Genomic DNA, 144,179 nt, shown 5'->3' with positions numbered 1-144,179 from the left:
AATGATCTGGGATATAGTAGACACTCAATTTTCAGTTAAATGCATATAAGAAAGATACAGTTTTTTGTGGAGGAAAAGATCTGAATTTTTTTCAAGCAAGAAAAGGGTTGGGGGTTACTTTTGGGCAAAGTAATAAGGTCTCAAAGAATAGCACTGAAAGGAAAAGAATAACAAATATCTTAAAGAGGTATTCCCCAAAGTGGGGAAGAACAGGGCAAAAGACAGATTTTTACCAATCATTGAATGCTGTGATTACACATGCATCTCTATTTATGTACACATATTCTAATGTTATGTTACCCTAATGCTATAAATATGTAGAATGGCAAAAAACTTCTGAAAATTAATACTTTTTAAAATAACCTAGAATAAAGCATAATTTATATAAAATAAAATTTGACAGTTTTAATGTTACAGTTAGATGAGTTCTGGAAAATGTATGCTGTCATTTAAATGCCACCACAATCATGAAATAGAACATTTTTTATCACCCAAAAGGCTCCTTGGTATTCATGTGTAATCATACCTCTACTCTATCTCCCACCTGGGATCCTTAGCAACCCCTGATATAACCACTGTTCTAAAATATTCATCTAAATGGAAGCATACAAGTGGAAGGTTTTTTTGTATTTGGCTTTTGTCACTTAGCATAAAGATTTTGTGTCCATTCATGTCGTTGGATCTGTCAATAGTTTGTTCCTTTATATTGTTGAGTAGTAGTCTCTTTTATGGACACAACTAGTCTAACTATTTAGGTTATTTCTGGAGTTTTATTTTTTCTTTCTGTTATTAATAAAGTTGCTATAAATATTTAAGTATAATTCTGTGTGGATATTGTTTTTATTTCTTTTGAAAAAATACAGGCATGCAATTGCAAGGTTGTATGATAATTGTATGCCAAATGAATTTGCTAAAATTCTTTCCAAAGTATCCATAGCAATTCCTTCCAACCAGCAATGTAAAGCATTTTATTTGCTTCACATCCTCTCCAACACATGTTTTTAACTGTCTCTTTACTTCTAGCCAATCTAGAGGATGGGCAAGGGTACTTATTTCCTGTTCCCTGATTCAAAGCGTGATAATATATTGAACAGGTTTGCAATTGCTAAATTCCCATTCCTATATTTTCTTGGATGAAATACTCACCAAAATGTTTGTCCAAGTTCTTGAGGGCTGTTTTTCTTCCAATATTTCATTTTAGGGAATCTTTATATATTCTCAACTCAAGACTTCCTCAGAATTATGCTTGGAAAAATTTTCTGCCAGTTTTTGGCTTGCCATTAAACTTTCTTTAGAGCATCCTTTGGAAGCAGAAGTTTTCAATGTTTTAGAAGTCCAATTTAATCTTTTCTTGTGTTTTATAGTTTGTACATTTTTCTGTTTAATCTTAAAAATCTTTGCTTAAATAAGGTCACACAGAGTTTTCTCCTGTTTTCTAGTTTTAATTCTTATTTTGGGTCTAGCAGTCATTTTTATTTATTGTGTCTACGTGGGAAGTAAAGGTACCAGTTTATTTTTTTCCCTTTATATGTGGACATTCATTTCCTTAATATCGTATGTTTAAAAACTATCTTTTAACCTATTGAATCACCTGTTAACTGTGTCAAAAATCAGTTTACCATATATGTATGGATCTCTTAATTTTGTTCCATTGATCTGTTTGTGTATCTTTATTATAAATATAATACTGTCTTCATAACTACAGCTTTATAGTAAGTGTACATCATCCATTTGTTCTTTTTTTTCTATTTGTTTTGCTTATTCTCAGTTCCTTGCACCTTAATACACATTTTTGATAAGTCAGTTTCATTCTTTTATAATCATAATTGGGCTTGTCTTGATTGAATAGATCAATATAATTATCATAAGAATAAGGTGTCTTTCAGTCCATGAACATACGTATCTCTCCATATATTATAATAGTCATTAATTTTTGTCAGCAGTATCTTATAGTGTTCAGGGTCCAAGTCTGGAACATATTTTGTTAAATTATCCTTAAATGTTTCATAGTTTGGTGATATTTACATGACTTTTTTTTTCAATTTCAATGGCCAGTTGTTTGTTGCTAGTGTAGTGTGTGTGTGTGTGTGTTTGTGTGTGTGTGTGTGTGTGTGTGTGTGTGTATCTTAAATACTGCCCTGCTAAACACAAGTATTAGTTCTACAGATTTCTGTAAAGTCCATGAGATTTTCACAGGATTTTTCCCTTACTTTATTATTATACTGACTAGAATATCCAATATGATCTTGAATAAGAGTGGTGAGAGAAATCTTTACTTTATTCCAGATCTGAGGGGGTAGACACAGAGAACTTTACCTTTGAATGTGATGTGAGCTCTAAGTTAAATATGGACCCTATTTACCTGGTTGAAAAGCTGTCTTATATTCTTTTTTTCCCTTATTTATTTATTTATTTATTTATTTATTTATTTATTTATTTATTTTTAAACATTACATCCAAGTTAGTAAGCATATAGTGCAACAGTGATTTCAGTAGTAGATTCCTTAATGCCCCTTACCTACTTAGCCCATCCCCACTCCTACAACCCCTGCAGTGACCCTCTGTTTGTTCTCCATACTTAAGACTCTCTTGTGTTTTGTCCCCTTCCCTGTTTTTATATTATTTTTGCTTTCCTTCCCTTATGTTCATCTGTTTTGTGTCTTAAAGTCCTCATATGAGTGAATTCACATGATATTTGTCTTTCTCTAATTTTGCCTAGCATAATACCTTCTAGTTCCATCCACCTCATTGCAAATGGCAGGATTTCATTCTTTTTGATTGCCTAGTAATACTCCATTGTGTATATAGACACCACATCTTCTTATCCATTCATCCATTGATGGACATTTGGGCTCTTTCCATATTTTAGCTATTGTGGATAGTGCTGCTATGAACATTGGGGTGCATGTGCTCCTTCGAAACAGCATACCGGTATCCCTTGGATAAATACCTAGTAGTGCAACTTCTGGGTCGTAGGGTCATACTATTTTAATTTTTTTAGGACCCTCCATAATGTTTTCCAGAGTGACTGCACCAATTTGCATTCCCACCAACAGTGTAAAAGAGATCCTCTTTCTCCACATCCTCAACAACATCTGTTGTTGCCTGAGTTGTTAATGTTAGCCATTCTTACACATGGGAGGTGGTATCTCATTGTGGTTTTGATTTGTATTTCCTTGATAATGAGTAATGTTGAGCATTTTTTCATGTGTTGGTTGGCCATCTGGATGTCTTCTTTGGAGAAGTGTCTATTCATGTCTTTTGCCCATTTCTTCACTGGATTGTTTGTTTTTGGGGTGTTGAGTTTGATAAGTTCTTTATAGATTTTGGACACTAACCCTTTATCTGATATGTCGTTTGCAAATATCTTCTCCCATTCAGTTGGTTGCCTTTTAGTTTTGCTGGCTGTTTCCTTCACTGTGCAGAAGATTTTTCTTTTGTTGAGGTCCCAGTAGTTCATTTTTGCTTTTGTTTCTCTTGCCTCTGGAGATGTATTTAGTAAAAAGTTGCTGCAACCAAGGTCAAAGAGGTTTTTGTCTGCTTTCTTCTCAAGGATTTTAATGGCTTCCTGTCTTACATTGAGGTCTTTCATCCATTTGCAATTTATTTTTGTGTATGGTGTAAGAAAGTGGTCCAGGTTCATTCTTCTGCATGTCACTGTCCGGTTCTCGCAGCATCACTTTCTGAAGAGACTGTCTATTCCATTGGATATTCTTTCCTACTTTGTCAAAGATTAGTTGCCCGTATGTTTGTGGGTCCATTTCTGGGTTCTCTATTCTGTTCCATTGATCTCAGTGTCTGTTCTTGTGCCAGTACCATACTGTCTTGATGATTATAGCTTTGTAATACAGCTTGACGTCCAGGATTATGATGCCTCCTGCTTTGGTTTTCTTTTTCAAGATAGCTTTGGCTATTCAGGGTCTTTTCTGGTTCCATACAAATTTTAGGATTATTTGTTCTAGCTCTGTGAAGAATGCTGGTGTTACTTTGATAGGGATTGCATTGAATATGTAGATTGCTTTGGGTAGTATCGACATTTTAACAATATTTGTTCTTCCTATCCAAGAGCATGGAATATTTTTCCATTTTTTTGTGTGTCTTCTTCAATTTCTTTCATAAGCTTTCTATATTTTTCAGTGTATAGATTTTTCACCTTTTTGGTTAGATTTATTCCTAGGTATTTTATGGGTTTTGGTCCATTGTAAATGGGATTGATTCCTTGATTTCTCTTTCTGTTGCTTCATTGTTGTTGTATAGGAGTGCAATCGATTTCTGTACATTGATTTTGCGTACTGCAACTTGCTGAATTCATGGATCAGTTCTAGCAGTTTTTTGGTGGAATCTTTTGGGTTTTCCATATAGAATATCATGTCATCTGAGAAGAATGAAAGTTTGACCTCCTGGCCGATCTGGATGCCTTTTATTTCTTTGTGTTGTCTGATTGCAGAGGCTAAGACTTCCAAATCTATGTTGAATAACAGTGGTGAGAGTGGACATCCCTGTCTTGTTTCTGACCTTAGGGGGAAAGCTCTCAGTTTTTCCCCATTGAAGATGATATTAGCATTGGGTCATTTGTATATGGCTTTTGTGATCTAGAGATATGATCCTTCTATCCCTACTTTCTTGAGGGTTTTTATCAAGAAAAGATGTTATATTTTGTCAAATGCTTTCTTTGCACCTATTGAGAGGATCATGTGGTTCTTGTACTTTCTTTTATTGATGTGATAAATCATACTGATTATTTTGTGGATATTGAACCAGTCTTGCATCCCAGATATAAATTCCACTTGGTTATGGTGAATAATTTTTTTTAATGTGCTGTTGGATCAGTTGGCTAATATCTTGTTGGGGATTTTTGCATCCATGTTCATCAGAGAAATTAGTCGATAGCTCTCCTTTTTAGAGGGGTCTTTGGTTTTGGAATCAAGGTAATTCTGGCTTCATAGAAAGAGTTTGGAAGTTTCCTTCCATTTCTATTTTTTGGAACAACTTGAAGAGAATAGGTATTAACTCTTCTTGAAATGTTTGGCAGAATTCCCTGGAAAGTTATCTGGCCCTGGACTCTTGTTTCTTGGGAGATTTGTGATTACTAATTTGATTTCTTTACTGGTTATGGATTTGTTCAAACTTTCTATTTCTTCCTGTTTGAGTTTTGGTAGTGTATATGTTTCTAGGAATTTGTCCATTTCTTCCAGATTGCCCATTTTATTGGTGGATAATTGCTCATAATATTCTCTATTATTGTGTTGGTTGTGATCTCTCCTCTTTCATTCTTGATGTTATTTATTAGGGTCCTTTCCTTTTTCTTTTTGATCAAACTGGCTAGAGGTTTATCAATTTTTTTTAATTCTTTCAAACAACCAGCTTCTGGTTTCATTGATCTGTTCTACTGTGTTTGTTTTTTTTTTTTTTTTTCTGGTTTTGATAGCATTGATTTCTGCTCTAGTCTTTATTATTTCTGGTCTTCTGCTAGTTTTGGGTTTTATTTGTTGTTATTTTTCCAGGTCTTTAAGGTATAAGGTTAAGTTTTGTATCTGAGATCTTTCTTCCTTCTTTAGGAAGGCCTGGATTTCTATATACTTCCCTCTTATGACCAACTGCCTTTACTCCATCCCAGAAGTTTTGGGCTGTGGTGTTATCATTTTCATTGGCTTCCATGTTCTTTTTAATTTCCTCTTTAAATTCTTAGTTAGCCCATTCATTCTTTATTATGATGTTCTTTAGTCTCCAACTATGTGTTATCTTTCCACATTTTTTCTTATGGTTGATTTAATGTTTCATAGTGTTGTGGTCTGAAAACATGCACAGTATGATCTCAATATTTTTGTACTTGTTGAGGGCTGTTTTATATCCCAGTATGTGATCTATTCTGGAGAAAGAACCATTTGCACTGGAGAAGAATGTGTATTCTACTGCTTTAGGATGAAATGTTCTGAACATATCTATTAAATCCATCTTGTCCAGTGTGTCATTCAAAACCATTGTTTCCTTGTTGATTTTCTGTTTATATGATCTGTCCATTGTTGTAAGTGGTGTGTTGAAGTCCCCTACTATTATGCTATTATTATCAATGAGTTTCTTTATGTTTGTGATTAATTCTTTTATATATTTGGGTGCTTTCATATTTGGGGCATAAGTGTTTACAATCGTTATATCTTCTTGATGTATAGACCACTTAATTATGATAACACCTTTCTTCATCTCCTGTTACAGTCTTTATTTTAAAGTCTAGATTTTCTGATATAAGTATGGCTACTGCAGCTGCTTTTGGTGACCATTAACATGATAGATGGTTCTCCATCCCCTTACTTTCAATCTGAGGTGTCTTTAGGTCTAAAGTGGGTCTCTTGTAAACAGCATATAGATGGATCTTGCTTTCTTATCCATTCTGTTACCCCATATCTTTTGATTGGAGCATTTAGTTCATTGACATTTAAAGTGAGTACTGAAAGATATGAATTTATTGCCATTATGTTGCCTGTAGAGTTGGAATTTCCAGTGGTGTTCTCTGGGCCTTTCTAGTCTTTGTTGCTTTTTTTGTTTGTTTGTTTGTTTGTTTTTTGTTTTTTGTTTTTTTTTCGTCTTTTCTACCCTCAGAAAGTCCCCCTTAAAATTGCTTGCAGGGCTGGTTTATTGGTCACAAACTCCTTTAATTTTTGTTTCTCTGGGAAACTTCTAATTTTTCCTTCTATTTTGAATGACAGCCTTGTTGGATAAAGGATTCTTGGTTGCATATTGTTCTGATTCAGCACACTGAATAATATCCTACCATTCCTATCTGGACTGCCAAGTTTCTGTGGATAGGTCTGCTGCAAACCTGATCTGTCTTCCCTTGTAGGTTAAGGACTTTTTTTTTTTCTTGCTGCTTTCATGATTCTCTCCTTGTCTGAGTATTTTGTGAATTTGACTCTGATGTGCCTTGTTGCTGGTCGGTTTTTGTTGAATCTAATGGGAGTCCTCTGTGCTTCCTGGATTTTGATGCCTATGTCTTACCCAGGTTAGGAAAGTTTTTTGCTATGATTTGTTCACATAACCCTTCTATCCCTTTTTCTCTCTCTTCATCTTCTGGGACCTCTATGATTCTGATGTTGTTTCTTTTTAATAAGTCACAGATTTCTCTAATTCTTAAATTGTGCTCCTTTGCCTTCATCTCCCTCTTTTTTTCTGCTTCACTGTTCTCCATAAGTTTGTCTGCTATAACACTGATTCACTGCTCTGCCTCAACCATCCTTGCCACTCAGTTACAGCATTTTTTATTTCATCCTGACTAGCTTTTATCTCTGCAGAAAGGGATTCTAATCTGTTTTCAACCCTAGCTAGTATTCTTATTATTGTGATTCTAAATTCTGTTTCAGACATGTTGCTTGTATCTGTGTTAAGTCCCTGACTGTCATTTCTTCCTGCTGTTTCTTTTGGGATGAATTCCTTTGTTTCATCATTTTGAAGAATGGAAAGGAATTCATAACGGTAAAAAAATTAAAATTAAGAAAATTAAAAACAACGCAAAAAAAATGATGCTAGATCCTAGGTGTATTTTGGTCTGGTTGTTGAAAGGAGCTTGACAGATCAGAGAAAAATGGGAATAAAAAAGCAGGAAATAAAAAATAAAAAGAAGAAAAAAAGAACAAATTAGAAAATATTTGAAAATTTAAAAAACGAATACAATGAAATAGAATAAAATTAAATAATGGAAGTGAAAGAATTTGAAAAATTTACAAAACAGTAAAAATATAGTAGAAAAAATTAAAGAAAAATATTTTTATCAAAAATTGAAAATAAAAATAATTTTTCCTTCTGTATTCAAAAAAAAAGAGAAAAAGAAAAAAATTGAATACATGGACCAGTGAACAGACTGAAATATGATTGAAATTACATTGTTTTCCCCTAGAAGTCAAACTGTGAAGCACTTTATAGTATGTAAACTATGCAGGCAGAGAGACTTGTGGTTTTCCTGAAGAGGGAGGTTGGCCCAGTTTGGTGGGGCTTAGTGTAATGGCTTAAATATCCACTAGGTGGTGCTGCTTAGCTTACTGGGGTGGATTGTTGTGGTGCTTGTAGGTGTGTATGTGCATGCACACGAGGAGTGAAAACAGCATCACCCAGCTACCCAGTCTCCAGTATCAGAACTCTGTTCTGCCCATTCAGCAATCACAGACCCGTCCTTTGTCTCCAGCTTCCATCCACTCCCCCGTTTTACACTGTTTGTGACCAAGCCATCAGGTTTCCAGGCAGCACCACCCTCCTGAGTTTTACCTCAGATGCGGCTGTGTTTCCCAACCCCTCACTTCTGAGGGACTGTGGCTTTGACCCAGTCAGACCTTCTGGGAGAGGGTCTCACTGAGCAATGACCAGGTGCTGGCTGCACCCAGGAATGTTCAGAGACTGTGCTGCTGCTGCTGCCCAGAGACTGTGGCTGGGTGCCAGCCCACCCAAGAAAAAGTTCATGTGACCATGTAGCAGCATTTCAGGGATATGGAAAATCACAACACACATCTCTGCTCCTGGGGATTCGCCCTCCCCACCAGAGCACCTCCATGTATCGAGCTGCAGAATTTCAGACTCTGCACTCCCCCTGTTTATAGAGACTTAATGGAACTTATACCCTCTCCTTTCTCCTGTCTCCCTTTTTAGTTCAGTCCCTGCGGCTGTTTCCACTTTTTCTGCTTTCTCTCCAGCTGCTTTTTTTTTGGGGGGGGGCATGCCTTTCCCATATTCTTCCCCAGTCTCCATCCTCTCTGTGTGAGCAAAAACAGCTCCCTGCCCTCTGTGGCTTCTCTCTGTCCCAGTTCACCACTTCACACTGCATACGTGCTGAGTCCTGTAGTTGAGGTTGTAAAGATTGTTGTGTTAATCCTCAAATCAGTTTTCTAGGTGTGCCGGATGGTATAATGTTGATCTGGCTGTATTTCATGGACACGAGATACAAAAAAGACTTCCACGCTGTTCCACCATCTTGGCCTCTCTCCTCCAAAAAGCTGCCATCCTTTCTTAGTCTTTTGAGACTTTTTGAAATATATGGGTATTAAATTTTTTCAAAATTGTTTTCTACACATATTAAGAAGATTATGTCATTTTTCATTTTTATTTTTTACCCATGAAACATTTAAAAATTTTTTTTCATTAATTTTATTTTTAAGAGAGAAAGAGAGTGTGAGCAGGAGTAGGGGAGGGGCAGGGAGACAGGGAGACACAGAACTCAAAGCAGGCTCCAGGCTCCATGCTATCTGCACAGAGCCCAATGCATGGGTCAAACTCATGAACATGAGATCATGACCTGAGCTGAAATTGGATGCTTAACTGACTGAGCCACCCAGCCTCCCTTTGCCCATGAAACATTTTAATAACATTCAAGAAAAGGTCAAGGAGAAGGAATTTCATAGTCCCTGAGCAGGCAACTATAATTTCAGTTCCTCCTACAACAAAGGAGATAGAAAGGGCAGGCTGACCTCAGGAAATTACAGGGCAGTGGAGGCCAGGTCAGACCTGGGTAGGGTGGTGTTTGTAGCCACATAACCTACTACCTGCTAGGAGCTCTGGAAGCACCTTGGGGAAAACTGAGAGATAATGTTGGGTAGGGGTTTCCCAGGGGAATGCTTTCACATCCAACATTCACACCTCTTGACAGCAGCCTAGATGGGTATCATGCCCATTTTGCAGATGAGAACATGGAGACTCAGAGGTGATGTGGAAATACCAGCATACAGCAAAGACAAGAAGAGCAGGGCCTACTCAATTTCACATGAAGTCCAGAGCTCCAGGACTGTCAGCACAGAAGTCCCCACTCTGACATTTTTGTATAAGCTGATGTTGTACAGTGGCTGGCAGAAGATGGCCCATTGTCATTCTGAGAATGATCTTCACCTTGTTATAGCCCATTTTCTTAGGCACATTCTCACTGGCAAAGAGGTCAAAGTTGTAGTGGTCCATGGTCTTATAGTCCAAGGGAACCTAGATGCAAATGTCTGCTTTTCCTTGGACAGAGGTATGGAAGATGATGAAATGCTAGGACATGTTCCCCACCAGATATACCTCAAACATGCTTTTCAGGCCCAAGTTCCATTACTGTATGATATCCTCAACTTGTGGGCCACAGGACAGAGATGAAGGAACAGTGGAGTTTGGAAACCCTTCTGGAGGAAATGGAGTTCAGAGAGGTTGAGTGAGCCACCCAAGGTTGAACAGGTTGTTGGGGACAGAGTGAGGATAAAAGTTTAGGCCCAGATCCCAGCCTAGGGTGACTTCCAGATTGAGGGAAGTGGGGTCAGGGAGTCCCTCAGTTGAAGCCTCAGTGCAATAAGAGTTGCTGCAGCAAACTGAGATGGTAACACTGAGGACTCTAGGGCCAAATCTAAGAGAATGTCAGCAGGTGAGGCAAAGCAGGGAAGGATGCCCTGAGATGGGGAGTTTTGAACTGGCTTTAGTAATGAAGGGAAAATGGACTAGAAGAGCTGGTTTTTCATTTTTAAAAATGTGTTGGGACATCTGGGTGGCTCAGTCAGTTAATTCTCCAACTTGATTTTGGCTCAGGTCATGATCTCAAGGTCATGAGATCAAGCTCTGCATTGGGCTTCTCACTGGACATGGATCCTGCTTGGTATTCTGTCTCCCTCTCTCTCTGCCCCTCCCCTGTGCTCTCTCTTGCTCTCTCTCAAGAAAAAAATGTGTTAATATGGTTGATTACATTGATTCACTATTTAAAATCGAGCCAACGTTTCATACCTGGGAACATACTTGATTATGTTACATTATCTCTTTGTAAAATGTTATTGAAATTTTCTGTTTGTGTTCTAGAGGGATACCTATCTCTAGTGTTTGTTTTCTGGAATGTGTTTGTCTGGTTTTGTTGTCAGGACAATGCTGACTTTTCCCATGTTGTATTATCTGGAGGACTACATAAAGACATGGTATTATTTCTTCCTTCGTATTTGCAAAAGTCTTTTACTGGTACCTAACATTCTAATTTAAGATTTTTTCAAAAAAATAATTTCTTATGTTAGATATAGGGCTATTCAGATTACAGATCTCCTCTGGAGAGAGCTTTGGTAGTTCATGACTTTCAAAAACAAATCGTATATTTCACCTAAAATGTTAAACTCGTTTAAAGTTGTTCATAGTATTTCCTTTTCAGCCTTAAATGTATATAGAAATATAATAATGTCTCATTTTTCATTCTTAATAATAATCTATGTTTTCACTTTCTTTTGTGTGATCTATATGGCTAAAATTTTATCAATTTTATTGATAGTTTCTAAAGATTTTGGTTTTCTTTTCTATTATTTTCTATTTTCTATTTTATTGATTTCTACTTTTACCTGAGTTATTTATTTCCTTCTGTCTACTTTGGATTTAATTTCTTTCTTGTTTATTATCTTCTTTTCAGGCATATTTTATATGGGAGTAAATAAGGAGTCTAGAAGTTTAAGTGTTTAAGGTAAAGCTCCACTATAACATATGGCACATTGGGGAAAAAATGTTTCCTCTTTTTATATCTTCCAGATGGTTAAAAAAATTTTTTTGCACTAAACATACCTGCTGAAATCAAGTTGCTATCTTGTAACAGCCATAACTTCAAGTCTTTCTATCCCTCTGTTGTCAGCCAATCCAGGCCCATAAGCCCCCTTACTCTGTAATAATGAGATATAAATTTAGCCTTGGTGGCTGAAAGCCATTAATTCTCTAGCATCATACTCTTATAGAAGTACTCCTTAAGGAGAAATATGCACCCTCTCCATTTCTAAAATCATTGACTAAAAAAAAAAGATTATTAAATGTCTTCAACTGGTTTATAGTTTTGTAGATTCTGAGTAAAAACAGAAAGTGGTAAATATCATCGATTTATGTAGATATATATTATATATTATATACATCATATATTTATTATGTATGTATATACACACATTTTAGTTGTATATATATACCAACTAATTCTAGTTATATATTTTTATATATATAATGAAAAAATTAATAAAATTGCTTTAAGCATCTTGTTGCATATTATATATATATATATTATATATATATATGTATACATATACATATATGTATCCTCTAATTAAAATATATATAATCCTTAATATTTAAAAATGACACTTAGGTTTGTTATAGCAGATCAGGTCTGTTATATATTCATTCATATTTAATGAAAGGCAGAAATATAATTTAATCCTAGTTGTAGCATATGTGAACTTTGAAACATATGCAGGTAAAAACTGTTCCTTTCTCCAATAAAATATATTAATTGAATAGGGTTAAAGGTATTGTGTTAAAATAGGTTCTATGAAATAATGGTATATATAGTTTATCTATTTAGCTCTCTGTGTCACACTTTAAATTTCACTCATCATTATTTTACATCATTGTTGTAAGACTGTAGAGGTTAATTTCAGTTAGAAATACACTTAAATTCATGACTCCTTTAACATCTTACTACTTAGCTTCTATGCAAATCAACATGATAACTATAGGTTAAAGCTTGTATTTTATTGTCATTATATAAACAAACTAACATGGTATTAAATTGATATTTTAATTTAACATCTATTTATGCTGGTACTAGGCAGACATATACTACTGTCACCTCTCCTTTGTTGCTTAGAATTATTGTGACCCTGCTCCCCCTCTCACCAATAGGAAAATAAGTTCTTCATGTAGTACTATAGCAATATTCCATTTATATCCCTTATACTTGCTGATGAAATAACCAGTCAATCTATTTATCTGACTGTGTAAAACAACAACTGATGTTATCTGTATGGAGACTTTTTCTACCACTTCTGCTGTCGTTAGGTAAGACACCCCTTAATTATGGAAACATCATGTGTATTTTAGTGATCCTACATGTTCAGCAACTTCCAAAATAATGGACAGAGTTTTCCTTAATAAAACTAAATTGAAGAACATTCTTTTTCCTATTATTGGGTGTCAATAGTACCTAGGAGTCTGGTGGGAGATGACCAAGAGAAGAAGCACAAGTGCCAGAAACTGAGAAAAATATTTTTTTGTTATTTGACTCAATGTTTACAAGAATTATGCAGCAAGGCACTATTACCCATACAAAGTTAAAGTAACTAAGGCAAAAATATTAAGTTAATTATCTTGAGGTTGTATATTTCATAAGTAAACTGGAAATCAATCGAAGTATCCCTGGCTCCAAAATTGATGATACTTTCACTGTAAGTTCACCTAGGCGAAAACTTGAGATAGCTAAGGTTAGCTGAGTCTTTGCACTCTTCTAGGCACTCAACGGAAGTTTTCAGACTATATAAACAAAGGGAACTATAAATCAGGAACACTCAGTATCCACCACCTCCCAAGTGCAAAGAGAAGCTGAGAGGTTTCACGATAAAAAATAACTCCATTTATTAAGTAATTACCATACATTAGACACCTTTCTAGTTTAATAGATTAACTTAGTTAATAACCAAAATACTATGATGAAGTAAATAGTTTTATTGTTATTGCCATTTTGCCTAGTAAAACTGAAGTAGAAAGAGAAAAACTGACTTGCCTGAATCACTCAGATATAGATATAAGTGGGTGATGAAATTTGAACAGGAAGTTTGGTTGTAGAGCTCAGCTCTTTTAACCATTATATTATGTTACCTCATCTCATAGATATATATCAGAGAAAGTCAAGAAATACATTTGCATGTAAGAAAATAAATAAGCCAGTTTGGGACACTTTGAGGATCTGGACAAATTCAAGCCAAAAATCAATGTGCACTGATAATCAGGATCACTGCTGACATCATCACCACTAGCACAAGTTTCATTATCATTATCTAACATTTATTAGCACTGTTCTACACATATTACACATGTCTCTTCATTTAATCCTATCAACGGCTCTATTTCCTTCATGGCACCTATCATAGCCTATCTTATATTGTGATTTTAAAATAAAAATATGATATTTCTCTACTAATTTATGGCCCTCTGTTGAAGGTAGCATCTGGCCTCTGACTCATCTTAATATTTTCATATAACAAGTGGAGGACAGTATTCGACATATTACTTAATATTTATTAAATGAAAAAGTGGACGGATGATTCTTGAAATATAGTCTGAAATGACTCATTTTATGCAAAGCCAATTTCAGAGATACATAAATATGGAAAAAATAAACATAGTATCAAAATTGAACTATTATGAGAATAAAAGTACAGTTTGTAGTATAGTATTAGACATATAGCCATGGATATAAAAATTATGAAGACCTAAAACAAAAAATCATTTTATTCAATATATTATTTTGGTCAGATATTCATATCCTCATGAAAATAATATTTAGGTTAACATTCATCTTCTTTTCTACCACTAAGATTACATTTTATAATTATTCTTGAAATTTTGATTTTATTAGATCAGAAAAACTGGGAGAAAAGTTTTAAAATTCTGAATGCTGAGTTATTTTTAATTGCTTGATTAAATCTATGAAATACATGTTTCATTAAGATTGAATTAGAACACAGATACTTAAATAGTTGGGGATCCCAGATGGCTCAGACGGTTAAGCCTTCAACTCTGGATTTTGGCCCAAGTCATGATCTCACAGTTCATGGGTTCTAGCCTGCATTGGGCACTGGTCAGGCTCTGCTGGCAGTGTGGAGCCTGCTTGGGATTCTCTCTCTTAACTTAAAAAAAAAAAAACTTAAGTAGTTAATAAGACAATATTAGTAGCCATAAGGAGATGGAAAAAGAATAACTGTTTACAACTGTACACTACCAGAATTTTAAAAAACTGTCAGAACTGATCAGAGCTAGGAGGACAAAGACAACAATATCAACAAAACACTGTATTTTTCCAGTAAAAAATAATTCATCTTTATCTAAGCATTATATGAACATTTACATAAAAATATATTTCAAAGTTGAATGAATACATTTCAATATTTTAAAAAAAGTTTTACAATCAGCACTATACATTTTTTGATAGTTAATTAGCATAGGTGCAAAGATTGGTTGGGAGATAATAGGAAATAATAGGAAATTGATTGTGTATTGTATGTAAAATACGGATAAAGGACATCGTAATCTCCCTGATTAAAATGAAGTTGCTGAGTATGTTTAACATATATAAATAATATGCACATCAGCAGCAAGAAATGAGGTGAGAGGTCAGTGTTAAATATCTAAACTTATAGTTCATTGAAATCAAACTTTTTTTACATCAGAACTAATTTAGATATTTCATATGAAAATTAGTTTTGAAGTAAAATTTTAGGTAATATAGTAAAAAAGAGGACATTACAACTATTCTACATTTTTTCCCGAGAGTAGTAGTTTCCTTTTTTATTTTTTCTCAGATAGGACTTCATGTCATATTAAGGAAGTCCACTTTAAAAATAATGTGTAGCTAGCTAAACGGTTAAACTCCAAATTTACTGTATGAAATCTTTTGTCTAGATATCTGAATGAATCATTCTGCAAAGATGCAGTATGATATTCAAAAACTAAATTAGCACTTGAAAAGAAGCATTTATATTCCATCAATATATTCCATGATTATGAAAAGAATGACTGCATATTCAAAATCTATTTTAGAAAATATTGAATGTATACATGAAAAAAGCACTAGATTTTTCATGGGAGTATTTTGCAATATGTAGAATATACATGTTGCATAATCAAACAGTTTTAAAACATATTTATAAACATTTTATTCTATTATCATAGGTTATTTTTTTACCAAACAGATATAAGAATTTTAAAGAACCACTAAAATATACTCAAGTATATGCAAATATATAAATGTAAATGGATGCACATATATATAAATAAGAGTATGCATACAGATATGTACTTGCATATGCATTTCTTTTTTTTTAATTAATTTATTTATTTTGAAAGAGAGAGAGACAGAGCACGCAAGCAGGGGAGGACAGAGAGAGAGGGAGAGAGAGAACCCCAAGCAGGCTCCACACTGTCAGTCCATAGCCTGACTCAGTGCTCAAACTCACAAGCTCTGAGATCACGACCTGAGCCCAAACCAAGAGCCAGAGGCTTAATTGACTGAGCCATCCAGGTGCCCCTAACATTATGCATTTCTATGTGTGTATCTGAATGTACAACATGGCAATATCAAATCTTCCCAGAAACCAAGTGTAAATACCTTCAACAGATAACTGGTCCCTTAAACAAGTAACAGGTTACTGGTGATAATTTTGCAGTAGGATTTAGAAAAAAATACTTAAAAAATAAAGCAGATATGATATATGCTTTTAAGAATATCCAGGGAGGGGGTGCCTGGGTGGCTTAATTGGTTGAACATCTGACTTCAGCTCGGGTCATGATCTCATAGTTTGTGAGTTCGAGCCTCGCATTGGGCTCTGTGCTGACAGGTTGGAGCCTGGACCCTGCTTCAGATTCTGTCGCCCTGTTTCTCTGCCCCTGACCCACTTGTGCTCTGTCTCTCTCTTTCTTTCAAAGATAAATAAACATTAAAAAATTAAAAAAAAAAGAATATAGAGAGAATAGGTAACTGATCCCTTGCTATCATTCCCTGGGTATTCTTAAAAGTGTATGTCCTATCCTCCTTATTTGTCAAACATTTGTATATTTTTTTCTAAATCCCTACTGCAAAACTTTCTGGATGGTAATATGCTAATTGGTGTTGTAGTATTAAATATATGACAACATGCTTTAATATTAATAAGGAAATGTCCATCATTAGCATGTTGTTATTCAAATTGCAAAATTTAGGATTAATCAAGAAAACATAACACAAGCACCTAGATTAAAGCAAAATGCTTTTGTTATGAATAATACTGAATTTTGAAATCTATTTTATATAAAAATGCTATTTGGTTTCCTAGAGGTCACCCTACAAAAGGATTTGAAATACATAATTTTTAACCTAGTATATTGGGATGAGAGCCTCAAGAAGCAAGAATGAATACATGATGATTGCTAAACCAATTTCCTAGAAAGGCACAGACAGTACTCTAATGTGAAGAGTTCTGTGGGTTGCACTCTATGGGTAATTAGTTCAGATCAAGGAAATGGACACAGAGTATCACTGACAGTGGTACTCTGGCTCTGGTTTTTATCCAACATTGTCATGGTTAAGAAATATTTTTAAAATATGGTTTTGAAGAGGCCACACATTTAGTCTGGACTTGTATGTCCTTGCTCTAGAAGTCTGCACTGAGACATTTCTATCAGGACTTGCCAAGAAACTTACAAGGCATCATCATATACTATAGATAACTCTTGGACCATAGCTTGGGCCTGCTACAGAGACTCTTCAAAAAAAGCAACCTTCTGAGCCACCTAAAAAATAGATCAAGAAGTATTCCAAAAGAGCATTATACATGCTCATTCCAAAACTCAAAAGAAGCTGATGAAACCTTATGCTTCTTTTAGTTGTTAGAGGTTCAATCTGAAATATATTGCCTTTTTTGGATCAGGTATTTTAGCATGCTCAAGAGCACTCAATTCCCTAATATTTCACTGATCATAAAAGACTTCTGGAGAGTTTATCTTCTAACGACTGGAATCTTACTAGTTTATCTGGAATATTGCTGATCAAGTCATTGACACAATGTCCCCAAGATAGCACAGCAGTAGATGTTCTGTTAAATGTCAGTGTAAGAAAGATTTAAGCGGACTACCTAGTGAGCAAGAGAAGGAAGGTTAACTCTGCCCCAGGGCAAGACTAAAAATGACTACTAATCTGATGATATTTCTTAATGGTACTGAAAAAAAAAAGGAATGTGCTAGATCAGTAGCTGAATATCAAGTGCCAGAGGCTGGGATAATTTGTTCTAGGAAAAAAAACAACAACAACAAAACTACATCAAGTGAGGCTGTCCAAACTGGGGCTACAACTTCTTTTTAAGTTTACGTTGGTTCATTATTTTTCTGCCAAAATTTGCAGATATAATTCTGACAAAAGCAAATATGAGGGACACCATTCAGCATTGCATTCTGAAGTCTGTATGAGTGGTTCTAATTTCTGTCATTGCACCTGAGATACATTATTGTTTCCATCTTATTAATTTGGTCAAAATACAAAAGTTTTAAGGACTTTTCCGTTTTTTTTCCCCCTCTTCCTCAATAACAGAGCTGACTTCATAGGTTAAGGGACCCAATGTTAGTATTCTTCTAACTATATCTATTCCGATTACACAGTCAGGGAAAGGTGAAATAGCCACAGACTGGATCTGTAAACTGACAGACTTCATGTGAAATGACCTTGGACCAGGACCAAGTCCTTACCACAGAGCTTCTGAATAATCCCACTGTAAGAGGGGAATTATGATAGCATTTTGAGTCTCTTGATATTAGTGTCCCTCTAGACCCTGTAACCAATACCCTTTAAAGATGTCTTTCTTCAGTATATAGATATTTACTTGATATATGACCATCAATTTTGGGGGGGAATAGCTACTGCTTATATTTGCTGTAACATTACAAGATCTTTCCTCAAGAGGACACAAGCTCTTCTTTTAAAATTCTTTAAGATTTTTACTTTTCTCCTTGAAAACTCTGCTAGCATATAGAGTGGATGAACCATTACTTAAAGCATATACTTTGCTAGAGAGTGTGGGGTCAAGGACCAACTACTTTGTTAGGATCTGGAAGACTCGTTAGATCATTTAAACTTACTGAATCAGAAATCTGCATTATTAGGTATTCCCTAAGTATATGAAGATTTGTGACAAACCAATTTTGTACAAATATATTGACCATTTGTATTAACTAATGTTTTAAGTTCCATCATTTTACCTCTAAATCAAAAAATGAAGTTGGTGGAGGACAAGAACTTTGAATATTCTTTTGTGCCCTGAAAAAAAAGCAAAAGATCACAAGTTACTGAATTAAGTTACTGAGACAATTTTAAGCCACATGTTATTAATGTATAGAAATCATCATGCTGGAGTTTTAGTCCATAAATTACAGAACCATGCACTTGTTGTCTCCATCATATGAGTGTTCTGGAAATCAGCACTTCCTGATGCCTACATTCTTAGGAGTTCTATGCTGTACCAATTTTGCTCACAAGGTGTTCTGTTATTATAAGATATCATATAACTGCACACCAAAAAATATAATTCTTGTTCTAATTCTAAAAGTATTTAATGTAAAAGATCTTATGCTCAGAAAGTAATGACTGAAGCACAATTTGAATCACAAAAACCAACTATCAGTTAGATAAAATAATCCAGTCTTTTTTTTTTACTTAATGATATGGTAAATTAGATGGGGATTCTTATATCCCTGGAGTTCAATTAAATCAGATGGTTTGTTTTGTGTTTTTAAATTGTAAGGTAGTTTTTAGTTAACAACATTCAAGCTCATTTTCCAAATAAACCATTGAGCATTTCTTTGAGACTCTAAGTGTTATAAATTGAAGTTTCTTTATTCATTACCATACTCAAAATGGTTTAATTGGAAAATAAACTGTGTACTAGGTTCCAAAAATAAGATTACAGAGTGATGATATTCTATGTTAAATAGTCTTAAGCTACATCACATCTATGCAGACAACTGTGAATGCAAAAATAACTATATCTAGGTATACAGATACTGGGATACATGCAATAGGTCATAGATACAGCTAACTGTACACAGAGACATAGATATAAAGGTATAGATACTAGATATATTTAATACCTATCATAAAATTTTTAGTTTGGTAATCATCATTGAAGTTAGAAGTCAATTCTCTTTACTTGACTCATAAAGACACTCAGCCTCAAAGGAATGAACAATCTCTTTAGAAAACATTTAGCCAACAGCAGTGTCTAAAATCAGCGATCCTGACTCCTAGCACAGTAACCTCTCCTGAGGTTTCCTCTCTAGTCAGTGACTTTCTATTGTGGCTCTTTACATTGCCTAATTAACATATATTTTAAAAGTTTGAAAAAGACAGGTAGGTGCTACCAATAAAGCATGTGCTCATTTTAATGTCAAATAATCCAATACTTTTTTGCAGAGTTCTTTGCTTTTAACAGCCCAGTGGGATCCATTCTGCCACTTTATTCTTCAAAGTAATAAGTGTCCCAATTGCATGTGAAATGTTTCACTGCATTAGTATGAAGGTATAATCAATAAATGGCTGGTTCACTCAGTATTTTGAAGACTTTGCAGAATGTAAGGTCATGCCTGATGAGAATACAATAGCAAAAGTGTCACCGAGTGATTATAGTGATTCGACAGTTGAGTATTTCTTTTACTTAGATGTAGTGTTTAACTTGGTTACTACCTAAGGTGAAATTTAATATCAAGCTCTTCTTGCTTTAAATATTTTATCAGCAATCTAATTCCTAAATGAAATGTAAGGTCAGTCCCTAACCATAAATGTCCTTGAAGTACAGTCCATCTTTATGAGAATACTCTATCGGTGAGCATACACATTTCAACAAGTGATATTGTAAAACATAGCTAGAGAGGCATATAGACAAATTTATAATAATGTTTTTCAATAAATATTTGTTGTGTATTTGATCAAAGTGCTGAATTCAGTACGGTAGTAGAAGAGAATGAATACTATGATAAGTTTAACAAGACAATAATAATAATAATAATAATAATAACATAAACAATATAATTTAATTGTTCTAAAAGCCTTTCCTATAGGCACTATAATCTCAATTTTTTAATGTGCAAACTGAGATGAAGAAAGTTATCTGCTTAGCATCATTTAAATTTAACTCAAATTTATTTGCATGAAAATTATTCTGCATTTATGTCAAATTTGAAAACAACTGGTTCCTGTTCTCAAAGGATTCATTATGTCATAATACATAGAAAAAAAAAAAAGCACACAATTAGCAATACAACTAGGCACATTATGGTGAATATGTAAAGGTTTACACAAAATCTTAGGAGGGCTCCAAAGAGGTAGCATTTAAGTCTGACTGACAAATACAGAATGATTCCAAGATAAGGTAATATTTGACCTTTAACTTGAATGTTAAATTTTTATGGAAAAATGAGAAAAAGCTAGGCTATTTCTGTATATGAAGCCTGTGGGTGGGTAAAGGCAATAAGTCATGAAAGACCCTGGCATGCTCAGATATTTACAACCAGTTTTGTTTCCTGCAAAATACAAAACACACAAAGAAACTGCAGAAGAAGAGGGTTCAAGAGCTAGAAATGAAGTTATAAGATGTTATATATGAAGTTATAAGAAGAAAATTTGTGAAGTACTCAACATGTCATGCTAAGACACTTTAATTTTTTTTTTCTCCTGGCAATGAGAAAAACAAAAAAATGATCAGATAGATTAATCTAGCAATGTTCTAAGGTGCAATGGCAAGCAGAATGATCAAAATCAAAGGTACCATTTGAGAAGACATTGTTCGGTCTTCACTGAAGTTAGATATACCTGTCCGCTTATCCATGTATCTAATAAGTAAGCATGTATCCAGAATCATTTTCTCAATTGGTTGGTAATATTAACTATGATAATGATGTCCATTTGAATATCACTCAGTGAATTAAATTTGTTTTATATATTCCCATACTTAATCATGGGGGTGAGAGACATGAAAAAGGCAATGCAGGCATTCTGTCAACATTTTAGAGATACAGAATTTGTAGTAGAGAAATAAAGATACCTGTTCAGAATCATACAAGTAATAACTGAAGAAAACAAAATGAGACGTTGGGCCTTCTGACCCTATTCATCATATCTTACAGAAAACTTTTAATGTGGCTTTATAAATTTCAATATTAAATTGATATTTACTTTTGAAACATAGAATAAATTGATACTCCATGTGTTTGCTCATTCAAGTTTAGAATACCATACTCATAATTAATTCAACAGATATTTACTAGTACCAATGAAGCACTGATAAGGAAAGGGACACTACCAATACTTTAAATAATTTAAAGCTTTGTAGAGAAGACAGATCACTTGAATAATTACTAAGATAATAATTTCTCTTTACTTACTAGTTAATTTTAAAAATTACAGTAATTTGTGGGGCGCCTGCGTGGCTCAGTCAGTTAAACGTCTGACCCTTGATCTCAGCTCAGATCATGATCTCATGGTTCATGAGATCAAGCCCCACGTTGGGCTCTAAGCTCATAGTGCAGAACCTGCTTGGGATTCTCTCTCTCTCTCTCTCTCTCTCTCTCTCTCTCTCCCTCTCTCTCTCTCTCTCTCTCCCTCCCCTCCCCCGCTTTCTCTCTAAATAAATAAATAAATAAACATTAAAAAATAAAAATCACGGTAATCTGCATCTGCAATTTATATCTTTTCATCCGTAATGAAACAGAATATATATCTGTATATATGCCATTGTTTTAAATGTTATAAACTATTGGGAACCTTGTCATAAGTAAACTCCAATTCTTAAAATCTATTTTGGATGCAGTCTGATACAAGACTTTTGGAAATATACTTCAAAAGCTCTGAAAACAGAGATGGCTTATGAAAAAACAGAAAAGGATGAAGGATTTGTGGTTCCACTTCCCCACACAACCTCACAAGAAGAAATCAAGGAGACATTTCTGTCAAAGGAAATAGATGGGGTTCAATTATGATAGCACTTTAGAAAGTATCTCTATACACATCTAGATCAAAATGGCACATGGCTAAGCATCCAGGGTAGGGTCTCAACATTTTTATGTATGTGTACATACATGTACAATTCATATATGTATATACAATATATATTTATAAATATATATTATGTACATAAAAGCATATATGTATATATATTTCATACACACACACACACACACACACACACACATATATATGAAAACTTTCAGAAAGTATCTCTAGACACTTCTAGATTAAAATGGCACATGGCTAAGCATCCAGGGTACAGTCTTTACATTTTTTATGTATTGTGTATAAAACTTTCAGCAAGTTGGAGAAAGATAGGCAAACAATCTGACCAAACATGGGAGAAAATTGTATTATTAGTAAGGTATCTGAAGCCAAATTATGTAAAACCTAGCTGGCCTTGTTTTGGCATATGTCAAAATTGCTTCATGAGGACACTAGAAAAAAGTTAGAAAGGTGTTTATTTTATATTGGTCACTGATCATCCACTGACCCAGAAACTTAGGGCATGTTCATAGAAAATGGCAGACATATATTTCCTCACTTAGGAAATTCACTTGTAAATTAAGATCACCCCTCCCTCAACATCTGAAATTCCATGTTCATAGTATATTTTTAAAGTAGGGTAGGTAGTTTTAATATCACAAGTCAGAAGCTGAAATTAGGGACTGACTGCAGGTGGCCTTGTACATTTGGAGATGTCTAGTCATTAAGGCGAAGGAACGCATAATTCTCTGTGTACTATGAAAGCTCTAAGAACTTGAAACACAGGCAAAAGAAATAAAAGGAAGAAACCAGTAGAAAATAAAAAAAAAATTAAGATGCTAAAATCAAGGAATCATACTGGAAATTCAGCATTTCCAAGTCTAGCTAGAAAATTGAAAAATAGAATTCAAAAACTTTGCTAGGAAACTAAAAGGTGAACTAAGGGCACTCTACACTTTGGGGTAATTTTTGTAGTCTTTGTTTTGTTTTGTTTGCATAGAAAGCAAGAATATGTGCCTTCAATGTAAAACATCTAAAAATCATAAAAAACTGGTTAATATTAAAAAGCAAGAAAATATCAAATATGCAATAGAAGAAATAAGGGAAAATGTCATGGAAATGACAAATCCATTCAACTCTACACTAAAAAGAGAAAAGAGCAGAATTAATCCAGTCAGCACATACACACATAACTAATCACAAAAGAAACCAAAAAAAAAGCGCAATAAGCCAGTAGAATAATCTATTGGTTGCTGAACAAGTTTGAAGAAAAGCTCTTAAAATGAAAATAAAAGGACAAAGAAATAAATATTATGAGAGGTACAAGATTATCATTATAAATAATTGGGAACAAGATCTAACATATGAATATTGAAAATACCAGATCATATTATGCAGAAACTAAATGACTTATATACAGGACAGATTCATAGAGAGCCGGCAAAAACAATAACAACTGTTCAGGCAAATTTTAAATATTAATATAGGCAAGTTTATTGCCTACTAAAACTCAGCAACCAACTATAAAAAATGCCCAGTTTTACAACAGAATTACTACCCTTTAACAACATTTCCCTTGCAACTAGTAGATAAAAATGTCCTGCCATCTCATGCACAGTGTAGTTATTATAGTCAACAATACTGCATTATAAACTTCAAAGTTGCTAAGAGACTAGATCTTAATTGTTCTTACCACACACACACACACACACACACACACACACATTTTAATATTGTGGTAGAGTGACTTATAAGGAATGAATATAAATAATGAATGATTCAAATCTTCCATTTTTACTTTGTCATATTCCATTAAGATTCCACCGTTTTCTTTAAACACATAAGCATTTAAGGACATACCTTTACATCTAAATACTGCATTGTTACATCCAAGTTTGGACATATAGTGCTTTTCTTATTTTTCTTTTATAAATACTTACAATTTTATTATGATTTCTTTGATCTATGAGGTATTTAGAAGCATATAGATATTAAACTTCACAAACTATGGAGATTTGAGGTTACATTTTAATTACTGATTTCTAAGTTTTAATTTGACAGATCATTAGATCTACAAAGTTTCAATCTTTGTTATTTATGAATTTCATTTTGTAACTTACATGTGTACTAGAAAAAACTGAATATTATTTAATTATCAAAAGTAGGAATCTATGTATATCCATCTGGTCATATGTTTTTCGAATTACCTATATCCTTAAATTGTACCCTTAACTGAATATTTTCTGAAACAAGTCTGCTAAAATTTTCAACTGCAATTATTATTTTTACAATGTCTCAAATTTTGCTTTACGTATCTTTACGTATGTAGAGAATACATTGTGAACTCCATATACATACAAGATTTTTGCATTTTGTTTTTTTACACTTTTATTTACCACTATCCAAGGGCTCTATTTATTCCTAATAATTATTTTTGTACAGAATCTATTTGGTCTATCATCCCTTTGGTTTTGTTTCTTTAGTTTCACATTTTTTACTAGAGTCTTCCCTACACATTTAATTTAAAAATTTTGTGTAGATATATTTGTCATGAATACTGTATACATGGATTTATTTTTCCCATTCAATTTGAAAGGCTAAGGATTGCAACCATTGATTTTACATGTGTACACAACATTTTGTGTCCCAATTTTTATTTTTGTTCATTCTATTCTTCTATTTCTTTGCTTTTTCCTTCTTTATAATTAATTTATTACTATTTCCACATATTATTTCCTCATTTAACACCTACATATTCTGTCTTTATTCTGTTATTGGCTGTCCTTGATTTTTGTACACATGCTTTTTAACTTTAAGTAAATATATGTTTTTTTTCAGGCCAAGGAAATATGTTCTATAATTTGTTTCCATAAAAAGAAGAGTGTTGAAAATGGAAAAAGTTAAGGTAAAGTGAAATTCATTTTTTTCTTGTTTTAAATTTCTCTTTATATCTGTATAAAGCAAACATATTAGTAATTTATTGTGTATTTGCAATATGTATAAAAGTATGACAACAAAAAAGATGGAAAGTATGAATTATAAATATTTTGATATATGCTCCTTGTATAGTTAGTATAAAATTATTTGAAGTTTACATAAACAATAGTTTAAAATAGGGGTGTCTGGGTGGCTCACTCAGTTGGGCGACTGACTTCGGCTCAGGTCATGATCTCACCGTCTGTGAGTTCGAGCCCTGCGTGGGGCTCTGTGCTGTCCGTTCAGAGCCTGGAGCCTGCTTCAGATTCTGTCTCCCTCTCTCTCTGCCCCTCCCCCACTCACACTCTGTCTCTTATCAAAAAATGAATAAACGTTAAAAAAATTTTTTTTTAATGGATCAGGGCACCTGGTGGCTCACTTGGTTACACATCTGATTCGATCTAGGTTCAGGTCATGATCTCAGGGTTCTTGGGTTTGAGCCCTATATCAGGCTCTGTGCTAAGAGCACAGAGCCTGCTTGGGATTCTCTCTCTTCCTCTCTCTCTCTGCCCTTCTGCCACTTGCTCTCTCTCTCTCAATAAATAAATAAACTTAAAACAAAAATAAAAACTGGAGCGCCTGGGTGGCTTAGTTGGTTGGGCATCTGACTTTGGCTCAGGTCACGATCTTGAGGTTCGTGGGTTTGGCCCTGTGGCAGGTTCTGTGCTGACAGCTCAGGGCCTGGAGCCTGCTTCAGATTCTGTGTCTCCCTGTCTCTCTCCCCCCTCTTTTTCTCTGTCCCACCCTGGCTCACACTCTGTCTCTCTTGCTCTCAAAAATATATAAAAATGTTAAAAAATTAAAAAATAAATTAAAATAAATTAAAAATAAAAAATAAAATAAATAAAAATGCATCTTGGAAAAACTAGAGAGATCATTGATGTTTTGGAAAATATCATTATCATCATTATCATCATAATGGAGAGAGGGGCACCTAAGTGGCTCAGTCACTTAAGCATCTGACCCTTGATTTCAGCTCAGGTCATGATCTTACAGTTTGTGAATTCGAGCCCACACATTGGGTTCTATGCTGACAGTGAAGAGCCTGCTTGGATTCTCTCTCTCCCTCTCTCTCTGCCCCTCCTCTGTTCACACTCTCTTTCTCTCTCTCAGGATAAAAAATAAACTTTAATAATAATGGAGAGAAAAATGCAATAATTTAAAAACCTTCAAACATTTAAGGCAGGAAGAGAATACAGAAAACAATAAACCAATGAAAAAATAGATAAGAGCTAGCAATTGTATATTTTAATCCAACTCTATCAATAAATGCTATAAACACACCTGTTAAAAAGAGATGACCGGAATGAATAAAAAGACTCTATAGTTGCTATAAGAAATCTGCTTAAAATATAAAAACAGAGGTATAATAAAAGAAAAAAATAGCAGAAAAAAGACACAAGCTTTAACCAAAAAAATACTGGAGTAACTACGTGAATTTCAGCAAAGGCAGACTTCATAATGCAGAATATTATTGAAAATAAAGAGGAAGTGTTAGAATGAAAAAGGGGTTACTTTTCCAAGAATTCTTCAAATTAATAAGGCCATTACTATTAAGCAAATACTGAGATACAGACTAATTCACAGTTAATTTTAAATACTTCAGTACTATTCTCTTAGCAACTGAGATAATTAATAGGATAGTAAGAATATTGATGACCTAAAAAACCAACTTTACTAATTAATGCTTATGTATCATTTTACCAAACAATAACAATACACATTCTTCTGAAGTACACATGGAACACTTAGCAAGACAGACCATATTCTTGACCATTAGATAAATCTTAACAAATTTAAAATAATAGAAATAATACAATGTGCATTCTCATACTATAATGGAATTAAACTACAAATTAATAATAGCAAAATATCTATAAAAACAGATGCTGCCAATATGTGACAATATTAATGTACCTTGAGGACATTATGCTAAGTGAAACAAGTCAGTCATAGAAGGAAAGAATTACACTATTCCACTTAGGTGAGAATCCTAAGTCAAACTCATAGAAACAGAATAAAATGGCTGCTTATAGGGGCTGAGGGAGGAAGGATGGAAAGCTTCTCAAGTACAAGGTTTCAGTTATGCAAGATTGAGGAAATCTAGAGATCTACTGTGCAACATTGTGCATATAGTTAGCAATATATATATGTACTTAGCTTTAAAAAATTTACTGTTTATTTATTTTTGAGAGAGAGAGAGCAGGGGAGGGATAGAGGGAGAGGGAGACAGAATCTGAAGCAGGCTCCAGGTCTGAGCTGTCAGCAAAGAGCCCAGTGCAGGGCTTAAACTCATGAGCCATGAGATCATAACCTGAGCCAAAGTCAGATGCTTAACCAACTGAGCCAACTAGGTGCGTCTATAGTGCACGTAACATTTTTAAGATGTCAGATCTCATATAAAGTGTTATCCCCACAATAAAATGTAATAATTGGTGTCCTGGCATCCATGTTCTTGAGTAGAGACATCCTACCCTCACTCTGGGTTTGGAGATATGACTTGCCATGACCAATGGAATAACAGCAATAGTAAATGGGATGCAAACATAGACTTGTAAGGCACTTGAGCATCAGTTATTGACATCTTATACTACTCTTGGGAACACCACTGCTTGATGAAAAACCAATGGCAGGATTTCCCCTTTACCTAAACTGAAATCAAACCAATCACCAGACATATGAATGAGGTCATCCTACCCCAAAATAAGTCAACTCTAACAAAAAGAACCAGACACCCAACCCAGAGATTCTCGAAAATAACAGATATCTGTTGTTCTAAGCTACTTTAAAAAATTTGGAGTGGAATATGTGAGGAAGATTCCAGTTCTTAGGAGAGAGATCTAATGATGTAAACTTAAAGAAAAGTGTGAGTACATGAAGAAGGCAAGAATTAGAATGATGTCCTTATTTTCTTTTAGTTCCATGTTTTTCTTTAAATTCCAGATAGTTAACATGCAGTATAATATTAGTTTCAGGGGTAGAATTTAGTGATTCATACATACAATACTCAGTTCTCATCACAAGTACCCCCCTTAATACCCATCGCTCATTTAACCCATTCCCTTGCCCACCTCACATCCTGCAGCCCTCAGTTGTATAGAGCTCTCTATAGAGTTGTTGTCTATAGTTAAGAGTTTGTTTTATGGTTTGCCTCTCTCTTTTATTTTTTCCCTATGTTCATTCATTTTGTTTCTTAAATTCCACATATGAGTGAAATTATAGGGTATTTGTCTTTCTCTGAGTGACTTATTTCAATTAGCATAATACTCTCCAGCTCCCATGTCATTGCAAATGGCAAGATTTCATTCTATTTTATGCCTGAGTATATCCCATTGTAGATATATATCACAACTTCTTTATCCATTCATCAGTTGATGGACATTTGGGCTCTATCCATAATTTGGCTATTATAATGTTGCTATAAACATTGGTATCATGTATTCCTTTGAGTTAGTGTTTTTGTATCCTTGGGTAAACACCTTGTAGTGTAATTACTGGATCCTAGGGTAGCTCCATTTTTAACCTTTTGAGGAAACTCTATTCCATTTTCCATAGTGGCTGTATCAGTTTGCTTTCCCACCAATAGTGTAAGAGGGTTCCCCTTTCTCCACATCCTTGCCAACAACAGTTGTCTCCTGTGTTGTTCATTTTAGCCATTTTGATAGGTGTGAGGTGCTATCTCATCATTGTTTTGATTTGTATTTCCCTGATGATGAGTGATGTTGAGCATCTTTTCACATGTCTGTTAGCCATCTTTATGTCTCTTTGGAAAAATGTCTATTCATGTTTTCTGCCCATTTCTTAACTGGATTATTTGTTTTTTGGGTCAAAAAAACTTACTGACTTTGGTAAGTTCTCCATAGATTTTGGATAATAATCTTTTTCAGATATGTCATTTGCAAATATCTTTTCCCATTCCAAAGTTTGCCTTTTTGTTTTGCTGATTGTTTGCTTCATTGTTCAGAATCTTTTCATCTGATGAAGTCCTAACAGTTCATATTTGCTTTTGTTTCCCTTACCTCCAGAGACCTATCTAGCAAGAAGTTGCCACATCTGATGTCAAATAAGTTACTGCCTGTGTTCTCCTCTAGGATTTTGATAGTTCTTGTCTTACATTTAGGTCTTTCATCCATTTTGAATTTATTTTTGTGTATGGTGTAACAAAGTGGTCCAGTTTCAGTCTTCTGCATATTTCTGTGCAGTTTTCCCGAACCATTTTTTGAAGAGACTGTCCTTTTTCCATTGGATATTCTTTCCTCGCTTTGTTGAAGATTAGTTGACCATAGAATTGTGGGTCCATTTCTGGGTTTTCTATTCTGTTCTATTTATCTGTGTGTCTGTTTTTGTGCCACTGCCATACTGTCTTGGTGATTACAGCTTTGTAATATAGCTTGAAGTCCAGAATTGTGATGTCTCCAGCATTGCTTTAATTTATCAAGTGCTTTGGCTATTTGAGTTTCCACACAATTTTAGGATTTGTTCTAGGTCTGTGAAAAACACTGATGTTATTTTTGCCTTGAATGTATAGATTGCTTTGGGTAGTTAGACTTATTAACAAATATTTGTTCTGATTCACGAGCATGGTATGTTTTTCCGTTTCTTTGTGTCATCTTCAATTTTTTCATAAGTTTATATAGTTTTCAGAGTATAGATATTTCACCTCTTTGGTTAGATTTATTCCTAGGTATCATTATGGGTTTTGGTGTAATTGTAAATGGGATCAATTCCTTAATTTCTTTCTGCTGTTTCATTATTGGTTATGGAAATGCAACAGATTTCTGTACATTGATTTTGTATCCTGTGACTTTGCTGAATTCATGTATCAGTTTGGTGGAATCTTTTGGGTTTTCTACATAGAGTACCATGGCGTCTGAGAAGAGTGAAATTTTGACTTCTTCCTTGTTGATTTGGATGCCTTTTATTTCTTTCTGTTGTCTGATTGCTGAGGCTAGGACTTCTAGTACTGTGTTAAACAACAGTGATGAGAGTCGACATCCCTGTCTTGTTCCTGACCATAGAGGAGAATCTCTCAGATTTTCCCCATTGAGGATGATATTAGCCGTGGGTCTTTCATACATGGTCTTTATGATGATGAAGTTTGTTCCTTCTAAACCTGCTTTGTTGAGGGTTTTTACCAAGAAAGGATGCTCTACTTTGTCAAATGCTTTTTTTGCATCTCTTGAGAGGATCATATGGTTCTTATCCTTTCTTTTATTAATACATGTATCACATTGATTGATTAAGAATGATTTATTAATGGGAAATGCCAGTCAGCTTTGGCTGGAGTGGTGAGTTCCTCTTGAAATTGGTAGAAAAAATGTAGGAACATGTCAAAGATGTTCTGAAAGACTGGAAAGAAAAGTAATTTGATCTATAGAAGTTTAGGAGCACTGGGAAATGTGATGGATGCTTTAGAATTATTTTTATTGGTACTATAGAAATTTAATTGTACAAAAGTGATTAGAAGTAAAAACAAATCAGAGGCTATTTTAGGAAATAGACAATGTAGGAATACAGGCAATGGAAATGAAGGAAGAGTAAAGTTTACACATACAAAATTTTCAGGAAGTTACAAAATACTATCAATGGTACGTGTGATAAATGTAGGAACTGAGACAAAAGAGTAAATAGGCGAAGGAAGAATAACATTTGTAATAGAAATAGTGATTTAGTTGGAAAACTAGTTTAATGGCATAAAAAATTTATAGGATCACAAATTTAATTTAACTTTTAGTCTGGAAATGGATCTAAAATGAAATATATAAATGGATCAGCAACCCACAGTAAGATATAAGAAGAGAATATTATTTCTCTAAACATCTTCAGTCTTCCTCCTTTTTCTTCCATTCTATTTTTTTCTTTTTACCTATTAATTTTCTCCCTTTATTGTGTCTAATTTTTTTATTTTTAATTTTTAAGTTTATTTATTTATTTTGAGAGAGACAGTATGAGTCCAAAGCAGGCTTCACACTGTCAGCCCAGAGCCCAATGCTGTTCCTAACAATGAGATCATGACATGAGCTGAAATCAAGAGTTGAATGCTTAACTGACTGAGCCACCCAGGACCCTTATGTGTCTAATTTTTAGATCTCTCTACTTAAATGCTGTAATTATAATTACAAAGTTCTTCCCTTACTTCCTTGAAATTTTGTGGTGTTTATGGATCACTTTTCTGATGAAGAAAATCAAATTTCATGCTTCCAGTTCCTTTCAGCTGGTTAGGGTTTTTTTAATACTTGGATGATCTACTCTGCATCCTCTAAGGGTTAGTCTTTGAAAAAAATCTATTAAATTTTCTAGGAAAATATGTATCAGTCCTGGAAATATTCAAATGGGACTTCTGTCCTGATTCATTAGGGGCTCTTCCTTGCTTTTTCATTATGTGCCATCTCTGGCCTTTATAATCTTTGCTGTCAGCCAAATTGTTGTAAAACAGCAATTTCAATTCTATGTCTACACAACTCTTCCAGATTTTCTGAGAAATTGCTATGGCTTTAAATGCCATTAAATTTTAGAGAAAGAATATATTTATAGTGTCTGTGTGTGTATCATGTGTATATGTAAGATATATGTGTATGTATATAGTGTATATAAAATACATACTATATATAATACAATATATATATACAGTGTGTGTGCTTGTATGTATTTATGTGTGTATCACCACAGTTGAATATTTGTTCCTTCCCCAGTGGCTGTAGAAAATATTAATGTAGGATGATCCTATTATTTTACTCATTTATCCATTAATTAATTCAACAGATATTTGTAGAAGACATAGTATGTACAAGGTTTGGAGATACAGCAGGAAAAAAGCACATATATTTCTGTCCTCAAGAAGCTACAAAGCAGTTTAGTTGGTAGTGGGATTGCATACAATCAATTAATAAATAAAATACATACTGTCTTAGAAGGTGGTAGGATCTACAAAAACACTGAGCAAAGGCACACCTGGGTGGCTCAGTCCGTTGAGCGTCTGACTTTGGCTCAGGTCATGATCTCCTGGTTGAGGAGCTGGAGCCCCACGTAGGGCTCCCTGCTGACAGCTCAGAGCCTGGGGCCTGCTTCAGATTCTGTGTCTCCTCCTCCTTGCCCCTCCCCCACTCATGATCTGTCTTTCTCTCCTTTAAAAATAAATAAACATTTAAAATATTAAAAGAAAACAAAGAAAACCACTGAGCAGAGAGTAGAGACTGGGAATGTGTGGGATGAGATGTGACAGGCTTGCAGTTTTAAGTAGAATGTTCATGGAAAATAACCTTTTAAGTAAACACATGAAGGAGGTGATAAACCAAGCCCTACTGCTCTCTGAGTGTGAGATATCACAGGTGGAGGAAGTAGCATAAACGAGGAATTTACTGAAAATGTTTAAGGAACAGCAAAAGGCCAGTGGGTATGGAGTAGAGTAAGAGAGGAAAAAACTAGTAGTAAATGATGTAAAAAAGGAAATTGGGAGCCTGATCTTGTGTAGTCTTTGAGGCCATTTATACATACTCTGGATTGTTTAGTAATTAAATGGGAAGTAACTGGAAGGTTTTTAGCAGAGGAATAACACTACCTAATCTTAAATATATACTTTTTGCAAGATCCCAAACTCTAAGCTTCTCTCTAATTTCAGATTCATTTCATTTGATACCTTCTTCATCCCTCCACTATTAGATTGTTTAAACTCATCTCGAGCCTAAATTTTTTAACACACCAGAAAAATTAAATACATGGCACTAATACCATCCTTTCTCCTCCATAATTTATAGCTGATATCACTAATCTGGTACAGTAAAAACAGTTTGTCTTCTTGAGCTAGACAAAGCCTCTGAATCTTTTCTGTCTGAATCCTTCAGGTAGCACCAAAAATCAATAAAGTTAGAACCTAAAAGGAAATCTCTTATCCTGCATTCCAAATCCTGCTCTATAATAACTTGTCACCATTCCACTCTTCATCCATTGTCCCTCTATCTACTCTAGAAATCCTGAGTTTCTTTATGTACTTAAGTCTTGATTTTCTAGTTTCAAAAGCTGGTCAACCCATGCTATTGAGTATTCTTTTCTTTATTATCAAGTTGCCAATTGTATGGAAGACAGAAAACATATTGATTAATTTCATTTTTGAAACTTTTTTACCACTACTCCCCTGTTAGAATGACCAAAATCTGGGACACTGACAACAGCAAATGCTGGTGAGGATATGGAACAACAGTGTTCTCACTCATTGTTGGTGTAAATGCAAAATGGTACAGCCATTTTGGGAGACAGTTTGTCAGTGTCAGACAAAACTAAACATACCCTTACTATACAATCCATCAATCACACTCCTTGGTTTTTCCCCAAAGAAGTTGAAAACAGGTCCACACAAAAACCTGCACATGGATGATGGTAGCAACTTTCTTCATAGTTGCACAAGCTTAGAAACCACCAAGATGTCCCTCAGTGGATAAATGGATACATACTGGCACATCCAGACAATGGAATATTCTGTGTTAGAAAGGAATGAGCTATGTGATGCCATTAAAATATATGGAGGAACCTTAAATCATATTACTAAGTTAAAGAAGCTAATCTGAAAAGGCTACATATTATATGATTGCAACTATATGACATTCTGAAAAAGGCAAAACTATTGATTCAGTAAAAAGATCAATAGTTGTCAGGGGATGGGAGGAAAGGAATGAAGAGATAGAGAACAGAGGATTTTTAGGGCAGTGAAAATACTCTGCATGATATTACAACAATGGGGTCATTACACATATTTCCGAACCACAGAACGTACAACACCAAGAGTGGACCCTAAGGTAAACTATGGACTTTGGGTGCTAATGATGTGTCAGTGTAAGTTCATCAAATGTAACAAATGCACCACTCTGCTGGGGATAATAGGAGAAGCTAAGTGTGTGTGGGGGCAAGTTGTATATTGGAAATCTTTGTAACTCTCTGTTAGTTATTCTGTGAACATACAATTACTCTGAAAAAATCAAAGTCTTCTAAAAATCTTTAAACTCAACTGTGTCTTTAAACATTTTTTATAACATTACTCAATTTACATTTTTTTTCACTTGTATTGCTCTCTTGAAGTCCCTGGTTTCCCTGGTTTCTCAACAGATTTTGACACTTCCTGTTTTATTGACAAAATGGAGATTATCTGATATGAATTCCCTCAATTTTCAAACCTCTAAACTCTATAGGTAACTCCTCTTCTTCATTTGTGTTCCCTTCTTTCTGGACAAAATTTAAACTATAACTACCGATTGATACCTTGAAAAGTCTTATCACTAGTCACTTTCCCCTCATGTAGCCCCCCTTTTTTATCCTTTATCTTCGGTAAGTTAAAATGTGAGAAAGTATTCTTATATTTTCCTAAGTTAAAAACAAACTTATAAAATCTTAAAGACTCCATGCACATGCACACACACACACACAAAAAAAACTTGTTAAAATTAATAAAAAAAAATTAGTGAAATTACAGGATACAAGATCAACATATAAATTCTATTGTATTTCTATATATGTGAAACTATCAGAAAGAGAAACTAAGAAATAGATTTCAGGGGCACCTGGGTGACTCAGTTGGTTGAGCATCCTACTCTTGATTTCAGCTTAGGTCGTGGTCCCAGGGTCCTGGTATCAAGCCCTGTATCTGGCTCCGCACTGAGCATGGAGCCTGCTTAGGATTCTCTCTCTCTTCCTCTGCCCCTCTACCCTGTTCTCCCGCTCTCTGTCTCTAAATAATTAATAATAATAATAATAATAATAAATTTACAATTGCATCAAAAAGAATAAAACACCTAGGAATAAATAACCAAGAAGATGAAAAACCTATACACTGGAAACTACAGAACAATAATGAAAGAGATTAAAAAATACACAGATGGAAAAATATTTCATGCTCATGGAATGAAATAATTAATAGTGTTAAAATATCCATATTACCCAAAGCAATCTACAAATTCAATGCAATCCTTATCAAAAATTCCAATGGAATTTTTCACAGAAGTAGAACAATCCTAAAATTTGTATGGACCTACAAAACATCTTGAATAGCTAAAGCCATCTTGAGAAAGAAAAACAAAGCTGGAGGCATCATGCTCCCTGATCTCAAACTATATTACAAAGCTATGGTAATTAAAACAATACAGTACTGGCATGAAAACAGACACATAGATCAATGGGACCAGAGACCCCCAAAATAAACTTACTCATATATGGAAAATTAATTTATGGCAAAGGAGCCAAGGATATACAATGGGGAAAAGATAGTCTCTTTAATAAATGTTGCTTGGATAACTGGAGAGCCACATGCAAAGGAATAGAGCTAGACCAATATTTTATACCATACACAAAAATTAACTCAAAATGGATTAAAGACTCAAAGCCCTAATACTCCTAGAAGAAAACATAGGCAAGGTGTCTCTTATAGCTGGGATTCTCGGATGATCCAAGGCTCACCCAGTGGTCTCACTCCATTGCTCTGTGGAGGGCATCCAACCTGCTGAAAATGAGGTAGTTCTTTTAATGATCTCTGAATCTCCCTCAGGGTCATTTTTCCCTCTTCTTGAACAATAGTGAGTATTTATAGCTGATCAACTCTATTGTCCTGTCCTTGCAAATGTAGGAAGTCCAGCAGTTTCCTTCATTTCATCCCACTTCTGTTCACTTCAGTTCAAATTAGCAGTGTTTCTGCTCATAAAATTCCACGACATCCTTATAAGTAAATGTTTAGTTTTAGCAGGTCATATGGCCTTTGCCACAGCAAATTTAATTATCTGCCATTCTAGCACTAAAGCAGCCATAGGTAGTATGTGAACAAGTGGATGTTGCTATGATGTAATAATACTTTATTTATAAAAACAGGACATGAGCTGGATTTGGCCAGCAGGCCATAATAGCCTACTCCAATCTAAAGTATTATTTACAAAACCCTTTATCAATAAAAAACAGCTTTAAATTTTAAACCATATTTTAAGATTATAAAAAAGTAGCATTGCACAAACCATGCAAACATAAATTGAATGTTGTATGAATTGTTTTGTCCATGGCAAAATAATTTTTCTTTCTATAGTTCAATGTGGGTGTGTAGAAGTTAATTATATTATATAAACCTTGGGGTACATTTAGATACCAGTGTCTGTAAAGACAATGTATTTATGCAATGAAATAATTCATTTTCCATACTTGATTTCATAATATAGTGAAAGCTATATAAAGTTATCAGGGGATGACCCAATTCTTGGAATTATGGGCAAAAGAACAGAAACTAGGAATAATAAGGACACTTTGAAGATTTTTTTTCTCCTCTCCATATTGTTCTATAACTTTGTTGTATTCTTTAAACCTACACAACATGTCAATTATATCTCAATATAGTTGGAAAAAATATTTTAAAAAACAATTATCACTTCTACAATTGATCTCCATCTTCACAAAATGTGCTGGTGTATTTCTTTTGCTGTTATTATTAATGTTTAATGTTATTTATCATTTTTAATATTTATTGCTGACACGTTAATGAGAATTTGGTGGAGAAAAGAGATCAATACATGGGAGCAATCTACTATTTTTTTTCTTAATTCTTTTATTTTCCTTTCTCTTTCTTCTTTCTTCCTTCTTTCCTTCCTTTCTCCATTCCTCCCTCCCTCTTTCCTTTTGTCTGTCTTTCTTTCTTTCTTTCTTTCTTTCTTTCTTTCTTTCTTTCTTTCTTTCTTTATTATTTTCTGTATTATTTAACCTTATTCTTTAAATACTATTTTATACTGGCAATGGAGAAAAATATATGCTATCCCATTTTTAAAAATCTACTGTTGTTTATATAGTCAATTTTTAAAAGCAAAACATGTACCTTGCATCCTATGTTTCCATTCCCTTTTCTGCAGAGGCAACTACTTTTATTTAACTTATCCTTTGATTAACTTTCATACCATTAAATAGCATGCTTGTATTTCAGCTTCCTGAAATCATGTTGTGTATAACATCTAGAGTTCTGTATAATATGTGCAAATGTATATAAAATGTATGTATGCTGAGTGTAAGTATATATATGTACATATACATCCATATACATACACATATACATATGTACATAATTTTAAGCACTTTTAATGACTTTTTAATAAGAATAAAAGAGATTTTTCTCTTTTTCTCCCCCTCCCCTTACACACTCTCATTTTCCCTTTTGCTTTTTATCTCCAAAGAGTTCTATTAAAATGTATATTAGATACATGTATTCATTGTTCACACAATTTCGATTTCGTATTATTCAAAGCTGTGAAGTCCAAAGGAGTTTTACTTTTTTTTTTTAGTTTCATGCATAAATTTGTCTTATCCCTGGAGTTAATGATAGGCTTGTTTTTGTGTTGTTTTTTTTTCACAATTTTCTGTGTGCCTATCAATTGAAACATAAATCTTTTGCCAATGTTCTGCATCTGTGAATCTCATCTGGAGGGTCTCTCAATTTTATTCTCATGGAGAACTTCCTCCTGGAGTCTTCAAAATCACTGTTCTGAACTGATGACTCAGTCTCCCTACTTTCTAACCATCACATTTTGAATATCATTTCTCCATGGTCCCGGGGATCCCCTTTCCTATCTTCTCTTTTAGTTCCCTTGTATGTATTCTATGTCCTTCTCTTTATTAGTTTACCGCACTTTGAGCAGAGTATATCATATAGAGAAAGGTTGAATGGAGGCTACTTTTTAAGACTTTCAATTTTGGAAAGTGCTTTTACTTTAACTTTATCCTAGATACATGACTGATATAGGTATACATTCAACTAATCAGTAAAGAAATCTCCATTAAAACTTTTAGAAGCATTGCTCTATTTTCTTGATTTCAAGTGCTGCTGCCGAATCATTTCAAGCCATTTTGACTCTGATCCTTTCTTCACTTTCCTTATTGTGAAAGCTTGTCAGATCTTCTATTTGTCTTCAGTGTTCTATGCATCAGTGTGCACACTTAATAGAAGACTCTTCACTTCCCCTCACCTTCCAAGGTGACCAAGTCATTAGATATGCTGATCACTGAGAAGAAATTCTGATGCCTCTGTAAGGTGGAGAGAAGTGGACTGGCTAATCTGAGAAGAGGAACATGTCTGGAATCTAACTTAACAAAAAACAATAAGTGAGAAAGTAGTCTTTCCATTTAAGTCACCCTTACCAGAGTTCTGCTGCAGGCATATTCTGAACATTTTGAAATTGTGTGGTATACATGAAGTTACTTTGTTCTTCCTCATTGTCAGCTTAGATGTTTGGCCTCCTGGCCCTTTCCCTCCCACCACAGATCTTCTAAGGGTTTTGTTGCATCTACCTTTCAACTTTCAAAATTTTTTGCTGCTTTTCTGTTCTCATCCATATGGCTACATATGTAATGTAAACCCAAGCCAGGGAAACCAAAGCAAACCAAAACAGATTTTTTAAAATACAAAATAAAAACAATGGCAATAAATAATCATGAACAGGGGAACAAAACAGGTATGTATTTCATATGCTTTATTTTTAAATTTCATTTTTACTTTTGAAAATCTGCAGTTTTAACAAGAATGTATGTTGGCGATTAATTACCATTTTGTTAATTTTTCCTGGTACAAGTAAATACCAAGATTCAGGCTGTTATCCAGTTTAAGGAAATTTTCTTCTTCCATGTCATTTAAATATCGCCTGTGTTTCATGAATTCTGTCCTATTTTTCAGAGTGATTGAGATGTCACCTAGATATTGTGTCATTAGTATATTTTTAAAAATTTAGAGGGTAAAAATACAGCACTATAATTTTCGGTCATTATATCTTAGTAAATTACTCTTGGAAAATTTCCCTATATTGTGATAAAATATTTAATAATGCTTGAGAGTAAGTAACTATGTCTAAAATATCTTTAATCATAATGTAAAACATTGGCTCCTGGCATTAAGATTCATAAGATTTGCCTACATTTTGGATGGAATCTTCAAAAATATAATGGAAATTCAGTTTGGGGGAATAATCATTAATAATTTAATAGCTAAAATTTTTCTGAGTGTTGTTTGGGATAGAGGAATAAGTCACCATGATTTTGACCAAATAACAAATGAGTCATTTATTATAATATAGTATCTAGGGCTTTTGTTTGTTTATAAATTGGTGGCTCACGCATGTTACTGTTACCTTCCTTCAATGTCCCTTCGGTGTTTCAGTGTTTGACTTGGTTTGGTTTGATATGTGCTACATTAGGCTAGCCCAGATTAGATTCTCCTGTCTATATCATTGTTCTCCAGAGACATCTATCTATCCATCTCTATCTATCATCTATCTAGAGGATTTATTTTAAGGAAAATTAAGTCAGTTATGGAGGATGTCAAGTTCAAAGTCTGTATGGCAGGCCAGCAGGGTAGAAATTCTGGCAAGAGTATGTTGTAGTCTTGAATCTGCAAACTGAAAACTTGGGCAGAATCTCTATGTTGTAATCAGGACAGCAGAGTTTCTTCCTATCTTGGGGACTTCTTTAGGTCTTAAACTAATTGGATGAGGCCCACCCACATTATGGAAGGTAATCTGCTTTTTTACTCAGAGTTGACTGATTTAAATGTCAATCACATCTAAAAATCCCTTCATAACGATATCTAGCCTGATGTTTGAACAAATAATTGGGCACCACAACTTAGCCAAGTTGAAACCTGAAATAACTATCAAACTGCTTCATCTGTTTGTATATATATGCTTTGTATATATATAACACACATACATTATATATCTATCTATGTCTATCTATTGACACCATACACATACATTATATATCTATATCTATATCTATATCTATATCTATATCTATATCTATCTATATATACATATTATGTATATACTATATATATTTAAACTGAGTCATTTTCAAACAGGTAAATAAAAATATATGTAGTCTCTTAGCCATGCTTCATGTAACAAATTTTTGGAGAGAAGTTTAAGCATTGGCAAAACTGATCCCTTAAATTAATATTCAATTATAGAAAACTGATCAAACAAATTTTTAAAACTGCTTCTGAGCTAATTAAAAAGAGCAACTATCTGAAAGGCAAACTGTTTTCAAACATTTTACCAGATAAGTTGAATTTATAGTATTCCATTCTTAAGTACAGATTATTTAAATAGGGACTAATCCTTATTCTTTAAACTTTTTTTATTACCCAAGTTTCTGGGATGATGTGTTGGACTTTAACTTATTCACATTAAAGGTTTCTTATAATATTAATATCAATCTGTGTCCTGTCTTTTATCTTTTTTACTTCCCTACCCAGTGAACAGCTTTTTAAAAAAGTTTTTTTTGAAACTACTTTGTTCCTTGTGTATCTTACTTCTCTTTGTTTAGTTATTTTGTTATATTTTACCACCTATGAACTCCAATTTATCTGATATTTAATTTTCTTTCATTGGATCTGCTTATCACATACAAATCCAATTACCAGGGCTGCCAGTGTGGTTGATTTACCCAGGGGTAAAACAATGAAAAGAAAAGAAAAGAAAAGAAAAGAAAAGAAAGAAAAGAAAAGAAAAGAAAAGAAAAGAAAAGAAAAGAAAAGAAAAGAAAAGAGAAAAGAAAAGAAGGAAAGAAGGAAAGGAAAGGAAAGGAAAGAAAAAGGAAGAGAAGGGAAGGGAAGGGAAGAGAAGAAAAGAAAAAAGTAAAGGAAAAGAAAAAAAAGATAAAAGAGAAAATAATAAAATAAAATAAAATAAAATAAAATAAAATAAAATAAAATAAAAAATAGGCATGTACAAAATGTACAATTTGGAAAATATTTAGGGAATACTCACTGAAAGCAATTTCACAATTATTATTCGCTTTTATTTCCCTAGGTTAATTATATTTGAGACTCCTTGTCCCCTAAATTTATTTCTTAGAAAAAGTTTTAATGCCAATAACAATTGAACTAATGTCCTTTAGGAAAGTCCAGGCTAGATGTTGTGTTAAAATCAGCCTGTCTTGTCATAGATACCTAACCAAGCCTTTGTACTGCAGGAGGTAGAATTTACTCTGACCCTAGTTACTGATTATGAATACGCAAAAGCAAAAGGATTGGCCGTCTTAGGCACCTACAGTAATGGGAATACAGCTGTTATTCATCTAAGTACTTCTTTTAATGAATTTTATGTGACTAAGTAGCTTTATATGTTAAAGTTTCACAATCAGTCAACTGTACCTTGAGTATATTTCTTTCTCTTTATGTTTTTAATAAATTCACACTAGATGCCAATGTGTGTTATTTTGTTTTTCTTGCTTGTTCTGATCAGAAATAAGTAGAAACACACACACACACACAGAAAGAAAAAGAAAAAAAAGAAATAAGTAGAAACACAAAGTTCAAGCAATTGTATTAATTAAAAATTTAAAGTAGAACATTTAATTTTATTTAATCCATAGCCTTCAGCCAGCAAAATAGAAATTATGATTTTAAATCTCAGGACTATGATAGACTGGTTGCATTAATGGCCCCAATTCCTTGGTTTTACGAATGTACACTTTGCAATGTGGCTTTGCAGATCCTCCCATGAAGCATCCAGTATAATTTGTCATATCTTGATTCTGAGTTCAGATATGTGACTTGTTTTCACCTTTGGGATGCTGGCAATTGTAATAAATAAGGGCTGGCAAAGACCTGGTGCCTTCATTAGTGAAGCTCACTCAGGCTACCCACTGGAAGGATGTAAGAGAGAAACGAAACAGAAGAAAGTTGCTATGGCCAATAGCCAGCCCACTTCCAGGTTCTTGATTCCCCTGGAATAGCCAGGTGAAACTCTGATATGCTTCTGAGTCTAGGTGAGACCAGAAGATTTGCCCAGCTGAATTGCCAGTCCACGGACTCAAAATAAAGTAAGTTCATCTTGTTTTAAAACATTGTGTTTTGGAGTGGTTTCTTATGTTGCATTAATGTAGTAATAGACAACTGATAGAAGAGTAAAAAATTCAGATTTTCTATTTCTCTGTTAATAACAAATAAATGGTATAATTTCTCTCACTTTTTAAAAGTGTGTATTTGTGGATACACTAACTTATTTATTCAAATCCATTCCAATTCCCCTCTCCCAAATAAATTTATATAAGTTGTGCTGTACTTTTCTGTGTGTGTGAAGTTTTAACTTATATATTGATATTGTTTGGAGGTTATATCTGTCTCTTTTTGCTTTTTAAATGTATCTGTGTCGTTCTGTGTATATATTGATTGTTGACTATAAGTGTTATACAGAATCCCACAGTGTGCACTGGTCATATTTTACTTACCCATTGTTCTAGAGATGGAAATTATGTTGTTCTCTATCTTCCTACTAATACAAGAAATATTGTAATGAAAATCTCCATGGGTGTCTGTGGGAGAAATTTTGATAACATATAAATATATATTTATATATGTCTTCATATATAATTATATATTATATATTATATAACTTTATATGAAGACATATATAATAATATATTTATATACATATATTACGTATATAATGTATATTTATAATATGTCTTCATATAATTATGTTATGTAAATAAATATGTATGTCTCAGAGTATCATTGCACAAATTTATTTCCTAAGCAAACTACTGTTTATAAATTACCTGATTTTATAATATTTTATATTATAATTATAGTTTTATTTTTTCTAGTTTTGTCAATATTTAGGCATTTCTTCAGGTAGTAAAGCCTTTTTTTAAATACAGAGATTATGTTTATGACCCTCCCCACATCCTCTTTCACATAAATCCTACATAAGAGAAAACAATTTTAAATTATAATAGGGGAGATTTGTGTTGTCAATCTGTGGAATTATTATAAATTTAAATAGACATCAGGACAATAATTGAGAGGTTGCATAAGTGATATTTTTCTTGAAAACTAATTTGCAATTATCTGTCTCAGAATATTTGAATATAGAAGTGGAGCAAATGGTCTCTTGCTTGTTCTGTTCAGCACTGGCACTCAATAATAACCAAAATCATCATGAAACAAACAATAACATCATGTCATCATTTTAAGAAAACAAAAGTATATGAGAGAAGTGGGAACATATTAAAATAAAAAGGATAGACCCATATAGGGAAACAAATATGATCATTATGAAGTTTAAGAAAACAGACACAATCTTAAAAAATATTCTTAATTCTGTTATCTGGAGATGAACTTTTTAGTATTTTAGTTTATGTTTTTAGATCTATCCCTCTGCATATATTTTAGAAAAATATTCAGAGAAAATTTGCAATTAGCCAAAATGAAGATGAAAGATTGTTCTGCTAGTTCATGTTTCTCAACCAGAAAACTATTGGTGTTCTTAGTGGGGCCACTCAATTCTTTGGCTATTTTTTCTCTCAATCTCTCAATTGACAGAACATTTAACACCCTTAGACCTCATATCCAAAATGCTTTAGAAATGGTAGAACATTTTAGGATTGAGAATATTTTCTTTCATCATTTCTCTCCTTAGACATAAACAATTCAGTCTAGCTCAGTAAACCCAACTGTGCAATAGTGCTGGGTGTATACAGCAGCCATAGGGTATTAAATATATATTACATTGTAACTTACTCATCATATAATTGGAAATTTTTGCCCTTGACTGACATCTCCCCACTGCCCTCACCTCCACAGCCCTGGCAACTACCATTCTACTCTCTGTTTCTACAAATTTGACTTTTTTAGATTCCATATATAAGTGAGATCACATAGCATTAGTCTTTCTCTGTCTGACCTATTTCACTTAATATGATGCATTTAAAGTTTATCCATGCTGTCACAAATGACAGGATGTCTTTCTTTTTCATGGCTGAATGATATTCCATTGTTTATATATACAGTAAAACTTTGGATGCGAGTAACTTGTTTTGCAATATATCACTCATTTATCACGTTAAAATTTATTAGAAATGTTTGCTCATCTTGTGTAACACTTGCAGAACAAGTTACTCGCAATCCAAGGTTTTACTGTATCACATTTTCTTATCCATTCATCCATAGATGAAGACTTAGGTTATTTCTCTATATTGGGTATTGTGAATAACACTCCAATAGATATAGGATTACAGATATATCTTCAAGATTCTGATTTCATTTCCAGGGTTATAAACCCTGAAGTGAGATTGCTGGATCATACAGTAGTTGATATTTTTTAATTTTTTGAGGAAACTTCATACTGTTTTTCATACTGGCTGCACCAATATACATTCCCATCAACACTATACAAGTGTTCTCTCATGTATATATCATATAGATGGCTTTCAAATATTTTCTCCCATTCCATATTTTGCACTTTCATTATGTTGATTGTTTCTTTTATGGTGCAGAAACTTTTTAGCTGGTGTAGCCCTATTTCTTTAAATTTTATTATTATTATTATTTTTTTTTGTTATTATTATTTATTTATTTATTTTGAGACGAGTATGAGCGGGGGATGGGGAGAGAGACAGACAGAGGGAGAGAGAATCCCAAGTAGGCTCTGCACAGTTAGTGCACACAACTTGACATGGGGCTTGAACCCACGAAACCATCAGATCATGACCTGAGCTGAAATCTTATGTTTAAGTCATTTTTTTTTTAAGTTTATTTACTTTTGAGAGAGACAGAGTGGGAGTGAGGGAAGCACAGAGAGAGAGAGAGAGGGAAACACAGAATCCAAAGCAGGCTCCAGGCTCCAAGCTGTCAGCACAGAGCCCAACACAGGGCTCAAAATCATGAACCTCGATATCATGACCTGTGCCGAAGTCAGATGCCTAACCAACTGAGCCACCCAGGTGCCCCATGATTGAGTCTCAAATGCATTTTAAATTAATTATTGTGAATAGTGTATCATCATGTAAAGGTATATATTGCTTAATTTTACAGCCAGAAAATTTTCTCCTAATTCTCCATTTAAAATGTATACTTATAGGGATACCTGGGTGTTTCAGTTAAGCATCTAACTCTTGATTTCAGCTCATGTTGTGATCTCATAATTTGTGAGTTCGAGTCGCACACTGGGCTCTCTGTTGACAGCACAGAGTTTGCTTGGGATTCTCTCTCTCCTTCTCTCTCTGCCCCTCCCCAGTCGCACTCTTTGTCTCCTCTCTCTCTCTCCTTCTCAAAATAAATAAACTTTAAAAAAATAAAGTAAAAATAAAGTGTATGCTTTTAAATTCTCTAAAAACTATTTTGACTATCTCTTACAATGATACACTTTCATCAGTATAAGACTAAACTTATAGCAAATTAAATAATTTATAGTTATCTTAGAACAATGTTAGAACAATGTTAACATAATATATAATGCATCTGTGTCTCATTGTAGTCAAATAGTATTTTCTCTGTCTTATAATAAACTTGGCCACATGACTTGCTTTGGCTTATGTAACATGAAGGTTTGACATTTACCAGGAGCTTTAAAATTTCTTGCTCCATTGCTTCCTTCAGTTTCTTGACTCTACCCTTGAACACAAGAAAAAAAGAAAATGACCCAAGCAGTAGTTATTATACCATTCAGGCCCCAAAATAAGGAGATATATGGAACATAGCAGAGCCATGGCAGACAGAGCCTAGCAGGGATATAGCTGACTGATAGATTCATGAGATAGAAATATTTGTTGTTGTAAGCTAATGAGAGTGGTTTGTTAGTGAGTAAAGCTGAAAAAGCAACAGTTTTGAATATCCTGATGTGTATCAATTTAGTGGTTGATATTTGAGAAAATAATTTAGAAAATTATTAAGAAATATTTCTTATATATATAATATATATAATATAATATATATATTATCTTATATTATTAAGAAAATTATTAATAAAATAAGAAAATAATTGCTAAAATTATTTCTAGGTTGTTTAAAACTGTAATTAAAATTTTACTTTAGATTAGAGGTTCCAATGACTTGGGAAGGTTTTTGTTTTTTGTTTGTGGATAAATTCACTGAATACTCAGTAACGCAAAAGGGTTTCTTTAATCTTTATTAAAGAAAATAATGCAGGGTGTCTAGGTAGCTCAGTCAATTAAGCGTCCGACTCTTGATTTCAGCTCAGGTCATGAGCTCATGGTTTATGAGATCAAGCCCTACATTGGCCTCTGTGCTGACCAGCCAAGACTGCTTCAGAGTTTCTCTCTTCCTCTCTCTCTGCCCATCTCTCACTTGCACTCTCTTTCTCTCAAAATAAAGCGATAAACTTGGGGGAAAAAAGATAAAATATTGCAGACACTAAACACAGAATTTTTTTGTGTTTTATTTAATTTGTGTTTTATTGTAAGTCCTGTGTAAAAGACATGGTAAGGAAAGCCATCAGACTTAAATATTTTCTACTTCTTCATTTAAGTTGCACTTTAAAAATGATTTTAATGTTTATTCACTTTTGAGAGAGAGAGACAGAATGTGAGTAGGGAAGGGCAGAGAGAGAGAGAGATAGAATCTGAAGCAGGCTCCAGGCCACACAGAGACTGATGTGGTGCTTGAACTCACAAACCCTGAGATCATGACCTGAGCCAAAGTTGATGCTTAACCACCTGAGCTACCCAGGTACCCCCACTCAAGTTGCACTTTTAATTATAGAGCTAGCATACTGTAAATATGACATCAAATTCCAGGCTTAAGTGATGAGTACTTGGTTTTAATTTTCAAAATAAAATTATACTAAGTACATGTGTTTAATGATTATGGGGCAATCAAATAAGAGATCAAACTTGTGAAAATATTATTATTTCAGGTTATTTCCTCATACCACAACATTCTTACCTATTCATGCATCAATGCACATTTTGGGGGGGGGATAAACTTTGAATTGCATACATTCCATCAACAATATTGCTTTGAATCATTAGGCAAAATTTATCTATGGAGGCAAGGGAAAACAAAATGATATATTATTTTGAATAGTTACTTTTTTATTATTGTGCCTAATGAGACATTTTCTTCATTTCTTTCATTTCTCTTCTGAAAACTATACCTATGCTATACCATACTATACTATACATACTATGTATACTTATTAACTTATATGTATATGATGATATAATAAATTCTAAATTTTAATTTACAAAGTAAATAAGAATGCCATCTGTATACAATTTAGTACAAACCTGTCAATTGATATATATCGTAATATTTTATACTATTATTTTATACAGTAAATATTTTATACAGTAAAATATTTAAATGACTAATAACATTAATGAGGGAGCATGGGGCAAGCTGAGGGCAAAGCACAGGCTAACAGCACCTCCCCCACCCAGGTAGAATATGTGTGATATTCCTTGGACACTCCTGGCTACTCAAGAACAAAGGAAAGGGGTTTAAATTCTTGCCATAGTGACGTGGGAAACTAAGGCAAATGAAAAACTAAATTCCCTTACTGCCTACAGCCCACTGACAAGTCCTTGCAACTGGCAGAGTGACCTCTCTTTAGGAGCTCATCTGCCTTTATGATGACACTTTGCTATAGGCAAAAGGGAATCTTGATTTAACATTATCCTGACCCCTCAGGATCCTGTAAGTCTACTTTAACATATAAAAATTCCTTTGGAAACTTCCTTTATCTCAACTCCCCCAAGATATAGGTTAGCAATCTTACTCTAAGCTTATGGCCCCCTGATATACATCTGAAAGGTCTCATGACTAAGGTTTTACTGAATAGTAATAAATGGCAATTTTCCTAATAGCAGCTAGCCCCTCAAAGTCCTGGAAACCTTGCTTCAAAATTCCTTAGAGACTTAAATTGTCCCTAACCTCCCAACCTTAGGGTATATTATATAATCAATTACCTGTCACAACCCCAGTGCAGCTCTTTCTGCCCATGGCTCCTCCCCCTGTGATTTAATAAAAATCACCTTTTTTGTACCAAAGACGTCTTCAAGAATTCTTTCTTGGCCATCAGCTCCAAACCCCCTCACCATCACCCAAAAACCCATCAATACTACATCTTAAAAAAATTGTACTCTAGTTCCTCAAATACAGTGTAAAATTATATTGCATATGGTTTCATGCTAATCTTTTTATAACATCTTTTATACAAAGCATTTGGCTAGATTTTGTGGGGCAGTAGAAATATCAAAGGGTTAAAAGGGATAAAACACATTTAGACAGATAATATACATAAGCAAACCCAAGATTATTTTTCACCTATAAATATTAAATATTATATGTGTTCATTTTCAAATTTCACCAAAATCAAGGTGCAAGATATTTTAAGATGTGCCATTATTTTATGTACATTTATGTAATTAAAAAAAAAAGCCCCCATGAGCAAACTAATAGAAGACCTCCACTTAAGGGTGAGCCACAATAAAGTTATATCCCCCTTGTAGAGGAAAAGAAGAAATTAAACTCCACAAGAAAAAGACAGCAAGAAAACTCACAAGTCTCAACCTTGATACTGAGTGGAGGAAATAAAATTTCTCTGACAATTTAAAATCATTAGGTATTAATCAATCAACCAATCAACCAATCACTGGGTATGGTCTTGTAAGGTCTGCATTCTGAGTTCACACTTACTGGTGTGGTCCAAAAAAGCCTCAAGCAGAGAATTGAATGAATGCTTTCTCAGGTTGCTTATGCCCCTGTAGGGCTGAAAGAAGCAAATGCAAATCCTCTTGGTGTCAATTTATGCTAATCTGGGTTTGTAACAAGTCATTACTAGGAAGATGAACCCTCACTTCAGAAATGTTAAAATGTATAACAAACATTTTTAAGATCTATTACATAGATATCATACAATGAAATGTAATGCGTGTTCAATGGAAACATCAGAAAACACCATTGATTGATATTTTTATATTTGAGGGAAAGGGAAAAACTTTAGAGAAAACATTATTTAAATGACAGTAATAATAACAACAACAGCAACAGCAGCAGCAATTTATAGCTCTTGCTATGCTCCAGGAATGATCCAAGCTGTTTCCATATATTCCATTATTTAATGCTCACAACAGCTCTCTGAAACAACTATGATTTTCCCCATTTTATTAATGAGGAAACAGAAAAGCTGGACTTAAACCCAAGAAGTCTACGTGCAAAGCCCTGTCTTAATCACCTTTGCTTTAATAATGAGAGATGTTTCAGTCATTACTGATCATGTGGAAGGCTAGTCCAGAAAAAGGGAACACAAAGAACAAAGAGATAAAAGAAAATGACATTTCTTAGAATGCCAAGTGGACTGGAGGGTTGAGACAAAATAAATGAGATATAAGTAATTAGGTGATGATATTGGCAACATAGATTGAGGCCAGCCATATATGATTTAATATTAAGGTATATGAGATTTATTCCTATAACTAATGAGGATTCTTTGAGACTTTTGGAGGAAAAGAATATCATGATATATATTTTCAGACAATAACTGATATCAGTGTGATGCACTGACTGAAAAAAGTGACAGCCACTCAATCAGGCACAAGGGAGTCCTTTGTGAAGAAGCAGTCAAAAGTCATAACTAATATTATGTATAAACAACATGTATAAACAACTGCAAACTTTTAAACTATGTGTTTGGAAGGAAGCAGATGTTTTCAACTGAGTAAGGGAACAAAGGTGGGAGGGAAGATGTTTGGCAAAGGAAATAAATTCAGCTAGAGACCTATAGAGTTTGAAGTAGCTGTGGAATTTTTATGTGATTCTGTTCTGGTCTAAGAAGTAGATGGATTTCTGAGATGAAGAACATCATGAGAACTGTTGGGATTGACAGAATCAAAAAAAAAAAAAAAGAAATAAAAAATACCAGAACAAATTTGCATAATAGTTGAAACAAATTATATGGGTGTTTTCTTATACATATTTAATAGCATTAATTAGATTAAATGACATTTAATTGATTTTCTTTCACTATTTTTTAGAGAGTGATATCTTTATTTATAAAGAAACTAATATATGACACTTTAAGTTTCTTTTATTGTGGTAAAATGTACATAACATAAAATTCACCATTTTAACCATATATAACTGTAAAATTCAGTGGCATTAAATGCATTCACAGTGTTGTGCAAATATCACCCCTTACCATTTCCAGACCTTTCAGAACTTCTATTTATTTATTGCTACTTTTTAATCTTCAGAGTTATTGTCTTTATGTTGGTCAAATAAATCACATATCAGGGTTGGACTAAAGAAAAGGAAGATTGAGCCAAAACCCAGACTGATATAAGTTATTTTTGTTGTGAAATCGTTTTTTAAATAACTCATGCTCAAGTATATATGAACAAAACTTAGGTAATTAATGATTTAAGAATGAATAATAGGCAATTGAATATATAAATTAAAACTTTATTCAGGTTCCTGGGTGGCTCAGTCAGTTAAGTGTCTAACTCTTGATATTGGTTCAGATCCTGATCTCTAGGTCATGAGATGGAGACACATGTCGGGGCTGGTGCTAAGTGTGGAGTCTGCTTGGGATTCACTCTCTCCCTCTCTTTCTGCCCCTCTCCAGCTCTCTGTCTCTCTCAAAAGAAAAAAAAAGTATTAATAGCCTAACTATTAAGTAGATGACTGTAATCTTTTCTCCAGTGCTAAATGAGAGATATCAGATTCATGGCTCTACTATTTGTATTGCATTTGTTAATTCATTTTCAAAAGCCAAAACATAAACCAAACGATTACTTGTTCTAGAAAAGACTTCTATCCCTTGCCTGCATTCTGCCACTGGCAGGAATGATGAAAGAACCCAGAGGTCTAAGAACTCTTGGCAAGAACACCAACTTTCTCTCCCCCAAATCTTACAGTCTCACCTCAGCTATGTGCCTTGAGGCCACCATGACTATGCTCTTGAGTTCTATTACTTTAATCACTCCAAGAAGGGCAACATTCTCAGATCATCACTGGCTTCCCACACTAGCATTTTTATAAGATTTGTACCTCATGTCCTATACTTTCTCTTCCATTGTTCTTTTTGAAAATTGTGGTTTATCTTCTCAACATTTCTTCTGAGTTTTCTCTTTACCATCTTTATTTGCAGTCTGATTCTCTCTTGAGGGCGCTGCCACTCATATAGATTTCTCAAGTTGCAACTGTTTTCTCTGGTATGTTGTAATTTGGGTTAGAGGTTGGGTAGTTATTTTCATTGTTCCTCCATCACCATTAGACCACTATCCATTCCTTTTCCTTAAGGAAATTGAGCTTCTGAGGCACATTTATCAGACTATGCCACTTGATGATATTCCTTGTTAGAATCATTTCTAGATCTCTCTGCCTTTTTCTGATATTCCTTATAGATTTGAGATCATAGAGGAGAAAAACTTTTCACCATTTAATTTTGGTTCTTTTGGCTGGTCTATTAATTAAATGAATATAAAACAGATTAGAGAAAAACAAATTTAATTACATATGTACTGGAGCCCTATGAGGATATAGGGACCCACAGGCAATCAGATAATTGAAACTTGTATGCCATCCTGAGCTAAGGAAAGGAGGTAGGAGTCTGATACTCTAGAGGGAAGGAATATGAGAAGAGCAAATGTTTTGTAAACAAATGCTTGCCAGGTACAGAGACAATAGGCCACAGAGAGGAATTTATGTCTAGGTCCTGCAGAGAGAGGTCCACCTCCCCCACCCCACTTATCTTGCTTACCTTTCCTAACCCATCTTCTTCACAGTTACTTCTGGTGATAGTTATCTTCCTAGACCAGACTCTCTATCTAAATTCTTTTGGGCAGTTGGAGCATTTGGGTGACTCATTTGGTTGAGTGTCTGACTTCCACTCATGTCATGATTTCACGGCTTGTGAGTTCGAGCCCCACGTCTTGCTCTGTGCTGACAGCTCAGAGCCTGGACCCTGTTTCAGATTGTCTCCCTCTCTCTCTGACTCTCCTCTACTCATGCTCTGTTTCATTCTCTCAAGAATAAGTAAACGCTAAAAAAAAATTAAATTCATTTGGGCAGTTAGGGTAGAGGTAAAAGCTCTTTTGGAGTCTTTTGGGCCTTGACTAACTAAGCTTAAAGTATTCCACATGCCAAGTAACACATTCTGGGGAGATCTTGGATAATTTTTGCATTCTCATCTTAAAAGTTGATAATTTCAGTTTTCACATACAAGATAACCCTAATATTCTCTACATTTCATTTTTCTCCCAGGCTCTCCTCCAGTGAGCTTATAGTTTGACCTATCAGCAATATACTAGCAGAGCCATATAATAGAAATTGCCATCTTTACTTATTTTGACTCTCTACATGATGGTTAATTTTATATGTCAATTTGAATGGCCCAAGGGATATCCGGATAGCTGGTAAAACATTATTTCTGTACATGTCTGTAAGGGTGTTTCTGGAAGAGATTGACATCTGAATCAGTAAACTGAGGAAAGATCACCCTCACCAATGTGGGTGGGCAGCATCCAATTACCTTGAGGGCTGAATAGAGCAAAAAAGTTGAGGAAGATGCAAATTAATTCTCTCTGCTTGAATTGAGATATCTATCTTCTCTTACCCTTGGACATCAGAACTTCTAATTTTGGGGCCTTAGGACTCAGAGCAGGACTAACACCATCAACCTACTGATTCTCAGGTTTTTAGACTGAAACTAGGATATACACACCATCAGCCCCCTTTCTCAGGGTGTCCAATAGAGACTGAATTACATGACCAGCTTTCCTGGTTCTCCAGTTTGCAGATGGCATATCGTGGGACCTGTTGTACTGTATAAGCCAATTCCTGTATGCAGTCTATCTAATCTATTGATCTATTCCTCTATCAACCCATTGATCTATCCATCTATCTCTATCAATTTATTGATCCATTATCTGTATCTATTTATGTATCTCCTCTATGGTTATATATACATCTCTCTTTGATTCTGTTTCTCTGGAGAATCCTGACTAATATATCATTTTTTATAACATTTTAGTACTCATTTTTTAAATGAAAAAAGTTAGGTTGAATGATAGACTAAAGAGAGACTGAATGAAGAATTTTTTAATTTTTATTTATTTACATTCAAGTTAATGTGCAGTGTAGTATTCGTTTCAGGAGTAGAACCCATTGATTCATTACTTATATAAAACATCCAGTGCTCATCCCAACAAGTGCCCTTCTTAATGCTCATCACCCATTTACTTAGCCCATTTCCCCACCCATCTCCCTTCCATCAACCCTCAACTTGTTCTCTGTATTTAAGAGTCTCTTATGGTTTGCCTTTCTCTCTGTTTTTATCTTATTTTTCCTTCCCTTCTCCTATGTTCAACTGTTGTTTCTTAAATTTCACACATGAGTGTAATCATATAATATTTGTCTTTTTCTGACTTAACATAATGCTCTCTAGTTCCATCCACACTGTTGCAAATGGCAAGATTTCATTTTTTTTTTGATCACTGAGTAGAATTCCATTATATATATATATATATGTGTGTATATATATATATATATATATATATATATACACATACATACACACACACACACACACATACACACATACATACATACATACACACACACCACATCTTCTTTATCCATTCATCAGTCAATAAACATTTGGATTCTATCCATAATTTGGCTATCGTTGATAGCACTGCTATAAACATTGAGGTGCATGTGCCCCTTCAAATTAACATTTTTGTATCCTTTGGATAAATACCTAGTAATGCAATTCCTGGGTTATACAGTAGTTCTATTTTTAATGTTTTGAGGAGCTTCCATACTGTTTTCCAGAGTGGCTGCACCAGCTTGCATTCCCACCAGCAGTGCAAAAGTGTTCCCCTTTCTCTACAATTTTTTTTATAGATTTTGGATACTAACCCTGTAAGTCAAATGTATAGTTTCTAAAATACACTAGAAATTGTACATAAGTTTTTATTCCCTATTTAATTCTGAGAGGCCTGTTGTAGACTCTAAGTCTAAATTTCTCTCTTGGCCAGCAAGAGACTGAACACAGGATTAAAATATGAGGGATGGCTAATGTCTGGGAAAAGACAAGAGCCCCAATAAGGGTCCTTGCCCCATATTTATTAAGATCAGAAGGCTTACAAATGTGATGGGCATGCACAAGGAGACAACAAATCGGTGAACATTAACTCATGGGCATGAGGGAAAGGGGGTTTTGAAGATATACGGTGTTTGGGATTTGGGTCAATATAAAACAAAATCCTGGCGCTGGGCAGATGGGCAGATGGTTGTTAAAGGCAGATAGGAGGAACCCTTCTGTTTATTTTAGCTAGCCTAGGGGGTAAGACAGATAGAGCAAATAACCACAGGATTAACAAGGCACCTTTTCTTTTGCTAATCAGCTCTGCTCTGGGCAGCATCACCCAGTCTTTAGCCCTATTTACCTGTTTACCTAATTTGGTCCTTTCTTCCTGTGAAAGCAGATTTCTGCTTTAGTACTAAATTAGGGGGCATTTTGCCCTCCCCTCTCTATTCTGGGGGCCTTTTCCCCTCCCTACTTTATTCTGGGGCCTAATCTTGTTTACCCACGCTCAGGTGAGAGCATTCTATGGCTTTATAATTCTATATGCCTTGATAACTCATTGATGCAAACCCAGGAAATTTCTAAGCTTATTCCCCACAGAGGCCTATAGAGATGCCAACATAAATACACTTTTTTTAATATGAAATTTATTGTCAAATTGGTTTCCATACAACACCCAGTGCTCATCCCAATGGGTGCCCTCCTCAAAGCCCATCACCCACTTTCCCCTCCCCCATCCCCATCAACCCTCAGTTTGTTCTCAGTTTTTAAGAGTCTCCTATGGTTTGGCTCTCTCCCTCTCTAACTATTTTTTTCCCTTCCCATCCCCCATGGTCTTCTGTTAAGTTTCCCAGGATCCACATAAGAGTGAAAACATATGGTATCTGTCTTTCTTTCTCTGTATGACTTATTTCACTTAGCATTACACTCCAGTTCCATCCATGTTGCTACAAAAGGCCGTATTTCATTCTTTCTCATTGCCAAGTAGTATTCCATTGTGTATATAAACCACAATTTCTTTATCCATTCATCAGTTGATGGACATTTAGGCTCTTTCCATAACTTGGCTATTGTTGAGAGTGCTGCTATAAACATTGGGGTACAAGTGCCCCTATGCATCAGTGCTCCTGTATCCCTTGGCTAAATTCCTGGCAGTGCTATTGCTGGGTCATAGGATAGATCTATTTTTAATTTTTTGAGGAACCTCCACACTGTTTTTCAGAGTGGCTGCACCAGTTTGCATTCCCACCAACAGGGCAAGTGGTTTCCCATTTCTCCACATTCTCTCCAGCATCTATAGTTTCCTGATTTGTTCATTTTAGCCACTCTGACTGACGTGAGGTGGTATCTCAGTATGGTTTTGATTTGTATTTTCATGATGAGGAGTGATGTTGAGCATCTTTTCATGTGCCTGTTGGCCATCTGGATGTCTTCTTTAGAGAAGTGTCTATTCATGTTTTCTGCCCATTTCTTCACTGGATTATTTGTTTTTGGGTGTGGAGTTTGGTGAGTTCTTTATAGATTTTGGATATAGTCCTTTGTCTGATACATCATTTGCAAATATCTTTTCCCATTCTGTTGGTTGCCTTTGGTTTTGTTGATTGTTTCATTTGCAGTGCAGAAGCTTTTTACCTTCATGAGGTCCCAATAATTCATTTTTGCTTTTAATTCCCTTGCCTTTGGAGATGTGTCAAGTAAGAAATTGCTGCGACTGAGGTCAGAGAGGTTTTTTCCTGCTTTCTCCTCTAGTGTTTTGATGGTTTCCTGTCTCACATTCATGTCCTTTATCCATTTTGAGTTTATTTTTGTGAATGGAGTAAGAAAGTGGTCTAGTATCATTCTTCTGCATGTTGCTGTCCAGTTCTCCCAGCACCATTTGTTAAAGAGACTTTTTTCCATTGGGTATTCTTTCCTGCGTTGTCAAAGATTAGTTGGCCATACTTTTGTGGGTCCAATTCTGGGTCCTCTATTCTATTCCATTGGTTTATGTGTCTGTTTTTGTGCCAATACCATACTGTCTTGATGATTATAGCTTTGTAGTGGAGGCTAAAGTCTGGGTTTGTGATGCCTCCTGCTTTGGTCTTCTTCCTCAATATTACTTTGGCTATTCGGGGTCTTTTGTGGTTCCATACAAGTTCCATACAAAGCTTGTTCTAGCTTTGAGAAGAATGCTGGTGCAGTTTTGATTGGGATTGCATTGAATGTGTAGATTGCTTTGGGTAGTAGTGACATTTTAACAATATTTATTCTTCCAATCCATGAGCATGGAATGTTTTTCCATTTCTTTATATCTTCTTCAATTTCCTTCATAAGTTTTCTATAGTTTTCAGCATACAGATCTTTTACATCTCTTGTTAGGTTTATTCCTAGGTATTTTATATTCTTGGTGTAATTGTCAATGGGATCAGTTTCTTTATTTGTATATCTGTTGCTTCATTATTAGTGTATAAGAATGCAACTGATTTCTGTACATTAATTATGTATCCTGCAACTTTGCTGAATTCATGTATCAGTTCTAGCAGACTTTTGGTGGAGTCTATCGGGTTTTCCATGTATAATACCATGTCATTTGCAAAAAGTGAAAGCTTGACTTCATCTTTGCCAATTTTGATGCCTTTGATTTCCTTTTGTTGTCTGACTGCTGATGCTAGAATTCCAATACTATGTTAAACAACAGTGGTGAGAGTGGACATCCCTGTCATGTTCCTGATCTCAGGGATAAAGCTCTCAGGTTTTCCCCATTGAGGATGATATTAGCTGTGGGCTTTTCATAAATGGCTTCTAAGATGTTTAAGTATGTTCCTTCTATTCCGACCTTCTTGAGGGTTTTTGTTAAGAAAGGATACTGAATTTTGTCAAATGTTTTTTCTGCATCGATTGACAGGATCATATGTTTTTTTTTTCTTTTCTTTTATTAATGTGATGTATCACATTGATTGATTTGCGAATGTTGAACCAGCTCTGCAGTCCAGGAATGAATCCCACTTGATCATGGTGAATAATTCTTTTTATATGCTGTTGAATTCGATTTGCTAGTATCTTATTGAGAATTTTTGCATCCATATTCATCAGGGATATTGGCCCGTAGTTCTCTTTTTTTGCTGGGTCTCTGTCTGGTTTGGCTTCATTGAATGAGTCTGGAAGTTTTTCTTCCCTTTCTATGTTTTTGGAACAGCTTGAGAAGGATAGGTATTATCTCTGCTTTAAATGTCTGGTAGAATTCTCCAGGGAAGCCATCTGGTCCTGGACTCTTATTTGTTGGGAGATTTTTGATAACTGATTCAATGTCTTTGCTGGTTGTGCATCTGTTCAAGTTTTCTATTTCTTCCTATTTGAGTTTTGGGAGTGTGTGGGTGCTTAGGAATTTGTCCATTTCTTCCATGTTGTCCAGTTTGTTGGCATATAGTTTTTCATAGTACTCCCTGATAATTGCTTGTATTTCTGAAGGATTAGTTGTAATAACTCCATTTTAATTCATGATTTTATCTATTTGGGTCCTCTCCCTTTTCCTTTTGAGAAGCCTGGCTAAAGGCCTATCAATTTTGTTTATTTTTTCAAAAAACCAACTCTTGGTTTCATTGGTCTGTTCTACAGTTTTTTTAGATTATATATTATTTATCTCTGCTCTGATCTTTATTATTTCTCTTCTTCTGCTGGATTTGGGGTGTTTTTGCTGTTCTGCTTCTATTTCCTCTAGGTGTGCTGTTAGATTTTGTATTTGGGATTTTTCTTGTTTCTTGAGATAGGCCTGGATTGCAATGTATTTTCCTCTCCGGACTGCCTTTGCTGCATCCCAAAGCATTTGCATTGTTGTATTTTCATTTTTATTTGTTACCACATATTTTTTAATTTATTCTCTAATTGCCTGGCTGATGCATTAATTCCTTAGTAGGGTGTTCCATGCTTTTGAAGGTTTTCCAGACTTTTTCCTGTGGTTGATTTTAAGTTTCATAGCATTGTGGTCTGAAATTGTGCATGGTATGATCTCAATTCTTTTGTACTTATGAAGGGCTGTTTTGTGACCCAGGATGTGATCTATCTTGGGGAATGTTCCATGTGCACTTGAGAAGAAAGTATATTCTGTTGCTTTGGAATGCAGAGTTCTAAATATATCTGACAAGTCCATCTGATCCAATGTATCATTGAGGGCCCTTGTTTCTTTATTCATCCTGTGTCTAGATGATCTATCCATTGTTGTCAGTGGGGTATTAAAGTCCCCTGCAATTACCACATTCTTATCAATAAGGTTGCCATTTACATTCAGTGTTATTATTGAAAGATATGTGTTTAGAGTCATTATGATGTCTGTAGGTTTGATATAAATACACTTTTCAGAAGAATCACTTTACTCTTGCTTCTTGTTCATATAAAACTGTGTTTGCTTTACCTACACATATCATCTCTCAATTTAATATATTTTTCCATCTGCTTATCTGCCTCTCTGAAGTAATTTAGTACCCTCATTTTGGTCTGCCTGGTGCTACACATGTCCCTAAAAGTCCTGCCCCATTTAATCCTGTCTCATCTGGCTTCTTCATCTGGCCACCAGTTAAACATTAACCAGGCATTGGAATCCGTGTTACTGAAATAGAGAAACAAGTCTCGAATTCATTTGGAGGAAGTAATACATATGATGAAAAAGCATGCACAGCTTGGTTCTAAATCCCATTCTCCAATAAAAAGAAATGTAACCCAGAATTAGCTTCCCCTTTGGTGGGCCTCAAGCCAAAAGACACAGCAAAGCCAAAGAATAGTGAAAGGAAAGGTTTCATTTGCAACAAATAAAGGATAACTTTGGAGATATTTCTCAAAGCAATTTCTTCCTGAACAACAAACTGGGGAAGTTTTAAGCTAAGGGTGCATGTATATACATAAAGGGGCTTGGCAAAGGGGAGTTCAGTATAGAATTGAGCCAGAAGTCATCCTACACTGACAAAGTCCAAGTCCTGGTGACTGAAGTCATGAGGGTTGGCAAGAGTCAGTATCATCAGTACTCTGGTTCCAGTTGGTCCAGTGTTTGATGGCTTGAAGGGGTTGGTACGTTATTTATTTATTTATTTATTTATTTATTTATTTATTTAACTTACTTATTATTTAGATTCTGGTATAGTTAACATTCCATGTTATGTTACTTTCAGGTGTGCAATATAGTGATTCAACAATTCTATACATTACTTATCATAATAAGTGTACTCTTAATCCCCTTCTACTATTTTACCCATCCCCCTCTCACCTCCCATCTGATAACCACAAGTATGTTCTCTATAGTTAAGATTCTGGTTTTTTTTATTTCTCTCCTTTTTCTTTGTTAGTTTTGTTTCTTAAATTCTACATATCAGTGATATCATACGGTATTTATCTTTTCCTGACTGACTTATTTCACTTAGCATTATGACCTCTGGATTCATTCTTTTTTATGGCTGAGTAATATGTGTGTGTGTGTGTGTGTGTGTGTGTGTGTGTGAATATATATATATATATATATATATATATATATATATATTCTCCTCTTTATCCATACATCTATCCATGGACATTTGGACTTCTTCCATAATTTGGTCATTGTAAATAATGCTGCAATAAATATTAAGTTGCACATGTATTTTTGAATTAGGTTTTTGTTTTTATTCTTGTTTTTGTTTTTGCTTTTTATTCTTTGAGTAAATACCCATTAGTGGAATTACTGGATCATATAATAATTCTATTTTTAATTTTTTGAGGAACTTTCATATTGTTTTCCAAAGTGTCTGTACCAATTTACATTCCAATTAACAGTGCATGAGGGTTCTCTTCTCTCCACACCCTTGTCAACACTTGTTGTTTCTTGTGGGTTTGATTTTAGCCATTCTTACAGGTGTGAAGTGATATCTCATTGTGGTTTTGATTTGATTTCGCTGCTGATGAGTGATGTTGAACATCTTTTCATGTGACTGTTGGCTGTCTATATCCCTTCTTTGGAGAAATGTCTGTTCATGTCTTCTGCTCATTTTTCAATTGGGTTATTTGTGTTTTTTTGTTTGTTTTTTTGTTTTTTGTTTTTTTTTTTTTTTTTGCTGTTGAGTTGTGTAAGTTCTTTATATATTTTTAATACTAACCCTTTATCAGATAATGTCACTTGAAAATATCTTCTCCCACTCAGTAGTTATCTGTTTGTTTTCTTGATTATTTCCTTTTGTGCAAAAGCTTTTCATTTGATATAGTCCCAATAGTTCATTTTTGCTTTTGTTTCCCTTGCCTAAGGAGACATATCTAAACAAATGTTGCTATGGCTGATGTCAGAGAAATTGCTATGCCCTCTTCTAGGATTTTTATGGCTTCGGGGCTCACATTTAGTTCTTCATTCCATTTTGAGTTTCTTTTTGTATATGGTGTAGGGAAGTAGTCTAGTTGTACGTAGCTGTCCAGTTTTCCCAACACCATTTGTTGAAAAGACTGTCTTTTTCCCATTGCATATTCTTGCCTCCTTTGTTGAAGATTAATCATGGGTTAGTCATATAATCATGGGTTTGTTTCTGGGTTCTCTCCTCTGTTCCATTAATCTATGTGTCTATTTTGTGCAAGTACCATACTGTATATATTGATAAATGGAATGGATTAGACCAGAAATAAAATAGAAACAAACAAAAACAACAGATCAAAGAAATAAGGAGTTAGTTTTGAAAAGATCAACAATATTGATAAACCTTTATCCAGACTCATCAAAAGAGAGAGAGAGAGATTTTCCTTTAAAATCAGATATGAAAGAGGATAAATAACCACCTACATCACAAAAGTACAAAGGATTATAAGAAGATATTATAAAAAGTTAGATGTCAACACATTGCACAACCTAGAATACATAAATTCTTAGAAACTATAACTTCTCCAATTGATTCAGGAAGAAATAGAAAATTTGAATAGATCAATTACCAACAAGGAAATTGAATCAGGTATTAAAAAAACACTCCCAACAAATAAAAGTTCAGGATGAGACAGATTCACAGGTGAATTCTACCAAACATTTAAATAAGAGTTAATACCTATTCTTCTCAAACTATTCCAAAATATATAAGAGGAAGGAAAGCTTCCTAATTCATTCTACGAGGCCAGCATTATACTGATACCAAAATTGGATAAATACACTACAAGAAAGAGAACTATAGGTCAATGTCTCTAATGAACATAGATGCAAAAATCCTCTATAAAATATTAGCAAATTTAATCCAACAATACATTTAAAAAAATCATTCACTATGATCAAGTGGGATTTATCCCTTGAATGAAATGGTGGTTCAATATTCACAAATCAATCAATGTGACACATTTACATCAACAAGAGAAATGAGGGGTGACTCAATCAGTCGAACATTTGACTCTTGATTTCTGCTGAGGTCATGATCCCTAGGTTGTGGGATGGAGCCCCGCATAAGGCTCTGTGCTGATCCTGGAGCCTGCTTGAGATTCTCTTTCTCTCTCCCTCTACCCCTCTCCCCTGTTCACTCTCTCTCTCTCTAAAAAAAATTAATAAGAGAAATGATAAAAACCATATTATCTTTTCAATAGATATAGAAAAAACATTTGACAAAGTACAACATCCATTTATGATAACAACTCTCACAAAGTAGGTTTAGAGTGAGTGTACCTCAACATAATAAAAGTTATATATGAAAAGCCCACAGCTGATATCATCCTCAATGGTGAAAAACTGAGAGTTTTACCCTAAGATCAGGAATGAGACAAGGATCTCCATTTTCACCACTTTTATTCAACATAGTACTGGAAGTCCTAGTCACAGCAATCAGACAAGAAAAAGGGAAAAAAAAACCATCCAAATTAGTAAGGAAGAAGTAAAACTTAGACTATTTGCAGGTGACATAATACTATATATAGAAACCCTAAAGACTCCACAAAAGAAAAAAACAAAAAAACAAAAACAAAAACAAAAATATTAGAACTGTCAGTAAGGTGACAGGATACAAAATCAATTGCATTTCTATACAGTAATAATCATATAGCAGAATGAGAAATCAAAAGGGTTTAAATCCTGCAATAACTCAAGAATGTGTGTTAAGTTGATCTTTACTTTTGAAACAGGACTGGGAGTTTTAACCTGATTTATTGTCTCTGATATAGTTAGACTATCTCCTAGGTTGGTACTGGCTGCTTTTACATTCTTTTTTCCCCCTTAAATATTATTAACTATACTAAGATCTATTTTTCTGCAATTTTAACATATCCCAGAATGTTCTGCAAGAAATGTGCTTGGACAAATAGTGCCAGTCATGCATATATCACAAAATAGCTGAGGTACATAAAAGGACCTACCCTATGTTAAGAAAGCTATGTCACATCTTTCTTTTTCCAGGGACCCCTTACTTTATCTGCCTATAGAAACAGAGTTCCTCTAAATAGTAGTTGATTTTAGGCTGGAGCAGAAAAAGTACAAGAGAGTGTAGAGAATCTTTAATGCCTATTGCCTGTTTGAAAGATTCAACTGTATACCATATCTTTGATGTATTTTACTCTGAGACAGTTTAACTTATTCAGATTCAATCTATTATTAGATAAAAAGTCTGGCTTTACGATGGCTAACTGTGAGACCCGAAGCCATAAAAATCCTAGAAAAGAGCACTGCAAGCCATAGCCTCAACTTGATGTTGGGTAGGTCTGAACTTGAATAGCTTATAGTTATTCAAAACATTTCTCAATTATTTATGCTTGAGCTTGAATTGATCCCTCCAAATTTATTATTTACTCATTGCTAATAGGACAGTTCTTTTCTGAGCTTATCAAATTCTTCTAAAATCTTGCTAAGTCAACTTCAACTTGCCAAGTTGAAGCCAACTTCAACCAATGTTATTAATATTTTGATCCTTCAGAATCTTCCCTAGAATAACAAATTAGTTATATATGGTTTCTATCTAATATGTTATCTCAACAAAGATTTTTTAATGTTTTTTTAATGTTTACTTTTGAGAAGAGAGAGAGAGAGAGAGAAACCGTGAGCAGGGGAAGGCAGAGAGTGAAGGAGACACAGAATCCCAAGCAGACACCAGGCTCTGTGCTGTTAGCACAGAGCCTGACATTGGGCTTGAACTCATAAACTGTGAGATGATAACCTGAGCCAAAGTCAGATGCTTAATTGACTGAGCCACCCAGGCACCCATCACAACAAAGATTTGTATCAAAATTAAACTTTCTTCTAGTATATCACATGTAAACTTTATGCTAAATGTGTTACAACAGTATAATATGGATTACATCTTTACAACTCCCATATCAGTTTATTTTTTAATTACTCCCCCTTGATCCTTTGTCAAAACATTTTTTTTTCTAGGTAGTAATCCCTTTATAAATCAAGAAGAATAGAGAATGCTATGACAACAACTCTACAATATCAGTGGCTGAATACAACAAAGATTTAGTTCTCTTTCATGTCACTAAGGGCTCGTACTGACTCTAGAGACTTGCCTCCATTCTAGAGAGAAAGGATATAGGAATGTTTCACCTTTGCTTTTAATTTTTCTGATTAATTCTATTCACAACTAATTGCCAGAATAAGTTCTAATTCACCAAACTCCAGGGAGATAGGATATTCAATCTTCACTGTGCTGTAAAGATAGGAAAACTAAACATTAGTTAGAAAACAGTGATTAAATGGAACATTCCTTCTTTTTATTGGACTAGTGTTCTGTGTAAAAACCTGAGATATGCTAGCTTAGCCTATACCATAATTTACTGAGCAATTTCATGTAAACTTCTATGAACACAGCCTAAATATAATATTTCAGTTTTTGGTGTGAAAAGATGGAGAGTTTCCAAGTGAAAGTTTGTATTCCAACTGGCACCATCAGTTTCTATTTAACATTGTTCATAGATGTTTTCACTGTGAAGATTTTTGAATCTCATTATGTTAAATATAGTTATTCTTCCAAATTCTTCAAACTGTCTGTATTATGCCAAGTAGTTTTCTGGATCCATTGAAGGCTAATGAAAGAAGCAATCTATTGTATAGTTTTGTTTGTATGGCTTGTTAAAAAGAGTAACATTAATGAAAATGTAAACTAAAGCATATTAAGGTGGCTAAAGGCCAAAAGTTGACAGATGATTATTTATATTTCTATAATCAGACATCGAGATTCAGATAAGGTAACTTTTTATTGGAAGTGTTGGGTCTTTATTTCATTTTGACGCCAGTTCATATATATTGAGCACTTACTAAATATAAAGCATTTTACAGTTGTAATGTGACAATTATATATGTATATTCTCTACCCAGGATCCAGTGGGTTGGGGAATGTAATGTTTCATGATCAGCAATTATGCATTATTGACTATTTACGTTTATAACTTAATATTATCTAATTGCAGTATAGTACAAGAAGACCTATAATAACATGGTCATGTGTTACTTTTATAGTCTAAATTATCCAATGATTGTTCATTGCTGAAAAGTTTATTATTTTGGCTTAAAAGTTTGAATATTTTGGTGATAGAGGTTAATTGTTTTGTGACCATGGCAGTCTCTCCAGTTTCATATCATTTACTCCTATTTTTTGCCTGAGACTTGCCTTAACTAGTTGTACTTAATTCGTTGTAATTTTCATAATAAACCATGCTAAGATGTATCCTTATGCTTCTCCTCAGAGCATTTCCTTTGCCAATATTCTCTTATCTTGGATATTTTTTAACGGCATGAAAATGCTCACAATATATTAAATGTGAAAACTGATTAAAAAACGGTAAACCTGTATATATGTTATGACTCATTTTGGTAAAAATGCAAATATATTCATAGAGCACTATTAGAAATGCATGATTCAATACAAAATGTTTATATATTGTTGACATAGTTACCAGCTTTTCATAGGTGTTTATATTTAATGTTCTATAATAAAGATGTATTATTTGTGAACAGGAAAAATATTGAAGCCTGTTATTACTTTTGAAGTAAAAGAAACAAAAATACTAATTCCATTTATTCAACTGGTAAACTCCTACTACGAGCATCTTAATCTCAGACTAAAAACCACTGCCTCTGAAAAAAATTTCCTTCTTCTATACTATTATTGTGTATTCTGTAACTCTGGATTTTTAATTAGTCTATTGTACAATATCACTTTCCTACTTTTATATTAATCCATAAGATATTTGAGGTCAGTGATCATAATATTCACTCTTTTTATGTCCAATACATAGTACAGCAAATGCATGTATGGAAAGAATAAATTCAAGTAAAATATAAATAAGTTGAATTAAATAAGTGAACTGAATTAAACAGCTACAAAGTGGAGGCACAGGGAATGAATAAATGCAACGAAAGTAAATGTTTCAGTTTGTCCAGAGAAATCTAGGAAGCTAAATACGGAAACTGACCTTTAAAAATTGTTTTTGTTTTTGGTTTTTTTAATTTTTTTCAATATATGAAGTTTATTGTCAAATTGGTTTCCATACAACACCCAGTGCTCATCCCAAAAGGTGCCCTCCTCAATACCCATCACCCACCCTCCCCTCCCTCCCACCCCCCATCAACCCTCAGTTCTCAGTTTTTAAGAGTCTCTTATGCTTTGGCTCTCTTCCACTCTAACCTCTTTTTTTTTTCCTTCCCCTCCCCCACGGGTTTCTGTTAAGTTTCTCAGGATCCACATAAGAGTGAAACCATATGGTATCTGTCTTTCTCTGTATGGCTTACTTGTACCCCAATGTTTATAGCAGCACTCTCAACAATAGCCAAATTATGGAAAGAGCCTAAATGTCCATCAAGTAATGAATTGACAAAAAATTGATTAAAAGCGTCCTACTCTTGATTTCGGCTCAGGTCATGATCTTACAGTTCCTATGACTGAGCTCCATGTTGGGCTCCCTGCTTACAGTGGAAATTGCTTGGAATTCTCTCTCATTGCCCCTCCCCTGCTCACTCACCCTCTCTCTCTCTGTCTCAAAAATAAATAAATAAACTAACAAATTGTTTTATTAAAATGTATGTCAGATGATGTCATTTTCCTCATTGGAAACTTCAGTGGCTCCAGTCATACAACATGTAATTCAAATGGTTTCATATTCCTGTAATCCTTTTACCTTTTAATAAAATAATTAGGAAATAAAGTTGTGGTAATTTTAATGGACAACTTTTTTTGACAAATGAAGTTTTTATTTTAGAAGAGTTTAGATTTACAGAAGATTTGCATAAATAGGATGGAGAGTTCCTCTGTACCCTACATACAAGTCTATTGTTATAATCCTACCTCACTATGTTATATTTGTCACAATTTATCCTCTAATGTTGATATATTATTATTATTATTATTATTATTATTATTAAGTGAATTCCATATTTTTTTAGATTTTATCAATTTCCCTCAATGTGTGTTTGTTGTTACAGGAGCCCATCAAGGATACCACATTATATTTAGTCGTCATGTCTCCTTAAGCCTTCTCTGGACTGTGAGTTTCTTAAACTTTCCTTATTTTTCATGACTTTGACAGTTCTGGTGAGTAGTGGTCACATACTCTAAACTTGGGTTTTCTCAATGTTTTTCTTATAGTAAACTAAGGTTATGAGTTTTTAGTAGGAAAACCAGAGGTAAAGTGTCATTCTCATCACATCATATCATATTGTTGAGGTAGTGTTTGTTAGGTTTACCCACTTGAAAATTACTTTACCCATGTCCCTCTCATTTCCATACTATACTATTTGGAAGGAATTCACATATGGCAGCTCATACTTAAAAAGGGATGGAAGTTAAGTATAATGTCTTTGAAGGTGAAGTATCTACATAGGTAATTCAGAATTCTCCATGAGAGATTTAGCTATCCTCTGCATTTATTTATATCAGTTGCACTTGGGGATTTTATATTTTATACTTTAAGTTTTAATGAAATATTACTTATTTACATTGTTCCAACTTTGGCCACTGAGAAGACTTTCATATTGGTTTCTGTACCCCATTGACATTTTGGCAGACCTTCATCATTTTTTGTTTGTCTGTTCACACCTTCTTATTTTCTGGACAGGAAAAATTTCACAACTTTAAGTATCAGAGTATTCTAGTTTGATCCAAGGTACAACTTTAATAAGTAGGAAGAATGCAGGAAATTCTCAGTGTATTGGAGTCTGTCATAGATTAAGCAAAGAGAAAATTTAGGTTTCTAGTGAGAGAGGAGCCTGGAAATAGAAGTGGAGCCATATAGCAAGATTTGAAATGTTATATAAAGGCATTTTGCCTTATTGCATACATGGTCAAAATATTTTAATAAGGAGAACAAGCATTCTCTTTCTCTCAAAATAAATAAATAAGCTTAATATATATTAAATATATAATATATACAATAACAGTGTTATATAACTGGTAAATACCAAGAAAGAATAATAAAATTTAACAAGGGAACACACATATTTTTGATATCAGAAATAAAAAAGAGTTACAATACAGATCCTACAAACATTAAAAAATTATTAAAGATATTAACAACTTTAAGTTCATAAAGTTATTATTTTAGTTTAAGAGAAAACTAAGAATAAGTATATAGCTTTAAAAAACTGAATATGTAAATAAAATTACTCATAAAAATAATTCTGAACTTGGACATCTTCACCAGATAATTCTAACAGTTTTTAGGAAATAAATAACAATTATATACCAACCCTTGGAGAATATATAAAATGTTGAAATAATTTTCAAATACTTTTGCAACACTGTTTTATTCTGACACTCATAATTGATCACAGCATTGCAGGAAAAAATAGTCAGGGACACACTTTCCCTCAAATACGTAATTAATATCATGGGGAATATATTAGCAACTTGTTCCCAGGAATTTATTTAAAATATAATAACAAGTTAGGTGTATCCAAAGAAGAAGGTCGAATATTATTCAAAAATAATCAATATAAGTCAACAAGTGGCCATAATAAAGGAGAAAAAAAGTTTAGATATCTATGGAGATAAAGTTTATTTATAGCTGGACTAGAATCCAGACTACATAAGAAACTCTTTTTTAAAAAAATATATATTTATTTATTATTGGAAAGAAGGAGAGAGAGAGAGAGAGAGAGAGAGAGAGGGAGAGAGAGGAGGAGAGAGAGACAGAGAGAGAGAGAGAGAGAGAGAGAGAGAGAGAGAGAGAATCCCAAGCAGGCTCCACACTGTCAGCACAGAGCTCAACGTGGGCTCAAGTTGGGGCTTGAACTCATGAACCATGAGATCACGACCTGAGCCTAAATCAAGAGTCTGATGCGTAATAGACTGAACCACCCAGGTGCCCCACAGACTACATAAGAAGCTCTTAAAGCCACAGTCACTCCCCATTTCTAAATATATGGGCAAATGACTGAGTCATTTCATATAAAAAGATGCACAAATAGGATATAAGCATATGTAGACTCCAAGATCATTAATCATTAGGAAAATGAAAAATTAGAATCAAAAATGCTACTTCAAATCCAGTAGAAAGTTCATAAATGTATTATGTATTATACATACAAGCTAGAAACAACAAAAAAGTTCATCACCAGCATGGATTATAGTATACTCAGCAATGACAATGAATGAAAATGTTATCTGATAACTGCATGGATGAGTCTTAACAAGGAAACCAGACACAGCGAGTGCTTATCATTCTCAGCTTTAGCTCAGAAATATAGGGAGAGCTATATGTCTTATTCACATCTTTGCAAGACTACAAACATTTCAGAAGCAGGAATAATGTAGAAAATTCTTTGTATATGAGAATTTATCATGGATGAATCCAAGAAAGAATTAGGAAGACAGTTTAATACCATACAAACATCCCACTACTAATCATAATAACAAGTAGATTTGGTATCCACTAATGTTTTTTATTCAATCCAGTCTTTCCTGTGATGGTTAACATATGATAAATTTCCTCACTCCAGACACTTTCTCCACTGTTCCAAATAGTACTCATCATTCTACCATAAGCAAGAGGCTTCCATTCTCTTATATAAATTTAAGCATTCATCATCAGTACAGATGTGCCTAACTTTTTATTTTTTTCAATTTGGTGCCCCAATTGTCCCATATTTGGCCAGTATCATGTTCAGAAGAAAACTTTGTCATTGGTTTTGCTTAGAGTAGCCAGCACATAAAAGGCATTCTCTTATTGCCCGAACCTGGCAGACTGTCTCACCCTATTGATATGCCATTGATGACGATGGGAGAATGTAAAGCACGCATCACATGAGCACCAATGGCAAATCATGAAGAATTGATATGGTTAATCTCTGAACCCCTAGATTTACTAAAAATGCCTTACAAACAAAATTTTGAAAATCAGTTTAACTCCAAAGAATTTTAAAATATTGTAAATATCAGAATACCAAACAAATGTTAATTATAGCCTCAACCAGGTGCTTTCTAGATAATTCTTTCAGCATTTCTGTAATGACACCAACCACGAGAACCACATGGTATATTGAGGGAATGTGTGCCATTCCATGTTGCCTTATTGTCCATTTCTGTGTGGCTCCCAAAATATCCCAGTTGTTTTGGCCAGTGAGGACTAAAAGAGAATAAAAAAGAAGGAAATAATAAGAAAATTATTCCATTTACTATCTGAAATGTGAAGAAGTTCCTAGCATCCTCAACTTATTAAAAAGAAAAAAAAAACAATTCTAGCAATATTTCTTAAGAATCATTCTAATCATATACATATATAGAGAGATATATTTCTAAAAGTAACTCATTTTAAGTGAATATGCATTCATGTATGTGAATCTTACTTAAAATATATTAGTAATGATAATTAATGCATTACCACTAAATGGAAAATAAAGAATTTGCAGAAACTGACTTTCATATTACAAAATACTCTGTTTTACCATCCACAAATATTAGCTATGAGAATCAATTTTCTGGAGAGTAATGGACTCAGCATGATTTTTGTGAGCACATTATCGATGTTCTTATAAAAAGGGTTGTTATGAGAATAGTGTCCTTTAATTAAATGAGACTATTAGCCAGTTTCACTCTAACCAACCTCTTCATTTTTATCAGAAAGCAACTGATTACACCATTCTGTAATTAAAGTGTAGAAGCGCATGCCAATGAGAATTTGACTATATTGAGACTCATATAGTTACCACTTAACTTTAAAAGTTTTAAATAATGAAATCAAACATTTGCATATTATACCATGTTTCATTATCAGATCCGATGTAGGCTGCTAACTTTCATAAAGAAAGAGGAAAGATAAAAATTGACTTTTCTGTAGAACAAAAATATCCATGCTGCTTTTAAGAGAAACCTGAAATATGAGGGCCCAGGAATACTGAAAAAAAAAAAAAGGATGGAAATAAGATAGATTATGCCAACATGAATAAAAAATACTGGTATAGTAAGCATGTTAATTTATTTAGCTAGATCAATGTTCTTCTTCTGCTTAATAGTAGGCAAGCTGTAGTCCAGTTCTGTAGTCCAGTATGTGCTTTTCATAGGATGTGATTTTTGACGATGGACAAGATATGAGTAATCACCTGCTCTCTTTTTTTTATATCCTTTTTCTTCTGCACCTGTGCCATCAGTTCCTATGATGTACAGATCTGCCCCCTGTGGATTCCAACTCATTGACATGTACCAGAGATACAGCCTTGAATAACTAAAGTGAATCAAATGTTTCCAAAAGTCAAATCCCAAAATAAGTAAGGAATCCTTTTTAAATGAGTTGGATCTATTTTAAGCAGCTACCTGGTATTACACTGGGAAACCTCTTTTCCCTTCTTCTTTTCAGGACACAGAATTTAGGACACAACACTATTGGTATCCTTTCAGTTTCAAGAGCTGGATTCCAATCTTGTCTCAATTAATTCAACATTTATTTATTGAAGATACTGAACAATATGCTAGTAACAAAGCCAGATTCAATGACTAGAAAAATACATAAGAATATCTCTGTTTTTGAGGAGCTGACAGGATCTTGGGGATGCAGACTAGAAATTTAACAGTTACATAGCAGTATAGTAAATGATGTATGGGTTTACCTGACCCAATTTGAGTGGGTAGATTAGAGTTGTAATAGCTTCAAAGGGTTTGACCATTTGCATAACATGAAGTTTAACTTCTTTCCAAGGGACCAGTTTAGCACAAGGGCTGCAGGAATAAAGAACCATGATTTACTTTCCTCAGATTCCTGTTTTACATAGAAAGAAGGCAAGATTAAGGGATAAAGGTGGCCATGGAGGCATGAAATCTATAGTAGTTCTCCTGGATTGTTGCCGAAACAAAGCCTGAGATTCAGGGAATGTGTTCCATCCGCACATAATTATTGAAGTTAAAGAAAGAGACATTTTGCAACATGTTTTTAATGTAAAATGAGCAAATGTTTTAAAAAGAATTACACCAAGTAATACAAGTTTAAGTATTATTTTTCTAGCTGACAACTACATTTAATGCTTGTCCTCTGTGATTTTATAGTGTTCTGGGCAATTGTCAAACTTAGATATTGAAATAATCTGACTACACATGCCCTCCCCATTGGGCAATCAACATGATGAGGAACAAAGCTATGTTTTATTCACACTGTGATCTTTAGCACAGATATCAGTGCACAGAGATATTGTAATATGTAGAACAGCAAGTCTCCTAATATTTTTATCTGAATCAAATTGCTGAAGTTAGAGGGAAAAGTCAAAACATACAGAATAAACACACTCCGGTTAATGTCTGAAACAAAATTATATAGGCAAATATACAATACTTAAAACTAAATTTTTTGAATTAAGCAAATTTTTGTACAATTTTTGCTGTTTATCATACATAAAGAGCTGCTCAGTGATTACATGGAGATATATTTTAAATTATTTCAAAGATTCTGAATGAAGAAAGAATGAATACATTGATCTTATTTCTTCAAAATTAAAGAAGCTTCAGGGCACCTGAGTGGCTCAGTCGGTTAAGCATCTGACTTCTGCTCAGGTCATGATCTCACGGCTTGTGGATTCGAGCCCCACATCAGGCTCTGTGCTGACAGCTCAGAGCCTGGATCCTGCTTCAGATTCTGTGTCTCCCTTGCTCTCTGCCCATCAACCATTTGTGCTCTGTCTCTCTCAAAATTAAATGAACATTAAAAAATTTAAAAAATTAAAGAAGTTTCACTGGTTAAAGTTAATTCATAAAGATTCAAACACTACAGCTTCTAGTATTAGAGTGTCTGGTATACCTTTAGATTGTTTGATACACCATAAATATATGTGCTTTTATAGTTTATTATAACATTCCAAATCATAAGCTGTGATGGTTATATTATTTTGTATTTACATATATGTTAGATTTTTAGAGATATAGCAATACTTGGAATCAGAATATTTGCATTTAAGTAATAGATCTAGCAATTACTCCTTGACAAATAGCAAGTCAGTTTATCATTTTGGGCCACAATATCCCAATTTATAAAATCTGGCTAAAAATGTAATATGTGAAAGTGCTTTGCAACTATAAATTGTTTTTTGAAATTGTTTATTAAGATATTATCCATGGCCTTCAAATTTCTCAAATACCATTGTTATGCTTCAAGGATGAAGTATTTTTTCTTCAGAATGTATTTTATGCAGGACCAAGGGAAGTATCAAGTACTCTTACCAGTAAGAGTAGAACTACCTTCATTATTATTGTTGAAATCAAATATCTGATTCAACCAACAGTCACCACCAGACCCAAAACCAAATAAATAAATAAATGTAAGGATTGGTAGGTTGAATTTTATTTATAAAAGGGAGAACGAATGGGAGAACAACAACAAGTATCATAACATTGAATCAGGGTACAAAACTTACATGCAAAATAGGATTGCCCTCAAGGCATCTATTTTTTTTTCTTTTGTTTGTTTTGTTTCACTTGTTAGTGGAATCTACCACATAGCTTTAGCATTCTCTCTTGATACAACTTTTCATAGGAGTGGCTTCTCTTATACATTTTCATGTCCCAAGAGAGAAAACAACCAATCATCCGGTAGCTATTGAAAGAAGAGCAATTCTGAATTCTCTTGTGAATAATAGAAAATTTAGAAAAATACTGAGTTTACAAAAAAATCAAACTGCAAAAGGCTCTAGCAACAAGGTGATATTTATCACCAAGAAATATCCTTGATATAAAAAAAGAACAAGGTGTTTAAATTTTGAGGAAAGGCATTTACTACCCAGAATTAAATCAGTTTTATAACTTGCAAGCTGCTTTAATCTGTCACAGGAAGGAAGGATGATGATTATATATTATAGGTAGTTAGAGGTGTGGTTTTTAAAAACAATTATTTGAGTTAGAATGAACCTGAGAACATAAAATAGTCTCATGACCCATCCCATCCATTATGTTTGGAATAATAGTCCTAGACAGTTATATGGCATAATAATAAATAGTCTCTTAAGTTAACAAATTTAAAAGTGTATTCTTCATCATCAAGATCACTAACTAGCAGTTATTGAACATTTAGTGGAAGCTTGACTCTAATGGATATTGACCCTGTAAAGAATAAAATTTAAATAGAGAATGCTTTCCCATAAGACAGACATTGCAGTCAATCATGTCAAATGGAGTGATTTTGTCTACACAGGTGCTCTGTACAAAATCAGAAAAATGAGTTTTAATTTTTAATCATTATACACCTGGCTATACACTTGAGATGGAGTGGAATAGAGAATTACACAGGTTCTACATAAATATATCCAAGAACAACAGGAACTAGGACATTATACAGTTGTTCAGTAATCTACAGAATATTAAGGTAAAAATAATTAAATTGCTGAAGATCCAAACCACTCATCTGGGCACTCACATCATGCTGGACAACATGCTCCTGGACCCAGCAAATACGATCAACCCAAAAATGTAACAAGATCTTCTCTTCATGAAGCTTAGTGGCTGGACCATATGTTCAGGTCCCCCTTTTACCCATGAACTTGACATTACCCTGCACCCTGAAGAAAGTTTCATTGTAAAGAAACTCTTAATCTTTGTTTTAGCTGCTTTATGAGCCATAGTGAAGTTTTAAACCAAGTTACTTACTCATGCCACATGTTCTGCTCAGGCATCACTGGTATATTGAAGGCTAAAATAAGCACTGCTAACATCTATTTCATACGAGGTGCTATGGGCTGCACTAAGATTTTTAATTTGTATTAGCTGATGCAATGATGAAAATAAATGTACAAACTATCATTGTTATCTCCACTTTACAGATGAGAGTATAAAATACATAAAGTTTAACATTCTTGCCAAAAGCTTAAAGGAGAAGATATAATTCAGAATTCAAATCTAAGCAGTTCAGTTCTTCATCCAGCAATGCCAAGGCCTTGCTGGCTTTCAATTAACCCTATGGTAACATGAAGTGACAATGTCCCAAAATTTTGTCCTCGGTGTGCCAAATCCCCAGACCACTTATGCAATTTCTAGGTTGAAAATTTGAATAAAATATCACATTTTATTACTAGCTGAGGCTTCTCGTACATACAAAGATAATGCCTTCAAGGACAACATTTTTTTTTTTTTTTTAATTTTGAGAGAGAGAGAGAGTGCAAGTAGGAGAGGGGCAGAAAGAATCCCAAGGAAGTTCTGTGCTGTCAGCTCTGAGTTCAATGCAGGGCTTCCTCTCACAAACAGTGAGATCTAGACCCTAGTGGAGACAAGAGCCAGATGCTAAATTGCCAGAGCCACCCGGGTGCCCCAAGGACAACATTTTCAACAACATGTCCATAGCTGCATCCTTTAGTTTTTGTTGTTTTGTTGTTATTGTTGAAGTATATACCTTCTAAACTCACTTTGTTGAAGGTTTTTTTTTTATCATGAATGGATGTTAAAGTTTGTTAAATGCTTTTTCCGTATCTATTGAGATAATCATATTTTTTGAGATAATCATTTAAATTTTATCCTCCTTTTAGTTGATGTGGTGTGAGTAGCCATTTTAAACAGTTGATATTTTTTGCCTAGACCCCATGTCTGCTAGTTTTCTAGACTTGCCTACATACACATTTATATTAGAGATAAGAGTGGTGGCAAAAAACAAAAATAGAAACAAAACAAAAACAAAAAACAGAGCCTAGTATTGAAAACCAAAAAGCAGTTTAATATGATGGTCTTTCACATCAAGTTTCTATTCCAATTTCTAGAATTATATCTTTTTTAAAAATTTTAATGTTTATTTATTTTTGAGAGAGAGAGAGAGAGAGAGCGTGAGCAGGGGACGGGCAGAGAGAGAGGGAGACAGAATTGTAGTATATGTGCTGCCAAAGTGAGCATGAGAGACACAGAATTCAAAGCATGCTCCAGGCTCTGAGCTGACAGCAGAGCGCTTGATGTGGGGCTAGAACTCACGAACTGTGAGATCATGACCTGGACTGAAGTTGGATGCTTAACCAACTGAGCCATCCAGGTGTCCCTAGAATTACACCTTTTCTATGGCATTTTTATATTTATTGCACAAGAAACTCATCAATGCACGTTAAAAACAGTTTCAAACTAACATATCATAATGAAGCATTGCAGGGGCATCTGGTTGGCTCAGTTGGTTGAGCGTTCAACTCTAGATCTCAGTTCAGGTCTTGATCTCAGGGTCATGAGTTCAAGCCCCATATTGGTCTCCACACCCAGCGTAGAACTTACTTAAAAAAATGAAGATAATAATGTAGTATTCCACGAAGTCTTCCTTCTTGATTTGTTAAATCCAACTGTTATCATACCTGTACATTTATAATTTTTCCCTGAATGCTATTTAAATTATTGTTTAAATATTTTTTTCTTCTCCTATTAACTTTTGCCCTCTCTCCATCCCTTTCTCCTTTCCTTTTCATTATTTTCTTCTGTCCTTCATTTTTTTAAATCATAAACATATGTGATAATAAAAATACATATCAAGCCCTTGTGATATTAAATGCGGGCTCCCGAATGTGTGCTTTCAATTGTGTTTCCAAACTCTAAATGAGCTATTTTCATTTTTTTTTTTTTACTTAAATATTGACTTCTCCTCAGCTCTTTTCCTCCTTGAGACAGCAGAATATGAGGTCTGGGTTTATACACTGGGTTTATACACTGGGTTTATACACTGGTTATATACACTGGGTTTATACACTGGGTTTATACACTGTTTATACAATCACAGCTTTTTTTTATATATATAGTTATGGCCATTGTGGGAATTTTATCACTCCTGCTTTCTTATTTGTTTTATTTGTCAGTATATGGGAAAAACAATTGGTACCCTTAAACTTCTTTTACCTTTCAGAGAACCAAATATCAGAAAAACCATAATTAATAACTTTTAGTAGCTCTGAATTCCAACAGTGTTTACATATGGGAAATATTATTAGGCCAGTTACCTAATCTATATCCCAGCATTGGTTAGGTGGTCTGCCATCTAACTGCACTATAATTTGTTTCTCTTTCTCTTCTTTTGTGTTCTTTCTCTCTCTTTTGCTGACTTCCACATGTTTTCTGTTTTGCCTCTGCTCTTAGATGTATCACTTTTGCCCAGTCACAAGTCCATTTGGCCACCACACCTACCAGGTGTGTTTCTGTTATTTCAGATTGTATACCTTCTTGGCTCTTTTTCAATTGTTAGGTTTTTCATAATTTTTTGAATGAATCATTTAATAGTTTATAACCTGTTTATAGTTTATTTTTTTTGGTTTATAAGCTAAATATTTGGTTTATAAGCTAATTACATGATTTTTCTAGTTTCATTTTCTTTGAACTACTGATAAGCTTGTCTACTATTGTTATTTTGTATAAATTCTAGAGAATTCTGTATATTATTTATATATCCTAAATTAACTTATAGTTATATGTGAAAATATTTGTTTTAGTTAAAAATAGGATTTCTACTATTCTTCCTAGACTTAAAAGAACATGTATTAATACATATTATTTGTATCATGGAAATTTGATATTTAGATAATTAATTAATATTTGTTATCTTTTTCTAATTTCTAACAGTTTTCTCTTCAAGGGAAAAATAATGTTTCTAGTAAATAATATTGAGTTAAGAGCATTGACTTTCACATTGAAAGAAGATAAGTGGATGATTTTATAAGGAGATAAGACAATAAAGAGATTAGGTAATATGATTACAATATAAAAAGATAATATATAAATGGGTTAGTTTCCTATTGCTGCTGAAACAAATTACTACTCATTTTCTCTTTATACTTAGGATAGCACGAATTTATTATCTTTAGTTCTGGAAGTCAGAAGTCCAAAGTCAGTCTCACTATGCTAACGTCAAGGTGTCAGCAAGGCTGATTCTTGTTTGAGCCTCTAGGAAAGTAACTATTCTTTGTTTTTCCAGCTTCTAGAGGCTACCAATTTCCTTGGCTAGTGGCCACATCACACTAACCTCTGTTTCCATCTCATTTAATTCTCTTCATTTGGCTCTTTTATGAGGACTATGTGATTATATTGGGTCTACCTAGATAATCCAGAATAATCTCCCCATCTAAAAATGCTTAATTTAATCAGCTGTGAAAATGTCTTTAATTTGTATTTTATTATTTACGTATTTGTTTATTTATTCAAATAAAACAAATTTAAAATTTATAATGAAATTACGCAAAATCATGTGACACAACATGACAATAAATTAAACTTTATATAATGTAATAGTTAAAATACCACATTTGCAAAATCTCATTGCTAGGAATCATATTTACTTGGAATTTATCTTTTTTTGGGAAGTGCTGAATTTATATCATTTAAACTAGCACAGAGAAGAGAGTCAACATGGCAGAGAAGTAGGGGACTCAAAGTTCCCTTGTCTCTCAAACACAGCAGTATTGAGTCCAGAAGACTTGGAATTCTAGGAATCTGGGCTACAAGTGACAGAAACATCTCCAGGGGTCCACAGGGACAATCTGGTGAGCCATTGGTGCATGATTATGAATTGGGGGAATTAAAATGGTCAGCATAGGCACAGAGGGGAGGGATCCCCCTCTGTGGAGAGACAAAAGGAAGAGAGAGGCTGTGGAACTTGTAGGATTATATTTGGACAAGAGAAAAACCATGGACTGGGGAACAGAAAAAAATGGAGAAAGAACGAATTTCTATAAGGAACCAATTTCTAACTTGTTCCAGTATTGTGGGGCTTTCTCTGGAATGGGACCTGTGGCCCTGTTCACACAGCTGGTGGGGGAGCCAGCCCAAGGCTCAGTAGTGAGCTCAGAGGTGCAGTTGGAGACAGTAGTCCCCTCCCTTGATTGCCGTGGGAAGAAGGTATATAGCTGCTCCAATGACAAAAGACCCTGCAGGCACCCACCATCCAGAGGCCTTTGGCAGCTGGGTGGAGTGACACTACCCCAGAACCATGGCCTGAGGAGCAGGATCCTTTAAGACATTGAGATTTGAATCCTAGCTGAGTGCCAGGGAAGTATGGGAAACAGTGCCATGGGGCACTGTGAGATAGGCCTGAATAGAGTGGTCTGGGACACGCGATCTAGAGAAGAGACTGGGGTATCACCATTTTTCTCCCCATCACCAACAAGGTGGGGCTTCAGGGAACAGGACAGCTGGCCCACAGGGTAGGCGGGACTCACCTACACCAAATCACACCCTTCTGTGCCTGGTAACTGTGTATCTACATGAGACAGTTCGTTCTGACTGAATCAGACAGCCCATCCTTCAGACCAGGGCAGCCACCAGTTCCAAGGCACCATCAGATATCAGTCCAGAGGTTTTGCATTTTCTGATTTGATTCTTGGTCAATTCTTACTATATATATATATATATATATATATATATATATATATATATATATATTTTTTTTTTTTTTTTTTTTTTTTTTTTTTTTTTTTCCTTTTCCTTTCTTTCTCTTATTTCTTCCCTTCTCTATTCTGGTTATTCAGGTTGTTGGTTTGTTTAAGCTGACATTTAAAAAAAAATTTAATGTTTACTTATTTTTGAACGAGACAGAGATAAGAGTGTGAGCAGGGTACAGGCAGAGAGAGAGAGAGGGAGACACAGAATCTGAAGCAAGCTCCACGTTCTGAGCTGTCAGCACAGAGACTGATGCAGTACCTGAACTCACAAGCTATGAGATCATGACCTGAGCCGAAGTTGCATGCTTAAGCAACAGAGCCACCCAGGTGCCCCTCAGGCAGATATTTTAATCTATTCTTTTTACACCTCTTCTGTATCTCCTTCTTTATTTTCCTCTCTCTCTGGGTTAAGCCATATAGTTTCTCTGATTCTCTGCCTGGTCAATTTTTCTTTTCTTTTTCCACATCCTTGTCATTTCTCTATTTGTATGGGATAAAGTTTCTTCCACCACCACCCCTTTTAAAATTTTTTCCAGGGTTAATTCAATGAACAAATCAAATCACACCTGATGGAAGGTCCAAACCACCACTACAAGTAGGGGGATAAAGCAACCAGAGTCACAACAACAGAGAACACACAACACACTCAACACACTTCAATAACACCTCCTGAGGGGCCAGGCCCTGGACACCCCTTTTTAATATAGTAGTGTTTGTAGGTGCAGGATGCATAATAAGCTGTTTAAACACATAAGGAACAGAAAATTAGCCAAAATGATGAAACAGAAGAATTCGCAAAAGAAATTCCAGGATGAAATGACAGCTAGAGAATTGCTCAAAACATATATAAACAATATATCTGATCAAGAATTTAGAATAATAATTATAAGATTAATAGATGGGCTTGTAAAAAGCATAGAAGACAGCAGAGAATCTATTGCTACAGAGATAAGGAACTAAGAAATTGTCATGATGAATTAAGAAATGTTGTAAATTAAGTGCAAAATAAACTGGATGCAGTGACAGCAAGGATGGAGGAAGCAGAGGGGAGAATAAGTGAAATAGAAGATAAAATTATGGAAAATGATGAAGCTGAGAAAAAGGGACATAAGAAAATACTAGACCATGAGGGGAGAATTAGAGAGCTAGGTGATTCAATGAAGCATAATAATGTCCATATCATAGGAGTTCCAGAAGAAGAAGAAAGAGAGAAAGGGGCAGAAGGTTTACTTGAATAAATGATAGCTGAGAACTTCCCTAATCTGGGGAAGGAAACAGACATCCAAATCCAGGAGTCACAGAGAACTCCCTTCAGATATACAAAAACAGGTCTTCACCACAGCATATCATAGTGAAACTGGCAAAATACTAAGATAAAGAGAGAAATCTGAAAGCAGCTAGGGACAATGGGCCTTAACCTACAAAGGTAAACACAAAATGGTAGTAGCAGGCCAGAAGAGAGTGGCAGGAAATATTCAATGTGCTAATTAGGGAAAATATGCAGCCAAGAAGCCTTCATCCAGCAAGGCTGTCATTCAGAATAGAAGGAGAGATAAAGGATTCCTCAAACAATCAAAACTGAAGGAGTTAATGACCACTAAACCTGCCTGCAAGAGATCCTAAGGGGAACGCTGTGAATGGAATGCTGAAAACTATAAAGGACCAGAGACATCACCATAAGCATGAAACCTACAGATAACACAGATACTAAATCCATATCTTTCAATAATAACTCTGAATGTAAATGGACTAAAAGGCCCAATCAAAAGACATAGGGTATCAGAATTGATAAAAAACAAGACCCATCTATTTGCTGTCTATAAGAGACCCATTTTAGACCTGAGAACACCTTCAGATTGAATGTAATGGGATGGAGAACCATCTATCATGCTACTGGAAGTCAAAAGAAAGCTGTCCATACTTATATCAGACAAATTATATTTTAAACTAAAGTCTGTAACAAGAGATGAAGAAGGGCATTATATCATAATTACGGGGTTTATCCATCAAGAAGAATTAACAATTGTAACTATTTATGCCCTCATTTTGAAAGAACCCAAATATATAAATCAATGAATCACAAACATAAGCAATTATATTGATAAGATAACCACAATTGCTGAATACTTAAACAAATGGACTGATCATCTGGGCAGAAAATCAGTAAAGAAACAATGGCCTTGAATGATACACTGGACCAGATGGACTTGACAGGTGTATATTCAGAACTATTCATTCAAAAGCAGCAGAATAAACATTCTGCTCGAGTGCACATGGAACATTCTCCAAGATAGATCACGTACTGGGTCACAAAAAGCCCTTAATAAAAATAAAAGAATTGAGATCATATTATGTATATTTTCAGATCACAATGCTATGTAACTTGAAAGCAACCATAAGAAAAAATATGGAAAGCCTACAAATGCATTGGGGTTAAAGAATATCCTACTAAAGAGTGAATAGGTTAACCAGGAAATTAAAGAAGAAATTTAAAAATGAATGGAAGCAAATGAAAATGAAAACACAACAATCCAAACCCTTTGGGATGCAGCAAAGGCAGTCCTAAGAGGAAAATACATTGCAATCTAGGCCTATCTTAAGAAACAAGAAAAATCCCAAATACAAAATCTAACCACACACCTAAAGGAACTAGAAGCAGAACAGCAAAGAAACCCCAAGGCCAGCAGAAGAGAAATAATAATATTAAAGCAGAAATAATATAGAATCAAAAAAAAAAAGAAAAGAAAAGTTAGAACAGATCAATGAATCTAAGAGCTTGTCTTTTGAAAAAAATAAATAAAATTGATAAACCCCTACTCAGACTTCTCAAAAAGAAGAGAGAGAACTCAAATGGATAAAATCATGAGTGAAAGAGAGGAGATCACAACTAACACCACAGAAATACAAACAATTATCAAAGAATACTATAAAATGTATATGCCAATAAATTAGACAACCTGGAAGAAATGGACAAATTCCTAGGCACCCAAATACTACCAAAACTCAAATGGGAAGAAGTAGAAAATTTGAACACACCCATAACCAGTGAAAAATTCAATCAGTTATCAAAATCTCCCAACAAATAAGAGTCCTGCACCAGATGGCTTCCAGGGGAATTCTACCAGACATTTTTCTTAATTTATTTTATTTTATTTTTTCATCAAAACATTGGTTATTAGTTTATTTTTAAAATATAATTTATTGTCAGATTGGTTTCCATACAACACCCAGTGCTCGTCCCAACATGTGCCCTCCTCAATGACCATCACCCACTTTCCCCTCTCTCTCACCCCCATCAACCCTTAGTTTGTTATCAGTATTTAAGACTCTCTTATGGTTTGCCTCCCTCCCTCTCTGCAACTTTTTTTCCCCCTTGCCCTCCCCCATGGTTCTCTGTTAAGTTTCTCAGGATCCACATAGGAGTGAAAACATATGGTATCCATCTTTCTCTGACTGACTTATTTCACTTAGCATAATACCCTCCAGTTCCACCCACATTGCTGGAAAAGGCCAGATTTCATTCTTTCTCATTGCCAAGTAGTATTCCATTGTATATATAAACCACATCTTCTTTATCAATTCATCGATTGATGGACATTTAGGCTCTTTCCATAACTTGGCTACTGTTGAAAGTGCTGCTACAAGTGCCCCTGCATCAGCACTCCTGTATCCCTTGGGTAAATTCACAGCAGTGCTATTGCAGGGTCATAGGGTAGATCTATTTTTAATTTTTTGAGGAAACTCCACACTGTTTTCCAGAGTGGCTACAACAGTTTGCATTCTCACCAACAGTGCAAGAGTGTTCCCATTTCTCCACATCCTCGCCAGCATCTATAGTTTCCTGATTTGTTCATTTTAGCCACTCTGACCACTGTGAATTGGTATCTCAGTGTGGTTTTGATTTGTCTTTCCCTGATGAGGAGTGACGTTGAGCATCTTTTCATGTGTCTGTTGGCCATCTTCTACAAGATATTTAAAGCAGAGTTAATACCTATCCTTCTCAAGCTGCTCCAAAAAATAGAAACGGAAGGGAAGCTTCCAGACTCATTCTATGAGCCAGCATTACCTTGATTCCCAAAGCAGAGACCCCACTAAAAACGAGAATTACAGGCCAATATCCCTGATGAATATGGATGCAAAAATTCTCAAGAAGATACTAGCAAATTGAATTAAACAGTATATTAAAAGAATTATTCACCATGATCAAGTGGGATTCACTACTGGGCTGTAGGGCTGGCTCAATATTTGCAAACCAATCAATGTGATACATCACATTAATAGAAGAAATGATAAGAACCATATGATCCTGTCAATAGATGCAGAAAAAGCATTTGACAAAATGCAACATCCTTTCTTAATAAAAACCCTCAAGAAAGTCAGGATAGAAGGAACATAACTTAACATCATAAAAGCCATATATGATAAGCCCCCAGCTAATATCATCCTCAATGGGAAAAAACTGAGAGCTTTCCCCCTGAGATCAGAAACATGACAGGGATGTCCACTCTCACCACTGTTGTTTAACATAGTGTTGGAAGTTCTAGCATCAGCAATCAGACAACAAAATGAAATAAAAGGCATCCAATTTGCAAAGAAGAAGTCAAACTTTCAATCTTCACAGATGACATGATATTCTACCTGGAAAACCTCAAAGACTCCACCAAAAGGTGCTAGAGATGATACATGAATTTACCAAAGTCTCAGGGTACAAAGTCAATGTACAGAAATCGGCTGCATTTCTATACACTAATAATGAAGCAACAGAAAGAGAAATCAAGAAATTGATCCCATTTACAATTGCACCAAGCACCATAAAATGTCTAGGAATAAACCTAACCAAAGATGTAAAAGATCTATATACTGAAAACTATAGAAAACTTATGAAAGTAATTGAAGAAGACATAAAAAAATGGAGAAACATTCCATGCTCATGGATTGGCAAACCAAATATTATTAAAATGTCAATACTACCCAGAGCAATCCACACATTCAATGCAATCCCAATCAAAATTGCACCAGCATTCTTCTCAAAGCTAGAACAAACAATCCTAAAATTTATATGGAACCACAGAAGACCCTGAATAGCCAAAGTAATGTTGAAAAAGAAAACCAAAATGGTAGGTATTACAATCCCGGACTTTAGCCTCTACTACAAAGCTGTAATCATCAAGACAGTATGGTATTAGCACAAAAACAGACACATAGACCAATGGAACAGAATAGAGAACCCAGAATTCGACCCACAAATGTATGGCCAACTAATCTTTGACAAAGCAGGAAAGAGCATCTGAGGGAAAAGACAGTCTCTTTAGCAAAGATGCTGGGAGAACTGGACAGCAACACTCAGAAGATTGAAACTAGACCACTTTCTTACACCATACAAAAACATAAACTGAAAATGGATGAAAGACCTAAATGTGAGACAAGAAACTATCAAAACTCTGGGGGGAGAAAGCAGGTAACAACTTCTTTGACCTCAGCCACAGCACTTTCTTGCTCAACACATCTCCAAAGGCAAGGGAATTAAAAGCAAAAATGAACTATTAGGACCACATCAAGATAAAAAGCTTCTTCACTGCAAAAGACATTGTCAACAAAACTAAAAGACTGCCAATGGGATGGGAAAAGATGTTTGCAAAAGACATATCAGATAAATTGGTTAATATCCAAAATCTATAAAAGAACTTACCAAAGTCAACACCCGAAAAAAACAAAAAATCCAGTGAAGAAATGGGCAGAAGACATGAATAGACATTTTTCCAAAGAAGACACTCAGATGGTCAACAGACACATGAAAAGATGCTCAACATCACTCCTCATCAGGGAAATACAAATCTAAACCACATTGTTCAGATATATTGCTTACATCTGTTTTGAGCAAATACCTGGCTGAGATTTCTTCTTGATCTTTTTTTTAAGTCTATTTATTTATTCCGAGAGAGAGAGAGAGACAGAGAGAGAGAACAAGTGAGGGAGGGATGGAAAGAGGAAGAGAGAATGAATCCCAAACAGGCTCCACAGTGTCACCACAGAGGCTGATATGGGTCTTCAACTCACAAACCATGAGATCATGATGTGAGTCAAATTCAAGAGTTGGACGCTTAGCCAACTGAACCACGCAGGAACCCCTATCTTTTGGGGGAGAATTCCTCCATCTTGTCATTTTTTTCTAGGTTTCTCTCTTGTGTGTGTGATGAAAACTTGTTATGTTTTCTGCTCCTGAATATGATATTATATTAAGAAGGGGTTATACACTGTTCAGGGCCTGATGCTTCAGGAAATGTTTCTGGTGTATGATATGTGCACTCTGTCTGCTGTTGTGACTTGGCTGCTCTTTCCCCCAACTTTAGTCCTCTGCAGATTTCCTCCCACTCCTTGCTTGCAGTGGGAGTGTTTGGACCTTTAACTAGATGTGCTTTGATTTGTTAAAATAAGCCTGATTAAAAAACAAAAACCGAAAAAACCCTGATTCAAACAAGAGAAATGGAAACAAAGCAAAAGAAAACAAAACAAAACAAAAAACAAAGATAAAAAGCCTATAAGCCTGTTTCCAAAGGAAAAACAAACAAACAAAACAAAACAAAACAAAAGAAACCGAAAGCCTGGTCCTATTTCCATCAGAACCAAAGCTGTTGCTTTGGAGCACTCTTTGATCAGTACATTTGGTGCTTGGTGCATGCTGGGGGCCTGTGTTGGTCTTCTGGAGGGGATGCCCACTGTGCTGGTTCACAGTCAGACCTGTCCTAGGAAAGATGCCCCTGCAGGGCACAGGGGAATGGGGTTTGTTGTAGGTGGCTCTAGCCTCCTACATAGTGGGGGCACTATGTTGCCCACTGAAGTCCCGCCATGCTGGTGGGCATCACCCCAGTCTCTTGTCCCCAGAGGGGGAAGCTAGCACCTGCTGCTATTCAGGAAGACTTCACAGAAAAACAAACAACGTCTCCCTTGTGTCTCAGGCCCCTGTCAGATCCCTGCCCTCACTGTGTCTGTGCCTGGGCCATTACATCTGGTGCCATAGTTTTCCTGTGTTTTATCTCTGGCACATGGTTGGGATTCAAAAGTCCAAATCTTAAAGGACCTGGCAAGGCACAGACCCACTCCCCTCGTCTGTTTGTTTGTTTGTTTGTTTGTTTTTAACTTTTAAAATTTATTTTTGAGAGACAAAAAGAGACAGAGCATGAATGGGGGAGGAGCAGAGAAAGAGGGAGCCACAGAATCCGAAGCAGTCTCCAGGCTCTGAGCTGTCAGCACAGAGCCCAACACGGGGCTCGAACCCACGAACCATGAGATCATGACTTGCGCTGAAATAGGACGCTCAACCAGGCTCCCCTCCCCTCCTCTGTTTGAGAGCCTTGTGGCACTATGTCTGGTGCTGTTTTGTCCCAGAAAAAAATTCACATGGCCACACAGGTGCCTGGAGTTTCTGATCAAGTACAGTGAAAAGCAGCAACCAGGTTATCTGCCCTCTGCTTAGACTTCTGTCCCTTGCTAATGAATAGCCACTCAATAGTGCCGGGTCTTTTGTCCTTGGAGAGATAATATACCCTTTCCAAATGTACTCCAGGAAGGGGAATATTCTCTCCCATTGCAACTCAGGAGATCCCTACACCCTGCTGTCCACTCCCGGGCCTCCACCATTCTTTTTCCCAGGAGTACTGCTGCCCACCCAGCTCCAGTCTGGAGAATGGCACAAACTTCCAAAACCTCAGAATTTGAGCTCCACTGTTTATAAAACTTACAATAGTTCATTCCTCTTGATTCCCCAGTGTTTTTGAGGAAGTGTTTTTCTTCTGTGAACCCAACACACTGCTCTTTTTCCTTCCCTTTCTCTGTCTCTCTCCTCTCTGTGAAGAGGGCTGCCTCCCCTCAATGGCACTGTGGCTTTTCTCCACCAATTCATGTCTCTAAACCTTATACCTGTCTTATTCTCACCCTTTAATTGTGCAGATTGTTCTTTTAATCCTCAGATCGATTCCCTAGATGTTCAAAATGGTTTCATGTTAATCTAGCTGTGTTCAAGGGTTGAAGAAATTCCAAGGTCCCACTCCTCCTCTGCCATCATAACTCTCCCTTGAAAGTCTCTTTTTTTAATGTAAGGAAATATATCCATAAGTTCCTGGAATTAGGACAAAGGCATTCTTGTTGAGCCATTGTTCCACAATAAATTATGAAAAAATACTTTCTAAATTAAAAGCAAAATGTAAATGTTAAATTTTATTATTTTCATGTCAAGTAACCAAAGAATCACTGATAAGATATAGACACTAAAGGGTAATATTCATAATCTTGTTTAACTTGATATTATGTTCACTGCTATTTTGGACTTCAGAGAAATCCTAATAATGAATGTGTGGGAAAATACCATGGTTCTCACTCTATAGAAGCGGAAATAGGTAGTTTGTTCTAGTCACTTGCTTAGGTTGCATGTGTAATTAGAGACAGATTAGAGCTAAAACCCAGATTCCTAAAACCTAGTCAAGTGTATTATTCATTATTCTCCAATATTTTTCTTAAGAGAAAAAAAAATACATCAACCATTAGAGCTAGAAAAGACGGTCTAAGAAGTCTGAGCCCAATAACACTAGTTAACTCTTCAAGTCAGGACATATGGCATATTTATCTTTGCATCTGCAGGAGTAAACAGTGACTGGCTCATAGTAGGTGCTTAAGTAAAGTATGATAGGGAATAATGATGAACTGAAAATTTGGATTATACACATAAGTTTGTCTGTAATTTTCCCTGTACATTTGATTTATTTAGTACTGATATGTGGTGTTTAGTGCTACTGAAATATTAACTTAAAAGGGAATTATTAATACTTACAGATATTTTACTTCGCTTTCCTGATTGGACACCTTCCTATACATTTATTTCCTGCTGGCAGCAAAACATGAAAAATCAAAGTCAGAGTAAAACTGAAAACAAAAACTAAATAATCCTTACTAGATACTTCATGTTTAGCTAAGATTCTGTAACATCACCACTTCCTCATCAGGTAGTTATGATGGAGAGTTCCTTCAAAGATTCTCTATATTTACTTGTAATTTATTTGTGTTGAAAATAAGATCAATGCAAATTTTAGGACTTTAATAACAGAATAAATTGTTCAGCGAACCAATTTCTCTACCTTCTCTGTGATTTTCACTGCAGGCAACAAAGAGCTATTTAAGGGTGTGTTACATATTTCCCCCATGAATTCTCTGTGCCAATCTGTAGTATATTGTATGTTGTATGACTTTGTTTCCTGCAGTCTTCCTATTTTTGAATGCCTTTAGCACCTCTGATCATTAAAGCACAGTATACTTTATTATATCTCTGATTTGGACATTGGCCCCAAGACTTGCTTTGGCAAGTAGATTATGGGTGGTTGTAGTGTCTTCAGAAAGTATAAATGTGCTTGTATAGTATGACCTGGTCCTTTCACTTCTGCTATTCTAGAGAACATACCTTAGGTAGCCTCATAACCAAGCAAGATACATACACATAACACAGACTTGGGCCCCATCCACAGACTGGATCTAAGCTGAATGTAACCACTGACTGAGGCACATTTGCCCATCCAGTGGCCCAGCTGGTATTACCCAAGCTTCTTCCAATTCACATATCTGTGAACATGAAAAAAACATGTTTGCTATAATAAACCACTGAATTTGGGTTGATTTTTAAAGAGCATTTTTGCTTTAAAAACTGACTGATGAATCAACCTTTCCAAATTAAATTCAAAGTTTACCCAGGCTGGCTAGTAAATTCCTATCCTCATTCCTCTCTCTCTTCCCATAGTCTATGACCCTAGCTTCTGTTAGAGCAAAGCTACACCTCATTTGCTTTTAAGATCTCTTCCTCAAAATGTTGAGGGGAAAAGCTGACATTTAGAGATAATTTGAATGTTAACTGTAGTGAAAGAGCTATTATTTGCATTCTTTTTATTTTTCTTTTCATGAAAGTCTGAAAATTACCTAAATAATGAATTATATTTCAGGTTATGACTGGGTGGTATGCAATATCTTGCTCAATATATTGCCTTTTTGCTATTTATGACAAAGTAAAGAGTGATCTCCGGATTTAGAATGTCAGTCTTCTCCTCATTGTTTGAATTTTCCAAAGTTCTATCTTCCTGCCCCATGAAGTGAGCCAAGGAAGACAAATGACAAATGAGAAATATTGATCCAGCATGAATGTGTTATACATTTGCTTCACCATTTTTTAGTCCTTGTTCAGACTTTACACTGTGTGGAATATAAATAATGTAAAAATATCTCTATCATTTTAGGTCATAAATTATTCTATTACATTGAATACTGCTTTTTAATGATTAGAATAAAATTTCTACTAATTTGTCTGTATATTCACCATTATAAATCCACTGATTATATCTGTTGACTGTTGATCTGCAAAGACTTTTCTGTTTGCTGGGACACAATATGTCCATGTTTTGTTGGTGATTCTTCAATGTAGACTAACAAAGTCATATGCAAATCATTTGATTCCAAGGCAGCATTTGTATTTTTTTGTCATAAAAATATTAATCTCCTTCCCATATTATAGCTATTACTTTTCTCCTATGCCCTCAAAGGCCCATATCTAATGTATATCAAATGCTATTTTTGAAGCCCTTAATCCTTAACTATCTGATTCAAAGATACTAATTCTCTCAAATATTTTTGGTAAATTACAGTAATATAACTTATTTTTGCAGTAGGTTCTATTTGCTTCTAGAAGATTCCAGGTAAAGGAAAGATCTTGTATCTTATTGTTTATGTTCAGATTTCACACATAATCTCTGTGAAATGGTTGGATTATCATATGCTTTAAAACTCTCTCACTAATCAAGCATGAGAAGCCAAAAAAAATTTATACTGCACAGATGGGCAGTTAATTTCTTTCCCATTGAGCTTGCAATGTGCTCCATGATGTTGCAGCAGCTGTGATGAGAATGGTGGATGTCCCCAATCTATGCTTCATTTAACTTCAGGAATTCTAAAAGATTGCATTGTGTAGAAAATAAAAATGTATTTTAAAGCAATGGGGCTTGGTGTCCTGAAGCAGCATTTCTTTTTTAACAACTGAAGTTTTAGCACAAATGTTGGCACTTGTATATTTCTTTCTTCTGACAACTTTACCATCAAATTAGGTTGTATTTCATCACTAAATACATACTGTCAACCTAGTCCTAGACACTTTATGAAAATCAATGGGGTTTTGATGCAGGGAATGGAAGAATTGTATGGAAAATATTGTGTTTCTATTGTTTACCACTCGTTTATTTTTCACAGACACTGATAATACCACATTATATTTGTATAGTACTTTTTGTACTCAAAAGCATTCCACTGTCAAATGGGAATAAAAATGTTTGTCCTACCTTCTTCACAGAGCTGATGATGTGATTACCTGATATAAAGGAAATGAAAAAAATGCTTTCTAAAGTAAAGAGTACTATGAGTGGGATTATCATTGTCATCATGCCTGAGGAGAATTTTATAGTCAGTAAAAAATTGTAGAGGCTTTCAAGTAAGACCTCACTTCAGTTCTGTTGCTGTAAGTTATAATATGTGTAAAAGTTGGTAATTTCATTACTTTTACAGTGAACCTATGTTTTTTGTGGAAAAAAATTAAATTAGAAACCAACAAGGTGTGTGTCTGCATGTGTGTATGTGAACACACTTTAAAATTATAGTTTATATGCGAAAAAAGTGCAAAGTTTGATGTTGGGTTAATATTTGATAGTAATTTAAAAATTTAGACACCATAAAAGCCATTATTTAAAAGTATTAAGTCAGGGCACCTGGATGGCTCAGTTGGTTAAGCGTTCGACTTAGGCTCATGTCATGATCTCATGGTCTTGAGTTTGAGCCCCACATTGGGTTCTGTGTTGACAACTCAGAGCCTGGAGCCTGCTTCGGATTCTGTCTCCCTTTCTCTCTGCCCCTATCCTGCTAGCACTCACACTCTCCCTCTCTCTCAAAAGTAAATAAATGTTTAAAATTAAAAAAGGAAATAATCCCTGTTAAATTTCAAATTTCTGGAGAACACTTAAGACTTGACCATATCATCCTCTTCCAGTCTTCAAGAATTGGTCAAGTCACTTCAACCCCAAGAAGAAAAAAGTTTATTCAGGCTTTATGATAGTGAAAGATTTCAACTACCATGACGATGGACATTGTTAGAATTTGGAATATACCTAGTTATGGTCCCTTTTGAGCCTTCCTCCAACGTAACCAGAATGGTAAAATGTGGTTGTTATTTTCTTTGATTTCCTTTTTTTGAGACCTGTTTTGCCTTTAAACTTTTCTCTCCACATAATGGGGAGGAAATCAAGGGTTCATTTTTCCATAGAAAGTGCTCACTAATTTTTTATATTCCTTTAGTTGTAATCAGTTCCCTTTCTTGCTTTCTCATTTCCACAAGTCTCAAGGGGACATAGACCAAGGTCTTCTTTTAGAAAACAAAAACAAAAACAAAAACAAAAAAACAGTCCTACTATCTTTTCTTTCATCTTCCCTTACATTCCAGGCTCAAAGGTCTGGAGTGGATGGATTAAACCCCTTTCTTCTGTGGTGTGGAGGATATGCTTAGATCAATCATTGTATACTCTCCCTCTTCTCAGTTAACTATTTACCAATCAAGCTTTAGGCTTTATTATTTCCTTACTCTCTGATGCAACTATTCTCTTATTTGTTTACATGCTTAATGTCTATCTCCCCTTTTCTTCCAACTAAAATATAAACTCCAGAAAGGCAGGGGTTTTCATATATTTTTTCCTATTTCTCAGAAGAGTGCTAGTAAGTGGCAGGTACAAAATAAGTAGTTGATGTAAAAATAAATCAGTTATTAAATGCAAATCTTGGATTTCAATTTAAAGAAAAGACATATTTCCAGACTTTGGCCTGCCCATTATAGTCATTTTCATGTTCTAAGAACACTGGAACTCTACCATAGAGTTAAGCCAAATCTCAGCTAATAATAAATTACTGCTTTACTTTTTTTGTGATTTTCTCTTTCAGGATGATTGCAGTTTATGCCAACTAAAAGTGGTAGGACAAAAGATCAAGATAATACCACATTGATATTACTACCTAATAGTACATCAATCCATTATTTTCAAAAATAACATAATTTTCCTGATGACGAAAGAAATTATAATCATTTTATAAAACAAATAAAAAAATTAAAGTGTAGGAAAATTACACATAATCCTAATACAGGGGAAAGACAAAATACTTTTTATTTCAGGAATTTTTCCTAGGAATATTTTCAATGTCAAGTTAAGTTCATAATTTTTGTTATTGTAATTATTCATTCCATAATATCAGGAATGCTATGCCTTGTAATTTGCTTTATATAACATTAATCGTAAAGTTTGCATAGGGCACCAAATTACCAGCCTTACTGTATTTCAGTTAATTCCTTAATGTTAGAAAATTGTTTTTTTGTTTGTTTGTTTTATGCTCTCATTTTCATAGTTTGTTATCAATGTTTAATTAGAAATTATCTAGGAAAAACTCCTTGATCTTACAGAGAATAAAGATTAGGTCCATGTTGATTGAAGTTAACTTCCCAAGCATCATAGTTTCAGAAACTTAGAATTTGAACTCAAGCTTTTACATCTTATTCCAATAGTCTTTAAAAAAATGCACATAAGGGATGCTTGGGTGGCTCAGTTTGTTGAGCATCGGACTCTTGATTTCATCTCAGGTCATGATCCCAGGATGGTGATATCAATTCCCGCATCATGCTCCACACTGAGCATGGAGTCTGCTTAAGATTCTCTTACTCTCTCTGCCCCTCTCTCTCACTTGCTTGCTCTCTGTCTCTAAGAAAAAAAAAAGTGCACATGGTTATGAACAATAAGTGGCATACTTATTTTTAACATTAAGTTAAATTGTTCTCTGTGGGTTTTTTTTTCTTTTTGTTTTTGTTTTTTTATGTTGAAGAAACTAGTGAAGGTAATACTGGAAACCTCTTATAACTGTTGGGGAAGTTTTGAGTCAAATTTTTTCACATCAAGATTTTTAATGAAAATATATAATAAAAATGTATTTATAAAATTAATTGCATTTAAAATAAGCCAATAAAAATATGACTACTCAGAGATTTTGAAGGGGGTGGCTTCTGTTCAGCCAGGTGGCCAAGCATGTTTGGGAACGTCAGGAGAGACCACCTTGTGAGAGAAGACAGAAAGGAGGGTAATAGGCACTGCAGTAAGCCTGTATTAGTTCCTCAGCCTATGTCTTATAGCCATGGATGAAGAATGGTATTATCCTGCTATATGGAATGCATAAGAATTCATGGATGAGGAAAAGAATAACCACATTCATTTTAAAATGAATATGTTCGGTTATATGTACATGTGTATGTGAGTGTATATAATGTCTGTATATATATAAGAAAGTTATGCATACATATTTATACATGTTACCAACAACAACAACAACAAAACCCTTATGTTTAAAAATACTGATTTAGATAGAATAAATATGTATTTTGCTTTAATAGTGTTATACTATTTTAATTCCACTGGATATTACTTAATAAATTTTGAAGGGAAATGAAAATGAAGAGAGATTCTAGAAAATCGATTGTAAATAATAATTTAAAAGAAAACACTAAATGTTGAGGTCTTCTTGTGTTCATTGTATTTGAAAATGAATACAGTTTAAACTAATAGTTCTTTAAATTAATTCTAAATTATAAGGAAACCCCATAGATATCATTAGGGCATACATATCATTGTTATGTGAGTTTCTCTAGATGGATGTTATAAGAATAATTACCAAAGGAACTGATGGCAATAAGGTCCTAATTTTTAAATGTTGCTGACATATTTTAATTTGTAATTTTACCTAAACTTTGGCAAGCCTGAAAGTAAATGTTGAAAGTAGTCTCCAAAGCCAAACAGGTGTTCTGGTCAATAGCTCAACTTTGTTGAAATTCAGTGAGAGTCTTGAAAACTAATTAAACATTTGAAAAAGAAACACTCCCTTATGAGAGCTTCACTTTTCCTGTGAAGCCTTTTTGGAACTGCCATATTCAGAGCTGGAAAAACTAAACACCTGCTTTTAAGGGACTCATGAATGTTTAATACTGATGAATAGATTACTCCAGTGGGATCCAGGCAAACACAGCAGATCAAGTAAACATGAAAACAAAATACTCCCTTCTCCAGAGGAATTTCCTTATGCGGCCTTCCTTCAGTCTATTTTTCTACTTAATACTTGTATTTTCTATTATTCGTGATTTCATATATATGTTATTGCATATTCTTGCAAAGCAATGAGCATATATATTAACCATAAATAAGACCACTTGAAAAGACTTTAATCACTTTCTTAATCTGTTAATAATTTACATATTATGCATTAATTAATATTTCATGTTTGAAAGTTAATTTCACGTTATTTTAGTAGCTGAAGTTAATCCTAAGGAAATCATTTTTTCCCAGTATAAAATATAATATTTTCTTTAAATAATGATTCTTAAAAGTACCTTAAGTATGCCTAAGTAACTTTTGGAAGGGGAAGAACTATACACTCAATGGGTGATTTTATTTATGTATAAACTATGGATCCCACTTTATTTGAGCAGAATTAATGTGTATCATGTAAGCATTGTGAAAAGCTGACAAAATGCAGGATTGGAGGATTGAAAACTCCTGTATGAAATATTAGATAGATGATAGATAGATAAATAGGTAGATAGGTATATACATACATACATCTTTACTTAGACTTACTTATAAACTTAGTACAATTTCAATCAACCAGATTATTTTGTGCTGTTTTATTTTACAATCCGTCCCTCAATCTACTTACCAGCAATTTGTAATTTCAAAGGAGTAGGAGTAGGGAATTTTGAGGGTGATGGAATCACATATGTCCCAATTATAGTGGTGGTTACAGAAATCTACACATGATGGTAAAGATGCACAGTAAAGAGTATTCAAATTTTCTATGTGTTCATTAGAAAATAATTAAATAATTATCATTTACAGTTTTTCATTTGGCCAAATATGATTTTGTACCTTTGAATAAATTACTCAACTTCTCTAGCCAGAGTTTCTGAGTAACTGAGAATAATGGCATTATTTTTAAAGGACTGCTATTTCTAAAATATATTGTCTCCTTATCTTATCCTTCTGTCTTCTTTGGTTAGTCTTATTTATTCGGTAAGTATAGAGAGATGCATTGTTTATATTTCTCAGGAGAAATTCAATTGATCCACTTGTTTCTGTTAATGCAGTCTATATAGCTACCTTGTTTTTCTCAGGGAACCAATTTTGTTGGAATCCCCATGATTTTACATAGCAGAGTGGGTGCTTTGTAAACAATGCATACAGATTAGAAGTTAACATAATTGCTAAATCTCTTTCTATAAAAATATGATGATAGACTAAAATACTCTAATTATACCTTTCAATGTGGAATTGATATGCTTAAATGAGCAATTTTGAAATAAGTCAAGGAGCCGTCCTAAAATTTATTAGGCCATACTGAATCATATTTTCCTAATTCAAGTATAATAAAATGTCTTAACTTTTTTTATTGACAATGCAGACATAAAACTCCCTTTTCAAAACAATGATCCTCAGGTGTCATATATCTAAATTTAGATAGATACCCAACATGTTTATTTAGCCTTCTCGCAATTACAAGGAGCCATGTGCCTCTTACTGATTTAATATGAGAGGTGTAGAATATCTCTGCAGTGAAGGGTGATTATTATATTTCTTTCATGAGTATGAAAGTCTCATAACTCACAGACATTGCAAAGCGCCTACAGAGTTTGTGAGTTATTAAGGTCAGCCATGGGAATAAAGAAGATCATCACTTTTTACCAGTGAAATATTCAATTTATTTTATGAGAAAACCTTTTTTTTTATTGATTACCAGTTCAAGAATGGCAGAAACTAATAAAGCATCCATGGACTTTTCTGTCCATTTGTCCATCATTATTGACCATTATCAGACTATGCCCTTGATTGTTTTAGCGATGGTCACACACTCAAGCCATAGCAGAGAAGAATAACGATTTCTTTCATTTAAATTTGTGAATTAAAAAAAATTTAAGTATAAAATGACTGTTCTCTGCTTTACTCATTAATTTATCTTCAGGGAATAGGTAAGAAACAATACTGGCCTACTATGTCAGGGACATAAGGATGTAGTTTCTGGCTTTCTAATAGGCTTTCCTTCAACAGCAAAGGCAGTAAAACAAGTAAATATCAAGGACCAGTGAGGAATTCTTGACTCCAACATCTAAAGTACTTTGTTTAAAATATGAAATTCATCTTGATAAGCTTCTGTTTGTAAAACCCCCCAATAGAATTCTAATGCTGTGAATTCACAAAAAAGAAAAAAAAAGAAAGAAAAGAAAAGAAAAGAAAAGAAAGAAAAGAAAAGAAAAAAGAAATGAGCATGATAAAAGAACCTTACATTTCCTGAATAGCAAATGAATTGTATGGGTGAGAAAGTGTGTGTATATGTTTGTGCTCCACTCACTTACAATGCTAAGACTATATAAAATTTAGAAAAGCATGATACCAAAGAAAATTTAGGTAATCTCAGAAATCAGTGCTATTTTTTCACCAATATGCACTTATTACTTATGATAACTATTTTTTTCTTGTATTCATTTATTAATTGTTGATTCATTCAACTTTTATTCATTCATTTCTTAGATAGGTCTTTATTTCATTGAGAAAAATTTCTCTCCGAGAAGTTTTTATTCCCTGGAAATAGTTATATTCCTTATCAGTATTTCAACAATTCTTATTTTATCTTCTCAAATATTAGAATAATAATATTATTTTCTCAAATTTATCCTTTTCATAATAAAAAGTTACAAGGTCAAGATTTCCTTATTTAACTTAGTTTGAAGTTCCCTCATTGTTCTGCTTATTTCTCTTATTCAGTTTAGTTCTTGCAATGATATTCTAAAGTTGAAGTTTCTGTGTGGGGCACAGACATATGATACATGTGAATTTCAAAAGCAAATGCAATATGTAGATTGTCAAAACAAATTGAAGAGAGTTTGTTCCAGGGTTCTTGTCGACTCTTAAACAGTTTCCCTTACATGAAGAATAATTAAAACTCAAGAGAGTAGCAGAAGGGAAGGTTGTGAAGACACTTATTTGTTAACAGGGAATAGGTTTGTTTTAGATTTTGCTTACTGCAGTCACCTGGAGGGGAGAAGCGAGGTCAGTGGAAGGAAATTTAGCAAACCAAGGGAAGTCCTGGGGCTAGGAAGAGAAATGTTCACAGCCACAAAGATTCACTCTCTTGGGTAAGAACTGTTCATGGATGTGCCAGTGATGGAGATCTCCATCTCAAAAAGCTCTCAAAAACACCGTGAAGAAAAACCTAGCTTTAAGCCTCTGACATCTTAGAACCCTCTAAGCCAGATTTTGAAGATGCTAATTCAAACAAGAATTTATTGATCCTTTTCATTCTTCCCTTCGCATATTCCTGCTCCAACAAGGGGAAGTGTTGTACTCCAGATGGTCCTATTTGTGACTTCATTTTGATATATTACTTTAATTACAACTCATATTTTCCCTCCTGAAGGGACGTCATATTTTCCGAATTCTAGAATACATGTTTATTTTAGTTATTGTTTTCTTTGTTGTCATTATAAGTATTTCTAAACTATCTGGGTTTGAAAAAGTTAGGGGTTCACAATTTTAGTCCCCTCTATCTTTTGAAATCTACTGTTAAGGAAAATAGACCTAAAATAGCTTCTATATATATTTTTGGTTACGTTTTAGGTCATCCGTTTCTTTTACTTGATAAATGTTTTTGAACCAACTAAAACTAATCAAAATTGCATAAACAAGGTGTTCTAGCAAGTTCCACTTCTCTTATACTTAATTTGTTCTCTTATTCATGATAGTCCCTTTCTTTTTTACATTTATCTTGTTAGTAACTCTGTGACTCCTAAAGCCTATTACTATGCTCAAGAGTTTTTAAAAGTAGTGCCACTTCTGTATTTTAGGTGTTTATAATTTATTTTTAAATCTGTGAAATCACTGTTCCTATCAACTAAATATCTCTCCTAGGTATTATCAGATATATTTTTATTCCATTCTGTTATCTTAATATCTTAACTTCCATTCTTTAAGCAATGGATTCTTTTTAATCTGATGCAATTATGAAGTAGTTTTTACCTGAAGTTAAATATGTTCTTACATCTATTGTACCTTTCATTTGTTCTTTCCTATATAGGAATTTCCTATATCATTTAGAATTTTTCCAAAACACCTGTGTCATTTTTAAACTTTTGTTTATTTCCCTGTTTATCTTTTAATGACAGCAATAATATCATGGATCCCTATAAGTATAGATATGTACAGGAGTTTTCTTTTAAAGAACTTATTGCACTGATTAGGGAAAAACAAATAATAAAAAAAATCAAATGTATTTATTGGTTAATAGTGAAATTTTGAAAAAGCTAAAGCATCTTTTAAATTATCAGAAATTTTTGCAGTAATATCATGCTATTCTCTAATGTTAATATTTCCAAACATATAAGAAAATATGCCAGTAAAAAGTAAGACCTTTTTTTTTTTTTTTAACCAAAAACTCAGGGACATATGTTCCTCTTGAAAATCTTCTACTTTTGACAACAAAAGTAAGAACTAACTTTGGTAAACAGTGGCCAAAGTATCCTATTCCTTTAGGTAATATCTTGAAAATTGAATGATTCTACAGTTTCTCTACAACAATCAATTAAGGTGAGCATTTCCTATTAAGAAAGTTGAATTTCAAGGGGAATTCATCACAAGCCACACTTACTTCTAAGTGTTTTGGCTGGTATATGAATGGTTCCCAGGAATGAAGAAATAAAAGAGTATGGCTACAGTTGTTGTCAAATGTCTATTCTTGGCTTCTATGGTCTCAGTTAAGATATCTCGTATGTATTTAGGCTTAAATTCGTTATTCTACAAAGTTTCAGAAGTTACATAAAGTCTTAAATGGAGGATTTGAGTTATATATTCGTACCAGATATGATACTTATCTTTTACAATATGTCTAGGACAGTGGCTTTAAATTTTTAACTTTGTCACATAAAAAAATATACTTTTTACATCTTGACACCACACACACACACACACACACACACACACACACACACACCTGAAATGTATGTTTATGCATACAATCTATGATACACTCTGTAAATTCTCTTTTTGTCTATTTCATTATAAATTATAATAATGGTTTTTACCAATTAAATTTATTTTGTATACCATAATTAGTGGCAAACAACAAATTTAAAACACTACCCCAAAAAGCCAAGGCCACAATATTTTGAGTTTGAAACCAATTTAGAAAGATAGAAGCCTATGAAGCCAAAGATAATTATACTAAAGTATAAGTTTTGTTATTAGATTGAGACAAGACCTAGAAAAGATGAAACACAGGGATTCTCACATTTTATGTGATTCATCTCCAGGTTTATTCAAGAATATTTCTATTGCCTTTGTCTCATCAGAACCTAGAACTCTCTGCATCCAACAGACTCAGCTAGGTTTCTCTGCGTAGAATTCATCCTCTAAATGAGTCCATCTGAGATACTCTAGGCTCTTTTCTTTAGGAACTGTTAAACAATGATGTATAGTGATAATATATATTATCTGTTTTGTCATTAAGCTGTCTGGTATCGAGGTGATAGTACAGTTTGGAAGTTTGGTTTCTGGAAGCTTTTCTCTGAATGTGCTTAACCAGAAATACCTTATTAAGATGAGAGATGGGTTACTCAGGATTCCCGATATTTTGACTCACCAGAACAAGCTAGAAAATTTCTTTAAAAATTGGGCTAGAGAAAAGTTACTCTTTATTTGTTAGTTTAGTTAATATTTCTACATAGTCCCTGTTTCAAAATTTTGTGAAGGATGTTTCCTTTCTGTTAAGTGGCCTTCCCAACCTACCCATGGCTAAGAACATCTTCCTTCACAACTATTTTTGGTATAAAATAAATCATTTATTTGCTGTCTATCTTTTAATAATATGTTTGAATGTTTATTTTTGAGAGTGAGAGAAAGAGACAGAACATAACGGGGAGGGGCAGAGAGAGAAGGACACACAGAATCTGAAGCAGCCTCCAGGCTCTGAGCTGTCAGCACAGAGCCCAAGGCGGGGCTCAAACTGATGAGCCACAGGGTCATGACCTGAGCCAAATGCTTAACTGACTGACCCACCCAGGTGCCCATTTACTGTCTGTCTTCTAGACTTATCTTCACCAGCATGAGTTTGGGGATCACCATGTTCAAAATAGCCAGCCACATCTCTACCCTTATCAGTAAGTCTGCAGATAATAGAAAATTTTTACAAGTTTTTAATCTAATTACGGTAACAGTTCAATTGAATGGTAAGTATAAAGGTAGACTACTGACATTCTTTTTCTATGTGTTCCATGGTATTCACACACAGATAGAGTAAAAAAGTATTTAAAAATTATGGAATGTGGTGTAAGTATTCCTTAGTTTTAGAATATATTTTTCAAATCAATTTTGGATCTTTGTTCTATTAAGTGGTGTAGTGTTCTGGCATTATGAAAACATACACATTTTCTCTCTTTCAGGAAGTCTTGGTTACTCAACTTTGTCTGAAATTTTTATTGTATTGTCAATGACAAATATAACCACTATTGTAATTATTTTTATTGTTTAATTCATATGTAGATATATTCTTTTTTGGAGTTTAATATACATCTACCCAAACAAGTTGAGTAAAAACTATTTTATTTAAAATTTTCTAAAAAATGTATATCCATCTTTTTAAATATATAGCATATGAATTGCACTTTAATGATTATGAAATATTACTTAATTTTTATATATCTCTGTACTCTTAATTATATTCTAATTATAGGATTATAGCTTCCAATTTAACCTTAATACAAATAGTCTAAATATACATTGGTGTCCTTTATTTTCTTCAGTTATCTCCTTGAGATAATAAAAAATGACATTAATATTACAAACACTTTTATACATTTTCCAGATTGATTTCCTGAATTTTTAAGAGTATTAAAGCAAAAATATATATATAATATCATTATTATATCATAAATTCACATAATTTTAGAGCAAATATGACAGAAGAATGTAGAACAGCTTGGAGCTGGTAAATAATGTCTAGGTCACTAGTAGTAGGTGATAATTTCAGTAATTTAAAGGAAAAATGAATGTAGCCTGGCGTAAATTAATGAGACTGGACAGGAGAAGAGTTAAGGACACTGGCCTTCTACTAACCCTCTTTTTAGTAAAAAACAGTAAACATGTTAGTCTCAGAGATTTTTTTTTCATAAATCATAAAGTCTTGATACATTTATGTTTAAAAATAGTTCTGGTGAGATAAACTTAATTTGGAAAATTACAAGAAAGTATGCCCTAAAGAGGTACCTGTTTTAGTTATTTCGTTTATAAAGTAAGTGGCCAGATGCCTGAAAGAAAGTGCTCAGAGATTGAAAACCATTGTTTCCATGTGTCCAAAGCAGCAGAGAAGGGACGTAAAGGAGAATTGAACAAACTGTTGGAGAATTCTTTGACTGGAGAAGAAAATCCACATGAAGATAAAAAGGACTTTATGATCTTTGTTTCTTCTGACCGCAGTGGGCACAGAAATAGTTGAAATTGATATTTCCCTTATTTTCCATTGACAAAAGCTACTTAATCAATGGGGTAAAAGGCCGTCTGGGTAGGAAGTTGAAAGAGAAAATAATATGCTAACAAGGTTCTTAACTTCTTGAAAGTTTTACAGAAAATTAAAGATTTCCCCTAACAGAGAAGAGGGGCAGGAGAAGTACTTGTAAAAGCCTTTTGTTGTCAAGTCCTAAAATAATCTGGGACTAACATGCAGAAAGCATTAGTTACAGAGAAATACTTCAAAGCATATTCATTTTTAGACTTGGTTAAGACTAGAGTTTCACTTAGCAGTGATTAACAACCTAATTTAAATTTAGTATTAGAAAGGTAACCAGGCATTAGCATTTTATCAAACTATCTTCTAATGTATCCATTCTTTAAAGAGGCACAGAAAATCAGTGTTGAGTGATTATCAATTCTAGTAATTTATTAATATTGTGTTAGAGACTAAATTACGTCTCACCCAAATTCATATGTGTAGACTCTAAACCCCAGTTCTTTAGACTTTGACTTTATTGAAGATGAAGCCTTTAATGTGGTACTGAAAGCTTTTAAATGAGACCATTAGGGTAGGCTTTTAATCCAATCTGACTGGTGTCCTTATAAGAAGAGGAAATGTGGGTACTCAGAGAGATACTAGAGGTGCACAAGAACAGAGGAAAGACCATGCATGGACACAAAGAGAAGGCAGAAATCTGCAAGCCAAGGACAGACGCCTCAGAAGAAACTAAACCAACAAACTCCTGATCTTGGACTTCTAACCTTCAGAACTGTGAGAAAATAAATTTCTGTTGTTTAAGCCACCTAGTCTATGGTACTCTTTGTGGCAGCTCTAGCAAACTAATACAATATGTTTCTTGAAGGAAAAAAGAAAAAATGAGCAGTGCTAAGTAAGCGTTCTCTCTCTTATTGTTTCACAGTAGCAGAAAATCAAATGTTAGATCCATTAAACCGAAATTTCAGTCACTTTGTTTCACTTAGTATCAAATTTCTAAAATGTCATTGTGGTGACTAGAAGATAATTAGGAAATAGTGACTTAAGAATAAGTAGTTTTACAGGACAAAGTCAAGATGGTGATAAATTTCACTAGGTATATATGAGGAGGAAAACGAAACAAAACCATAAATAAACCAACAGTCTAGATTCTCTAATGGTCTCAGCTCAGTAATATTAAAAAAAATATCTTTAAATATCAGAGCTCTTAAGGAATCAGCTGGAATTTCATACAGGTGTGGCCTTAGGTAGGTTTCTTAACTGTAGTGATTCATTTTTCTTGTGTTTAAAACGTGGTATAAGAATACGCACCTCATAACATTGTCTTGTGCATGAAATGTTAGTGTACATAAGGCACTTAGAACAGTATTTGCCACAAAGTACATGATAAAAAGTGTTAAGAAATACTGATTCTGACCTGAATATTTTTCAATATTCAGTGCACATAACAGTATTTTTCAGTGAATTAAATATTCCCTGGAGGCTAACAAATAAAATTAATAAAAATATTATTACTAATATTAACAAAAATAATAAAATAAAGTAAAGGCAATGAGATAAAAGGAACCCAGAAAGAAACAAAATAGAAAAAGTAAGAATTAGCAAGAATATATATGAAGAAGCATGAAAAAGCAGAGAACATTTCCTTCTATGAATCTGTAAATATTTCAAATACAGAATGGCAATAAGTGCTTGCATTTTAGGCAGGGAAAATAAAAGCCATCTTAGAGTTGTGAATTTTCTGATAAGATATATGGTTTTAAATATTCAAATTAATTATAACAATATCAAACCATTGTCACAATTTATCAAATAAAATATTTTTTTTGCCCATCATATTGAATATTCAAGCTCAGTTTCACAGACAGCCCACGTTCAATTTACATGTACTATGTGATATGTAGGACATGAGCTAGGAGAGGAAAGGCATGTTCGCTAATTAAGATGTCACCTTTTGTTTTTGATGAAGTGACATTTCTTTCTTTTTTTAACATAAATTTTATTCTGTCACTTTAAAAACTCTGCTTACCCATAAGAATGTGTCATTTTGGGGGCTATCAATATTGACATTTCATTAGTTCTTATATAGACCACATTTCATAGGTAATTTAGTTTCTTCTCTGACTTGCCTTCTCTTCTCTTGATGATCTGGACAATACCCTGAAATTTAGAATACAGAGCAACCAAAAACAGTTGAGAATGAAAGAGGAGGACAGTAAGACTTAATGATTGCTTGCATGTGTCAGTAAGGGAAATGAAAAACTCACGTGTAACACTAAGTAATTACAAATAGTGGCCCCATTCATTGACATGGATTAATACTGAAGGGAAAGCAGATTTTAGAATTGTTGAATTTGCTTGTAGAGATGTTCAGCATTGATGTGGTAAGTATCCATGGGAACTGGTAGGTACATCTGTGTTGATGTGTAGGTTTCTGGATATTTAATATATCATAATGCTAGTAAATATGGTAATGGTTACTGAAGAAGAAAGGTTACCCTTTCTGAATATTATATACATGTATACATGTATATATATACACTGGTAAATATGGTTACCCAAGGAAAGGTTACCCTTTCCTTGTCCAGCAAAGAACAAGGTAAAAACCGCAAGGAGATCAGTTTTAAGAGAGAAGGCAATGAAAAGTATTTTCTAAGGTGACTTAAAAGGAGCAGCCACAGAAGGGGGATTGAAGCCAGCAGTCTAGAAGAACAGAAACCAAACAAAGTGTTTCAGAGGTCAAATGCATTTCCCCTGGAGAAAAACAGAAAGCATTTGGTTGATTTGGTAAGGTTAACTAGATGTGTCTTCTCTATTTCATATCATCTTACATAGGAGAAATTCAAGTGTATTTTTGCTGCTATATTAAAGAAAAAAATGAGAGTGTTTTTTGTTTTATTATAGCAATTGTTTTTTGCTCTAGTATCTGATAATTCCTTTATGATTTAATATATATCCTTTCTTTCAAATATGGGACCAAAATTGCAAATTTTTGGCTGAGCATCATCACCTAAGGGAAGTTGTCCTTGAACTCTCAAGTTTGGCTGAGTTTTCAACTCCAACTCTTCCGCAGCAATTTGTCCTGCAATCATTTAAAATCATCTTCAATTTTTTGCTATGTTCAATAGACTTTAAAGAAGTAAAACATGGAACCTCAGTATACACAGAACTAAATTTTCATTTATATGCTTTCTAAAATTGAGGTTAGCTATGTCCCCCTTCTGATCTATAAGAAAAAATATTTTTGCTCAACAAGAATTCTGCTATGAACAAACAAATTGAATGAAATAATATGAGAATTTTCTTCATTCTTTACATACGGAATAATAGGGCAAGGAGCAAAGCCATATAGGCTACATCTGGTGAATCCTTTTCACTTCTTTGCTGTACTATCAGGGATCATTAGGGGCTTGATCCTCTTGGTGGTAAAAAAATCACTCCTTTAACTGCAATTCTTGATTTTGTTTTTTAATCCAAATGTACAGAATTCTTGTGAGTTTCTCTGTAAAGAAAGTTTCTGACAGATCTAACATTTTTTATCTCTTTGTATCCTATGTCAGAGTAGATTTTCTCATCTAGTCAGTAGTATTTGAAGGTCATGAGAGCTCCAAGACAGAAAACTGCATGATTCTTCCTTTCTAAACTGCTGTTGTCATCATTACTTCTCTCTAAACTGTCCATCCATTCATTTATTCATGTATTCATTTTTTTCAGAACTACTCTATGACTTTTTACATAAGGAAAGTGGGAACAATCATATGTCAGAGTTTAAGTGATTTCTAAGAATGTTTATTAAGGGAATTTAGCTAACAGAGCAGTATAGATTGCAAATATTCCAAATCATTTATATGGGTTAAATTCAATGATCTTTTCTAATCTGGCCCAGATAGTCTACACTTGTTATATATGTAACTATTTAATCACAGTGGGGAAAAACTACTTAGTTTGACCTTCATTTGAAGAGTTTGTAATTATAGAGTTGTATCATACTGTAATATGTATTTTGTTTTAATGACTTTTAAATATATATATGTATATATATATATTTAAAACCATAAAAGATAAAACTTATTTTTATTAAAACTTGACTAATATTTACCCACAGTTTCTTGAAATCAGGAACCCACCCACAGACTTGAAAAAAATCAACCTCAACCCCCTGGTATTTGGAAATGAATACAAGGAAAAAAATGTGCCAAAATATTTATAAGAAATAGTAAAACAATGGAAAAATATATAGGGGTGCCTAGGTGGCTCAGAGCACCTGACTCTTGATTTCTGTTCAGGTCACGATCTCATGGTTAGTGAGTTTGAGCTTTGCATCTGGCTCTGCACTGATGGCACTGAGCCTGATTGGGATTCTCTCTCTTTCTCCCTCTCTCTGCCCCACCCCCCACTTGCATTTTCTCTCTCATTCTCTCTCTAAATAAATAAATAAATAAATAAATAAATAAAGTCACTCCTCGCTGTGACTTTCCTCTTTCCATCAATGCCCCATTCCACAGAGGTAGTCACTTAATTAATACATATCTCTTCTGGTATTGTCCTAGATATTTCTACCAAAACTATCCACAAATTGTTCCATTTTATCAATTTTAGACTGACTTCCAATTATAGCAGTTGAAATGTTGGTTTCCTTACATCACTGTGTCTACCCTCTAACCATAATCACAAAATAGTCAATCACAATCTCTGGCCTAGTACTTGTATATTTTTTGTAAATGTTGTATATTGCATATCTTTATGAATAATTTCTTGTTGCATATCCAAGCTGTGTTCTATGATTAATTTTTTTCTTGTGCCCCTTTCTGTTATCCTTGACACTGAAAATTCCTTTTCTGTGTGCTTAGTTTACTTTAAATCCCCTATAAGCTATCCCTGTCTAATAATATTGCAAAATCTACCATTATATCTGATTTCATCCAAAGCTATTTAGGAAGTTTGTCCATAACATTTACTCTTTCCTGCGGCACTGGTATCCTACCTGTGTTTGTTGCAGTTTGGAATGTTCCCCATAGGTTTGCTATTGGCTGTCATCTGGGCCTTCCCTTTCTTTTACTCTGGAAATCAATCTGTTATATTCCTTTAATTTTAACTTCTAGCACCTTTATTGATTTTTTTTTTACTTTAGCATATAAATAATGTACTGTAAATATTGTGTGTGCACACGTGTCTCATTCTGTTTTCTCTACTATGTAACATTCTACTCTTGTTTCCCCATTAAATAGAGCTCTTTTGGAGTTTTTTTCTGCTGATCACATTTTCTTTGTTCCTTTAATACTCTTTGTTTGGGCTCTGTGTCTTTCATATTGGAAGCTCTCTGCAAATGTCTGATGATCCTTCTGTATGCATTATATTTGAATGAAGCCCTGAAGAGTTGACTAGAATGTCTTTTTGGAAGACTCCACTCAGCTAACCTTCACCTGCCAGAGACTAGAGACATCATTAATCTGATTGTTTGTTTATATTACTAGGCAGTCAGCAAAATTGTTTCAAAATAAAGGTGATAAGAAAAAAGGAAAGGAAAGGAACAGAAAGGAAAGGAAAAGAAAGGAAAGAAAAGGAAAGGAAAAAGGGAAAGGGAAAGGGAAAGAGAAGAAAAGAAAAGGTCAGGCGATGGACACTGACCAGGGAATTAAGTTGTGTGATTGCAACCCCCACCCTTTTTTTTTTGACAGACCAACTCCAGTAGTTGGCAGAAACTTAATCTAAAATTGAATTTGTGGTTTCAATTTCTAAAGCAGTGTGAATGGGCTTTATTAATTTTGGGGGTTTCCTACAGAATTTTGAATAATTGGAAGCCCTGAGTTTTACATTCAAAAAGGATTGTGGGCGAATAATCTCTAGACCAGTTGCTTTTTTCCAAAGCATAATGCCATAATCACTTGCCTGGAGTATAAGTGCCTGACGCCTAAATTTCTGAGATCAAGTGGAGCACATTAACAATGTGAGGGTATTTTCATTTGGAATATTATTTCAGTCCTTCTCTGGAACAGGATTCCAAAGCTTTCTGTCCTGGAGAAATGCTTGCTTTTTTTTTAGAATTGGATTGAATTGGTCTTTAGGCCCAAGTATTCTTTAAACAGATGGTCACATAATTCCCCTGTTTTGGGGGGTTTTCTTCTTTCCTGCCACACCCACCTTTTGTTACATGTTTTTCCAACTTCTGAGACTGTAGAGCTACATGAGTTTTATTAATCCACTGGCTCAGGATATTTTCTTCTGTATGCACAAATTTCACCCTCCTCGTTTCTACAAAATCATCTAGTATTACAATTATTTTTAGTCTTCATGCACAGTAATGTAGTCTTACAATTATCTCCCAGTTTCATCATAGCTGCTATTTGTGTTCTTTTTCCCCTGTTTTTAAAGTAACTTTTCAAAGAAGAAGGAGTATAATGTCTATACCTCACCATCAAAACAGGGAAGTTGTATTGCTATTAAATTAACCAACAAGCTTTGGAGGAATTGTAGGCTGTTAAGACAAAGATATAGGAGAATTTAGATCATTGGAATAATCAAAACTCTTTCCTCCAAGAGAATGGTGAGACATAATGTTTCAGATTGAAAGAATTCAGTAAAGGAACCAAAAATGATCTTCTGCCTCATACACAAAACAAAGTTCAAAAGAAAGAAAAAATGAGATTGGAGGGTGATTTAAGGTGATTTAAAGTAAGGAAAGTTTTTGCATTTGATTTTGAAGTTTGGATTGCAAATCATAAAGATTTCAGGAAGTCTTTTGATCACTGAAGTGTGAAAGAGAAATATATATGTATACACATATGCATATATGCATTCATAGCCACGTAGAAACACATTTTATATGTTTAAGGTAAGATGACTATGATGGGTAATTTTATGCATCAACTTAGTTAGTCCATTGTACCTAGTTTTTGGTCAAACACCAGTCTAGACATTGCTATGATGGTTTAGTTTAGTTTAGTTTAGTTTAGTTTAGTTTAGTTTAGTTTCAATCTCAGAATTAAATCTTTGATGATATATGTTATGGGTACCAATACTAGCTCACACCTTTAGCTTCTCAATCTCACTATATCCATCTATGCATAATATTTTTCTGAATATCTTGAGTCTTTTTATTTTTAAAAACAAAATCTACTTTCTAGAACCACTTCTTTTCCCTGCCTTTAACCCAAATTGAAGTTTCCCCACTTAGTCCTTTGGTTCAAGGTGGCTAAGTTCTATGTACTTTAGCTAAAGTGTCTCAATTTTTAAATTTACTTGCTGAACAAATAGGGTATCAATGAGTAAGTGTGCCCGCCTTCTGCGGTGAGATTAAAAGTAAATATGTGAAACTGAAATATTTTTGTAATTCCATACTTCAATTTTAATTTCAATCTGTGAAACATTTTATTCTAACATGATTATACATCTACATTGAATCTACAACACAATATATGACTCTACAGAATACATGTTTGTTATGCAAAGGTCATTTTATATTACATATAATTAGCAGTGATGCTTCCAGTTGCTCACCATCTTATTTTTTAAGAAAGAGAGAGAGGGTGTGAATAGGGGAGGGGCAGAGGAAGAGGGAGAGAGAAAATCTTAATCAGGCTCCAAACCCAACACAGAGTCCAACATGGGGCTTGATCTCATGATGGTGAGATCAGTACCTGAGCTGAAATTGAGAGTTAGACATTTAACCGAGTCACCCAGGTGCTTCACTCACCAACTTTTGTATAATTTTTCTTTCCCTTTATTATTTCTCTGAACCATATACCTCCTTAATAGGATCACTTTTGTGCAATAAAGCAATTATTTCCAAAGATTTTCCTGAAAATATATTTAAAGAACATGGGTTTTTTTTTGTTTGTTTTTTGTGTTTTTTTTTTTTTTTTTAGGTTACATAAAGACAAATGTAGTACAACATGTAAAAAGGAAAAATGCATAGGCATTGGGGAGTATCTTAACAAGCAATTTGAAATTTTGATATTTTCTTTTCTATAGATAATAGGACAGGCAATATAGGCTTTTGATGGAAATGTGACATAATTTCATTTGAACTTGAGAAAGCTAACTTGGTATCCATTCAATGAGTGAGTAGACAGCATAGCAATGGGGTGATCAAATGATAAACTAAAGAAATTGTTCAGGTAACAGGGAGTTTTTGAACTGGGAAGCAGGAGATAAGGATGTCCGATAGGATATGACCTCTGCATTTCCTGCTCATAGACATCAGTTCAGTGTTTGGAGAACCTCTACTCCCACGGTTGCGTTTATTATGCCAATTTTAAAGTTAGTAGCATTTGTTTTTTGAGTTTTCTATGAGGCTGCCCATCACTCCTCATCATTTTGGTGATAAGATCCCTTATTTTCCCATAGTATTAAATCCTGATCTAAGAAAATATGTGATAAACTTAATTCATAAATAATAGGTGAATAACAAATAATGTTTATTGTATCATCTTTCTTTAATATAAGAAGGAATATTTATAATTGTTGATGAAGTGTGGACCTCTTAGGTGTCATCCAGCATATGAGATGATTTTTAAGGGTGTAGTCCTAATGTTTCCCCTTAAAATAGCACCACATAGGTGACAGCCTATTTTAGCTATGTGTAATGTGTATCATATCAACACAATAAATTTAAACAAATAATGAAATAGGAAATAAGAAATCTGATTTTTCAAGTCACCTTAGATTTTGAGAACTTTAGTTCACTTCTTTAGGTCTATAGGGCCATGATCAGCAAAATATGACTCTTTAATACCCTTCCTACTTTGGAATTCTATATTTAGATCCCTTCTTAGTTTTAAGGTGGTAGGCTAGATTTAGACTAAAAAATAAAGAACATTAATATTAAGGACACCAATATAAGTTATATATTAAAAGGAAACTTGGTAGTTTACAAAATAAGAACAGCCAATTCAGTCATTAAGTTACCTAGAACAGAGGTAGAATTTTACATATAAAGGTATCGATAATTTAGTCAATTTTTGGACAAATTTTCAAAATTATAAAGAATATCACCTCCCAAATTCTAGTGATCATTTATGTCATGTTACTTTGTATCTTATAATAAAATACTCTACTATTTCCCTCTTTACTTTTTTCATATCACATATCACTTAAAATATATTGTATTTCACCTCTTTAATTATTACTTGCTTTTCCAGTTCTTCCTGAGTTCCATAAAAGAAAGAATTAGTCTTTACTATCCAGTGTATCACCAGTCCCTGCAGTAAAGTCTAGCACTTAGTCAGCATTTGATATTTGATGGATGACTATTACAAAATTGTAAAAATGGGGAAGTATTCAAATACTTTAGTTATTGAAAACTCACAGTCCCTGAAAATTATTATGACAGATATATCAGAGATTAGTACATTTAAAGTAGAAATCATATATTAACATTTTTTCATATGAAATCTGCAAACATGACACTCTCATTATGTTACAACTACTAGGGGAAAAAGAAGATACCTGCTGGGTTCACAGAGCTAAATTATATTCATAAATGAAATCAGAATGAATTTTGTTAATGTAAAGGAAGCATGGTTATGTCACTAATGATAGGAAGATCACTTCCCTACAACCTCTAGCAGCTACCTGCTGTGTGTACCAAAATTATAATTTAAGGCTTTCTAAGTCTCAGTTTTCTTAAGAATCAGATCAAAACTCCTGTTTTGTCAAACACAGGATCAGGAGACTGCAATATTAAAATGTCAGGATATGTTAGAAAGGTAGGAAAGACTACACCAAATATATTTGAAATTTTTCATCTTAAAATGAGCTAAAAATGTTTTGTTAAAATATTCAAAAACAGAGTTTGAAATCATCTTGAAATTCTAAGTTTAATAGAGATAATATCAGTAAATCGGAGGTAGGAGGAGAATGAGAACTTTTAAAGGCAACTTGTTTTTATAATTTTTTTTTAACGTTTATTTATTTTTGAGACCGAGAGAGACAGAGCATGAACGGGGGAGGGTCAGAGAGGGTCAGAATCTGAAACAGGCTCCAGGCTCTGAGCTGTCAGCACGGAGCCCGATGCAGGGTTCGAACTCATGGACCGCGAGATCATGACCTGAGCCGAAGTCGGATGCTCAACCGACTGAGCCACCCAGGCGCCCCAAAAGGCAACTCTTTATAGTATTATTTTGCAGCTGGACTTGGTACTTTTAATCCAATTTCTCCATAACTTCATTGGAGAAATTAGAGAGCATCTTTATCAATCAAGGCACAATAGATATTTTTAAAAGAAAAAAAAACTAAAAGGGACATATAAAACAATGTTGTACATACTAAGAATCTTTTAGACTTTTTCTACTGACAGTTAAATCATGTTGGAATAACTTTGTAAGTTGATGCCCTTGCTCATTGTTCTTTAGAATTATAGTGATTTTGTTACTGACTTGTAAACACACTCCAAAGAAATTTTTTTGATATTTTGAAAAACAATGAAATTGACATAAACAAGTTTCCCAAATCATTTTTTTCCTCTTCTTCCATTATGTATTATAAGATTATATTGATTATATGTCATTTTATAAGTTTATGTTGACATATGCCATAACATTTTCTTATAACATGTATGATGTGGTTATACAAGGTCTTGTTGCTTGTCTTCTAGATCTAGAATTTCTATGATTCTCCAAATTTATGTCTAGAACTATTGTAACATCGGATAAAAGTAAAAATATGTAAAACACTGTCACACTTTGATAGTAACTCTTTTCATCATTTTTATTTGTTTGTTTATTTAAACTAAGACTTATTCATGGGTAATTATATTTTTAGGCATTGTTCTAAGCAGAGTATTCTATTAGTTAATACACATAAAAATGCTTTTTTCCTGCTTTATTGAGATATAATTGACATAATATTGTGTAAATTTAGGTGTACAACCTGTTGATTTGATATACTTATATATTGAAAAATAATTACCACTATAGTGTTTACCAACACTGCATCACATCACAAAATTACCCTTTCTTTTGTTGTGAGAACATTTAAGATCTACTCTCTTAGCAGACACTTGTTTTGATGAGCACTGTTATATATGTGATGAATCACTGAATTCTACTCCTGAAATCAATATTACACTACACGTTAACTAACTAGATTTTAAATAAAACTGTGAAACAACAATAATGACAATAATAATAATTAAATAGTAATAATATTGATGCCCATTTATATTCTAGGTGCTGTTCAAAGTGTTGAGATACAATAATGCGGGAAAAAAAACCAACCAGAGATTATTGCCTTCATAGCACTTATGTATTAGTGTTTTATACAGAGCTGGATTGAGTTTGCTAAATTTGTTTATAATTTCTACATCTATGCTTTTGAATAAAATTGGCCTGTAATTTAAGAATAAATATCTACTTCCTCAGCAACTTTCAAATACATAATACAGTCTTATTAACTACAGTCACTATGCTGTCCATTAGATCCCCAAAATTTACTCACCTTATAACTAAACCTTTGTACTCTTTATCCAGAATCTCCCCTTTTCCCCTAACCACCAGCCTCTGGTAACCACCACTCTAGTCTCTGTTTCTATGAGTTCAGCTTTTTTAGATTCCACTTATAAGTGATATTATACAGTATTTGTTTTTCTGTCTGACTTTATTTTTTTTTTGCATAATAATTCTTGAGGTAGATATATTATTATCCCATTTTATACAAAGAAAAAACCGAGTCACAGAGATACAGACTATAGGCAAGGAAAAGGAAAAAAAAAGACCTCAGTGATATGAAAAATGTACTAATAATCAAAACAAAACTTTGTCTTAAAATATTGTTAGTTATTTCATAATTTTAATACATTTAATCTTCTAATACTCAAGGGGAAACACTTTATTAAGCCAAGGATGAAAGTCCTGGCCATACAAAATGGTGATCAGGGTAGTATGAAACCCAATAATGATAGCATGAGATTATATATCTATGTCTCCATCATCTGTATCTCTATACCTATCTCTATCTCTGTTATCTCCATCTGAGTCTTCTTTGGAGTTGGATGATCTATGTTTATATACTGAATCTGCCAATTAATAAGTATGTGATTTTCTAAGTTTCAATTTCTTCATTGGCAAAAATAAAAAGAAGTAACAGATAAAGAATTAGGAAGATGAGGAAGATGAGAAGAAGGAAAAGAAGAATAAAAATGTAGGATATGCCTTAAAGCAATGAATCTCAATTGGAGTTGATTTTTTCTCCCAAAAAAACATTTGATAATGACTGATGACATTTTGGTTGTCACAACTGGTGTGGTGGGTGTATTACTGGCATCCAGGGGATAGAAGCCAGGGATGACCCTAAACATTCTATAATTCACAAGACAGCATCTCACAACAAATAATTATCTGGTTCAAACTGTGAATAGTATCAAGGTTATGAAATCATGACTTAAAGGGACATATTATGAGGATCAAATGCAGTTAACATATGTAAAAAAATTCTAGTGACGTACTTAAGATTTTTCATGTCTCTGCCCAATTTCTGTTGAATGACATTTCATTGGCAGGTTGAAGTTGGCCATACTGAGAGTATTTATACTACAAAAATTAAAAAAATACAAATCAGAGCTCTTTCCCACTCCGCTGCTAGTCCCAGTTTGTTGTTAAATATTTACTAACCACCATTGTCTGGCCACTGGTTAACATATTGTAACCATTGCATAAACGTCAGCTATTATTATGAACATTATGAAGCCTTCTCAATTCATCTGGGTAAACCAGTCTATATTTTATTCTTTCCTTTCCCCATTGTATACCAATTGTTCAGGTTCATAAGCGCTGGCAATAAACTGCTAAGTGCCCCAATTTGTAACCACTTCCTTATCTACCTTTCACCCTTCAGTCATAATGTTATGGAATGCAAATAATTTAATCCTGCGACTCCTATATTCAAGGTTCTCCAATGCCTTGCTATTTCTTATGGTATAAATCTGAACTCCTAAAACAAAAACAAAAACCCTGAACTCCAACGTGTAGCATTGTGGGTCCTTCAGCATCACTCCAGAGTGCCCTGCAAGTCACAGACCTTCTATTCAGATATCTGTACTGTTGTCTATTCCACTGTTTTTCTTATATTATACTCTCCCTCTTCCCAGTCAAACTAATCTGATATATTATTCACAGTTAGGAAAAGCTAACTTTGTCATCAAATACTGATCCAGTATTTTTTACATATGCCTAGACCTTAGCTTTCATAATTCAAAAGCCAATGATTTGACTTTTTTTTTATTGTTGTTGTTCTGAGGAGTCATACTTTATCTGAGAGACATGACCATATGATGTTCCAAATACTTCCCCCAAAAAGAGAAAGGCCAAAAGAGGTAATATATCAAAATTCAGTTGCCTTGTTTGTAACAATTTGAACATCTTTACATTCTAAATTCTACAATGTAAATATCTCTATTATATGTTTTGTATAATTTATATTATTCAAACTGTCCATTACATTCCAGAAACCTGATAAATGTTAAGTATAATAGCTGGCTATTTTAGTAAGAACAATACTGGACAGTTTGTTCATATGAAGCTCAAAATTGGAACAAATTTCATGTAAACTATAGCATTATTATAAAATCTAGAAATAAGTACCTGTTAACATAAAATTTATTTTGAGCAACATTTAACAGAAAACAAAGGAAAACATGTCCACTAAGACATTTATAAATGTTATGCCTTATGAATTCCCACCCATATAGGTAAGAAAAAAAAAAGAAAGATAGACTCAGGAAGTATTTTCCACAGCAAGATTCCACTACTTCCAATTGTTAATATTAAGCTAAGCAGAGGAAGCCATACACACCATTTCTAGTAACTATATAATGCTTCTCCTTTGTAGAATATCTTTAGATTTAACTTTTTAAACCAAGCATATCACAATCAGAGACTCAATGGGGATCCAGGCTCTGACTGGTAACATAATTGTAAGAACTTAATGTAGTGGCTGTCACATGAGAAAGATATACCAAAAACCTTCACTAGCACCTACTGCACTAGCTCATGACTTTCAATTATCAAACATTTATGGAGCATTGTAAAATCCCAGGGTAGAAAAATGAATAATACATGGCTTCTGCCCGTGAGGATATCACAGGCTACAGAAAAGATGGTCTTGTAAACGAATTACAGGAACTTTGCATGATGCACATGCAAAGGTGGTACATAAAAGGAGGTAAAATACGTGGCACCTTAGGGTAGGGAAAGACTTCTTCAACAGAAAATCCTAAACTGGAAGGTAAATGATTAACAGATTAATACATTTGATTATATTATTTTTAAAAAATATGGGTATCAAAAGACAACATTTAAGAACAAAATGATAGTCAATGGCTTGGAGTAAATACTTGCAGAGAATGTACAATTTTTTTTAATGTTTGTTTATTTAATTAATTAATTAACTATTTATTTTTGAGAGAGAGACACACAGAACACAAGTGGGGGAGGGGCGGAGAGAGAGCGGGAGATCTAGAATCTGAAGCAGACTCCACACTTGTAGCTGTCAGCATAGAGTCCGATATCAGGGCTGGAACTCACAAAGTGCTCATGACCTGAGCTGAAGTCGGACGCTTAACCCACTGGGCCACCCAGGCGCCTCTGAGAATGTACAATATTAATGTAAAAATATACTTTAAAATGTTTTTTAAAACTAAGAAAAAGAAAATTAATACAGTAAAAACTGGAGGATAAAATGAATGGGCAGGTTACAGAAGAAAAATCACAAAATGACCAAGAGGATATGATGTTAGTGAAAATTAAATGAAAAGCACAGTGAGATACTGTCACATCCCATTGAATTATGAAAACATAAAACATCTAGCAACGTCAATGATGATAAACTTGTAAAGCCATGGGAACTTTTATGAACTATTAGTTAGGTATAATTGGAATACCACCCTGGAAAATAATTCAGCACTATTCAAAAATTAAGGTAAAACATGTGCATCCTAGATCCTAGCAATTCCGTTTCTTGGTACGGAGCCTACAGAAAATATTTCACATTTATGTACAAGCATATTGGAGTAATATTTTCCATAATATCAAAAAAAAATCAGAAATACCCAAAATGTTATCAGGATAAAAATGGAATAAATTATATGTGTGCCATGCAAGGATATTGTGTTTCCTCATGAATACCACAAATATATTGAACCCCTTCCACAAAAAAGTCAGTTATAGAAGAAAGAACACATATGTACATAGTACATAAAAGCTTTCTCTTTTATGGGGAAATGAAAAAATATATTTTTTAGTTCCAGTATAATTAATGTAAAAGTGTTATATTATTTCCAGGTATACAATATAGTGATTCTACAATTCTACACATTACTCAGTGCTCATAATAACTAACTGTACTCTTAACTCCCTTCACCTATTTCATCCATCCCCTCACTCACCTCCCCTCAGGTAACCATCAGTGTGTCTCTGTAGGTAAGAGTCTGTTTTTTTGGTTTGTCTCTTTTTTTCTTTGTTTGCTTGGTTTGATTCTTAAATTCCACAAATTAGTGAGATCATATGGTATTTGTCTTTCTCTGACTGACTCATTTCACTTAGCATTTATCATTCATCTATCAATGAGCATGTGGGTTGTCCCATAATTTGGCTATTATAAATAATGCTGCAATAAACAAAGGGGTGCATCTAGTTTTTTGAATTAGTGTTTTTATGTTCTTTGGATGAATAACCAGTAGTAGAATTACTGTATCATGATAGTTCTACTTTTAATTTTTGAAGCATCTCCCTACTGTTTTCCAGAGTGGCTGTACCAGTTTGCATTACCAACAGTACACAAGGGTTCCTTTCTCTCTGCATTCTCATGAACACTTGTTGTTTCTTATAATTTTGACTTTAGCCATTCTGACAAGTGTGAGGTGATCCCATTGTAATTTTGATCTGTATTTCCCTGATGAGTGATGTTGAACATCTTTTCATGTATCTGTTGGCCATTTGTATGTCTTTGGAGAAATGTCTGTTCTTGTCTTCTGCCCATTTTTGATTGGATTATTTGTTTTGAGGGTGTTGAGATGTATAAGTTCTTTATACATTCTGGATACTAACTGTCAGAATTGTCATTTGCAAATATCTTCTATTCAGTAGGTCTTCTGTATGTTTGTTGACTCTTTCCTTTGATGTGCAGAATTTTTTTTTATTTCGACGTCATCCCAATAGTTTAATTTACTTTTATGTCCTTTACCTCAAGAGACATATCTAGAAAAATGTTGCTATGGCCAATGTCAGAGATTACTGGCTGTGCTCTCTTTTAGGATTTTTTATGGTTTCATATCTCACATTTAAGTCTCTAATCCATTTTCAGTTTATTTCTGTATCTGGTATAAGAAAGGAATCCAGTTTCAACCTTTTGCATGTAGCTGTCCAGTTTTCCCAGCACCATTTGTTGAAAAAAAATCTTTTTTACACATTGCATATTCTTGCTTCCTTTGTCAAAGATTAATTGACCATATGATCATGGTTAGTTTCTGGGGTCTCTATTCTGTTCTATTGATTTATGTGTCTATGTGATTTTTTATGCCAGTACCATACTGTTTAGATTACTACAACTTTTTAGTATATTTTGAAATCTGGGATTGTGACATTTTCAATTTTGTTCTTTTTCATGATTGCTTTGGTTCTTCAAGGTCTTTTGTGGTTCCATACACATTTTAGGATTATTTGTTTCCGTGAAAAATGCTGTTGGTATTTTGATAGAGATTATCTTAAACCAGTAGATTTTGAGTAGTATGGACATTTTAGTAATATTAGTGCATGCAAAATCTTTCCGTTTGTTTATGTCATCTTCAATTTCTGTCATCAGTGTTTTACAGTTTTCAGAGTACAGGTCTTTCACCTCCTTGGTTGAGTTTATTCATAGGTAATTTAATATTTTTTTCCAGTTGTAAATGGGATTTTTTGTTAATTTCTCTTTCTATTTTTTAATTATTAGTGTACACAAATGTAGTGGATTTCTACATAGTGATTTTGTATCCTGCACCCTTACTGAATTCACTTACCAATTCTAGTAGTTTTTTGGTTGAGGTTTTAAGGTTTTCTGTATATAGTGTTATTTCATTTGCAAATGGTGAAAAGTTTTACTTCTTCCTTACCAACTTAGTTGCCTTTTATTTTGAAAAGCTAATACTTTAAGTTTAGTGTCAGGGTGCTTAGAGAGAGAGACTGAATTTGATGGCACAATTGTCTGTATCTGTTGTTATACACTTAATTGTACAAGGACATTATAATTTGGCAATTAAGATGATGAACTCTAAAGTCATAAATCCTGGCTTTGAATTCTAACTCTGCAATTTACTACAAATAATCTTAGACGAAACACTTAATCTCAGTGTCCTGACTTATTTATCTGTAAAATGAGGATGATAACATTGTCTAATGTATAGATTCGTGAAGAGAATTAAATGAGTTAATGCGTGCAAAGTGGTGAAACTTTTTTCTAGGAAATGATAAATACCAAAACAAAATTATCTGTAATGTAGGTGCCTGTAATACTGTAATATCTGTGGGAGATACAGTTCCATGGATGCTGTTTTGGGATTTCGGAAAAATTATTCTTTATTGTTACCAGCTGGGAAAACGAACAATAGATGCCTTTGATTATAGGGCCTATAGAATGAGCTTTCTCTAAATTCAAACAGGGACTTTTTACCAGCCAGCTTTTTAAAAATGAATTGGTTTGATGGTTTGTGTTTGTTTTTGTTTTGTTTTACATATCTTTTTACTGTATATTTGACTTATTTCTCCTATGTATTTTTTAACAAACTATTTTAGAATAATTTTATTTATTATTATTTTTTAATTTTTTTGTTTATTTATTTTTGAGAGAGACAGAGACAGAGAGAGACAGAGAGCATGAGCAGGGGAGGGGCAGAGAGAGAGAGGGAGGCACAGAATCCAAAGTAGGCTCCAGGCTCTGAGCTGTTAGCACAAAGTCCAATGCAGGCCTCAAACTCACAAACCATGAGATCATGAACTGCGCCAAAGTCAGATGCTTAACCAACTGAGCTATTCAGGCACCACTAAAATAATATTTTTAAATGTTTAATTATTTTTTAGAGACAGAGACACACAAAGACAGACAGAGAGAGAGAGAGACACATAATCCGAAGCAGGCTCCAGGCTCTCAGCTGTCAGCACAGAGCCCAATGCGGGGCTCGAACTCATGAACTGCGAGATAATGATCTGAGCCGAAGTTGGACTTTTAACTGAGCTGAGCCACCCAAGAGCCCCTAGACTAAATTTATTTTTGAGTTGCATTTCTCTGCTGATTAGTTTTTGGCAAAAATAAAATTGGCCACCCTATTTTATTTTTATAAAAATACTGCAAAGATAGTACAGAGAGTTCCCCTTCACCCCATACCCAGTTTCTTTGATGTTAATTTCTTACATTACCATAATACAGTTTTCAGAATGAAGAAACCAATATTGATACTATTCACCTAGCTTAGGACTTTATTTACATTTCAATAGTTTTTCCATTAGTATCTTATTTCTCTTCCAGCTTCCTATCCAGGTTACTACACTGCATTAAGTTGGCATCTCACTTTTGTTGTCTGTAATCCATGACAATTTCTGTTTTTCATTATTTATCATGACATTGACATTTTTTCGACCTTGACATTTTTAAAGAGTCACAATATTTTCCCTTTGCATCTTGCTTATTTAATTTAATGTAATGTTTTCAAGATTCAGCCATGTATCAGAACTTTATTCCTTTTTATGGCTGAATAAGATTCCATGGTATGTATAAACCATATTTTGTTTTTTCACTCATCTCTTAATTGGTATTTGCATTATTTCCAGCTTTTGACTATTTTGGGAAATACTGCAATGAGTATTGGCATGCAAGCAAGCATCTGTTTAAATTCCTGTTTTTAGTTCTTTGGGGTATATATTTAGGAATAGAATTTCTGGGTTATTTGGTAATTCTGAGAGAGAGAATTAGAGAGAGAGATACATTATAAGGAATTGGCTTACATGACTATAGAGGGTGAAAAGTCCAAAATCTGCAGGATAGGCTGGCAAGATGGAAACACAGGGAAAAGTTGATGTCTCAGTTCAAACCCAAAGGCAGCCTGCTGGCAGAATTCCTTCTTCCTCAAGTGAGGTCAGTCTCTTTTCTGTTAAGGCCTTTAACCAATTGGATGGAGCCCAACCAAATTACTTAAAGGCTACCTATTTAAATGTCAATCTCACCTAAGAAATATCTTCACAGAAACATCTAGACTAATGTTTGACCAAATATCTGAGTAGCATGACCTAGCCAACTGGCACAGAAAATTAGTCATCACACCCAATAATTCAGCTTTTGGACCAGTAATTACAACATAACTCATTTAAATTTATTTTAGTACTGTATAAATTTGGTTGACTACTCAGATGTTTTCCAAGACATAGTAATGTAGAATTTATCTGTGATCAACTATAAACATGAATTTGAAAGACCAAACACGAGTTTTAGCTGCTACCCAAAAGTAGATCATTCCTAGAAAATGCTTTGTAAGCCATAATTGTGTAACGTGAAGAAGCAATCACCATTAATCTATATGGAGAATTTTCTGAGCATTTCCAGACCCCAAAAATAACTTCTCTTGGGCTTTTCTGACAGCTCAAGACACATCTTGCTAAGAGATGCACAAAGTAAATTGAGCTAAAGGACAGATTCTCACCAACACAATTCAAAACTATGGTAGCTTGATGCTGAGGTGCTAAGTGGAGCTCCTGGGGAAGGAGCTTGGCGGGGCCATTCCTACTGCTCAGGGTGCATGCTGCAAGTGTTGAATGCTATTTTTGCTTTTTGACTTTTTTCATGGAAGCGAAAACGCTCTTCAGATTTCTTTCAGTTAGCAAAAACAGCTACTAATATAGGTCTAATATAAAAGTAAAGTGGCATAAAGCAGACTTTCAAAAAGCAGGGATACTATAGACTTTTGTTTGGGTACTTTAATCAGACAAGTTTCAAGTTTGAAATATTTCATCTTTAATTTCTATGGAAATCCAATTTATAAAAGTGAGATGGTAATTATACAACATGTTTTAATTTAGAGCTTTTGGAATACAGTTAAAATGATCAATCTTCTGACTTTTAACATTAACCCAATATAGGTAAGCACAATGTAGTGCACGAAGAATGAGTTCATTCTTTAAAAGGTATCATTTTTGTAGGTACTTTTCTAATATTTGTGCTCCAGTGTCATGTTGAAATTTAGAGGAAACAGTGTGGCCAATTTTTGTTGGCTTACTTATTAATCATACTGCTTCAAATCAGTAATCTAATCTATATGGTCAGTTTTCATGATAGAAAGAAAACTGCATCAGAGAGTGAGACGTAGATTCTAGGTATGGCTTAGCAACCAAAGCAAGTGGAATTTCAGGAGAGTGGTTTAATATCTTGGAGCTTAGATATCCTTCTTTGCCCAGTTAGAGAGAAGATTAGCCTAAATTTTGATAAACATATAAATATCAAACTTTATATAAATATTTTTAAATCAATTAAAAATGAGATCATAGAAATCAAAGGATTTATTATTGCAGTAGTAAAAGGTACTTTGGTGTATTAACACAACGTGTTTTATGCTTTTGGTAATTCCCTTCTGCCCCATAGCCCTTTCTCCAGCCAGCTTATTGTGTGCAGGATGAAATGCTGCCTTAGGAAAGCAGAAAAAATGATTCTGAGTATAAAATGTATGTGCTTTCATGTTGTTACATCCTGCAATTTTGGGTTTTAATCCCTGAGGGAAACTAAACATAAATTATATTTCATAAAATACCATGAATTTGCAAGAATGCATGATTAAGTAAGAGCCTGGCTTTTACCTTTTTCTAACACCATGCTGGATATTCTGTTCTTTCCTCTCCAGATATATTCTTCGCCTACACATGTGCTCTGTGTCCCAGGAGTCTGCATAGTATTGACTGTATCAGTGACCTCCTTGCCCTCTGGCAGAATATCAGAGTTGAAACAGAGAATACAGTCAGGGTATGTATTCCCCACCTCCCTAGACCTCTCTTGCCATTTATCACCATTGGTTATCTGTGTCCCTTTTCTGGGGGACTTTCTACTAGTTACCCTTTACATGCAATTACTTTTTCCTATTTCCAAATCTATTTCCTTCCTGGCTCCTCTGAGCTAGGGCTGCTAATATTTTATTGTTGTTTCTAGTTCTGGGGAGTAGCAACATCCTGTATTAGTTGAACAATCCATCATTTGAAAATAGTCTCTTCTTTAAACCCTCCTTAATTGCTCTATTTGAATGTGCCATCTTTTCCTGCCAGAACACTGACACAGTCCCAAGTGATTTAAATATTTATAGATTATTGTTGGAAGATAGAAGAGAAATCATCTAGGTGTGAGTATATGTTGGAGTTTACCCCAATAAATCCAACCTCTGCCTTTGTGCTGAATTTAATTGAGCATCCAGAAATTGGCCTCTACTGTTGGCTAAATTATCTAAAGGACACTGAACCCTGATCAAGGCAAGAAGCACACTGATGAATGATGTTGCTTGGTAGCCACGGGTCTATGGAGTTTGGAGATGGTTTGTATCGGATAGTTAGCATGTTTTATTGATAAGAGTGAGATTGATGATTTGCACCTGGTCTCAATGAGATCTCTGGAGTCATTTGCCTTTGGGGCTGACTAGGTAGAATATGTCTACATGACCATTAGGAGCCTCAGCTGAGTTCCTATTATGGGCTCTATTTCTGAGGTATTTTGTGCACATATAATGGCCCAGATCTTAGAGCAAAAGTGTGTCTGGTACAGCCCTAAAGAAAGAGGACAATTGTAGCTCACACCTGGCTTCTTTTGATACTATCCTATGAGGCAGGTGTGTGTGTGTGTATATATATATATCTTTGATGTATATATCCTTACATTAATGTTATTGTACTGTATCCATTTTCCTGCAATAGACTATATATGTATAATTATACATGTGTGTATTTTTATTTGAGGTATATGACTGTCTTTTAGCAATCAAACCCTTCTAACCAACACTGTTAATGTAGCCTCACTTTCCATATGTAGCCCGAGGAGTTGGCAAGCCTCACTGTATTCATTGGCATCTGGCATGGTTCACAAGTGGTAGATCAGAGATAGTAGCAAGAGCTCTTTAGTCACAGGGGCCTATGAAAGCTTCATTAGGATTTATGTGTCCATCTGTGAATGAATTTTGTTTCAGGTTTGCCCAAGAAAGGTGTGGACATGGTGTTGACAGCCAAGTCTAGAAAAGTCTTGTGATGAGAAGGAGGCCTAGCCATACTGCAAGGCCTGTGACACTCAATAGGGACAGAGATGACTCAACCAGGGCCAGTGTGGTGAGATGATTCCCACAAGTAAACTAGAAGCTCACCCTTGCTGTGGGTTACTGCCTAAGCTCCAGATCATGGGATCTACTGGGGATGAAGGAGACCTATTTGGAATGGGAAAAACACATAATGGATTAAGTTTTTCACTATTGATTGGGTAATATTTTTCTATCATAGAATGTAATAAAGCTCATTTTATAAATTAAGTTCATTCATAGAAAAGTAAAGTTACATTGGAAATACCTGAGGTTCTAGCCTAAGATTGATATCCATTTAAAAAATTGACTTCTTTACTTCTAGGCCACACAGAAGTCTCATAAATTTAATACCTGTAGAGAATCTCACCCAGTAAACCACATTTAACAAATATTTATTGAATATGTGGTAGGAAACAAATAACATTATGAACAAAGTAAGAGTCTTGTTGAAAATAGCCTGACAAATAATCACAGATAAATGTTTAATTTATTAGTTAATAAAACTTCTGAATTATGAATACAAAGAGCATGGTCCTAGGTATCTGTTTAAAGTATGGTCAGGCCTAATACTGGAAGGATGGGGCAATGAAGGTATATCTCTTGAAAAGTAATTTGCATAAAATGTGAAAGATCAAAAAGAGATAAATAGGGAAATTTGAGTATAGTGAGACAGGAGGGAGATCTGAGGAGGAAAAAGCAGGATGAATATTTAGTAAGTTAAAACAAGGGTATTGCCAAGTATCTCTGAAAAATCCTCCTGCTATCTCACCTGTCTCTGATAATCTCTGCCCTGAGGAGGGTGCCTGTGTGTGTGGGTGGGTGTGAATGTGTGTTTCAAAAGCAACTGTAATAACAATAGGATTTATTATCAAGAATGAAAGAGGCTTTTTTTTTTTTTAAAGACTTTGACTTTAGCCAAAGATCATAAACTCAAGTTGTTCTATGGCCAAAGAAAACTTTAATCATACTAGGAAATGATAGACTGGAGAGCTCATGCTCATTCACAGTGGGTAGTTACCAATATTAATAATAGTGTTATTGAGTATTCATCTCAGGTTGAGAATGATACCAAATATTATGTGCTAATAACTATGATAAAAATTATAGCTGCACAAGAAGGCAGATAATATTATTGTCCCTTCTTTACTTCCAAGAAATTGAATCTAATAAACTTACCCTTTAATATTCATTCAGTTTTTAGAAGTGTTGATCTTCCATAGTGATAGCTACACATATATTTATATTTTTGTGCTATGAAAGCTCTGAATTAGGAACTTATGTTTACTTTTCCTAAAGAAGGTATGGAGCGAGTCTTTGTGGTATCCATGTTGTTCCATCCCAGTGTGCAAATGCTGCTTTTTCCCTTTGTAATAGAAACCTGACTCTTTCCTATATGCTTCCCTCATGATCTTATCTCATGTGCCTCAAGGAAAACTTATGGGTGCGGGACAGTCTATTCAAATCCTGGTAAACCCATTTTCCCTTGCCAGTAACTGACTTAAAAAAGGGCAGGCTTAAGCAAATTTGGTCAGTTAACCTATCAACAATTTGATAGAGGGTTCCTGGAAAGAAGCTTCCTTTTATTAAAATACAGCCTGAGGAAGACAGGCTTCCCTGATCACAACAGTGCTTAAGGAAGTATAGTCCAAGTGGTTGTCAGAGTCTCAGGATGAGACTGCTGGGGGCAGTGCAAAGTCAAGGACATTACTTAGTCATTTGAGCAAAAAGTTTTGTCTTTGAATCAACCATCTATCTGCATTCTTTTTAAGACTCTGTTTCTGTAAATTGGTGGGAGTATGTGTGTATGTTTTAAGCAAATTTTAACTTAAATTTATTTCATTTGTTTAATTAATATTCTAATAATATATGCAGCCTTAAATGATAAAGAAGCAATGCTTATTTTTTAAACAGTTTTTTAATGTTTATTTGAGAGAGAGAGAATGCAAATGGGGGAGGGCAGAGAGAGAGGAAGACAGAGCATCCAAAGGCTCAGTGCTGTCAGTGCAAAGCCTGACATGGGGCTGGAACCCATGAACCTTGAGATCATGAGATCATGACATGAGCTGAAGTCAGACTCTCAACTGACTGAGTCACCCAAGGTGCCCCAAGAAGCAGTGTTTAGAGGAAGAGTTTTCAAACACACAGAAAAGGAAGGAGGATTTTTAGGAAGACGGAAACGATGGAATGGAAAGAAAAGCATGACAAGGGGTCTGGAACCAAAGAAATTTCAGTATTATTGAAGCAGAAGTTAAAGTTAGGGTAAAGATAGTTTAAAATTTCAGAAAAGAAGTTCAACTGATTGCTCAGTTAGGGAATCCTAAGGCAAATTATTATATTTATAATTATAAATATACACATGCTTAAATAACTATGTAGATTTTCTAACATGGAGTTTGATAAGATGAGTAAGGAACACAGTAAAATCTAAAGAGTCACAGCAGTTATGAAAATAAAAAAATGGAACTATGCATACTGCCAATAAACAAGCATAGCACTAAATATTTTATGAAGGTGCATATATATCCAAGGATAGAATTCAAATATACTAGAGTATGTGTGTGGTGAGAGAGAAAAATGGTACCACAGATAATGTGGAAAAAATAAAATGATTTACATTTCCATGAATTTATACTGAGTTAAGGGACATGGTTAACTCAAGTCCCTGTATCTAAGGTTTAAAACAAAACAAAACAAAACAAAACCTGTGTTTGTGTACATATATGAATAACAATACAAAAGAAAAGTAAACATAATAGGAAGAAAATTTTATAGTCTCAGTCCTTGTCAAATAGTCAAATTGATATAAATATAAGGTATAAGTTAGTATACTGAACAAAACATATATATAATTAATAAGACTGACTTAAATTTTTCCCCCAAAATTCAGTAGTAGTTTAGAGAAAATACTCCCACTAGAAAAAAAAAAAAAAAACTGAATTCAAAATCCTTTGAATATCGGAGTTGGACATTAAGTGGGAAAATTCCAGGTACTCTGGAAAACTGGTCAATATAGGACAAAATGAAAGGTCCTGTGTTAATTCTCCATCCCTCTGGCACCAGAAGTGCAAAAAGAGTTGGATTCCAGTATTTTCCTGATAACGTTAGGGTAGGGATAGTAGCCTAATCACATGGTGACATTGAAATATTTTTAGTATTTATCTCCATACTAATTACTTTATTCTTTTCATTGTTTCATATTTCATAGAAAAAAAAAACAGAGAATGTATAAGCCACTTTGTATCAACTAAGAAAACTATGGAATAATCAAACTGCCACAATAATCCCATAGTAGTTAATTTAATTGACATGTTCATTTTCTAAAATTTCTCAGTGATGTTTCCAGAACTATTAGGTTTCCTTGATATTTTCCATTGCATTAGTCTTAGTTATACTTCTCTTCTTCCCAGCTTTACTGAAGTATAATTCACAAATAAAAATTATATATATATATATAGTGAAATGTTTGCCATAATTAATCTAATTAACATATCTATCAACTTACATCGTTACCAGTCTTTTCATGTGTTTGTAGCAAGAACACTTCAGATCTATACTCTTAGCAAATTTCAAGCATACAGTACAATTATTAATTATAGTCACTGTTCTGTACATTAGGTCTTTAGAATGTATTCATCTTATAACTGAAAGTTTGTACCCTCTGAACAACAGCTCCTGTTTTCTCCCACCTACAGCCCCAGTAACCACCATTCTATTCATATGAGTTGAAATCATGTAGTATTTGTCTTTATAAGTGAGATCACGTACTATTTTCTATTTGTGGCTAGGTTATTTAACTTAGCATAATGTCTTCCAGGTTCATCCATGTTGTTAAAGCTAAGTGATATTCCATTGTGTGTGTATATATGTATGGTTATATGTATATGTATTTGTCTACATACATACAAATATTTATATGCACATGTATACATATCACATTTCCTCTACCCATTCATCTATTGATGGACACGTGGGTTATTTCTGTATCTTGGCTACTGTAAATAATGCTGAGATGTGCATGGGAGTGCAGTATCGCTTTGGGATCGTGATTATATTTCTTTTGGATGTATTCCCAGAAGTGGAATTGTTGGATCTAATGACAGTTCTATTTTTGCTTTTGAGAACCCTCTATACTGTTTTCCATATAGCTAGATAAATTTATATTGCCTGAAACAGTATAAAACAGTCCTTTTTTTTTTTTTTTGCCAATACTTATCCTTCATTTTTTTGGCAATCACTCTCTGCCAGATGGAGGTGATCTCATATTGTGGTTTTGACTTGTATCTCCATGATGAACGGCAATATGGGGAGCATCTTTCACACCTGTTGGCCCTTTGTATATGTTTTTTGGCAAAACGTCTATTTAGGTTCTTACCTATTTTTAAATGGATTATTTCTCTTGTTGAGTTGTGTGAGTTCCTTATATATTTTGGATATTAACCCCATAGTCAGTATATGGTTTGCAAATATTTTCTCCCATTACACAGGTCACACTTTCATCTTTTTTATTGTTTCCTTTCCTAAAAAGCAGAAACGTTTTAGGTTGATGTAGTCCCACTTGTCTGCTTTTGCTTTTGTTACTTGTCCTTTTGGTGTCAAATCCAAAAAATTACCCTGTCCAATGTCAAGGACAGTGTCCTCTATGTTTTCTTCTAGAAAATTTATGACTTCAGCTCTTAATTCAATCAATTTTGAGTTGAGTTTTTGTGTATGATATAAGGAGAAAATGTCATTCTTTTGCATGTGGATATCCAGTTTTCCCAACATCATTAAGTGAAGCGATACTATTCTTTCCCATTGAGTATTCTTGATCTCTTTGCTGAAGATTAGTTGACTTTATATATATGGTTATTTCTGAGCTCTTTATTCTGTTCCATTGATTTTTGTGTCATTTTTTTTTTTTTGCCAATACCATAGTATTTTGATTACTATAGCTTTCTAATATAGTTTGAAATCAGAAAGCATGATACCTCCAGCTTGGCATTTCTTTCTTAAGATTACTTTGGCTATTTGGAGTCTTTTATGCTTCCATATGCATTTTAGGATTTTTTTTCTAGTTCTGTGAAAAATGCCATTGGGATTTTGATAGACATTGACTTGAATTTATAGATTGCTTTGGTTAGTATAGGTAATTTCAAATAATTTGTCTACTCTACATAGCATTTAAAAAATTTTTTAATATTTATTTTTGAGAGAGAAAGAGAGAGAGCAGGGGAGGGGCAGAGAGATAGGGAGACACAGGATCTGAAGCAGGCTCCAGGCACTGAGCTGTCAGCACAAAGCCACATCTGAGGCTTGAACTCACGAACCACGAGATCATGACCTGAGCTGAAGTCGGATGCTTAACCGACTGAGCCACCCAGGAGCCCCTCTACGTACCATTTTTAATTTTATTCATCGTATCCCTGAGCTCCAGAATTTCTGTTTGGTTCTTTGTTATGATATTAATTGTACTTCTTTTAACAATTGTAAATGACTTATATATCTCCCTCTTTAAAATGCAGTTCTCTACAATTTTATCATTATCCACATTAATATATCCCTGTTAAAAATGCTATTTTTGAAATAAGATAGTGCTCATAAAATAGATGCATTTAGTTCATAGTCATTTATGTGTGGATTTCATTTCTTTTTTCTAAGTTTATTTTTTATTTAGAGAGAGAGACAGGGAAAGAGTACAAGCAGGGGGAGGGCAGAGAGAGAGGGAGAGAAAGAATCCCAAGCTGACTCTGCACTGTCAGTGCAGAGCCTGAAGCAGGGCTCAAACTCAGCAACCATGATGAGAACATGACCTGAGCTAAAATCAAGAGTTGGACACTTAATAAACCATGCCATCCTGGTGACCCTGGATTTTATATTTATATGAAGTGTGACTATCCATGTGTTTTCAAATTAAAGAATATTCTCTGAATGTAACAAGAAATTATGAAATAGATATCTATTTTGTATTTTTTCAAAAGATGAAACTATGCCAAAGCATTTGATCTTAGTAATCTAATGAAGGAAAAGAAATGGAATTGTATTCAGAAAATATTACATTTGTGGGGGAACAACAAATATGTAAAATAAATAATGTAAGGTAATGTAATGTAAATAATGTAATGTAATTCTCTACATGGTACATTAAAAGCTGAGAACTCATATAGGAAGTAGCAGTTAATAAATACATTCATGTATTTAGACATTCTTCCACAGGTTTTATTGCTTGCCAATCTTAGTTCTTCCTTACAATGTGGGAAGTTGCAGTCATCAGGTCAATTTACCTAGTTGCTGAAGCAGTTTCATTCATAAAAACACTCAATGAGCCATAAAAGTAATTTTGAAATATGGAATTGGGTGACTATTTTATTATAAACATAACCTAAAGTATGCATAAAAATAGGTTATATATTATAGAATATACAGTTTTAGTCAATTATAATATGTAGTCATCAACTTAATATTTTCAGAAGAAAGAGGAAAAGAGTAAAGATGTTATGGTTGTTGGGGTATTACCATTTTCTCTTACAACTAACACAAATCCTAGTTATATGCCACTTCTGGAAAGCAAAACTATGTTCTAAATTCATGGTTTTCAGTCCAATGTTTCTCAACTTCACTGCTTCTGCTTAGACTCCTTTCCCCTCATTTGTCCCTACATTTGTGTGTTGGAGTTGTATTAACCTATCAAGTCCTTCTTCTCTTACAAGATTTGCTAGAAGACGCAAGTTAAAATTAATTACTCATTTGTAGCATTTATAAGGCCCAACTATGCATTAATACTATTTATTACATTCTGCAATATCATCATTTTTTTCAGGGATCTTTTTCACATTCATGTTTGTAGTATACATTTATAATGTGAATCACAAATGTTCACTATAAATAGCTGTGACTGGTTTCAAGAACTCATTTTGCCCATGGTAAGAGGTGATGAGTAATTGTGATTAAGTTTCAGATAGTTTAAAAATATTTTTAAAATAAAAATAAAATTAAATAAGCCTCAGGTAGCATAACATAATATAAAAAATAACATGCTTTGGAACCATACACACTTGCATTACAATCCCAGCTCAGTAACTTGGTAGTTCTATAATATAGGTCAAGCTATTACCCTTGAACTGCATGTCCTTCTCCTTTATATAGTAAGGATAATATTACATAGCATTCACAATAGGTCTGAGAATTATAAATCATAAATGTGAACACCTAGAGTAGCATCTCTTATAGCATAGGTGTTCAAAAATTGGTAGCTGGTACCAGGAGAAGTATTACCAGTCAAAATTTCAGTCATCTAAAGACTGGCTAGAACACCAATCAACCTATCATATTGGAATTAAGATAATGAATAATTTTGCTAGGACATATACATATAATGTTTTTAATTGGGTACTTATGAATCTAAACTGAGTGTCCCAAAACCTTATGATAATATTTATCAAAGATTAGATCTTCCCATCAGAGCAAAAGCTAGAAATAATAGACAAGTTTAGCTTCATCAGGTATTTCATAGTTGGTCGTGGGGTAATGAAAACTTTAAAATATGTAATAATAGCTGATATGAGAATGTATGCTGTTAATTGACAAAATAAACTTGTTTCTCTTAATTGAGCTAAAATACTTATTTGACTTTGATGCATACAGATCTTTCTTTATATAACTTGAAATGCAATTGCATAAATACCCCAAGTATCAGAGACAGCATATGTGTACGCCTCTTTGAGTTCTACCTTATTTGGCAAAAAATGTTGTATATTTTCCAGGCAGTGTAGGGGGAGAGATGGGAAGAAAGACACTGCTGTCTTTCAATGGGATTTAAATTTGGGAGGAATTTTGTATGTTCCCCTAATTGTAGTTATCAAGGATAGCATATACTTACATTAAAAAAAATACCACTCTGATTTTCAGAAATCATTTTTAAAATAATTATTTTCTAAGAACTCGTTTTGTGCTGTCAAATGGAGCTAGCATTTACAGTCTTACATTCAGTTCCTCAGAGGCACAAATCCTTTCAAACACAAGAGGATCCTAAAAATAGTCACTGGCCAGTAAGGATTAATCAGACTCCCCTCATGTTATCAGTTATTTATATACCATTTTCCCAACTGAGCATCCCTACTGCCATAATGGCCTGAATGCATGCAGTGCTCATCTGCCAAGGCAATGCTTACAAGCTGATTTTATTGCTTTAGACACATTGAACAACAGAAGAGCCCATCAGTACAGGAACATTAGGATGCCAGAAGTGTGTTCCAATCATTTGTGATAGGAAATCTCTCTACAGTATGAGTATGTAGAAGCATACGTATGCCTTTTCCCCCCAAAGTCTACAACACCTGACAAACTATACTTTAGTAGTAGTGATAAATTGATTGGCTTAACTGAAATGTAAATTATATCTTTATGATATCTTTATTTGATATTTAAGTTAAATGATCACCATCCCATTAATGGTTCTATGGCTAGCCTCCTTGCTTTCTTGGCTCTACTAAAATTTGGAGCATACTAAATATTCTTCTATTGACTGAGAATAATAACTTATATCAAATAATTCATTTCCATGATACAGAATACTACTTTTATTTTTTGGGTTGAGTCACAGACCTTGCATAGAATATTCCTATGCTTATACCATAGTAAGTGAATTTTTGTTCCCTTTGAGTCATTGAGTTGGATAGTTATTTATATCTTATTCATCTGTCATTGAAAATAAAAGGGATTTTGCATGTGAATATATACATATAACTGTAATATATCCATTCCAGAAGCCAAAGAAAAGAAGGCATAATTGTCTCTAGTTTGCAAATTTGAGTCCAAAGCTTTTTCTCCTTAGAAATTTCACATATGTCAATTTATAGTCAGTATGGTTGATGATTTCATATTGTGATATTCTTATCTTATGCAAAATAAACATATGCTTAAAGCCATACTATGCTAGTAGGTTGACAGAATTAGAAATTGTTGTAAAAAGTATCTCTGTAAGCACTTATTTTGATATCACAATTTCTTTTCTTGCCATATAAAATCTCAGACTGGTAAAAACGTCCAAAATACTTATTCACTGTCACAGTTCCATTATGGAGAATAATAAAATTGTAATTTTTTTTAAATCCTATTTTGTTTAATCTTATGTTGATGGCTTCAGTAAGAATCAAAAGCTTTTAAATATTTGACAAAACATTTGCAAAATGAGTAAATCTAAAAGTAAATTTTTAAAATGCCACCATTCTTCCATTTCTGTATTCTGTTGTGATAGTAACATACCTATGTATTTAATTCACTAAACTTGTCATTGTTCATGGACATTTTCAAAGATAATATTGTTGAAGTTGTCTATTTGAGCCTATCACCATAACTTGATCAATTTACCAATATAGATGTGAATAAAATCTGGCTTCTATCTTCATTATTTAACAATACATTGCAAAAAATAGCTTATAGAAATAAATACAGGGTAAAATGTGTGGCCTGTGGAAGTGCTCACTTTCCTAATAATGAGTACAGCTCACACAAATACATTAAGCATAAATCTGAATGATTGTGAATAATAGAGCCATACTTAAATTGTGAAATACTCTGTGGCATGAATTAAGTTGTCAGGTCATCTAGCAAAGTTCATGGCTTGTAGCATGTGCTTAATAATATTCATTTTCTGAATTAGTTATAAAGCAATATTTAGAAACACTAGAGAAAATACTATATGAATACATTTGAGAATCCTGTGGTCTTGTTGAACAATTAGAATTTTTGATAGTTAAACATTTAAATATTAGAATGTATTTTGTCTTGTCTTGGACCTTCAAAGCATTGAACTGATTAAAAATAATTCAAAATAATTCAGAGTAAAATAGTATTTGGAAATATTCTCTTATATATTAAAATCGTACTAGATGTAAAGATGGAAGTGATGGTATGACTTCGGTCATGGTCAAGGTGTGTCAGTAAAGGTGGATTATGGGTGAAGGATATAGAAATCAGTAGGACTAAAGGACCAAAGAGTAAAATTGTGAACTTTAATATGCTACTGATTTTAATATTCAGTTCAAAGATGGTGTGACCATACATGGATGATAGTTAAATATATCCTTGCACTATGATCTTATGTCATGTTGACCAGGACGCTTGGGCATTTTCTTTTAAAGTTCTTGGGTGATCCAGAAGAAAGACTCTGACTGATCTATAATTTTAGAAAATATCAGCTGTTAATTGGATAAGTAGTGGAATAACTACAATTAAAAAGGACTTGAGGATTTTGTCTACGGAAGTAAAGTTTATTATATGAAAAACATGTAAGGGTGAAAACTGGCAAAACAACTATATTATTCCTCTATGGAAACATAAATGTATGTTATTTTAAACATTAATGTATGCTACTTTACAAAACTATCAGAAAAATAGGAAAGGGGAAAATCATATGGGACAAGTAAAATGCAAATAGCAAAATAGCAATCCTAAACTGAATCATAAATAGCATATACATAATAACATTAAATACACATTGTCCAAACAACTCAATACATAGCAGAGATTATCAGATTGGAGCAAAAATCAAGCCGCAGCTCTATGATACCTATTAAAAACCCATTTTGAATATCGATATACATGCTTACACTAACAAAAAAAAATTGGAGTGATTATATTAATATTAAACAAAGATTTTAAAGAAAATAACAAAAGCCATAAAAAAAGGTATTCCATAATGATTTGGTGTTCAATTTATCAAAATAATGTTGTTGAAGGAGGGAAAGATGGTGGTAGTGTAGGAGGACCCTAGGCTTATCTCATCCCACAAATACAACTAGATAATTAGCAAGTCACCCTAAATATCCCATAAATTGACCTGAAGGATGGCAGAAAAAAACTCCTCAACTAAAGGTAGAGAATAGGTCACATCAAAGAAGGTAAGAAGTGAGGAGATGTAGCTTGGGAAAGAAACAGATCTTGGCCATTATGGTATGCGGGAGCCTCAGTCACAAAGAAAGGTGAGAGACCAACTAGCACAGAGGGGAGCACACGGATCAGGATCGCTTGGAAAACAAAAAAAAGCCAAATTTCATGAGATCTTGCAACCAGTGGGGCTTAAGCCTGCAATTCTAAAGGTCACCAGGCTTGGCTCAGGGAGAGCCCAGAGGGCATTAGGGCTGTTCTTGGAGAAAAGGCAGGGCAAACAGCCCGTTGACATATAGCATGGAAACAGCAACCTAAAGAGCACCTGGGCACACAGTGGGGAAGTTATCCACTCATTTCAGAGTGTGTCCCAGAGAGATAGCATTCACAGAGAAGAAAGAAACTGGCAGGTGCCATTTCCCTCCCTTACAACTTAGCATAAACACAGAGCCACCTGTGGGAACAAGCACTCACTACCTAACTTGCTTACCTCCAGCCCCACTCCCACGTGCTTGGGTGGAACCACCCTTCCCAGTCACTCTGGCATCAGTCCCAGTGTGGTGGGCCCCCAACCCTAGAAGACCAGTCCAAACCCCTGCCCACACTGCATCTCATAACCTGGGAGTTTTGTACGATCTTGGTTCTGGTGGCAGTGGCAACAGGTCGAATTTCACAAGCAGACCAGAGCACACCTAGTTAAGACTCACCATATTCAGGCTAGGGACCAAACACTGCACAATAGGCAAAGAGAGCCTCTGCCGATGACTAGCCTGAAGGGTAAAGTGGCCAAGACACAAGAGCAAAGCACATGCAGCACAAATTGGAGACACTCTGAAGAGCCAGGCCCTGGGAGTACAGGGGACACTACACTGCAGGGCACTACAGGACCTCTTCTTTATAAGGCCATTACCCATAAAAACAGGAAAAGTGGCTCACTTTCCTCATACCCAGAAGAAGGCACAGGGACTTAGACAAAATGAGAAGATAGAGGAATTTGTCCAAAATGAAAGAACAAGGCAAGGCCACAACCAAAGTTCTAAGTGAAACAGATATAAGTAACATTCCAGATAGAGAATTTAGAGTAATGATCATAAAGATACTCACTGGACTTGAAAAAAGAGTGGAAGACATGAATGAGACCCTTAACACAGAGATAAGAAATAACATAGCAGAGGCAAAGGGCTCAGTAACAAAAAGAGAAGCTTGCTTGATGGAATGAACAACAAGATGATAGAAACAGAGGAATGAATTCTATCCATGTGACATTTGGGAAAAAAAAAAACAACTATGGAGACAGTAAAAAGATCAATGGTTACCAGTGGCTGGGGAAAGGGACAGATGACTAGGTAGAGTACAGAGGATTTTTAGGGCAGTGAAAATATTTCATAGGATACTATAATGGTAGATATATGTTGTTATGCATTTGTCCAAACCCATAGATTGTACAACACAAAGAGTGAACCATAAGCTGTGGGATTTTGGAGATGATGTGTCAATATAAGTTTATTGGGAATATGGGAAATTTCTACCTTCTGCTCAGTTTTGCTGTGAATCTAAAATTGTTCTAAAAATGACCAAAAAAAGCACTTTAGCATTTTTTCCTTTATAAAATTCAATAAAGGATAATTGAAAAAATAGTCATTGGTGAGGTAAAATATAAGGATCAGCAATCATCTTTTCTGATGGGGGAAAAAAAAAAAAACTTTGACAAGTATTTACCTGAAACTATAGAAGAGAGAGATCAGTGGTTCCAGAATCTTGCAATTCACCCATTTACACAGGAAACAACCACTCAGGAAAAAAAAGACAGTAAAAAAAATTTCATACTATGCATATTGTATCTTTAATACCTTGGTAGTATTCTGGTCTTATACTTCATAAAGCATTGGAAACACTGAAATTTGTAGCCACTTTAACATAAGTGTGAAATCTTAAAATTCTATCCATTGATCCAGGCCTGGAAGACATTAGAGCAATCCACTTCCTAAGTCATACATATCAATTCATAGAGGAACATATTTCTCAAGCCAAGTCAATGAAATTGTCAGGAAGTACACTAGAAGTATTTTCTGTTAAATTGTCTGAGTTTGATGGGATAACTGTATGGCTCATGGAATCCAGAGCTCTCTAGGGCCATTTTTGTACCACAGAGATTCTGGTGGAAAACCAATTAAACAAAAAGAAAACTACAGTTGAAAGATAGAATGAGGGATTCTTAAAATAGTGTTTGCACATTTGAGTCTAGCTATATCTTAAGCCTTTATGTCCCTGGAATTCCAGCTCTATGAATTGATAAATTCAATTTTAATTTCAGTTTGAGAAAATTATTTGAAAATAATAGTCCTGAATGATACCAATATCATATTTAAAAAATGAAGAACTCATTCAAATTGATGAATGAAAATCCCCCTAATGAACAAATGATAAACAGATTATACACACACTCACATGCACACACCTCTATGTGTCAATCAATTGAAAAACTACTGAAATTTATTTGTAATTGAAACTAGAAAACTACGTCTTTTTTATTGAGGTAAAATTGACATAATGCTATATTATTCTCAGGTGTACAACATAATGATTTTCCATTTGTATGCACTGTAAAATGATCACCACAATAAATCTAATTAATGTCGATTAGTTATAATTTTTTGTGATAAGGACCTTTAAGGTTTATTCTTGTCAATATTAAAAAAATTATTCTGTTAGCAATTTTAAAAAATACAATATAGTATTATTTTAACTATAGTCACCATGCCGTGCATTATATTCCCAGGACTTATTTTATTTATAACTGGAAGTTTGTACCTTTTGACATTATTTTATACATCAAATCTTAATGGTTTAAAATGATGTTTATTTTAGTAATGATTCTTCAATTTGGAAATTCCTTGAAAAAGAAAGCTAGTCTCTGCCATCCCTGAGGCAGCTGGAGGGCTGCTTACTGGAGTTATCTGATGGCTTGCTCACTCACACATGTGGGACCCACAATAGGAAGCCTCAAACAGCTGGGACTCCTTGGACATTTCTCTCTGTCTCTAATTAGTATCTCCTTGTGTCTTTCCAACATGGAGTCTTTAAGGTAGCAGAATTTCTGACATGTTGGCTGTTCGCTCATAAGAGCCTCAGGAGCTTCCCAGTTGTAATCTGAAACTGGCCCCCAAATGCAGAGGTCAGGGAGACAGCAAAGAAAGAGGCAGGCCACTCCAGGTTGGTAGGTAGCTGTTGTAAAATGCAAAGCATACTTTCATATGAGTCTTGTCTTGGGCAGCAGCAAGACTGCCAAACTTTAAAAGTTTATATATGGAGAGGGCTTAACTGGGTTTAATCAAGTATACTATGCAGGTGTCCTCAATATCACTAACTCAAGGCTATGTCCCTGGAGCACCTCTGAGAGCAACAGGAAAGGCAAGCAGAATCCACATTCCAAAGACAGGGAAGCAGACGAGGAGCCTCTGATTACCCAGATCCAGCTCATGGGTCACTGGTGGTAACATCATCTTCCCCGTCATTTCTTCCCCGTCTTTGGTTCATCTATTCTTAGGTGAAAACTTCATTGTCTTTTATGACCTAGATCTCAGAAGCAATACAGTATTATTTTTACTGTATTATCTTCATTGTGGTAGTTTCAAAGACATGGTAGCAGTTCTGAGGGAGAGAAAACAGATTCTTGATTGAAGCAAGCTTCTGAAAGATCCGGTGAGAATAAAATTACTCTTATGGCTATTTTTAGAAAATACTGTGTACCACAAGTAGATCAGAGCTAGAAGTTTTCACTAGAAAATTCCCCCAGAGATTCCCAGTCACAACTATTTTAAGCTTCTCTCCACCCAAATCACTTCAATACCTTTCCTTTAAGATAGTCTGATCACTGCATGAGTGGGATTATAGTTACTTTGCATGTGTGTGTTCTTCATATAGACTGTTTCTTGAATATAGGGACCATATCTCATTCATTTGTGTGTGTGTGTGTGTGTGTGTGTATGAAATGGTCAGTGATATATGTCACATAGTAAATGTACCTTGAAATATATTGACTAAAATTGAATTACCGTACTATTGGTCTAATTTCATCCCCTGTGAGTGCAAGAGTCAGTAGACTGGTAGAGTTAGTATACCATGTTAGGTCCCCCAGAAAGCAGAAGCATAGAGAATTGAACATGAACAGAATTTATTGAAGGTAATATCTAGGAAAGTTGAAGGGGAGGGGGATCAGAGGTTGGCAAAGAAAACTTTCAATGCAGATCTGATAGCTGTAGAAGAAGGGGAAGAAAGAGAGTAGATAGTAGGAAGGACCTCAGACTACAGTTATAGTATCTCTAGTTCCTCTGCCATGCTCAGGCATTAGCGGGGAAAGCCCAGAGAGAGAGTATGGCCTCAGTGCTACAATGAACTCAGAAGGAATAGAAGGCAGAGGCTGTCATCTCTAATTCTCAGAGCAGGGTTCTATATCTGAAAAGTGGTTCATGTCTGGGAAATGAGAAAGGGATAAGTTTTTATTGGGGAAACCACCTTCAGATTCCTGCTCCTCCATTCATGCTTTCTTCTGATGATAGTTAATGAACAGCAACTTCATTTGCTGTCATTTTGCCTCAGCAATGTCACGTTCTATTAATTAAGTCACTAATTCCCTCTCTGTAAAGCCCCTTTTACCACTCTCTGACCTTGCTGGTGTTTACAGCAATTTGTGACCCTCTGGTTTCAGATTTGTTAAGCAACAACACCTGACCTTTGTTACTCTGGGGACCCATTATTTCCTTTCTGTTAACAATATCCATGGCTATATCTTCTACCATCAGCTTTGACTTGTGGAGGAGAACCTTCTCTTAGTAAAGCTAGTGTCCCTCTCATCACTGCAGTTATCATGTCTTTAGCTAAAGGTAAGTCCTCTGGGCCTTCCCCTGGAACAGTGTTCTTTTGTTATTCATTAATGGTTATTCATTAAATAACTTTATGTACATGCCCCTGAACATTTTTTTATCCTTTTATCTACCATTTGCCAAGGTAACTCAGGCACTTCAACCTCACTCAGCTATCAGTTTCTCCAGGTTTTAAAGAGCCACCTAGCCACTAGTTTGCATAATCCCTAGGGTCCTGGCCAGGGAGTTAAATTTTGTTTTCTATAAAAGTGCCCCTAAATCAATGAATTCTTGTTTACTTAGTTTATATTCCAGGTCCCTTGAAATACAGCAGTAGAGGCCAGGTGGTGCTGCTTAACCACTGTAAAAATCAGCAAGGTCAGAGAAGCAGCCAAGGGGGCTTTACTGACAGGAAGTTGATGAGTTAGTTAATAAAAAATGGTGTTGCCAGGGACAAAATCCAATATCAGGAGCACTCCCTTGGATCCTGTTGTTACATGCTAGCTAATTTTTGCAGCTCCTTTGGGTTGTAATCTTTTTCCTCCTCTATCAAACTTAGCATATTGCCAACCTGGTTATGCTGAAATTTAACTATAATTATCAGCCTGGGACATCACCTGAGGGGGTTGCCTATTAGTCTGCAGTATCTCCCCAAGAAAAGGAAATACTAGTTCTTAATGTATCAGGTGGGCCATCTCTGTAGGCTCCAAGTGTTCAGAGAAGTCTGAGGAGCCCCAATGATCACAACTCACTCTGATGTCTTCATTCCTGGTTTCCCTGTCTTAGGTAAGAGACTATCTTGGCTGAGAATTTAATCATCTCTGGATCTCTGTAGAGACAATTAAAGTTCTGAGTAGGACACCTCCATGTCTAGTATCCTGGATTATATAATAATAAGTGGTTTTTTGGGGGGGGGTTCAAATGCATTAATCTTGAGGAACTAATATTATTTATCTTAAAAGTTTACAAATACACAAAAAATGCAGTACCCCTGTTTCTAGGGTTGATGCAAAAAAAAAAATCAGAACTGATAAGGATGAATTTAAATTTGTAAATTATTAACTCTGGTAGATTTTTCCCTCCTTCCCCCAAAGAAGACTTTGATTTCTCAAGACATATTTTTAAATGAATCTACTGACTTTTGATTAGAGAGCAAAGGGAGTTTATACTATAAATTTAATTATCCAGAATAATTTCTAAGACCAGATTAATAGATGAAGTTAAATAATATCTCCATTTTTGTACTTTTTGAAATAGTTTTTTGTTTTTATCTTCCAGTGATGTAAGTTTAATTTATTGAAAATAATTTATATGAACTGGTTAGTCACTACTTGGTAAAAAAAAAATTAGGAGTATCTTGAGAGTTGAAACACGGAATGCCTGCTGGTATTTTGTATGTCAAACTTTTTATGAGATTAAAGTTTCTATAGTGTTCTCCTTTCTTTGGCAAAAAATGAATTCCCTTTAGTAAAAGAGGTTCCCATTGGTTTATTCTTTAATAATCTATAATATTTATTGAGAAATCATGTAAATTATTAATATACTTGGATGACACATTTTAGATAAAATAAACAAATTTCAAATACTAGAGTTAACAGAAAATAATACTGTTAAATGAATTCTTTGATGTTTACCGTATTATAAATATACTCAGTTTTATGGATTCAAAAATGATGTTTATTATTTTTTTAGTTTTTTAATGTTTATTTTGAGAGAGAAAGAGAAGGCTGAGAGAGAGAGGAAGAGAGAGAGAGAATCCCAAGCAGGCTCAAGGCCATCAGCACATCCTGCAAACTGCGAGATCAGGACCTGAGCCAAAATCAGGAGTCAGATGCTTAACTGACTGAGCCATCCAGGTGTCTCAAAAAATAACGTGTTTCAGGGCACCTTGGATGGCTGAGTCAGTGAAGCATCGGACTTCAGCTTGGGGCATGATCTCACGGTTCATGAGTTCTCGTGCAGTTCTGTGCTGACGCTCAGAGCCTGGAGGCTGCTGAGGCTGGAGCCTGGATTTTGTGTCTCCCCCTCTCTCTGCCCCTCCCCCACTCATACTCCTCTCTCTCTCTCTCTCTCTCTCTCTCTCTCTCAAAAATAAATAAACATTAAAAAAAAAACCTTAAAAATAACGTTTTTCAAATAAGGTGGTGTAAAATAAAAAATGTAGACACCAAGTGAAAAAACAAATCATAAAACCTGAATGAATTGGACTCCATTGATCCATCAATTTGATAGCTTCCTCTGGGTGCCTTGGAATTCATTCTCTTATTTTATTACCCAAGAGATGGCTTGCAACTTTATATTAGTGGAGAAAATCCATACTTTATCTTTAAAACAAATAAAATATTTTATTTCTAAAAATATTCATTTTTTTAAAAAAATGATTTTATATGTGGTACAAAATGTGATAGGTAGTGGGAAAAACAGATTTTTACAAGTTAAGTAATAACTCATCAAATAATATGAAGTTTAAAATATTTTTCTGCATCGTCAATGACATAAAACCAATCTTCCCCATCTCATCTCCATAGAGTAAACAATGTTTCTTTATGGGAGTGAGATGACTTTCTATAATATCAATCAGTTTCTGACTAAAGTGAAAAGACACAATTTAGATGGATAGAAAATAGGACCTATACATAAATTTATCTCTAGGATTGTTTTGTTTTCATGTGTCATAGTGTTCAGTTTTTATTCTATATTGAAATGTTCTATCATTTAACTTGAGAACAATAATAGGTTATAATCAAAATAATTGTTATATTTTAAGCTAATTTCCGTGTTGATAACACAGCTAAATACAGAATTTGGTTAACCATTAGATTGTTCACCCATTATGATTTACCATTAGATTGTTCAGCTAATATCAATCTATGATCAAAAAAAGATCATGAGGAATAATAATTTTTGTCATTATGCAAATGTCAAATGCATATACAATTACTTTACTTTTTAGAACCTTCTAAATTGTTATCAGAGTCTCCCATTAAGAAGCTGATTTGTATTTCTACAGTTGACCTTTGAGTAAATGGGTTTGAATTACACAGATTCATTTATATAGGGTGTGGGTTTTTTTTATAAATACAGTACCGTAAATGTATTTTCTCTTCCTTATTTTCTTAATAGCATTTTTCTCTATCATACTTTATTATAAGAATACAATACATGATACATATGCAAAATATGTATTAATTGACCATTTATGTTATCAGTAAGGCTATTGGTCAACAAGAGGATATTAGTAGTTAGGTTTTGAGGGAATCCAAAGTTACACCTGGATTGTCCATTGACTGGGAGCTAAGCACCCCTAGCCCTATATTGTTCAAGAATCAACTATATATTTTTTTCTCTGTTTCTGCAAAAGTTTCAAAGCTGACAGCTTGCCATAAACTCTTAGAAAATGAAATGGTAAAACAAAAAATAGAAAATCATAGTCAAAGAAAATAACAAATGCACCGAAGGCATTTGAATGCCTTTTTTATGTATGAGCTTCAAATCTGTATCAGAGTTTCACAGAGAACAAGGCACAAAGGAAAACATAAGCAGTTATCCAGTTTTCATTGTCGGAAAAGATGATGAATACAAGTTTTTTAGGAGAAAAGCTCTCTTTCACTAAAATTCTGAAAGATCTCTCTCTGCAGCTTTATAAAAAGGAAGAATTATATAAGAACATGATATATCCTTAATAATCCCAGAAATGTTAAGTCATTTTCACTTAGTGTTTTTTTGTCTTCTAGTAATATTAGATTAGTGTTCAGGGGATGATATTGATATGTAAATAGATAAGGATTTGCCTTATGATAAACTTTATTGATCTATCATTGGAACTTTTAATTCCATAAATATCAGTTTCCTAATTTTTATTGACTGAAGGACCTAGAATGCTGAGTTATTTATTTCAAGATATGGGGAAAGTCAACGATAAACTATAATGACTGCTAGAAAGACCCCTTTACTTTATTCATTTAGTCTCACTGAGTTATATACCCTTCTAACAACTTGAGACCTGTAAGTTATTTACTTGATTCATTTTGAACATTTTGTGATTTGTCCTTAAATCACAGGTACAAATAAATGGAAGGAGGTGATGGTTCTAATGAAGAGACAGGTAAGGCATGACAAATGAGATGGTGGAAGATGCAAGGGGTAAGAAATGAAAAGAAAAGAAAAACAACAACAACAACAACAAAATAAATGAAGTCTCAAAATGAGTAAGATCCAAGGAAAAAGAAGTAGATCTTGACAGGAGAAGATACAAACAGTAAAACCAAAGAAAGAACAATATGATGCAGATTTCACTTACAACTATACTTACAGCATGTTGGACAAACTTAAGTAAATTTTATATCCTAAACCTTTTAGAGAACCAATTCACTGAAACAGCAGAAACAGACCCAAAATAACTTCAGATACTGAAATTATCAGACAAAATTATAAAATGTGTTTAGTGTATTTGATACATTAGAAGATAAAATTGTGAGCT

At 34.2% G+C, this 144,179-nt stretch overlaps 1 long non-coding RNA gene across 1 annotated transcript; it reads left to right on the top strand.

The window, feature by feature from the left end:
- The first annotated feature begins 25,350 nt into the window (after positions 1-25,350).
- On the top strand, positions 25,351-143,805 carry LOC128315247 (uncharacterized). Its single transcript, XR_008297839.1, has 4 exons — positions 25,351-25,418; positions 66,686-66,747; positions 122,547-122,665; positions 143,761-143,805. It is a non-coding gene; the product is annotated as an uncharacterized LOC128315247 (long non-coding RNA).
- The last annotated feature ends 374 nt before the right edge of the window (positions 143,806-144,179 follow it).

The sequence above is a fragment of the Acinonyx jubatus genome, chromosome C2 (assembly GCF_027475565.1).
Source record: "Acinonyx jubatus isolate Ajub_Pintada_27869175 chromosome C2, VMU_Ajub_asm_v1.0, whole genome shotgun sequence".
Classification (NCBI taxonomy): domain Eukaryota; kingdom Metazoa; phylum Chordata; class Mammalia; order Carnivora; family Felidae; genus Acinonyx; species Acinonyx jubatus.
Note: the sequence above shows the minus strand (reverse complement) of the source record. Positions and strands in the feature narration are given on the sequence as shown.